The sequence below is a fragment of the Ranitomeya variabilis genome, chromosome 2 (genome assembly GCF_051348905.1).
Source record: "Ranitomeya variabilis isolate aRanVar5 chromosome 2, aRanVar5.hap1, whole genome shotgun sequence".
In the NCBI taxonomy this organism is placed as follows: domain Eukaryota; kingdom Metazoa; phylum Chordata; class Amphibia; order Anura; family Dendrobatidae; genus Ranitomeya; species Ranitomeya variabilis.
The window spans coordinates 826,342,830-826,487,008 of record NC_135233.1 but is presented as its reverse complement, the minus strand read 5'-3'; the positions used below and the strand labels follow the sequence as shown (position 1 = coordinate 826,487,008).

The 144,179-nt window shown below is 44.3% G+C and overlaps 1 protein-coding gene across 1 annotated transcript; it reads left to right on the top strand.

The window, feature by feature from the left end:
* The first annotated feature begins 25,085 nt into the window (after window positions 1-25,085).
* AGPAT5 (1-acylglycerol-3-phosphate O-acyltransferase 5) lies at window positions 25,086-116,403 on the top strand. Its single transcript, XM_077290050.1, has 8 exons — window positions 25,086-25,526; window positions 57,524-57,590; window positions 59,436-59,551; window positions 61,057-61,146; window positions 83,191-83,281; window positions 87,324-87,485; window positions 112,802-112,925; window positions 113,553-116,403. The coding sequence occupies exons 1-8, from the start codon at window positions 25,308-25,310 to the stop codon at window positions 113,776-113,778; spliced, it is 1,095 nt and encodes a 364-aa protein (XP_077146165.1). The 5' UTR covers window positions 25,086-25,307; the 3' UTR covers window positions 113,779-116,403.
* The last annotated feature ends 27,776 nt before the right edge of the window (window positions 116,404-144,179 follow it).

Here is a 144,179-nt window from a genome sequence, read left to right as displayed (position 1 = left end):
TTCACAGAAGTTTATAATGCAGAGCCGTAAAAATAAAAAATCATATTTTTTTCACAAAAATGATTTTTTCGCCCCCAATTTTTTATTTTCCCAAGGGTAAGAGAAGAAATAGGACCCCAAAAGTCGTTGGACAATTTGTCTTGAGTACGATGATACCTCATATGTGAGGGTAAACCACTGTTTGGGCGCAAGGGAGAGCTCGGTAGGGAAGGAGCGCCGTTTGACTTTTCAATGCAAAATTGACAGGAATTGAGATGGGACACCATGTTGCCTTTGGAGAGCCACTGATGTGCCTAAACATTGAAACCCCCCACAAGTGACACCACTTTGGAAAGTAGACCCCCTAAGGAACTTATCTAGATGTGTGGTGAGCACTTTGACCCACCAAGTGCTTCACAGAAGTTTATAATGTAGAGCCGTAAAAATTAAAAAAAAAAATTTCCCACAAAAATTATTTCTTAGCCCCCAGTTTTGTATTTTCCCAATGGTAGCAGGAGAAATTGGACCCCAAAAGTTGTTGTCCAATTTGTCCTGAGTACGCTGATACCCCATATGTGTGGGGAAGCACCGTTTGGGCGCATGGGAGAGCTTGGAAGGGAAGGAGGGCCATTTGGAATACAAACTTAGATGGATTGGTCTGCAGGCATCATGTTGCATTTGCAGAGCCCCTGATGTAACTAAACAGTAGAAACCGTCCACAAGTGACCCTCATACCGGAAAATAGACTCCCCAAGGAACTTATCTAGATGTGTTGTGAGAACTTTGAACCCCCAAGTGTTTCACTACAGTTTATAACGCAGAGCCGTGAAAATAAAAAATCTTTTTTTTTCCACAAAAATTATTTTTTAGCCCCAAGTTTTGTATTTTCCCAAGGATAACAGGAGAAATTGGACCCCAAAGGTTGGTGTCCAATGTGTCCTGAGTACGCTGATACCCCATATGTTTGGGCACACGGGAGAGCTCGGAAGGGAAGGAGCACTGTTTTACTTTTTCAACTCAGAATTGGCTGGAATTGAAATCGGACGCCATGTCGCATTTCGAGAGCCCCTGATGTGCCTAAATCCCCCAATTATAACTGAAACCCTAATCCAAACACACCTCTAACCCTAATCTCAACAGTAACCCTAACCACACCCCTAACCCTGACACACCCCTAACCCTAATCCCAACCCTATTCCAACCGTAAATGTAATCCAAACCCTAACTTTAGCCCCAACCCTAACCCTAACTTTAGCCCCAACCCTAACTGTAGCCCTAACCCTAGCCCCAACCCTAACTCTAACCCTAGCCCTAACCTTAACCCTAGCCCTAACCCTAGCCCTAACCCTAATGGGAAAATGGAAATAAATACATTTTTTTAATTTTTCCCTAACTAAGGGGGTGATGAAGGGGGTTTGATTTACTTTTATAGCGTTTTTTTTAGTGGATTTTTATGATTGGCAGCCGTCACACACTAAAAGACGCTTTTTATTGCAAAAAAACATTTTTTGCGTAACCACATTTTGAAAGCTATATTTTTTCCATATTTTGGTCCACAGAGTCATGTGAGGTCTTATTTTTTGTGGAACGAGTTGACGTTTTTATTGGTAACATTTTCGGGCACGTGACATTTTTTGATCGCTTTTTATTCCGATTTTTTGTGAGGCAAAATGACCAAAAACCAGCTATTCATGAATTTCTTTTGGGGGAGAGCGTTTATACCATTCCGTGTTTGGTAAAATGAATAAAGCAGTTTTATTCTTGGCGTCAGTACAATTACAGTGATACCTCACTTATATCATGTTTTTATGTTTTGGCGCTTTTATACGATAAAAACTATTTTATAGAAAAAATAATTATTTTTGCATCGCTTTATTCAGAGGACTATAACTTTTTTATTTTTTCGCTGATTATGCTGTATGGCGGCTCGTTTTTTTGCGGGACAAGATGATGTTTTCAGCAGGACCATGGTTATTTATATCCGTCTTTTTGATCGCGTGTTATTCCACTTTTTGTTCGGCGGTATGATAATAAAGTGTTGTTTTTTGCCTTGTTTTTTGCCTTGTTTTTTTTTTTTAACGGTGTTCACTGAAGGGGTTAACTAGTGAGACAGTTTTATAGGTCGGGTCAGACACAGCGATACTAAATATGTGTACTTTTATTGTTTTTTTTTATTTATTTAGATAAAGGAATGTATTTATTGGAACAATATTTTTTTAGGATTTTTTTTTTTTTTCACACATGTAATTTTTTTTTTTTTTACTTTTTTACTTTGCCCCAGGGGGGGACATCACAGTAAAGTGACAGATCGCTGATCTGACACTTTGCTGTGCACTGTGTCAGATCAGTGATCTGACATGCACAGCAGGGAGGCTTCCCGGGGCCTGCTCTGAGCATGCGCTGGTAAGCCACCTCCCTGCAGGACCCGGATGCAGCCCCGCGGACATTTTGGATCCGTGCCTGCAGGAAGGAGGAGGTAAGAGACCCTCGCAGCAACGCGATCACATTGCGTTGCTCCGAGGGTCTCAGGGAAGTACGCAGGGAGCCCCCTCCCTGCGCAATGCTTCCCTATACCACTGGAACACTGCGATCATGTTTGATCGCAGTGTGCCAAGGGTTAATGTGCCGGGGGCGAGCCTGTGACCGCTCCTGGCACATAGTGCCGGATGTCAGCTACGATAGACAGCTGACACCCAGCCGCGATTGGCCGCCCTCCCCCCGTGAGCGCTGCCGATCGCTCTGGACGTACTATTCCATCCTTGGGAAGTAGGGCCCACCCCACATGGATGAAATAGTACGTCTAATTGCAGAAAGGGGTTAACAACGCTCTGGAGGAATTTTGGACCACTCATCTTTGCAGAATTGTTGTACCCATGTTGGCAGGTACATTCAGCCACATTGGAGGGTTTCTGAGCATGAACTGCCTTTTTAAGGTCATGCCACAGCATCTCAATCGGCTTAAGGTCAAGACTTTGACTAGGCCACTCAAAAGTCTTAAATTTTTTTAAGCCTTTTAGAGGTGAACTTGCTGGTGTGTTTTGGACCATTGTCCTGCTGCATAACCCAAGTGCGCTTCAGCTTGAGGCCAGGACCACGTACTTTGCTTAACTCCTGAATCCACCCTCAGTCTTTACCCTTCCCTCACACAGTGAGGGAAGGGGGGAGTAGTCGTGTTCCATTAATTCGTCAACCAGACTTAACAAGGTAATACGATTAGGAGTAAAGGAAAATGCCAAACATACAAATATACACACACATATAACAGAGGTATCCATCAGGGAGTGGAGGATTAAACCAAAGTAGGAGAAGGGAATTATCACACACTCAAAACCAAGCAACAGTTTCACATAAATCCACCAACCACCAGCTCAAATAACCACCAACAGCAACCTCCAAGCCATGCAGCAAAAGCTTGATCTGACTATGAGTGTTAGCTAGGACCCAGATTATATAACAGATGGGAATAGCTAACAGTGCTCAACTGAGAGCCTAAGCTACAAGAGTTCTCAATAGAGCAGGTTAACCCCTGCACTGCCCAAGGAAATTTACACCGTTTAATAAGAAAATGAAATCCTTCTATTCAGTGCAAGAGTAAGAGAACTCTCTGTCTTCTGGCTCCTGTCATGGTCTGTATGGAAGTTCTTGTCTAGTGCGTCAGAGGTTAATGCTCTTGGCCTCTCTCTGGCTTTTGGTGGGCTTTAAATAGCCTCTTTTGGGCTCTGCCCATTGTCAGTGATACTTTTGACCTCGGCTGAGTTCCTGATCCCCGTGTATCTGAGGATACTGTCTGCCTGTGTGTGATGGCTTGTGTATGACCCAGTCCGTTCCTGCTTCTGAGTTTGTAACCAGATTCTGTACTTTCTTAGTCTCTTGGTTTTGACCTCTGCTTGTCCCTGACCTTCCGCTTTGTGTTTTACATGTGATACATCGCTGCTATCCCTGGCTTTCTGACCCTGGATTGTTATTGACCATGTCTATGTCTGTTTCTGTCTGTACTGTCGTCTCCTTGTCGTCTCCTGGTTGACTCGCATCTGTCTGGCATTCCCCTGGGCTTCTCTAGCCTGAGCTCCGGTCCCCAGAGTCCGGGGCTTGTCTCTGCCCCCTGACACTCCCCTTGTGGTTACGTGCTTCAGGTCCTCTTTATCTGAAGCACGCTTCTCCACCGCGACCGTACCATTCCTCTGGAATCTCTGGGCACCATCCGCTCAACTCAGGACACACGCACTGCCTCGGTAAGCAAGGGCAGTGTGGTGTTCTTTACTGCTCCTCTCTGTCACAGTAAACCTGTGACAGTACCCCCACTTCTACAATGGACCTCCATAACCTCATAACCAGGGTGTGCCACATGAAAAGACCGGATCAGACTGGTCACATGGACATCAGATGCTGGTTCCCACATCCTTTCTTCAGGACCATATATCTTCCAGTGTACCTGAAACTGAAGCAACTAATGAACTAAGTGAGAATTAATGATCCAATTTAAAATTTCCATTCACAATGACAGGGGATGGCAGTAGCGGTGATGGTACAGAGGACGCAATGTATTTTTTGAGTAAAGATCGATAAAACACATTATGGATCCTAAAAATGGGCGGAAAAGCAAGGCAGAATGCTACAGAATTGATGACGGCCACAATCTTATAAGGGCCGTTGAACCTGAGACCCAGTTTCCAAGAGGACAACCGCACCAAGTCACCAACACACAGGTCCGGACCCACCATACATATCTGACCAGCCACACTCTTATATTTGGACCCCATCTTCCTCAAATTATCAATAACCCCTTGCAACACAGACATAATGATGAAAACTGTTCTTCTTCAGGTATTCCAGAAGAACAATTCTTATTAAAGAAGCTGAACTGAGGATGAAATAAATACAAACCCCCCCCAAAAAAAAGAAACCTTGTACCCTAACAATTGTAGGGTGCCAAGCTCCACTGCATAGGCAAAGAAATTCCAGAGAATCAATAGTGTGAGGGATAGTTTTAGTCTAGCACGGTTGTCTGTATGGTTATTGTGTGTTCAATGTTTTAAAGTGAACAATAAATATGTAGTTTTATCTATTACTTGTTTGGGTACAAGGTTTCTTTTTGTTTTTTTCTTGGCTTTTTGAACCTTGGTTGTTCATCCAAATTTTCTTTTTTGGATGAAATCCATACACCCCGAAAAATGGGGACTTACCAGTAGACTCATTAAAAAACTATTATTTATTGCGAATTAAACTAGAGGTAAGTAGGTAACCCAATCCTCCTGATTCTCAGACACAAAACACCTAAGATACGTCTCAAGATTCTGGTTAACCCGTTCAGTTTGCCCATTAGACTGCAGTTGAAATGCTGCCAAATGCCCTCTAAAATTTGGAAATAAACTTCACCCCCCCCCACCCGGTCAGAAATGATAGGGATCCCATTTAAATCTCTCTGATGAAAATTTGCGCCAAGGTCTTGGTGTTACTTAAAGCGGATAGCACAATAAAGTGACATTTTACTGAATCTGTCCACCATCATCAAAATTACAGTATTATCTGGTGACACGGGTACATCAGTGATAAAATTGACCAATAAATGAGTCCAATGTCTACTGGGAATCATCAATGGTTGGAGACATCCAATGGACGAGTATGAGAAGTTTTAGAATGCGGACAGACACTGCAGGAGGCTACACACTCCCGAACATTCTGATATACCCGACCACCAAAAACAGAGCGTAAGAAGATTAGTGGTGGCCTTATTACCAAGATGTCAAGCCAAGACCGAATCATGATGTTCACTAAGAACTTTCAGTCAGATGGAGATTCACAGGTACAAACAATGTACCTAATGTACAAGCAGCAGGGGCATCCCCCTGAGCATCAACAACCTCTTTTTCAAGATCGGAGTATATAGACACAATAACCACCCCTTTTTGTAGTATAGGAACCGGTTCACAATTACCTCCATCCCCAGGAAAAAACTAATTAAGTCATTCGCCCTAAAGTTCTTGTTCCCCGAACTATATGTGACAAAAAAGTTAAACCTGGTGAAGAACAATGCCCATTTTGCTTGTCAAGGCATTAGACGTTTCGCAGACTCTAAATATATGAGATTCTTATGATCCGTGATTATCAAAACCAGATGAACTGACCCCTTCAGAAAATGACACCACTCTTCAAAGGCGCACTTGATGGTCAAGAGTTCCCTTTTTCCAATGTAATAATTTCTCTCTGCAGATGAGTTTTTTCGAAAAATATGTACATGGACACCATTTACCAGGAGACACACCTTGCAACAATACAGCCCCCACCCCACATCAGATTCGTCAACTTCTACAATAAAAGGATGAATGACGTAAGACTGTATAAGAATCGGCGCAGTTGCAAAACACTCCTTCAAGGTATCGAATGCATCCATGGCTGGACTGGACCACCTGGAAAAGTATGTCCCTTTCCTGGTCATATCCGTCAAAGGTTTGGCCACTACCGAAAAGTTTTTGATGAACTTAATGGTAGTAGTTGGCGAAATTCAACAACATTTGCAATACACTCAAATCCTCAGGATGATCTGAATCCAGTACCACCCAGACTTTCGCCGGAACAAATGCGAAAACTGGTGGATGATAAAACATATCCTCAACCGAGAACATATATTTCTCAGGTTTGACAAATAATTTATTTTCTCTGAGTATCTGTAAGACCTGCCTGACATCTACCTGATGTGACTCAAGGTCAGGTGAATAAATCAATATGTCATCAAGATAGATTACCACAAATCTACCTACCAGGTGACTAAAGATGTAATTTACAAAGTGCTGAAAGACGGTGTGAGCATTTGTCAACCCACATGGCATCACAAGGGTCTCATAGTACCCCTCAGGTGTATTGAAATCTGTTTTCTACTCATCCCCCTCTTTAATATAAATGAGATTATACCCTGAGATCCAGTTTAGAAAACCATTGTGCTCCAACAATCTGATTAAAGAGATCCGGGATGAGAGGGAGAGGATACGGATGCCAGACTTTGATTAGATTGATTTCGCAGAAATCTAGGCAGGGGCGTAACCCCTTCATCTTTCTTCTTTACAAAGAAAAACCTTGCAGCAATGGGGGATGAAGATGGCCTGCTATGACCCTTTGCCAAACTTTCCGCTATATAGTCCTTCATGGCCTGCCTCTCTGGACCAGAGATATTATATAGTCTGCTTTTAGGCAGTTTGGCCCCAGGAACAAGATTAATGGCTCAGTCATAAGGACAATGGGGAAGAAGTGCTTGGCACCCCTGCTCCGAGAACACTTGCCTAAAGTCAGACAGGTATTTAGGCACACACTTGGTATCCACCTTTGCAAGCCAGAAGGCTACCACAGGGTTGTGCAGAGTGACCCAAGGAAGTCCAAGAGCCACAGGAAAGGGGAGACTCCTCTAGCACATAACAGTCAATACCTTCAGAATGCATGGCCCCTACCTGTAGATATAACCCTAGGACAGCTTGAGTAAAATACCCTTGACACTAGGGTGCAGAGTCGATGGCGATTATGGGAAAAGGTCTGGACAGTGTATGTGGTTTGAGGCCCTGGACCTGGATGAACCCAGCGTCAATTAAGTTAAACCCCGCCCCACTGCCCAGAAATAATCACCTTATTTTTGCCCAGATGTCTTTCAGTCGGCAGAAAAAATTGTGTCCTACCCACGGAGGAGATATGTACACCTGGGTTGCTAACCTCACCAGAACTCAGGCTCCTTAGTTTTCCAGCAGCTGTTTACCGTGAGATAGGTAAACATACTCCACTACCTCCTCATTCCACCCTCTCTCTGTTGGAGTCCCCCAAGGCTCTGTTCTAGGAACCCTACTCTTCTCAAGCTATACACTCAGCCTGGGACAACTCATAAAGTCTTATGGATTCCAGTACCACCTTTATGCTGATGACACTCAGATCTACCTTTCTGGCCCAGACGTCACCTCCCTGCTGTCCAGAATCCCGGAGTGTCTATCAGCCATATCCTCCTTCTTCTCCTCTCACTTCCTCAAACTCAATGTGGACAAATCTGAACTCATCATCTTTCCTCCATCTCATAGATCTTCCTTACCTGACCTATCTATCCCATTAAAGGACATCACGCTTTCCCTCATACCGGAAGTCCGCTGCCTCGGAGTAACCTTCATCTCTGCCCTGTCCTTCAAACCGCACATCCAAGCTCTTTCCACCTCCTGTCACCTCCAGCTCAAAAATATCTCCAGAATCCGTCCTTTCCTCAACCGTCAATCTACTAAAATTCTTGTGCATGCCCTCATCATCTCCCGCCTTGACTACTGCAACATCCTTTTCTGTGGCCTCCCTAACACCCTTGCACCTCTCCAGTCCATCCTTAACTCTGCTGCCCGACTAATTCATCTCTCTCCTCGCTACTCCTCCGCTTCCCCCCTCTGCAAATCTCTTCACTGGCTCCCATTCCCTCAGCGTATCCAGTTCAAATTACTAATACTGACCTACAAAGCCATCCATAACCTGTCTCCTCCATATATCTCTGAACTAATCTCCCGATATCTTCACTCACGTAATCTCCGGTCCTCCCAAGACCTCCTTCTCTCCTCCACACTTATTCGCTCCTCACCCAACCGCCTCCAAGACTTCTCCCGAATATCTCCCATCCTCTGGAATTCTTTGCTCCAACACGTCCGACTATCAACCACATTCGGATCCTTCAGACAAAACCTGAACACAAACCTCTTCAGGAAAGCCTATAGCCTGCACTGACCCTGCTGCCTCCTCACCACTACCGAAGCTACCGCCTCACCAACACCAGAGCTGCCGACTCACCAACACCGGAGCTCCTACAGGCCTCAACCTATTGTCTCCTTCCCCACCATCCTGTAGAATGTAAGCCCGCAAGGGCAGGGTCCTCACACCCCTGTATCAGTCTGCAATTGTTAGTTTACTGTAAGCAATATCTGTAATTTGTATGTAACACCTTCTCATGTACCGCACCATGGAACCAATGGTGCTATATAAAATAATAATAATAATAATACTCCCCTTTGCGCTGAACAACAGACTGCTTTCCAGAACGAGTTGTTGCACCCAACTGCATTGGTTCCTCAGATGACTTAGACTAGATTTCCCATGGCCCCGGATCTACCACACATTGGCGAGACATGGCCATATCAAGACCATGTATGGAGTCTCATACAGGGCTAAGGCACCCTTACTGATGGCCCTTCACAGAACTGGCTATGAAGTACAGGAGTCATTCCACTTAGTGTCCGTGGACAACCTGCGAAACTCAGAGCAATACACCTCCCCTGGCCAGTCTCTCTGTCAGAGCAGTGATAGGATCCATAACGGATGAAAAAAGTTTTGGTCAGAGCTAATTGTTACGAAACTGCAGCACAGAACTAGGAGAGATGGGGGGAAAGCTGACCCTGCACTAAGACTAGGCTGAAACCCTACGATGGAGTGGGCGACCCATTCCTTTCAAATAGACCCACCCACGATCCTAGTCTAAACTCAGCGAAGACCTATAGATAATGGGAAGGAGGTCCCTAAAAGATCTAAGGACTGGGTACAAAAAACAGGTCACCTGCTAATAGGAAACACAGAGAAGGCTGCAGAACCAGAGATCCCAGAACTGCAAAATATCAAACACAGAAAGCTGTCTAAGCAGCTAGCCAGAACTCTAGCGGATTAACACTGTTGTCCAGCAAGGAATGGGAGGCAGGTGCTCGGTAATAAATACCAGTAATCCAATCACCTGACCAAGACAACCCAGCACCAGGGGGAAAAGACCAGCAGCCAGAAAACCACAACAAGATGGCGGATGGTCAAAATAAAACAGATTCTAACACTAAAGTCACAACTCTGTTGTTGTCAGGTGTCCCTGGACCAGGGATTCCTTCCCTGTCCCTAATGCTAAGGGGAGGCCCAAAGGTAAAGGAAAATACCAAACATACAAATATACACATATATAATAGAGGTATGCATCAGGGAGTGGAGGATGGGGTTAAACCAAAGTAGGAGAATTAAAGTGAATTATCACACATCTCAAACCAAGCAACAGTCACAGTTAAATGCACCAACTGTCTACTCAAATAACCACCACCAACCTCCAAGTCATGTAGCAAAAGCTAGCTCTGACGATGAGTTTTAGCCAAATCCCAGATTACATAGGAGCTGGGAGTAGCTAACAGTGCTCAGCTGAGAGCCTTAGCTCCAAGAGTTCTCAAGAGAGCAGATTAAACCCTGTACTGCCCAAAGACATATGAAGGTGAAGTGCTTCTATTCAATGCAAGAGTAAGAGAAATCTGACTCTGCGGTCTTCTGGCTCCTCTCTGTTGTGGTAAACCAGTGACAGCAGTTCATTTTTGTCCAGTCTCTTTCTTATGATGGCGTCATGAACACTGACCTTAACTGAGGCAAGTGAGGCCTGCATTTCTTTGGATGTGGTTGTGGGGTCTTTTGTAACCTATGAGTCATTGCTCCACTCTTGGGGTAATTTTGGTCTGCCAGTCACTCATGGAAAGGTTCACCACTGTTCCGTGTTTTCACCATTTGTGGATAATGGCTCTGGAGTACCAAAGCTTCAAAAATGGCTTTATAACCTTTTCCAGACTGATAGATATCAATTACTTTGTTTCTCATTTGTTTCAGAATTTTTATTGATCACGGCATGATGTCTAGCTTTTGAGGATCTTCTGGTCTACTTCAGATTGTCAGGCAGGACCTATTTAAGTGATTTCTTGATTAAAAACAGGGGTGTCAGTAATCAGTACTGGGTGTGGCTAGGGAATTGGAACTCAGCTTCCCAAAGATGTGATAAACCACAGGAAATTTGTGTTTTAAGTGGCAATCACTTTTTCACACAGGGCCCTGTAGGTTTGGATTTCTTTTTCCTTTAATAATAAAGACCTTCATTTAAAAACTGCACTTTGTGTTTACTTGTTTTATCTTTGTCTAATAATTAAATTAGTTTGATGATCTGAAACATTTAAGTGTGACAAACATGCAAAAGAATAGTAAATCAGGAAGGGAGCAAACACTTTTTCACAACTGTACTGAATGCAAGACTCCTAGTCCTGGTACCCAGCTATGATTAGCTATAGCGCACATTCTATTTACATTTTGAATCTCCCACTCCAATGTACCACAACAATTCTGCAATAATGTTATGTCCATCTTTCACGTGACTGCAGCAGCTGAGCTTGCTCCAAATATGCAGTGTACACTTCTGCTATATGTGCATGTATGACTGATGTCGCTAAAAGGTAAAAGAAAAATAGGCTAGTCAAAAGGTTTTTCTTCCATTTAGCATCTACAACCCCTGGCAAAAATTATGGAATCACTGGCCTTGGAGGATGTTCATTCAGTTGTTTAATTTTGTAGAAAAAAAGCAGATCACAGACATGGCACAAAACTAAAGTCATTTCAAATGGCAACTTTCTGGCTTTAAGAAACACTAAAAGAAATCAAGAACAAAAAATGTGGTAGTCAGTAATGGTTACTTTTTTAACCAAGCATAGGGAAAAAATTATGGAATCACTGAATTCTGAGGAAAAAATTATGGAATCATGAAAAACAAACAAACAAAAAAACACTCCAGCATATCACTAGTATTTTGTTGCACCACCTCTGGCTTTTATAACAGCTTGCAGTCTCTGAGGCAGGAACTTAATGAGTGTCAAACAGTACTCTTCATCAATCTGGCTCCAACTTTCCCTGATTGCTGTTGCCAGATCAGCTTTGCAGGTTGGAGCCTTGTCATGGACCATTTTCTTCAACTTCCACCAAAGATTTTCAATTGGATGGAGATCCGGAATATTTGCAGGCCATGACATTGACCTTATGTGTCTTTTTTCAAGGAATGCTTTCACAGTTTTTGCTCTATGGCAGGATGCATTATCATCTTGAAAAATGATTTCATCATCCTCAAACATCCTTTCAATTGATGGGATAAGGACAGTGTCCAAAATATTAACATAAACTTGTGCATTTTTTGAAGATGTAATGACAGCCATCTCCCCAGTGCCTTTACCTGACATGCAGCCCATATCAATGACTGTGGAAATTTGTATGTTCTCTTCAAGCAGTCATCTTTATAAATCTCATTGGAATGGCACCAAACAAAAGTTCCAGCATCATCACCTTGCCCAATGCAGATTCGCGATTCATCACTGAATATGACTTTCATCCAGTCATCCACAGTCCACAATGGCTTTTCCTTAGCCCATTGTAACCTTGTTTTTTTCTGTTTAGATGTTAATGATGGCTTTCGTATAGCTTTTCTCTATTAAATCCCATTTCCTTTAGGCGGTTTCTTACAGTTCGGTCACAGATGTTGACTCCAGTTTCCACCCATTCATTCCTCATTTGTTTTCTTGTGCATTTCCTGTTTTGGAGACATATTGCTTTAAAGGGAACCTGTCACCCCCAAAATCGAAGGTGAGCTAAGCCCACCAGCATCAGGGGCTTATCTACAGCATTCTGTAATGCTGTAGATAAGCCCCCGATGTATCCTGAAAGATGAGAAAAAGAGGTTAGATTATACTCACCCAGGGTGGTCCCGGTCTGGTTCTGGTCCGATGGGCGTCGCGGTCTGGTCCGGGGCCTCCCATCTTCTTACGATGACGTCCTCTTCTTGTCTTCACGCTGCGGCTCCGGCTCATGCGTACTTTGTCTGCCCTGTTGAGGGCAGAGCAAAGTACTGCAGTGCGCAAGCACCGGGCCTCTCTGACCTTTCCCGGCACCTGCACACTGCAGAATACAAGAAGAGGACATTATCATAAGAGGATGGGAGGCCCTGGACCGGACCACGACGCCCATCGGACCAGAACTGGATCAGGACTGCCCCTGGGTGAGTATAATCTAACCTCTTTTTCTCATCTTTCAGGATACATCGGGGGCTTATCTACAGCATTACAGAATGCTGTAGAAAAGCCCCTGATGCTGGTGGGCTTAGCTCACCTTCGATATTGGGGGTGACAGGTTGCCTTTAAGTTTCCGGTCTTGACGCTTTGATGTCTTCCTTGGTCTACCAGTATGTTTGCCTTTAACAACCTTCCCATGTTGTTTGTATTTGGTCCAGATTTTAGACACAGCTGACTGTGAACAACCAACATCTTTTGCAACATTGCATGATGATTTACCCTCTTTTAAGATTTTGATAATCCTCTCCTTTGTTTCAATTGACATCTCTCGTGTTGGAGCCATGATTCATGTCAGTCCACTTGGTGCAACAGCCAGGGCTGCCACTAGAAATTTTGGGGCCCCATACTGGCAAAATTTCTGGGGCCCCCTTGAGACTCCGCCCAGGCTCCACCCCAGCCCCGCCTCCACGCTCCACCCCTCAAACTGTCCACAGTCCCACCGCTCTCTCTTGGAAAATCTCCACTTCTCACCTATCACACATTGACAGTTCCCATCACCAGATCACACATGTAGCCGGCAGCTTTTGTTTTGGCCAATAGATTTTTTTAAGCCACCAAAATGACAAGGTAGACACTTTTGGCCGGGCCCTACTCTACTGTAACCTATTAAATATTTGTTAAAATATGCAGTACAATTTAGGTATATTTTTATTTTTCAATTTTTAAAATGACCTATAATACCACATACAAGGAACAAATACCACAGCACCATGACCAGACACCATATTATCACCACAGTGACCTATAATACTATCTACAAGGCACAAATACCGCCACACCATGACCAGATGACATATTACCACCAGTGATCGAATAATATCAAATACAAGGAACAAATACCACATCATGACCAGACCACATATTACCACCACAGTGATCGAATAATATCAAATACAAGGAACAAATACCACAACATCATGACCAGACCACATATTACCAACACATAGTGACTGAATACTAAAATACTGATCAAAAATAAAAATAAACACAATACTATCACCATAAGTGCCATTATATACAGGAGATCTGTACTTAGTATGCAGTGTCTGTGTACAGGTAATACAGTGATCACCAGTGACATTATACACAGGAGCTCTGTATATAGTCTATAGGTAATCCAGTGATCACTGGTGATAATATACACAGGACCTCTGTATATAGTATACAGTGTATAGTGTCAATGTATAGGTAACACACTGACTTACCAGTGACGTCTCTAGGTGAAGTCCTTCATCTTTCATCCCGCACAGACCACCATCACTTCATGCAGCCAGGACTCGTTTCTGCAGGAAATAACAGTTATCTCGAGTTCCACTTGCAGAACACATTACTTAATTTTCCCAACTTCTACATTACACCACATGAAGAAGGCGACATAGTGTCAATCTACACAGTAATAGGACCGCCCCTCCATTTAAAACAGTGTACTCAAAAAATAAAATAAATACATCACTGCAGTAATAATATTCCTTAATTAGCCCCTATGGTAATAATATTCGCCATCCTGGCCCCGTGTGTCTCATTACTGGGGTCAGCCATATGTTCTCCCATCCTGCCCTAATGAGTATCCATCCTGCCCCATATGATCTCCCCATCCTGCCCCATCTGTCTCCATCGTATCCATCCTGCCCCATATGATCTCCCCATCCTGCCCCATCTGTCTCCATCGTATCCATCCTGCCCCATGATCCTGCCCCATCTGTCTCCAATCCTGCCTCCAGTGTCTCCAATCATGCCCGTATCACCATTCTGCCCCGTCTCCAATCAGGCCCCCATTTCTCAATTCTGCCCCATCTGTTTCCATTCCTGCCCCAGTGTCTCCAGTCATGCCCCAGTGTCTCCAGTCATGCCCCAGTGTCTGTCATCCTGCCCCGTGTCTCCAATCATGCCCCATTTCTCCTTTCTGCCCCCGTGTCCAGCTTTCTGCCCCCCATGTGTCCAGCTTTCTGCCCGTGTCCAGCTTTCTGCCCCTGTGTCCAGCTTTCTGCCCCTGTGTCCAGCTTTCTGCCCGTGTCCAGCTTTCTGCCCCTGTGTCCAGCTTTCTGCCCCTGTGTCCAGCTTTCTGCCCCTGTGTCCAGCTTTCTGCCCGTGTCCAGCTTTCTGCCCCCCTGTGCCCAGCTTTCTGCCCCCCTGTGTCCAGCTTTCTGCCCCCCCTGTATCCAGCTTTCTGCCCCCCCCTGTGCCCAGCTTTCTGCCCCCCCCTGTGCCCAGCTTTCTGCCCGTGTGCAGCTTTCTGCCCCTGTGTGCATCTTTCTGCCCCAATGTCCAGCATTCTGCCCGTGTCCAGCGTTCTGCCCGTGTCCAGCGTTCTGCCCCCCCTGTGTCCAGCGTTCTGCCCCCCTTGTGTTCAGCGTTCTGCCCCCCGTGTCCAGCGTTCTGCCCCCGTGTCCAGCGTTCTGCCCCCCCTGTGTCCAGCGTTCTGCCCCCCGTGTCCAGCGTTCTGCCCCCCCTGTGTCCAGCATTCTGCCCCCCCTGTGTCCAGCGTTCTGCCCCCCCTGTGTCCAGCGTTCTGCCCCCCCTGTGTCCAGCGTTCTGCCCTCCTGTGTCCAGCGTTCTGCCCTCCTGTGTCCAGCGCTCTGCCCCCTGTGTCCAGTGTTCTGCCCCCCCTGTGTCCAGCATTCTGCCCCCCCTGTGTCCAGCGTTCTGCCCCCCCTGTGTCCAGCGTTCTGCCCTCCTGTGTCCAGCGTTCTGCCCCCCCCCCTGTGTCCAGCGCTCTGCCCCCTGTGTCCAGCGTTCTGCCCCGTGTCCAGCGTTCTGCCACCCTTGTGTCCAGCGTTCTGCCCCCCGTGTCCAGCGTTCTGCCCCCCGTGTCCAGCGTTCTGCCCCCCGTGTCCAGCGTTCTGCCCCCTCCTGTGTCCAGCGTTCTGCCCCCTCCTGTGTCCAGCGTTCTGCCCCCTCCTGTGTCCAGCGTTCTGCCCCCTCCTGTGTCCAGCGTTCTGCCCCCTCCTGTGTCCAGCGCTCTGCCCCCCCTGTGTCCAGCGTTCTGCCCCCCCTGTGTCCAGCGTTCTGCCCCCTCCTGTGTCCAGCGTTCTGCCCCCTCCTGTGTCCAGCGCTCTGCCCCCCCTGTGTCCAGCGTTCTGCCCCCTCCTGTGTCCAGCATTCTGCCCCCTCCTGTGTCCAGCGCTCTGCCCCCTCCTGTGTCCAGCGCTCTGCCCCCCTGTGTCCAGCGCTCTGCCCTGGGCCCCCCCCCCGGATCGCCGCTCTCAATTAAAAAAAAAAAAAAGTTCTACTTACCTCCCGTCCCGCGCTCCTGCTCTCTGCACGCAGCTGCAGCGTGCACTCGCCGGCGACTGACAATGACGTCAGACGCCGGCGACATGCACGCTGCGGCTGACGTCAGCTGCCAGCCTCAGATTGGCTGGCGGCTGTTAACTATTGGCGTGCGGGCTCGGGCCCGCACTTCAATAGCGCTGCAGCGCCGGCCGCAGCTAAGGGCCCGGTTCAGCCTGCGGCTGCCGGTAGGGGCCCGATGGGCAGATGAGACGGGGCCCGATGCGGGCCCCACTGCCCACCGGGCCCCATACGCCAGTCACGGCTGTAATGCCCTGATGGCGGCCCTGGCAACAGCTCTCCAGGGTGTGATCACTCCTTTTTAGATGCAGACTAACGAGCAGATCTAATTTCATGCAGGTGTTATTTTTGGGTACGAAAATTTACAGGGTGATTCCATAATTTTTTCCTCAGAATTGGGTGATTCCATAATTTTTCCCCTATGCTTGGTTAAAAAAAGTAACCATTACTGACTACCACATTTTTCGTTCTTGATTTCTTTTAGTGTTTCTTAAATCCAGAAAGTTGCTATTTGAAATGACTTTAGTTTTGTGCCATGTCTGTGATCTGCTTTTTTTCTACAAAATTAAACAGCTGAATGAAAATCCTCCAAGGCCGGTGATTTCATAATTTGAGCCAGGGGTTGTATATCTATAATTTTGTAAAAATCAAAATATACAACATGGTTCATGTAAATCTTTATACCCATATTGTTTTGCCATTTCCTTGATTTTGTCTCATTTTCAGTATGCACTTCTCATTTAGAGTAAATGTAATGCACATGTATACACTAAATACCAGTAATAGGAACAATATGCTTTATCAGTACATTTCTTACTTAAGGTTAATATTACAATCTACCGTAGCTTGCCACTTGTTCATGACCCCTAATTATCCCTGTAAATATATCCCTATGATTTCAACCAAAAATGACTAATGAAAATATTTTGCTCTAGCACTAATTGCCTTCCCTAATTAGTAATTGCATATCTGCTTTAAATCTGTTCCTTCTGTTACTCAGTGGAACCTGCATAATTTCACTTACTTTATTGATGTCATTTATCAACAGTCTGTATTTTGTAATCCCGATATGTTCACCACCATATAGTTATGTACGTGATAAAGTTAAAAAAGGCACAGGTCTATCAAGTCCAACTTCAAATGGTTCCATGTTGATTCAGTGGAAGGCAAGAACCATGGATGCTAATTACCCAATATTAATAGTTTTTGTGAAAACATTCCTTCCTGACTCCAAATATAACCGTTGTACTAAAACCATGAATCAAAACGTCATCTTCAGAATGTAGTTTTGTAATAATCTGTTTTTCGAGAAAGGTATCCAAACTCCTTAAGAACGTGTTCAATGAAACAATTACCACAACATTGTGTAGCAGAGATCGACTGCTCATACAGTAAAGAATTTCCCTTTTATGCTGATGGTGAAATTTTATTTCTTCTAGACAAAGAAAATGCTGCCTGTCATGGTTGCAGGCCTAGGTGTGAAAAGAAAATTATACTTTTCATTCATATTTGTCTACATTGTAATCTGTCCTAACTACACAAACTGACACATATTTACTACACATACATAAGGTTGTTGAGCTTTTGTCTGGAGATATGTGGCCAATATGGACACATGATATTCGGATATCCAAAACTGGCCTTGGTCTCATTCAATGGGGTTGGTCAGCATAGAGTTATTCTGACTTTATCCTGACCATACAATTTTCACAAGATTAAGTAGCATGCTTAAGGCTACGTTCACACGATCCGTTTTTTGCTGCGGATCCGTAGCGGAATTGCAGCTACGGATCCGCAGCCGTTTTCCATGCAGGGCACAGTACAATGTTACCCTATGGAAAACAAAACCCGCTGTGCCGACGATCCTTTTTTTCGCTGGAAAATCCGCGCGGATTTGCCAACGGAAAAAAGAAGTACCATGTCAATTCTTTCAGCGGATTCCGCTGCGGGTTTCCAACAGCACCAATAGGAAACTGCAGTTGGAAACCCGCAGTGGAATCCGCAGAAGAAAAAGGACACAAATCCGCCGAGAGAAGCACCGCCGTTTTCCACTGCGGATTTCCCCGAAAAAGGACCGGAAAAATCCGCAGTGAAAAACGGATCGTGTGAACGTAGCCTAAAAGTTAAGCAGCCTCTTTTTATTAGAATGTTTCCAGGCTTAGATGTGCCAAAACACATGAAGCAACCCAAAGGGACCCTACTTTTGAAACGCCAAAATAAACGTGTGATTATACAATCTAGTATAATTGGAAATAATAAAGTTATATTATAATTTTTAATATTATTATTTTTTTATGGTATGTTTTGAATGCCTTTTCCCCTGAGCTACGTGCTTGTCTAGGAAGCAGGCGCAGATACCTCGCGCCCTGCACGTCTTTGAACATTCACAAGCACCATCAACAACGACACCCAATTCCGTGTGACAGCACAGCGTTCAGGTGTCCCCAGGCATTGGAAAGAAAAATACCCAGCCACCTACCCAAAGGCCCAAACAATATACGGCCACGTTTTCAGAATGCTTGTCTTGGAAATGTTGTCATTTGGGCTTGTGTACACTGAGGCTTTCCGCAACCTCAAGGCGGCAGTAATCGGTCCCCAGCCACGACTATTTTTCCCGGTTGTCCGTCCCTGCCTTACACCAGTGCGTGTACCATAACATCACCTGAGGCCTGACCAAAGCAGAAACTGGAAAGGTCTACTTAACGACCAATACGGGGACAAATGCTTGTGGCCAGGGAGGCTACATTTCCCTGATGCACACTGGGCAAACCTTATGGAGGCAGGGACCGAGTCAGACCCTGGGACAGAATATGTGCTATTGACGCCAAGGATTGTGGGCTCCAGTTTCATCATCCTCTCCTCATCATCCATATCCCATTTGTCATCTCGGAGCACATTGTCAATATCAGTTGGAAGCTGGAAGCACTGCAGCATTGCCTTGGTGAAATGTCAACAAGATCTGCTGAAACAAATTTGTTTAGGCGACAAACAGCACACAGCCTCAGAAAAGGTGTGGAAAGGTGTAGCAGACCAGATTTGTGGCTCTCGCTGCTGAACCTACAACCAGGCATGGTCGTGTGTGATAATATAACCTGGTGGCGGCTCTGAAGCTTGGCAAGCTCGCACACGTACTATGCCTGGCCCACGTGCTCAACTTGGTTTTTCAGAGTTGTCTGCAAAGCTACCCAGATTTTCCTGAGTTACTTGTGAAGGTATGCTGCATGTGCACCCATTTCCGCAAGTCAGCTACAGTGGTAGTCTGGTCTGGCAGTGCTGCAGTAGCGCTTGCAAGTGCCAGCTCACCAACTGGTGTGCGACGTGACAACTCGCTGGAACTCCACATTACACATGATTTGTGAGCAGCAGAGGGCAGTAGTTGAATACCAGCTAAAACATGCCCGTCTGTGTTCCAGTCAGCCTTCGCATGTAACAGCTGACCAATGGGCATGGATGTCTGACATCTGTGAGGTTCTACAAAACTTTGAGGAACCAACCAAGATGGTGAACGGTGATAACGCCATAATCAGCATAACTATCCCTCTTCTGTGTCTACTCAAACACTTGCTGTTCACAATTTTAGAGGAAACTTTGCATGTGGACCTGGTGGAGATGGAGGAAGAAAGTACCTAGGGTGATACTACCCAGCACAGCCTCATTTCAACTTCTCAGCGCAGATTGAATGATAATGAGAAGGAGGCACAGAAGATGGTTGCCTGCGCTACAGAGGGTACTACCCACACCAGCTTTATCCCATCTGTTCTGCTTGGAAGGACTGAAGAAGAGGAGGAGATGGAGAGTTATCCTCCTGGTGGGGACAGGGAAGTCTTGCCTGTTGGGAGTCTGGCACACATGGCTGATTTTATGTCCTGCTGCCTTTGCCATTACCCTCGTGTTATATGCATTTTGGTGATCAGTGATTTCTGACTGCTTACCCTTCTGGACCCAAGCTACAAGGAGAACTTTCCATCTCTCCTTCCTGTAGCAGAGAGGGCTAGTGAAATTGTGCAATACCAGAAAGCCCTAGTCAAACAAGTAGTACAAAAACTCCCATCTGATAAACCTAGCGGCAGAGGTCATAGATCCTTGGGCAACCAAGGAGGAAAGACAAGGGAGACACAAACCAGGTCTAACAGAGGCAGAGGAATGCTATCAAGGGTCTGGGACGGTTTCAGTAGACCCTCACAGCACCCAGGTCCTGAAGCAAGGGCAAGTCTGTTAAGGAGGGAGAAGTTTTGGAAGATGGTGAAGGAGTACCTAGCCAACCACACCAGAGTCCTCCATGATTTTTCTGTGCCATACAACCTTTGGGTATCCAAGTTGGACACTTGGCAAGATCTGTCCCTCTATGCTTTGGAGCTGCTGGCCTGCCCTGCTGCTAGCGTATTGTCAGAGCGGGTTTTTAGTGCTGCCAGGGGCATAATAACTGATAGGCACATTCACCTGTCAACTAAAAATGCTAACAGGCTGAATCTTGTCAAAATGAATAAGGCCTGGATTGGCCCAGACTTCTCAACCTCTCTGGATCACAGCAGTGCAAGCCAATTAAAATGTTCCTTTTTTTCTGGTGTATTCCCATGCACCCCATCCCACCCAAAGAACGTATACAGTTCACGGTTTCTGCTTTTTTCTTGTCCTCCTCCTCCTCCACCACCACCACCATATCAACAGGGTCATCTTCCTTCTAATTTTTGTCAGCCCTTGCACTTAGTGCAAAGGCCTTTTGATTCTAAGAATCCCACTACATAACAGAATGTGTATGAGGCCCTCCTGTATAGCTAATACAGGGTGTATCAGAATCTCTCTTCCTTATCATTTTTGGCAGTTCTTGCACTTATTGCATAGGCTTTACCAGTCTAGGAGTCCCACTCCTTAATAATGGGTAAAAAAAAATTTTTTCTGAGCCCCACGTCCAAGTGTCTTCCAGGGACTGTATTGCAGTCGCTCCATCTAATTTTTGGCAGTCCTTGCACTTAGCGCATAGGCTTTACTAGTCAAGGAGTCCCACTGCCTAACAATTTTAACAGAATGTGCATGAGGCCCTCCTATATGTCTAATACAGGGTGTATCAGAGTCCCTCTTAGTTCTAATTTTTGGCAGTTCTTGCAGTTATTGCATAGGCTTTACTAGTCTATGAGTCCCACTGCTTAAAAATGGGAAAAAAATGTTTTCTGTGGCCCTCCTCTATGTGTCTTCCATGTTATATTGCAGTCTCTTCTTCTAATTTTTGGCAGCCCTTCCACTTAGTGCGTAGGCTTTATGAGTCTAGGAGTTCCACTACTAACAATTTTAACAGAAATGAGAATGAGTACCAACAAAAAGCTATGAGATTTCAGAAATCTCATGCACACGATTTTTAATTTTAATGACTGAAATGGAAAACTTCTGCATTTTTTAAACAAGCAGCATGTCAAGCATTTTTGCAGCATTTATGCAGTGCTTTTTCACCACTGAAAGCAATGGGAAAGTGCAGACACGCAACATAAATGCTACGTGTGAACATAGTCTAAGTTGTGGAGGAGGCTTTTTTTCTATTTTTAATTTTGCCTTATATAAAATGCTATATACAAATTTATGTAAAATCCATTTTATCTATGCTTTTGTATATTTTATTGTCACTCCATAAAAGAGGCGTAATATTCTGATAACATTATTCCCAGCAGCAATCTGGGAGTCAGAGACGTGTCCAGGCATCTTCCCCATGGTGTTCCCATTACATTTGTATCCATACATTTCAGCGATTTTCCTGTCTCTTCTGTAAAAGGGAACCTGTCACCGGAATTTGGCGGGACCGGTTTTCGGTCATATGGGCGGGGTTTTCGGGTGTTTGATTCACCCTTTCCATACTCGCTGGCTGCATGCTGGCCGCAATATTGGATTGATGTTCATTCTTGGTCCTCCGTAGTACACGCCTGGGCAAGGCAATCTTGCCTTGCGCACGCACAGTATGCTTTGCTCAACTGCGGGCAAAGCCGAAAAGCATTAGTGCGCATGCGCCAGCGCACTATGTCCCGGAAGTATTTCGCTGTGTTCCGGGACATAGTGCGCCGGCGCTTGAATGTGGTTTTGAGCACCTTGAGGGGTGCAGTTTTTAGAATGGTGTCACACTTGGGTATTTTCTATCATATAGACCCCTCAAAATGACTTCAAATGAGATGTGGTCCCTAAAAAAAAATGGTGTTGTAAAAATGAGAAATTGCTGGTCAACTTTTAACCCTTATAACTCCCTAACGAAAAAAAAATTTGGCTCCAAAACTGTGCTGATGTAAAGAAGACATGTGGGAAATGTTACTTATTAAGTATTTTGTGTGACATATCTCTGTGATTTAAGGGCATGAAAATTCAGAGTTGGAAAATTGCGAAATTTTCAAAATTTTCGCCAAATTTCCGTTTATTTCACAAATAAACTCAAGTAATGTCAAGGAAATTTTTCCTCTAACATGAAGTACAATATGTCACGAGAAAGCAGTGTCAGAATCACTGGGATCCGTTGAAGCGTTCCAGAGTTGTAACCTCATAAAGGGACAGTGGTCATAATTGTAAAAATTGGCCCGGTCATTAACGTGCAACCACCCTTGGGGGTAAAGGGGTTAAATTAACTTTTTTCTATTTTTTGTGTCAGTATCATAACTGCACGTCTCCGGTGTCCAGGACAGCGGTTTTCATTAAATTGTCACAGTGCAAATTCGTGCTGTGATAGTTTAGTTGAATCATGTACATGAATGCACCACGTCCCCTAACGACCATGGATATGATTTTGCACTAAAGCGTTAATAGTGGCATTCAGAAGGAAGCCTCCTTAAAGGGAATTTGTCACCAGGTTTTTTCCACCTAATCTGAGAGCAGCATAATGTAGAGACAGAGAGGCTGATTACAAAGCTACTTTCTCGGCTGCTTAGCATAGTTTTGATAAAAGCTAAATCACTGTTTCATGAGCAGGAGATTATCAGCAGAGGACTAGTGAACTTGCTGCCAGGTGGCCCTCCATACTCATAAGCTCTGTATAACCTACATCCACCAGTGATTGGCAGCTTTCAGTGTACAATGTACATGAGCAGAAAGCTGTCAATCATTGGTGTGGGGGCGGGGTTATACAGAGCTCAGCATTAGGGCTTGTTTCCATTTGTGAGAAACACGTCCGTGTCTCGCATGTGAAAACCAAGCTCTGGCGCCGGCACTTGGGAGCGGAGCGTGCAGCTCCATGTGTTGCTATGTGGCCACACGCTCCGCTCTGGAGTGCCGGCGCCAGAGCTTGGTTTTCACATGCGAGACACGGACGTGTTTCTCACAAATGGAAACAAGCCCTTAGAGAACTGCTAGATCTGCATATGATACAAATGATTTCATCAAAATGACAGCAAGCAGTTCAGTAATAAATTGCTGGAATCAGGCTCTCTGGCCCTATATCATGCTACTCTCAGATAGGGTAGCAAGCCACGGGTGACAGATTCCCTTTAAGAGTACACACAATATATTTATTATACGGATTGCTCCTGGACCCGCCTCAAAGAGTATTAAAATAAAAAACACAAAAAAGAACATATGCACTGCAAAGTCAAAAAGATTTGTTGCGCATCTATTTTTTTGCAACTTCTTTTAACCGCTCAGGATTCAAAACCATCATTCTTCAAACGGTTTGGAGGCCGCTTTATTATATGGAATTTGAAGAAAAATATGCCACAATTGACCCAACAAAAGACACTTCAGGACATCTGGAATCTATATGAAAAAGGGCCGTAAAAAATGGACATAATGCACAGCAATGGAAAAGTGACATTTCTGTGCTCATATGCAGTATTTTGTTACTTGTTTTAACGGCCTTGGAGTCTAGAAACCATGGAGCAGATAACAGAAGAAACTTGCTCATTTTTCAGGTGGCTTCTGTTCTTAGTGAAGATATAAGGGAAAAGACGCTGGCTGAGGAGCGCTGCAAGGTCGAAGGTTCGACCACCGGCAGGGCCAGCCCACCGGCAGAGCCACTTCAGCTTTCTCCTGAATCGGTTTTGGCTCGGAAAACCAGGCAGCTGCCCTGGCATCTAAGAGACGCCTTGTACCAGGGCCGGACTGGCCATCTGGCAAATGCCAGAAGGGCCTGTCTAGTCGTGGGCTGAATTGCCTGCTATGTTGTTAACAGAATCGGTGTTCTCAAGACACCCATACTGTTAAGAGTTGTGACGGAGCACAAAGTCGCTGACTCCGTCACTTATCCCACTAGGCCACGAGTATCATTAGACATATTGGTCTTGTAGTAAATCTTCCTTTCCTCCATCCAGGGTAATATTAGTAATATATCCCCATCTGGTTCATGGGGACGGTGACAGCACGGGCCTGTGTGATTCCAAATGCCAGGACTGAATTTCAGCCCCAGTCCGTACCTGCCGTGTACACAGCCATTGGGTGGACACTCTCCAAAGCCTCCTCAGAAAGTCAAATCTCCTCAGAGAATTGGTCCCTGACACCAGTGTTTTCACGAGAATTACGGCATAAAACGCTTTGCTAAATTTTTGCAACTGCAGTTTTTTTGGAAATTCCTGACGATATACAGTTTTCACTCCAGAAATCTTACTCCAGTCCCTGTAAACATGTGTGTGCACATATCCTAACAACTGTCCTCTAAGAGTAGGTGCACACCGAGATTTTGTAGTTTTTAGAGCAGAAACTCTCCAAATCATCCTCAAAAAATGCAAAACTTCTCAAAAACTTGGCGTTTGGTTTCTGCTCCAAAGACTCAGTGTGCACAGAACCTTGTCTTCTTCACACGGCGCGTAGGTTTCCTCACTCACTGAACTCTCGTAAGGAAGTCCCTGCTACCAGTAACAAAAATGGCGCCCACTCCTGAAACGTGTGACGTCACCGCGCTGGCCATCCTGCCTCCTGACGCTCCGCCTTCGCTGCGGTGATCACTGAACATGCTATGAGGCTGGTGACCCGGATTTCAGCCCGGCGACCTCGCCTCACAGTGATGAGCACAGGGCACATGTGTGCCATAGCTCCATCCGTCCGGACAATGCAGCTGCTCCGTTCAGTCAGCTGTCAGCCAGCAGCACGGGGTCTCCTCCCCGGCCCCTCCCCCTCACGTGTTGCCGGGTGTCAGTAGGAGCAGTGTAGGGCAAAAGTGTCTCCTCCGGGTGAGGACTGACCGGCACCATGCTGCTCTCCGCCGTGCTGCACACCTACTCCCTGCGGTACATGCTCCCCGCCACTGTCATGCTGGGCACGGCGCCCACCTACTTTCTGGCATGGGGATGCTGGAGGGCCCTGAGCGCGGTGCTGCCGGAACGCGTATACCGGCGGTGGGACGACCGGCTGTACAACGTCTACCAGAGCATGGTGCTCTTCTTCTTCCAGCACTACACCGGGGTGCAGGTCAGGCTCCCTGCCGGGGATGGTGGGAGACACGGGGGGCAGGTGGTGCGGGAACTGGTACAACACGTGGTATGGAGGTAGCTATGGAATATTGGCGAATGGGGTCTGCTGATAGAGTGTGTGTACATGTCACCGGTATATACAGAGGGTATATGTGTCACCGGTATATACAGAGGGTATACGTGTCACCGGTATATACAGAGGGTATACGTGTCACCGGTATATACAGAGGGTATATGTGTCACCGGTATATACAGAGGGTATACGTGTCACCGGTATATACGTAGGGTATACAGGTCACCGGTATATACAGAGGGTATACGTGTCACCGGTATATACGTAGGGTATACGTGTCACCGGTATATACAGAGGGTATACGTGTCACCGGTATATACAGAGGGTATACGTGTCACCGGTATATACAGAGGGTACACGTGTCACCGGTATATACAGAGGGTATACGTGTCACCGGTATATACAGAGGGTATACGTGTCACCGGTATATACGTAGGGTATATAGTGTTCAGTCGCCCTGTATAGTGCGCAGCTGAGGTAGTACGTCATTCTGTACAGTGTGCAGCCGAGGAAGTACGTCGCCCCCGTACAGTGCACAGCTGAGGTAGTACATCACCCCGTATAGTGCGCAGCAGAGGTAGTATGTCGCCCCCGTACAGTGCACAGCTGAGGTAGTACATCACCCCGTATAGTGCGCAGCAGAGGTAGTATGTCGCCCCCCGTATAGTGCGCAGCATAGGTAGTACGTCGCCCCGTATAGTGCACAGCTGAGGTAGTACGTCGCCCTGTATAGTGCGCAGCTGAGGTAGTACGTCATTCTGTACAGTGTGCAGCCGAGGAAGTACGTCGCCCCCGTACAGTGCACAGCTGAGGTAGTACATCACCCCGTATAGTGCGCAGCAGAGGTAGTATGTCGCCCCCGTACAGTGCACAGCTGAGGTAGTACATCACCCCGTATAGTGCGCAGCAGAGGTAGTATGTCGCCCCCCGTATAGTGCGCAGCGGAGGTAGTATGTCGCCCCCGTATAGTGCGCAGCTGAGGTAGTATGTCGCCCTGTATAGTGCGCAACGGAGGTAGTACATCACCACTGTATAGTGCAAAGCGGAGGTAGTACGTCGACCTGTATAGTGCGCAGCAGAGGTAGTACGTCGCCCCGTATAGTGCACAGCTGAGGTAGTACGTCATTCTGTACAGTGTGCAGCAGAGGTAGTACGTCGCCCCCGTACGGTGCACAGCTGAGGTAGTATGTCACCCCGTATAGTGTGCAGCGGAGGTAGTATGTCGCCCCCGTATAGCGCACAGCTGAGGTAGTATGTCGCCCTGTATAGTGCGCAGCAGAGGTAGTACGTCGCCCGCGTATAGTGCGCAACGGATGTAGTACGTCACCACTGTATAGTGCACAGCTGAGGTAGTACGTTGCTGACGTATAGTGCGCTGTGGAGCTAGTACGTCGCCCCGTTTAGTGCACAGCTGAGGTAGTACATTGCCCCCGTATAGTGCGCAGCTGAGGTAGTACGTCACTACCGTATAGTGCACAGCGGAGGTAGTACGTCGCCCTGTTTAGTGCACAACTGAGGTAGTACATTGCCCCCGTATAGTGCGCAGCGGAGGTAGTACGTCACCACCGTATAGTGCACAGTGGAGGTAGTACGTCGCCACCATATAGTGCACAGCGGAGGTAGTACGTCGCCGCCGTATAGTGCGCTGTGGAGGTAGTACATCGCCCCGTATAGTGCGCTGTGGAGGTAGTACATCGCCCCGTATAGTGCGCTGTGGAGGTAGTACGTCGCCCCGTATAGTGCGCTGTGGAGGTAGTACGTCGCCCCGTATAGTGCGCTGTGGAGGTAGTACGTCGCCCCGTATACTGCGCTGTGGAGGTAGTACGTCGCCCCGTATAGTGCGCTGTGGAGGTAGTACATCGCCCCGTATAGTGCGCTGTGGAGGTAGTACGTCGCCCCGTATAGTGCGCTGTGGAGGTAGTACGTCGCCCCGTATAGTGCGCTGTGGAGGTAGTACGTGCCCCGTGTAGTGCGCTGTGGAGGTAGTACGTCGCCCCTTATAGTGCGCTGTGGAGGTAGTACGTCGCCCAGGGGTGGATTAAGGGTAGCCAGGGCCCCGGGCTGTTCAGACACTGTGGCCCCCCCGGTCATGTGACGGGGTCATGCGACGGGGTCATCATATACCTGAACCAGATTATTCCAGAAAAATAGTTGCTGTGTGAAACTATAACTTGTCAAACATCCATTGATCTAGTCAATTTACCCTTCAGTTCAGTATATAGTATACAGTGTATAGGTCACACAGACTCACCAGTGACGTCTCTAGGTGAAGTCCTTCATCTTTCTTCGAGCACAGACCGCCATCACTTCATCCAGCCAGGACTCGTCTCTGCAGGAAATAACACAGTTATCTCGAGCTTCGCTTGCAGAACACATTACTTAATTTTTCCCAACTTCTACATTACACCACATGAAGAAAAACAGGCGACATAGTGTCACTCAGGGGTGGATTAAGGGTAGCCAGGGCCCCGGGCTGTTCAGACGCTGTGGGCCGCCCACCCCCCGGTCATGTGACGGGGGTCATGTGATACCCGAACCAGATTATTCCAGAAAAATGGCCGGGCCCTACTCTACTGTAACCTATTAAATATTTGTTAAAATCTGCAATACAATTTAGGTATATTTTGACCAATAATATCACATACAAGGAACAAATACCACCGCGCCGTGACCAGACCACAAATTACAACCACAGTGATCGAATAATATCACATACAAGGAACAAATACCACCGCACCATGTCAAGACCACATATTACCACCACTTGGTGACCAAATAGCACATTCAAGGGACAAATACCACAACACCATGTCCAGACCACATATTACCACCACATAGTGACTGAATACTACAATACTGATCAGTAATAATAAAAAAAAAACAAAAACACAATACTATCACCATAAGTGCCAGTATTCACAGGAGATCTGTACTTAGTATGCAGTGTCTGTGTAGAGGTAATACAGAGATCACTGGTGACATTGTACACAGGAGCTCTGTATATAATGTATAGGTAATACAGTGATCACGGGTGACATTGTACACAGGACCTCTGTATATAGTATACAGTGTATAGTGTCAGTGTATGGGTAACACTGACTCACCAGTGACGTCTCTAGGTGAAGTCCTTCATCTTTCATCCAGCACAGACCGTCATCATTTCTTCCAGCAAGGACTCGTCTCTGCAGGAAATAACACAGTTATCTCGAGCTCCGCTTGCAGAACACATTACTTAATTTTTCACAACTTCTACATTACACATGGAGAAAAAAAGGCGATATAGTGTCACTCTGCACAATAACAGGACCGTCCCCCCATTTAAAACAGTATACTCAAAAAATAGAATAAATACATCACTGCAGTAATAATATCCCTTAATTAGCCCCTATGGTAATAATATTCCCACATCCTGGCCCCCTGTGTCTCATTCCTGGCTCCAGCCATATGTTCTCCCATCCTGCCCTCATGAGTATCCATTCTGCCCCATATGATCTCCCCATCCTGCCCCATCTGTCTCCATCGTATTCTCCTGCCCCATGATCCAATCCTGCCCCATGTCTTTCATTCTGCCCCGTGTATCCAATCATGCCCGTGTCTACATTCTGCCCATGCCTCCAGTCCTGCCTCCAGTGTGTCCAGCATATTACCCCTAGTGTGTCCAGCATATTGCCCCCAGTGTGTCCAGTATATTGCCCCAATATGTCCAGTAATCTGCCCCAGTATGTCCAGAATTGCCCCCAGTGTCTCCAGCAATCTGCCCCAGTGTCTGACTCCAGCATATTGCCCCCAGTGTGTCCAGCATTGCCCCCAGACAGTGTCTCCAGCAATCTGCCCCAGTGTCTCCAGCAATCTGCCCCAGTGTCTCCAGCAATCTGCCCCAGTGTCTCCAGCAATCTGCCCCAGTGTCTCCAGCAATCTGCCCCAGTGTCTCCAGCAATCTGCCCCAGTGTCTCCAGCAATCTGCCCCACTGTCTCCAGCAATCTGCCCCACTGTCTCCAGCAATCTGCCCCACTGTCTCCAGCAATCTGCCCCACTGTCTCCAGCATTGCCCCAGTGTCTCCAGCAATTTTCCCCCTTGTGTCCTGCAATCTGCCCCAGTGTCTCCAGCAATCTGCCCCAGTGTGTCCTCCAGCATTGCCCCACTGTCTCCAGCAATCTGCCCCAGTGTCTCCAGCAATCTGCCCCAGTGTGTCCTCCAGCATTGCCCCACTGTCTCCAGCAATCTGCCCCACTGTCTCCAGCAATCTGCCCCACTGTCTCCAGCAATCTGCCCCACTGTCTCCAGCAATCTGCCCCAGTGTGTCCTCCAGCATTGCCCCACTGTCTCCAGCAATCTGCCCCACTGTCTCCAGCAATCTGCCCCACTGTCTCCAGCAATCTGCCCCTGTGTCCTCCAGCATTGCCCCACTGTCTCCAGCAATCTGCCCCACTGTCTCCAGCAATCTGCCCCACTGTCTCCAGCAATCTGCCCCACTGTCTCCAGCAATCTGCCCCACTGTCTCCAGCAATCTGCCCCAGTGTGTCCTCCAGCATTGCCCCACTGTCTCCAGCAATCTGCCCCACTGTCTCCAGCAATCTGCCCCACTGTCTCCAGCAATCTGCCCCACTGTCTCCAGCATTGCCCCACTGTCTCCAACAATTTTCCCCCTTGTGTCCAGCAATCTGCCCCAGTGTCTCCAGCATTGCCCCCAGTGTCTCCAGCATTGCCCCCAGTGTCTCCAGCATTGCCCCCAGTGTCTCCAGCATTGCCCCCAGTGTCTCCAGCATTGCCCCCAGTGTCTCCAGCATTGCCCCCAGTGTCTCCAGCAATCTGCCCCAGTGTCTCCAGCAATCTGCCCCAGTGTCTCCAGCAATCTGCCCCAGTGTGTCCTCCAGCATTGCCCCCAGTGTGTCCACCGTCCGTTAGTATATCAATAAAACAAAACAAAAAAAAACAAAAAAACAGTCTCCTCACCTGACCAGCGTTCCCGGCGCTGAGCTCCCTCCAGCAGCGCACACTCGCCGGCGACTGACAATGACGTCAGACGCCGGCGACGTGTGCGCTGCGGCAGACTTCAGCTGCCAGCCTCCAATTGGCTGGTGGCTGTTGTTAACCATTGACGTGCGGGCGCGAGCCCGCACGTCCATAGGAAACCGCCGCAGCGCCGGAAGGGGCCCGGTGAGCAGATGAGAAGGGGCCCGATGCGGGCCCCCTCTCTCTGCCCACCGGGTCCGGTGGCACATAAATGCCAGCGGGCATTCTCACACTCAGGCGGATTATCAGAGGCGGGTGGTCAGTCTGTGCGGTAGCCCAGGGCCCCCCCACACCACTGGGCCCTGGGCTACCGCCCATATTGACCCTCTGATAATCCGCCCCTGACGTCGCCCCGTATAGGGCACAGCTGAGGTAGTACGTCGCCCCGTATAGGGCACAGCTGAGGTAGTACGTCGCCCCGTATAGGGCACAGCTGAGGTAGTACGTCGCCCCGTATAGGGCACAGCTGAGGTAGTACGTCGCCCCGTATAGGGCACAGCTGAGGTAGTACGTCGCCCCGTATAGGGCACAGCTGAGGTAGTACGTCGCCCCGTATAGGGCACAGCTGAGGTAGTACGTCGCCCCGTATAGGGCACAGCTGAGGTAGTACGTCGCCCCGTATAGGGCACAGCTGAGGTAGTACGTCGCCCCGTATAGGGCACAGCTGAGGTAGTACGTCGCCCCCGTATAGTGCGCAGCGGAGGTAGTACGTCACCAGTATATTATAATGTACAATATAATCAGAATATATATAGTATAATGCAAAAGTTTCAGCCATGTGTGGAAAATTGCTGCAACATAATGCTTTAAGTAATAGTTTTTCTGTATCAATTAACAAATTGTAAAGTGAATTAACAAATGAAACCTGTAAATCGAATCTTATCAGCATCGAATCATCAGTTCTTCTAGCTCCGCTTGCACACACCTTTTGAAGGAACTCCTTCCAGAGACGTTGCAAGCATCTTGGAGAACTGAGCACAGATCTGGTGACATAGGCTTGCACAAGTCTTTGTCTCTTACTGTAATCTCAGACAACCTCCATGATGTTGAGCTCAGGGCTCTGAGGCCAGATCATCACTTCGAGGACTACTTCCTCTTCTTTATGCTGAAGATAGTTTGTTTGGCACAACTTCCGTGCCGAGTTCTTTCCAAAACTCTGTACAAGGGTGATCACATCAAATATAGGTGTGATTTTAGATTATTTTGTTTATTCACTTAGGATTTTGTTAATTGATAAATCTAAACTATTAACACTACTTTTTGTAAAGAATTCTTCCTTTCAATACTGTACATCACCAGTGTTATTTTCCCTGTAATACACAGAGGATATACATCACCAGTATAGGTTAATATACACTATAATATAGAGCGTGTACAGCATTTGTCAAAAGTTTGGATATGCCTTTTCATGTAATAGTTTTCTTTATTCTTATTGGAATGTGCACATTGTGGATTTGGACTGAAACCCCTAAAACCCCTGGGAGGAACTTGGGAAACAAGGAGTAAAGAAACACCAGGTGTGCAACTAATCAGAGTATGTGCTGAACCTTAGATTCCGCAAAAACACCCCACTCTGATGACTGCTTTGTACACAAATGGCATTCTGTCAATCAGGTAGTCAGCTGGCATTGCTTTCCAACAGTTTTTCAGAGAAAAGAGGGAGACACAAAAGCACAAATAGGGTCTTATCAAACGTTACACAAAGTTGCCCACCAAGAGAACTACTCACCTGGTGAGATTGAAGGAAGGACATATATTAATGGCGGCTGCTGCAGATCCACTGGTCAGTGCAGGACCTGATTGAAACACACACTTAGGTAGGAAAAAAGGATCATCCCCGCGCTGCGCAAGAAGAATTCCAAAAATTGTAGAGGTTTCAATGTGGTTTATTCTATGCGTTTCAGGGTTCAGGTGACCCCTTCATTAGGACATACCACAAATATATCTTCTTGCGGCAGTGCGGGGATGATCCTTTTTTCCTACCTAAGTGTGTGTTTCCAACAGTTTTGAGTTTCCAGAGGTGCTGACCACTTGTTGGCTGCTATATCTTTACTCTGCCTTCCAACTCCTCCTAAACCATCTCAGCTGGGTGGAGGTCACTTCATTAGAAGCAGCACTGTTTGGGGTTATTGTCCTGTTACAACACAAATGTCTCACAAAGTGCAAACCATATGGGATGTCATGTCTTTCCATAATGCTGTGTAGCCATTGTAGATAAGTGTTCCTTGAATTGTTAATAAATCATAGTAACATAGTTAGCAAGGCTGAAAAAAGACATTTGTCCATCCAGTTCAGCCTATATTCTGTCAGAATAAATCCTCAGATCTACGTCCTTCTAAAGTACCTAATAACTGTAAGACACAATATTGTTACGCTCCAGGAAGACATCCAGGCCTCTCATGAACCCCTCGACTGAGTTCGCCATCACCACCTCCTCAGGCAAGGAATTCCAGATTCTCACTGCCCTAAGGCTAGGTTCACATTGCGTTAGGGCAATCCGTTAAGCGCATAGCGCTAGCAGATTGCGCTAACGCAATGTTTCTTTAGGGTTCGCGTTCATCGTTCCCGCTAGCGCAGATCCCCGATCTGCGTTAGCGAGGACCGGACCTCGGACGCTCTTCGGATGCTGCAAGCAGCGTCTGAGGTCCGTCACAAAAGAACGGCACATCGCTAGCGCGTGCCGAAAATGGCATGCGCTAGCGATGCGCTACAGAGACAAATCACATTGCTGTCAATGGGTGCGCTAACGGACCTGTTGCACGGCGTGTGCGTGCTGATAAGGAAAAATTGAGGACTCTTTCCAACAGGCAATTGCGTAAGGTTAAAAGAGCAGCTGCAAAAATGCCTTGTCATAGCAGCAGACAAGTTTTTGAAGCTTCTGGTGCCTCCAACGTCCGCAGAACAACAAGATGCAGGGTCCTTCAGAGGTTTGCGGCTGTGCGTAAGCCACCCTGTCGACCACCTCTATCCACTGCACACAAGCAGAAACGGCTCCAGTGGGCCAAACGATACATGAAGACTGACTTCTAAACTGTTTTGTTCACCGATGAGTGCCATGCAATGCTCGATGGTCCAGATGGATGGAGTGGAGGATGGCTGGTTGATGGATACCCCATGAAAACACGGCTAAGGCGCCAACAAGGAGGAGGTGGAGTAGTGTTTTGGGCTGGAATCATGGGGAGAGAGATTGTCGGCCCCTTTATGATCCCTGAAGGGGTAAAGATGAACTCCATAATCTATGTGGAGTTTCTAAAACAACACTTCCTGCCATGGTTCAAGAGAAAGAACCGTGCTTTCTGCAGCAAGATCATTTTCATGCATGATAATGCACCGTCTCATGCTGCAAAAAACATCTGCATCTCTGGCTGCTATGGGCATAAAAGAGAACAAACTTATAATGTGGCCACCATCTTCCCCCTGACCTCAACCCCATTGAGAACCTCTGGAGCATCATCAAAAGGAGTGTCTATGATGGCAGGAGGCAGTTCAAATCTAAGCAACAGCTCTAGGAGGGTATTCTGTCCACATGCAAAACAATTGAAGCAGAAACCATCCAAAAACTGTCAAATTCAATGGACGAGAGAGTTCAGAAGCTTCTTTCGAACAAGGGGTCCTATGTGCAAATGTAACATCACCTAGAATAAAGTTTTCACTTCAAAACTGTTTGATTTCATTTTGTAATAATCTGATAATGCTTATAACTTCACAATTGACCATTTTTCCAGGACGTCCTCCTGACAGCACCCTGGAGGACGTCCTCCTCCCCTTGTTGGGACAGGAAACACACGAGTTTAAAAGGTCATGTCCCACCCCAATCCTCAGTGTTTTTCCTGTCCCTGCAAGGAAGGGACGCACAAGTGAAAGCTGCGCAAGGCTTACCGGAGCTCAGGGGGATCGTGCGGCTTGCCAATACCCTTCCCCCTGTCAAGAGGCTCAGGGCAGAAACCCTCCGGAGGGGGGTCCCTCTGCTCCAAAGACCAGGAGTGGGCGGGACTCCTGGTGGCAGCCGCTCCTCCCAGTGGGAGGCTCTCGGCTGCGGACGCCATCCACGCTGTGTACGGCTTCCAGGAGCAGCGTGGTGTCCAGCACGGCGTCTCCAGGCAGAAGTTCCCAGGAACGCGTCACTTCCGGTCTGTCGGCTTCCGTTACCGTCACTTCCGGTAACGCTGCATGTGAAGGGGAGAGCGTGCGTTCCAGGGTGGATCGCATATCGGCTGAAGTGCTCCTGATCCGGCGCTGTGAGCTGCGGGGACCTGCTACCCTCATCATGGAAGCAAGTATGCCTGTCGAGGAGGGGGTAAGTGCGCATAGCGCAGACTCCCCTACCCGCTCGCAGGAGCAGGCTTACCCCAGTGCTTATCCCTATCTTATGTCATTTAAGGATAAGGGAACCCCTTCTGGCTCCTCTGGTCAAGCTAAGAAATCCGGCAAGGCCTCGGGAAAATCTGCTAGATGCCCTGTTTGTAATACGAAGCTCCCGGACCTTGTGTGCAGATTGTACATCTAAGGTCATGAGGGACGAACAACCTGCACTGCTGTCCGAGATGAGATCCCTTATACGAGAAGTACAGGCTTCTTTGTCTACTATGGTGCAGAAATCCAGCACTAGTCCCAGCCGCAAGAGGGCCAGACGGGAGCGAGATTTAAGAGAGCCAGAGTTTACTTCTGAAGACAAGTCTGACTCAGAAGACTTTGTCTCTGAAGAAGAGGGCGAGCTGTCAGGAAGCCAGGACCACCAAAGGAAATATCTCTTCCAGGCAGAAGAGACTAATGATCTTGTGCAGGCGGTGCGATGCACCATGCAGATAGAAGAGACACCTAAGCCACAATCCAGACAGGACCTGATGTTCGGGGGACTTATGTCACGTCAGCAGACAGTGTTCCCGGTTAACGAGCATATTAAGGCCATGATACTGGAGGAGTGGAAAGAGGCGGAACGCCGGCTGGTGTTATCTAAAGACTTCAAAGCTCGTCTACCGTTCGAGCCTGAGGACGTAAAACTATGGGAAGAAATTCCCAAGGTTGACATCCCGGTGGCGAAAGTGGCTAAAAAAACAGCCATACCATTTGAGGACTCGTCAAGCCTGCGCGATCCCATGGATAGGAAAACCGATGGATAGGAATCTTCCGCGGCTCTAATGAAGACCAACATAGCAGCTACTTCGGTAGCTCGGTCTATGTACCTATGGATGGGTCAATTAGAAGAGCACCTGTCTAATAAGACTCCGAGGTCTGAGATCCTAAAGTCTGTCCCTATAATGAGGTCCGCCACGGCCTTTCTGTCCGATATGACTGCTGAGTCAGTCAGATTTTCGGCTAGAAGCGGTTCTCTATCCAACGCGGCTAGGAGGGCGGTCTGGCTGAGATCCTGGTCGGGGGATATTGCTTCTAAATCAAAACTATGTTCAATTCCCTTCTCCGGAGCATGGGTATTCGGTCCCCCCCTAGATACTATTCTAGAGTCAGCTTCCGATAAAAAGAAGGGGTTTCCGGAGGAAAAACTTAGGAAACCTCAGTCCTTTCGGAGGGGATTCCCCTTCCGGAGACAGTCTGATACTAGAGGAGGTAGATCCCATAGAGGATCCTATAGGGGTTCCCGTAACCAGGGCAATAGAAACCGAAGTTTCTTCTTCAGTCCCTCCTCAAAATCTAAGACACAATGACGCCACACTTATAGGGGGAAGGCTCCGTCACTTCGCACACAATTGGGCCCGAATCACCCAAAACCAGTGGGTCATCCGGACTGTGTCAGAGGGCTATCGTATCGAGCTTTACTCCCCTCCGCCAGACAGATTTATCATGCCTACGGTAATAACGCGAAACTCCCCTATGATGATAGACCTAATGGATATGCTCTCCTCAGAGGTCATAGTGCCAGTACCGCCACTAGAAGTAGGCCAGGGTCATTACTCCTCCCTTTTTTCCATAGCAAAACCATCCGGCGAATCTCGCACTATAATAAATCTGAAACCTCTGAATGCCTGGGTAACGTACAAGAGGTTCCGCATGGAGTCTATTAGATCGGCAATCCTCCTCATAGATCAGAATGCCGTGATGTGCACTCTCGACCTGAAGAGTGCCTATTATCAGGTTCCCGTCCACCCCTCATCTCAGAAGCTTCTGAGGTTTGCGGTAGTTCTGCCATCCGGGACCTGTCACTACCAGTTCCAGTGCCTTCCGTTCGGACTTGCCTCAGCACCTCGTATCTTTACAAAGCTGGTATCGTAGATTGTCACTTTCCTAAGAAATCAGGGGATCATAATAATCCCATATCTCGACGACTTCCTTCTAGTGGCAAGAACGCCAGAGATTCTTTCACACCACAGGAACTGAACCCTCTCGCTGATGGAAGAGTTAGGATGGGTCATAAATTGGCAAAAATCCGACCTAACCCCAGAACACAGGAAGACCTTTCTGGGAGTATGTCTGGACTCAACAAACAATATCCCTCCTACCCGAGTCCAAGCTGGAGGCAATACAGTCCCAAATCTGGCTCCTATTAAGGCACAGGGTGTCAATAAGGACGGCCATGAGAGTCCTCGGCCTAATGACGGCCTGCATTCCGTGTGTAAGATGGGCTCAGTTCCATTCAAGACCACTGCAGAAATTAATCCTTTCCAAATGGGACCGGCGTCTGTCTTCTCTGGACAGTACTTTAAGGCTACCTCTTCTGGTAAGAAGGTCTCTCCTCTGGTGGACAGAGCCAGAAAAGTTAAGAAAAGGAGTGTTATGGTCTGCCGAACCCTACGTAGTAGTTACTACAGACGCCAGCGCCTGGGGCTGGGGAGCTCACTTAGAAGACAGGTTCCTTCAGGGGAGATGGCCGGAGGACGTTATCCACAGCTCCTCCAACTTCAAAGAGCTGTACGCTGTTTGGGAAGCTTTGAGAAGGAACCGACACATCCTGAAGAATCGCCATGTCAGGATAATGTCCGACAATGTGACAACAGTCTCTTTCCTGAAGCATCAGGGAGGCGCAAGACACCATCCGCTTCAGGAATTGGCGGGGTGAATATTTCGGTGGGCAGAAACATCAGTCCTATCCATTTTGGCAATTCACCTGGAAGGTTCCCTCCCAGAACGTCATAGCAGACTACCTCAGCAGGAAAAGAGTGTTTGCAACGGAATGGGAACTCAACCAGGATATCTTCCAGGAGTTGTGTCTACGCTGGGGAACTCCCTGTATAGACCTATTCGCAAGCAGGAGAAATTCGAAGGTCTCAAGATTCTTCTCACTGAACCCTCGGGATTTTCCGGAAGGAATAGACGCTCTCAGCCAGGTTTGGACGGAACCTCTCTCGTATGCATTCCCTCCTCTGGCTTTAGTCCCGGCTGTTCTCAGAAAGATCAAGGAGGATCGAGCTCGTGTCATATTGATTGTTCCATACTGGCCAAGAAGGAGTTGGTTCTCCCTTCTACTAGAGCTGGCGATCGAGAATCCAGTAGAGCTTCCTCTCAGAGCGGATGTAATCCACCAGGGTCCGGTACTTCACCCAGACCCAGAGAAGCTCCATCTCTCGGCATGGATCTTGAAGGGCTCATCTTGAAGGCAAGGGGTCTGTCGAGCCGAGTAATAACTACTATCAAGTCCAGTAGGAAGCCTGTTACATCAGCAATTTACCTGAAGATCTGGAGGCGATTCTGTCTGGAAGGTGGCAGGTCTGAGTGTTATGGTTCTCAATGGCAAGAGAACATAGCCCAGCAAACATACGAACTAGCTCTTGGAAGGATGGAAACTAAACTGACCATGAACTAAACTTGCCGCACAACTAACAGTAGCCGGGTAGCGTAGCCTGCGTTTTATCCCTAGACGCCCAGCGCCGGCCGGAGGACTAACTAATCCTGGCAGAGGAAAACATAGTCCTGGCTCACCTCTAGAGAAATTTCCCCGAAAGGCAGACAGAGGCCCCCACAAATATTGGCGGTGATTTTAGATGAAATGACAAACGTAGTATGAAAATAGGTTTAGCAAAATTGAGGTCCGCTTACTAGATAGCAGGAAGACAGAAAGGGCACTTTCATGGTCAGCTGAAAACCCTATCAAAATACCATCCTGAAATTACTTTAAGACTCTAGTATTAACTCATAACATCAGAGTGGCAATTTCAGATCACAAGAGCTTTCCAGACACAGAAACGAAACTACAGCTGTGAACTGGAACAAAATGCAAAAACAAACAAGGACTAAGTCCAACTTAGCTGGGAGTTGTCTAGCAGCAGGAACATGCACAGAAAGGCTTCTGATTACAATGTTGACCGGCATGGAAGTGACAGAGGAGCAAGGCTAAATAGCGACTCCCACATCCTGATGGAAACAGGTGAACAGAGAGGATGATGCACACCAGTTCACTTCCACCAGTGGCCACCGGGGGAGCCCAAAATCCAATTTCACAACAGTACCCCCCCTCAAGGAGGGGGCACCGAACCCTCACCAGAACCACCAGGGCGATCAGGATGAGCCCTATGAAAGGCACGGACCAAATCGGAGGCATGAACATCAGAGGCAGTCACCCAAGAATTATCCTCCTGACCGTATCCCTTCCATTTGACCAGATACTGGAGTTTCCGTCTGGAAACACGGGAGTCCAAGATTTTTTCCACAACGTACTCCAACTCGCCCTCAACCAACACCGGAGCAGGAGGCTCAACGGAAGGCACAACCGGTACCTCATACCTGCGCAATAATGACCGATGAAAAACATTATGAATAGAAAAAGATGCAGGGAGGTCCAAACGGAAGGACACAGGGTTAAGAATCTCCAATATCTTGTACGGGCCGATGAACCGAGGCTTAAACTTGGGAGAAGAAACCCTCATAGGGACAAAACGAGAAGACAACCACACCAAGTCCCCAACACAAAGCCGAGGACCAACCCGACGCCGGCGGTTGGCAAAAAGCTGAGTCTTCTCCTGGGACAACTTCAAATTGTCCACTACCTGCCCCCAAATCTGATGCAACCTCTCCACCACAGCATCCACTCCAGGACAATCCGAAGATTCCACCTGACCAGAAGAAAATCGAGGATGAAACCCCGAATTACAGAAAAAGGGAGACACCAAGGTGGCAGAACTGGCCCGATTATTGAGGGCAAACTCCGCTAAAGGCAAAAAAGCAACCCAATCATCCTGATCTGCAGACACAAAACACCTCAAATATGTCTCCAAGGTCTGATTCGTCCGCTCGGTCTGGCCATTAGTCTGAGGATGGAAAGCAGACAAGAAAGACAAATCTATGCCCATCCTAGCACAGAATGCTCGCCAAAATCTAGACACGAATTGGGTACCTCTGTCAGAAACGATATTCTCCGGAATACCATGCAAACGGACCACATTTTGAAAAAACAGAGGAACCAACTCGGAAGAAGAAGGCAACTTAGGCAGGGGAACCAAATGGACCATCTTAGAGAAACGATCACACACCACCCAGATGACAGACATCTTCTGAGAAACAGGAAGATCCGAAATAAAATCCATCGAGATGTGCGTCCAGGGCCTCTTCGGGATAGGCAAGGGCAACAACAATCCACTAGCCCGAGAACAACAAGGCTTGGCCCAAGCACAAACGTCACAAGACTGCACGAAGCCTCGCACATCTCGAGACAGGGAAGGCCACCAGAAGGACCTTGCCACCAAATCCCTGGTACCAAAGATTCCAGGATGACCTGCCAACGCAGAAGAATGAACCTCAGAAATGACTTTACTGGTCCAATCATCAGGAACAAACAGTCTACCAGGTGGGCAACGATCAGGTCTATCCGCCTGAAACTCCTGCAAGGCCCGCCGCAGGTCTGGAGAAACGGCAGACAATATCACTCCATCCTTAAGGATACCTGTAGGTTCAGAATTACCAGGGGAGTCAGGCTCAAAACTCCTAGAAAGGGCATCCGCCTTAACATTCTTAGAACCCGGCAGGTAGGACACCACAAAATTAAACCGAGAGAAAAACAACGACCAGCGCGCCTGTCTAGGATTCAGGCGTCTGGCAGACTCAAGATAAATTAGATTTTTGTGGTCAGTCAATACCACCACCTGATGTCTAGCCCCCTCAAGCCAATGACGCCACTCCTCAAAAGCCCACTTCATGGCCAAAAGCTCCCGATTCCCAACATCCTAATTCCGCTCGGCGGGCGAAAATTTACGCGAGAAAAAAGCACAAGGTCTCATCACGGAGCAATCGGCACTTCTCTGCGACAAAACCGCCCCAGCTCCGATTTCAGAAGCGTCGACCTCAACCTGAAAAGGAAGAGCAACATCAGGCTGACGCAACACAGGGGCGGAAGAAAAGCGGCGCTTAAGCTCCCGAAAGGCCTCCACAGCAGCAGGGGACCAATCAGCAACATCAGCACCCTTCTTAGTCAAATCAGTCAATGGTTTAACAACATCAGAAAAACCAGCAATAAATCGACGATAAAAGTTAGCAAAGCCCAAAAATTTCTGAAGACTCTTAAGAGAAGAGGGTTGCGTCCAATCACAAATAGCCTGAACCTTGACAGGATCCATCTCGATGGAAGAGGGGGAAAAAATATATCCCAAAAAGGAAATCTTTTGAACCCCAAAAACGCACTTAGAACCCTTCACACACAAGGAATTAGACCGCAAAACCTGAAAAACCCTCCTGACCTGCTGGACATGAGAGTCCCAGTCATCCGAAAAAATCAGAATATCATCCAGATACACAATCATAAATTTATCCAAATAATCACGGAAAATGTCATGCATAAAGGACTGAAAGACTGAAGGGGCATTTGAAAGACCAAAAGGCATCACCAAATACTCAAAGTGGCCCTCGGGCGTATTAAATGCGGTTTTCCACTCATCCCCCTGCTTAATTCGCACCAAATTATACGCCCCACGAAGATCTATCTTAGAGAACCACTTGGCCCCCTTTATGCGAGCAAACAAATCAGTCAGCAGTGGCAACGGATATTGATATTTAACCGTGATTTTATTCAAAAGCCGATAATCAATGCACGGCCTCAAAGAGCCATCTTTCTTAGCCACAAAGAAAAAACCGGCTCCTAAGGGAGATGACGAAGGACGAATATGTCCCTTTTCCAAGGACTCCTTTATATATTCTCGCATAGCAGCATGTTCAGGCACAGACAGATTAAATAAACGACCCTTAGGGTATTTACTACCCGGAATCAAATCTATGGCACAATCGCACTCCCGGTGCGGAGGTAATGAACCAAGCTTAGGTTCTTCAAAAACGTCACGATATTCAGTCAAGAATTCAGGAATCTCAGAGGGAATAGATGATAAAATGGAAACCACAGGTACGTCCCCATGCGTCCCCTTACATCCCCAGCTTAACACAGACATAGCTTTCCAGTCAAGGACTGGGTTATGAGATTGCAGCCATGGCAATCCAAGCACCAACACATCATGTAGGTTATACAGCACAAGAAAGCGAATAATCTCCTGGTGATCCGGATTAATCCGCATAGTTACTTGTGTCCAGTATTGTGGTTTATTGCTAGCCAATGGGGTGGAGTCAATCCCCTTCAGGGGTATAGGAGTTTCAAGAGGCTCCAAATCATACCCACAGCGTTTGGCAAAGGACCAATCCATAAGACTCAAAGCGGCGCCAGAGTCGACATAGGCATCCGCGGTAATAGATGATAAAGAACAAATCAGGGTCACAGATAGAATAAACTTAGACTGTAAAGTGCCAATTGAATCAGACTTATCAAGTTTCTTAGTACGCCTAGAGCATGCTGATATAACATGAGTTGAATCACCGCAATAGAAGCACAACCCATTTTTTCGTCTAAAATTCTGCCGTTCACTCCTGGACAGAATTCTATCACATTGCATATTCTCTGGCGTCTTCTCAGTAGACACCGCCAAATGGTGCACAGGTTTGCGCTCCCGCAGACGCCTATCGATCTGGATAGCCATTGTCATGGACTCATTCAGACCCAAAGGCACAGGGAACCCCACCATAACATCCTTAATGGCATCAGAGAGACCCTCTCTGAAATTCGCCGCCAGGGCGCACTCATTCCACTGAGTAAGCACAGCCCATTTACGGAATTTCTGGCAGTATATTTCAGCTTCGTCTTGCCCCTGAGATAGGGACATCAAGGCCTTTTCCGCCTGAAGTTCTAACTGAGGTTCCTCATAAAGCAACCCCAAGGCCAGAAAAAACGCATCCACATTGAGCAACGCAGGATCCCCTGGAGCCAATGCAAAAGCCCAATCCTGAGGGTCGCCCCGGAGCAAAGAAATCACAATCCTGACCTGCTGAGCAGGATCTCCAGCAGAGCGAGATTTCAGGGACAAAAACAACTTGCAATTATTTTTGAAATTTTGAAAGCAAGATCTATTCCCCGAGAAAAATTCAGGCAAAGGAATTTTAGGTTCAGATATAGGAACATGAACAACAAAATCTTGTAAGTTTTGAACTTTCGTGGTGAGATTATTCAAACCTGCAGCTAAACTCTGAATATCCATTTTAAACAGGTGAACACAGAGCCATTCCAGGATTAGAAGGAGAGAGAGAGAGAAAGGCTGCAATATAGGCAGACTTGCAAGAGATTCAATTACAAGCACACTCAGAACTGAGAGAAAAAAAAAAAAAAAATCTTCAGCAGACCTCTCTTTTCTCTCCTTTCTCTGTCAATTAATTTAACCCTTTTAGGCCGGTCAAACTGTTATGGTTCTCAATGGCAAGAGAACATAGCCCAGCAAACATACGAACTAGCTCTTGGAAGGATGGAAACTAAACTGACCATGAACTAGACTTGCCGCACAACTAACAGTAGCCGGGTAGCGTAGCCTGCGTTTTATCCCTAGACGCCCAGCGCCGGCCGGAGGACTAACTAATCCTGGCAGAGGAAAACATAGTCCTGGCTCACCTCTAGAGAAATTTCCCCGAAAGGCAGACAGAGGCCCCCACAAATATTGGCGGTGATTTTAGATGAAATGACAAACGTAGTATGAAAATAGGTTTAGCAAAATTGAGGTCCGCTTACTAGATAGCAGGAAGACAGAAAGGGCACTTTCATGGTCAGCTGAAAACCCTATCAAAATACCATCCTGAAATTACTTTAAGACTCTAGTATTAACTCATAACATCAGAGTGGCAATTTCAGATCACAAGAGCTTTCCAGACACAGAAACGAAACTACAGCTGTGAACTGGAACAAAATGCAAAAACAAACAAGGACTAAGTCCAACTTAGCTGGGAGTTGTCTAGCAGCAGGAACATGCACAGAAAGGCTTCTGATTACAATGTTGACCGGCATGGAAGTGACAGAGGAGCAAGGCTAAATAGCGACTCCCACATCCTGATGGAAACAGGTGAACAGAGAGGATGATGCACACCAGTTCACTTCCACCAGTGGCCACCGGGGGAGCCCAAAATCCAATTTCACAACATCTGAGGTTGCGGCAGGCTCTCCCGACGTACCCAGAATCCTAGACTTCCTTCAGGCTGGGTTTGACAAAGGTCTCAAACCTAGCACCTTGAAAGTGCAAATCTCGGCACTTAGCTCCTTTCTTGACTATCCCCTAGCGTCTCACCCGTGGATAGTTAGATTTATCAGAGCCACACAAAGGTTACGCCCCACTATTAGACATTTATCGCCTTCTTGGGACCTTAATCTGGTCCTCCGTTTCCTCTGTAAAGACCTCTATGCTTCTACTGATAATATGCCCATTTCAGTCCTCATGCGTAAAACGGCATTTCTAGTAGCAATTACCACGGCTAAAAGGGTGGGGGAAATTCAGGCCCTGTGCACTAGGGACCCGTACCTCCAGGTTAGAGAGGATTGTATAATTCTTAAACTGGACCCCTCATTTATTCCAAAAGTAGGAACAATTAAAAATAGAAATCAGGAGATCGTGTTACCATCCTTCTGCAATAACCCTGCTAATGCTAAAGAAAAGGCTCTACATTCGCTGGATGTCAGGCAGGCAGTCCTTGACTACCTGGCAGCCACCAGTTCATGGCGCATTGACCCAAACTTATTCATTCTGTATGGGGGAAAGAATAGGGGTAAGAAGGCCTCTAAGGCCTCTATCGCGCGGTGGATCACGTCTGTGATCTCGGAGGCCTACCAGTCAGAGGGGGTCTCTCCTCCAGAGGGTCTCCATGCACATTCTACTCGAGGGATAGCTACTTCTTGGGCATAGAGGGCAGGTGCCTCTCTAGAACAGATCTGTAAGGCCGCGACATGGGCTAGTGCCAACACCTTTTGTAAACACTATAAACTTGATGTTTTATCTGGTCAACATACTGTATTTGGGAGAAAAGTTCTCCAAGCGGTAATCCCACCCTGAGGAGGTGCTTTGGTACTCTCCAGGGTGCTGTCAGGAGGACGTCCTGGAAAATAGGTATTAAGCTTACCGTTAATGATGTTTCCAGGAGTCCATCCTGACAGCACGGGTAGTTCCCTCCCTGTAATCTATATCATGTATGAAACAGGTTCCTAACGTATGATGTAATATGTTTTGGATACAATGTAATATGTTCATTACCATTAACCCCTTAACGACCGCCGATACGCCTTTTAACGGCGGCCGCTAAGGGTACTTAAACCACAGCGCCGTTAATTAACGGCGCTGTGGAAAAAGTGAATAGCGCCCCCCAGAGTCGGATTTTCTCTGGGGTCTCGGTTGCCGAGGGTAGCCGAGACCCCAGAGAACATGATTCGGGGGGTTTTTACCGACCCCCGAGTTGCGATCGCCGGTAATTAACCGTTTACCGGCGGTCGCAACAAAAAAAAAACAAAAAACGCGATTTGCCGTTTAATTTCTCTGTCCTCCGATGTGGTCGCACATCGGAGGACAGAGAAATGTGGTCCCCGATGGCCCCCAATAGCCCCCCAATACTTACCTACCTCCCCCGGTGCTCCTCGTGTCTCCCCATGGGCGCCGCCATCTTTTTTCCGGGAAAAAATGGCGTGCGCACGCGCAGTGCGCCCGCCGCCCGGCACCCGGATGTTCTTTGGGGTCTCGGCTGCCGGGGGTAGCCGAGACCTCAAAGAACATGATCGGGGTCGGTTTGCACCGACCCCTGCTTTGCGATCGCCGGTAGTTAACAGTTTACCGGCGACCGCAAAAAAAAAAAAAAAGCGATCAGTTATTTCTCTGTCCTCTGATGTGATCGCACATCAGAGGACAGAGAAATAGGGGGATTCGGGGACCCTAACATACTCACCCGGGGTCCCTGGGTCCTCTTCTGTCTTCTCCTGCCAGCCGGCTTTTTCATCATGGCGGGCGCATGCGCAGTGCGCCCGCCATCTGCTGCCATCTGCCGGCCGGCAGGAGAAGACAAGTTGGGGCTAAAATTAGGGTTAGGGTTAGAGTTAGGGTTAGAGTTAGGGTTAGAGTTAGGGTTAGGGTTGGGGCTAAATTTAGGGTTAGGGCTAGGGTTAGGGTTAGGCTACTTTCACACTAGCGTTTTTTGGCTTCCGTCGCAATGCGTCGTTGGAGAAAAAACGCATCCTGCAAAAGTGCTTGCAGGATGCGTTTTTTCTCCATTGGCTTGCATTAGCAACGCATTGCGACGGATTGCCACATGTCGCATCCATCGTGCGACGGATGCGTCGTGCTTCGGCGGACCGTCGACACAAAAAAAACTACATGTAACTTTTTTGTGCGACGTGTCCGCCATTTCCGACCGCGCATGCGTGGCCGGAACTCCGCCCCCGCACCTCACAATGGGGCAGCGGATGCGTTGAAAAAACAGCATCCGCTGCACCCGTTGTGCGGCGCTTACAACGCTAGCCTCGGTACGTCGGCCCGACACACTGCGATGGGCCGAGTACGACGCTAGTGTGAAAGTAGCCTTAGGCTTCTTTCACACTTGCGTCGGTACGGGGCGGTCGCAATGCGTCGGCCCGATGTACCGACGCACGTTGTGAAAATTGTGCACAACGTGGGCAGCGGATGCAGTTTTTCAACGCATCCGCTGCCCAGTCTATGTCCTGGGGAGGAGGGGGCAGAGTTACGGCCACGCATCCGCGGAAATGGCGGACGCGACGTACAAAAAAAAGGTTACATTGAACTTTTTTTGTGACGACGGGGGCTAAAGTTATGGTTAGGGTTGGGGCTAAAGTTAGGGTTGGGGCTAAAGTTAGGGTTAGAGTTGGGATTAGGGTTAGAGTTTGGATTAGGGTTGGGATTAGTGTTACGTTTGGGATTAGGGTTGGGATTAGGGTTAGGGTTGGGAATAGGGTTAGGGGTGTGTTGGATTTAGGGTTTTGATTAGGGTTATGGTTAGGGTTGAGATTAGGGCTGTTTTGGGGTTAGGGTTGTGATTATCGTTAGGGTTGTGATTAGGATTATGGATCGGGTTGAGATTAGGGTTAGGGCTGTGTTGGGGTTAGGGTTGGAGTTAGAATTGGGGGGTTTCCACTGTTTAGGTACATCAGGGGGTCTCCAAACACGACAGCCAATTTTGCGCTAAAAAAGTCAAATGGTACTCCCTCCCTTCTGAGCTCTGCCGTGCGCCCAAACAGTGGTTTACCCCCACATATGGGGCATCAGCGTACTCGGGATAAATTGGACAACAACTTTGGGGTCCAATTTCTCCTGTTACCCTTGTGAAAATAAAAACTTGGGGGCTAAAAATCTTTTTTGTTGGAAAAATATTTTTTTATTTTCACTACTCTGCATTATAAATTTCTGTGAAGCACTTGAGCTTTCAAAGTTCTCACCACATATCTAGATAAGTTCCTTAGGGGGTCTAGTTTCCAAAATTTGGTCACTTGTGGGGGTTTCTACTGTTTTAGGTACATTAGGGGTCTGCAAATGCAACATAACGCCCGCAGACAATTCTATCAAAGTCTGCATTCCAAAATGGCGCTCCTTCCCTTCCGAGCTCTGCCGTGCGCCCAAACAGTGGTTTACCCCCACATATGGGGTACCAGCATACTCAGGACAAATTGGACAACAACTTTTGGGGTCCAATTTCTCTTGTTACCCTTGTGAAAATAAAAATTTGGGGGCTAAAAAAATCTTTTTTGTGGGAAAAAAAATATTTTTTATTTTCACTACTCTGCATTATAAACTTCTGTGAAGCACTTGGGCATTCAAAGTTCTCACCACATATCTAGATAAGTTCCTTGGGGGGTCTATTTTCCAAAATGGGGTCACTTGTTGGGGGTTTCTACTGTTTAGGTACATTAGTGGTCTGCAAACGCAACATAACGCCCGCAGACAATTCTATCAAAGTCTGCATTCCAAAATGGCGCTCCTTCCCTTCCGAGCTCTGCCGTGCGCCCAAACAGTGGTTTACCCCCACATATGGGGTGTCGGCGTACTCAAGACAAATTGTACAACAGCTTCTGGGGTCCATTTTCTCCTGTTACCCTTGGTAAAATAAAAATTTGGAGGCAAAAAGATCATTTTTGTAGAAAAAATTCGATTTTTTTTATTTTCACGGCTCTACGTTATAAACTTCTGTGAAGCACCTGGGGGTTTAAAGTGCTCACCACACATCTAGATAAGTTCCTTAAGGGGTCTAGTTTACAAAATGGTGTCATATGTGGGGGGTCTCTACTGTTTAGGCACATCAGCGGCTCTCCAAACGTGACATGGCGTCCGATCTCAATTCCAGCCAATTCTACATTGAAAAAGTAAAACGACACTCCTTCTCTTCCAAGCTCTGCGGTGCGCCCAAACAGTGGTTTACCCCCATATATAGGGTATCGACGTACTCAGGAGAAATTGTACAACAACTTTTGTGGTCTAATTTCTCCTGTTACCCTTGTTAAAATAAAAATTTGGGGGCAAAAAGATCATTTTTGTAGAAAAAATGAGATTTTTTATTTTCACGGCTCTACGTTATAAACTTCTGTGAAGCACTTGGGGGTTCAAAGTGCTCACCACACATCTAGATAAGTTCCTTAAGGGGTCTAGTTTCCAAAATGGTATCACTTGTGGGGGGTTTCCACTGTTTAGGCACATCAGGGACTCTCCAAACGCGACATGGCATCCGATCTCAATTCCAGCCAATTCTGCATTGAAAAAGTCAAACGGTGCTCCTTCACTTCCAAGCTCTGCGGTGCGCCCAAACAGTGGTTTACCTCCACATATGGGGTATCGACGTACTCAGGAGAAATTGCACAACAACTTTTGTGGTCTAATTTCTCCTGTTACCCTTGTGAAAATAAGAATTTGTGGGCGAAAAAATCATTTTTGTGAAAACAAATGCGATTTTTTATTTTCACGGCTCTACGTTATAAACTTCTGTGAAGCACTTGGGGGTTCAAAGTGCTCACCACACATCTAGATAAGTTCCTTGGGGGGTCTAGTTTCCAAAATGGTGTCACTTGTGGGGGGTTTCCACTGTTTAGGCACATTAGGGGCTCTCCAAACGTGACATGGCGTCCGATCTCAATTCCAGCCAATTCTGCATTGAAACAGTCAAACGGTGCTCCTTCACTTCCAAGCTCTGCGGTGCGCCCAAACAGTGGTTTACCTCCACATATGGGGTATCGGCGTACTCAGGAAAAATTGCACAACAAAATTTGTGGTTAAATTTCTGTTTTTACACTTGTGAAAATTAAAAAAAATGGTTCTGAAGTAAAATGTTTGCAAAAAAAAGTTAAATGTTCATTTTTTTCTTCCACATTGTTTTAGTTCCTGTGAAGTACGTAAAGGGTTAATAAACTTCTTGAATGTGGTTTTGAGCAGCTTGAGGGGTGCAGTTTTTAGAATGGTGTCACACTTGGTTATTTTCTATCATATAGACCCCTCAAAATCACTTCAAAGGTGATGTGGTCCCTAAAAAAAACATGGTGTTGTAAAAATGAGAAATTGCTGGTCAACTTTTAACCCTTATAACTCCCTAACAAAAAAAAATTGTTTCCAAAATTGTGCTGATGTAAAGTAGACATGTGAGAAATGTTATTTATTAACTATTTTTTGTGACATATCTCTCTGATTTAAGGGCATAAAAATACAAAGTTTGAAAATTGCAAAATTTTAAAAATTTTCGCCATATTTCCATTTTTTTGATAAATAATCGCAAGTAATATCGAAGAAATGTTACCACTAACTTGAAGTACAACATGTCACGAAAAAACAATCTCAGAATCAGCGGGATCCGATAAAGCGTTCCAGAGTTATAACCTCATAAAGTGACACTGGTCAGAATTGTAAAAATTGGCTCGGTCATTAAGTACCAAATTGGCTCTGTCACTAAGGGGTTAAACAGTTTTCTCTGCATATCCTTGTAGCGGTTCTTGTTACAACACTGAGGATTGGGGTGGGACATGACCTTTTAAACTCGTGTGTTTCCTGTCCCAGCAAGGGGAGGAGGACGTCCACCAGGGTGCTGTCAGGATGGACTCCTGGAAACATCATTAATGGTAAGCTTAATACCTATTTTTTTGTTCAAAATAAAAAAAAAAAGGTTGAAAACTCTGCTGTGCATAATAATTTGGAACATGCATTTTGAGTGTTTATTTTTTTTAAAAAGATACTGTTTTCATAGGCAGTTTGTTCCAAAACATTGCAATTATACTAGAATAGTAGATGGCTGGAAAATAACAATGACTGCAATTCAGATAGGTAATTTAGAGAAAATATGCGGAAATATTGTTTGCATAATAATTTGGAACACAGTGTATATAATCGTCTAATTCTGTCTGTTTGTCTGTAACGGAAATCCCGCGTCGCTGATTGGTCACGCCAGCCGGCCGCGACCAATCAGCGATATTGGCGCGGAATTTAACCCCCACTCACAGCGCGACATAGTTCACTCACGTTTACTGAACAAGTTCTGTCAGTCACACTGCCACATAGTTCATTCACGTTTACTTCATAAATAAACTACATACATATTCTAGAATACCCGATGCGTTAGAATCGGGCCACCATCTAGTGTGTGTGTGTATGTATATGTGTATATATAATGTGTATGTATGTTTTATTTATTTTTATTATTATTATTATTTTGGTCTTTGTGCATGTTTTGCAGGGTGGATAAAAATCAATGTTTTTTTTTTTTTTAAATCAAAAAAATCGGATTTTTTTTTATTTAAATCGGATTTTTTTTATTTAAATCAGATTTTTTTCAATAAACTGCTTTTTGAGGAAAATATTTTACCATCCAAAGGTTCTTCCATCATGAGATAAAGCTGAGTTGTTTAACTCAGTAGAATAAAGGCTGTATATGTGTAACATTCACAATGCCATGCTCTTCCAGAGGTTTCTGTAGGATTAGTGGGCAGTTTCTCTCCTATATTATCACAGACGCTCGCTTTACTTACGCAGTTCTCAAAACTGAATTTGACTCCGCAGAGGTCCCAGCCTCTTCTTCACGGCAAAAATGTTACAACATGAACAGAGTTGAGAAAAAGACCTTAATCCTATTGTTCTACAAACCTATGAATACAGAATCAACCCCTTCAGTGCCAAGTCCAAGAAGTTAGACAATATGTTTCTGATTGTTTGGAGTGGAATAGATCTGCACAACACAAGAAGAATGTGAATCTAAGTGTGAGGAGGAGGAAGGGCAAGCAGACAAGAAAATGAAAGTGAAACTTTGAGCACAATACTGCAGCATAGCCACAGACAGACAAGTCTGGATCTGTTTGTGTGTACGATACGATCTGAGGTTTATTACATTCTTTCCTTATAATGGCAGCAGGCCGTAAAAGAGACCCAGTTTGGGAATATTTTAATGAAGCTCCTTCTATCGGTAAGGCAGGCATGCGTGCAAAATGCAAACGATGCAACAAAGAGATGCAAGGCCTGGTGGCGCGAATGAGGCAACATCATGAGAAGTGCGGTGATGAAGATGACCAAAGAAACACTTCTGAACAGGCAGGATCTTCAGGTTGGTAAACATTTTTATTGAATACTATTTCTAAAGACTTTTTTGATAGTTGTCATGTGTGAGAAAAATTATATTTCTTATTATTACTGCATGTTACTGTCATTTGGTACAGTTATGAAGAAAAACAAATATTCCTTTTGGGGCAGGGGCAGTGATGTGTTGTGTACAATAAGCAGAAATTGTATAAACAATAAAATAACAGCATTGACTTTTTTTGTTTAGGGGAATTCATGGATTCTGGAAACTATCCACCTCCAAGATCACCATCATCCTGTTCTACAGTTTCAGAGTTATCCATCCAGGTCAGATAGTGCTTCATTAGCAGCAGCATCATCATCAGACACCCACAGCCACATATCACCATCACCCAAAAGGAAGAAAAAACCTTTACCTCCTGGAACCACCATAGATAGGTTTGTGATAAGAACTAGCAGATTAGAAAAAGAGTTGATTGATGAAAAAATTGCCCAGTTTATTTATGCAACGAACTCTTCTTTCCGTCTGACTGAGAACCCACATTTCATTAATATGGTTCAGTCACTGAGACCAGGATACAGTCCACCCAGCAGAGCTGATGTTGCAGGGAAACTGCTGGATCAAGTGTATGACAGAGAAATGGAGCAAGGTGCAACAGCTCTGGAGGGTAAAATTTTTAACCTAAGTATTGTTGGGTGGAGTAATGTCCACAATGATCCTATTGTATGTGCTTGTATAACAACAGAAGAAGGTAAAGTCTTCCTTGCACAAACAACTGATACGTCAGGAAATGCACACACAGCAGAATACTTACAAGAAGTGGCAGTAAAAGCTATAACGAAATGTGAACAAAAATTCAAATGTCTAGTACGCAGTTTGGTCACTAACAATGCTGCAAACGTATCCAAGATGAGAAGAGATTTAGAAGAGCAGGGAGGGAATACAAAGCTGCTAATAACATATGGTTGCAGTGCTCATTTGCTGCACCTCTTAGCCAAAGACTTAAGTGTTCCAGAAATAAAGGCTAATGTTGTTGAAATTGCTAAATACTTCCGTAATAATCATTTTGCTGCAGCAGCTCTGAAAAGGATGGGTGGAACCAAGCTAACGCTCCCACAAGATGTTAGATGGAACTCTGTGGTGGACTGTTTTGAGCAGTATATCAAAAACTGGCCTATTCTGATGACACTTTGTGAAGAAAATCGAGATAAAATAGATGGCACTGTCACAGCCAAAATCCTCAACATTGGGCTTAAGAGAAATGTTGAACATATGCTGAGCTTCCTGAAACCCATCTCTCAAGCTTTAAACAAAATACAGAAAAATAGCAGTTTTATTGCGGATGCAGTTGAAATTTGGAAGGAACTGAGTGAACACTTAAAAACAGAACTACACATGGACAGAATTAAATTACAAGCAGTAAACAAACGAATGGGACAAGCACTGACTCCAGCTCATTTTTTGGCAAATATTGTCAATATCCAATATCAGGGTCAAAACCTAAGTGCTGAAGAAGAGGAGTTAGCTATGACATGGGTATCCAGCAATCATCCATCTTTAATGCCAACTATAATAAACTTCAGAGCTAAGGGGGAACCATTCAAGAAATATGTTTGCTGAAGATATTTTAAGGAAGGTCACACCAGTAAACTGGTGGAAGTCACTTAAGCGCTTGGATTTAGAGACTGTTCAAGTAATGATTTCACTTTTAACAGCAGTAGCTTCTTCTGCAGGCGTTGAAAGAATATTCTCTTCCTTTGGACTTATTCATTCTAAATTGAGAAATCGGTTGGGACCCAATAAAGCAGGAAAGCTTGTTTTTCTTTTCCAGATTATGAATAGGAACAAAGAAGAAGATGAAGATGACGACAAGTGAGCTACAGAGGACAGCAGGGACAGTAGTATTTAAGTTTTTCATGTGTCGGCTGGGCTGACAGTCTAAGTTTCTTAAAATATATATATATTTTGTTTAGCCAAATTAGTTAACAAACATGGATGTTTGTTTAAGCAAATAACTTATGCTGTAATGTTGTTATTGTTTCAGTTGAATAAATCTATTTAAATTGTTATTAAGGTCAGGATTATTTTTCTCCTTCCTAAGTAACAGAACAGTGGTGTCCAAATATGAATGATTAACCCATTAAACTGGGGAGAAAAAAGTAATATAAAAAGTGATTCTAAAAATCTTCATCTACTTGCATGTTAAAGTAGCAAGAACTAGTTTAGGTAGAAACTTTGATTTAAATCACTGATTTAAATCAAGCTTTACTGACTAGTGATTTAAATCGTGATTTAAATCAGTTAGATTTAAATCAAATCCACCCTGATGTTTTGTATAAGCATACAGGAAATATCTTGGTACCGTGTTAGCCAGTAGATAGAAAAATATTTAGAAATTTTGAGAGTCCTCAGTGGTTGATACCTTTTAATGGCTAACTGAAAAGATGGTAACAAATTGCAAGCTTTCGAGACTACTCAGTTTATGGACATAAGTGTTTATCACTCATGGTAATTCTGCTTCATGTCACCTGTCTTATCCATGTTTTTTTTTTTCTGTGATGTATTGTGCATAATTATGTGATTCTTCAGAATTTCTTTTAGTCTATGCCTGATGAAGAGGCCTGAGTAGTCTCGAAAGCTAGCAATTTGTTACCATCTTTTAAGCCATTAAAAGGTATCAACCACTGAGGACTCTCAATTCTAAACATTTTTGTATAAGCATATTATTCTTCTTACTTTGTCTGGGCGGCTCGTGACGTCTTATTATTTGGGATGTGATTGCCGTGGCCCACCAGACGCTTATTTTCTGACTTGATTGGTCTACAGCAGCTTTTGATATAGGAGTCTCCCCTCCAATATGACAGTGGAACATTGGTTTGTCAGTACTGCAGATTTTCTTGTACGTCGTAGTTACAGATTCCACCTCAGAACCGGTCTAAAGTATATTTACCTACTAGTAAAAGTCTGCAGAGACCAACATGTTGTCTGTCATCATTCTGGAATATAGCCGCAGGCTAGCAATGTGATCTTAATAGAAACCTCTAATCTTCTTATTTGGTGTATGTCATGTGCACATAAAGCGATCTTATATATGAACGGATAGGGAAAGATTCAGCTTGTAGAAATAGGCAGTTATTGAAGGAAATTGGGAACAATTTTACAATAAAAATTATACCCCTCCCCCTATAGCTACACTTGGCAATGTTGTAGCTGTTTGCGTTCTGACCCAATGTCAGACATGCCAGATCACCAATGAGGCCAAATTGTGGAATTACGCCGTCCATTGACAAGCACGCTTGGAGAAAAAGGAAATCGCACACGGATTGTGAGCAAAGTCACTTTTATCTGATATAAGAAGCAAGAGGCAGTATTTTATACCATTTATGTAGCCCCCTTGTTACCCCGGGTCATGCTGACCTTTATTTCCCACGTTCCCAGAACATGCTATTTGCTGACTATTGAAAACATGTAAGATAAGTATAAAATCCTTGAATCTTAGACTACAAGACTACTGCATCATAAGAACAAATTCTAAACACATTCTAGCAACTAAAGGCAATTAAAGGCAAAACATTAACCCTTCTATATCAGCAACATTAAAATTGTGGTACAATTATGGAGGTCACAGGATCAACAGACATGTTGCTGATAGGCAAATCATATAAAAAAATGATTCACATAGGGAATGGCAGAGCGAGCTGCCCAAATGCATCCAGTGTGGCAGAACATTCCAGACAGCCATTACTAACCTCATTTATGGTATTTCTGCGAGCACCAGGGCAGTGTGTGGCACTACTTGGCGGAGTTGGATGCTTTGGTACAAATTGTCCCGGAGGTTGTCAGTTGGATTCAGTTTTGGAACATGATGGACAGTCAGTGGCATCAATACCTTCATTGAATACTGTTATAAGAGACCGCAGATAAAAATCCTCCTATTCCTCATTGGGCAAAGGAGCAGATTTCCAGCCGCTGGCTGCGTTCTGCTGTCTGTATTGCTTTTCTCAAGTAATGGTAGTGTTGTGGTGTCTGCTTCATAATCTTAAAGGGACTCTGTCAGCAAGTTTTTACTATAATCTGAAGAGAGCAGGAGATAGAGGCTAAAACATAGAGTTCAGGAATGTGTCACTTGTGAAAGTGCAATGCTGTTGTTTACTAACTGTGAAGGGTTTCTCATGAAGATTAACATTGTGGACTAAACTAGTCCAGGAACGCCCCCTCCTGTGAGCAGCTCACTGTCTACGGGCATTCTACATGCTTCCTGGTGGGGGTCGGGTCACATTTCTCAGCTCTACTGCATTCCTAAATCTAAAAGCATTGATTGTGTGAGAACGGCTTCACCCAGTAATTAAGTGATACACTGTTGGATTAAGCTTCTCTTTGCCTACATCATACTGCTCTCAGATGAGGTATCAAAAACCTGCTGACAGATTCCGTTTAAATGGAATCCATCAGCAGGTTTTTAAGTTGAGAGTAGTATAATATAGCGCTCAAGAGCCCGATTAAAGGGATGTCACTTATAAGGCTGTGTTGTAGTTTCAATACAATCAACTTTTTTATATGTTGATAAAATACTTTCATCCACTTATGACAAGATGCTGAAATAGGCAGGTAGTTAAATAACGTGACGATTAGAAAGTTGTAGAAATTTTGGTGGATATTTTAAAGGGGTGTCCTATCAATAAGCTATGCCACCACAAAGCTTGCCTTAAGCCTCTGTGGAGGCATCCAGATCCCCCATGGGCACCTACCTGTCTGTTGGACCTGGCACCGATCATTGAATGCTCCTGCCAGAGATTCACCTACTCCCTGTCAGAGCAGCAGTTTGTCCTCCTGCTGTCAGGGCGGGACTACTGGTGTCATGCTGATTGACAGCCAGCACCCGCTGCCTAATTGGTGGAAGGTGGCTGTCAATCAGCATGACACCAGTAGCCCCGCCCTGACAACAAAAAGACAAACTGGGTTTTTTTCAGCGTTTTCACCACCCATTCATTTGTGAGTGAAAAACGCTGAAAGTGACATTCTCTATTGTGGGAAAAAAAACAAGCAAAGCACAAAATCCCGATGACAAAAAACCAAGTTATGTGCATAAGATTTCTGAAATGTCCTAGACGTTGTTGGTGCTGCAAAATACAGCTGAAAATTTGCATAAAATGCATAAAAAAAAGCCTATTGTGAATATAGCTTAGGAGAAAAAGGAATGCCCAAAACAGGTGTCAACCAGCCTTTACTTGGCTTATTGTAGGTTTCCTGCTTTTTTTTTTTCTATAAAGTATTAAATTGGTCTGCCTACGTGGAACTCCATTAAAACAGGCAGTCATATAGAGTTAAATGTAGGTTGTGTTCACCAGACAATCTCTTACCATACAGCCTCATTACCTCTGTAATATGGGAGAACAATTGGTTCTAGAAAAGGTAGAATGTTCAAATTCACAGCAAAGAATATTGCTGGTATTTTACTAACTATTTAATTAGTTTGGAAAATTAATAAAGTTAACTTCTTCTGGAAGTTGTCATTCAGAGTATCTCCAGCAGGCACCATTCAGTAAAGTCTATAATTGTTATTAATTTGTGTGGAACATATGGGCATCATATAGGGCTGCCTGTACGGACGGCCCCAGTCATCACCTGCTCCACGCTTTCTTCCATTACACAATGTTTCTTCTTCCTTGCAATAATGTATCAATTGTTACTAAACTCCCTTGTTTCAGTAATAAATACAATTGTAGACACATATGTTGTGAGAAGTGCAAGCATCATTGTACGGTCTTGTGCCAGGTCCTAGGAGCCTGGTCATGTGAGGAAGCATTAGGCAGCTTTTTTTCTTCTAATCTGTACGTGCTTGGTAAAGATTTAGTACAGCGTTTATTTTTTTTTTTTTTAGGTCAGATACATAAAATTACCTTTCGCTATGAAATTCCTGTTAGTGATTTCCAAGCTCAGGCTGGCAGGGCTCTGCTTGCTTATTCTTCTGAAGCCGCATCGACTACAACAATCAGAAGATCTCTGTATATTTTGCCTGCTTGTAAATTCTTTTTAACTATATTATACCGCTACAGTGACCTTTCATATACTAAGATCTTGTTTCACAGTATCTTTTTCATATACTAAAATCGCCATTTTCTTTTCTTTTGTCAGATAGTGATATACGGACAGTTGCCAGAAAAAGAGAAAATTTTGTATTTATCCAATCATCAATGTACAGGTTGGTATATCACTAAAATGCAATGTACATTGAAGGTGTACTTCAGGGAGAGAAAAAATATTGTCCTGGATATTTCTTCATAGACTAGAATACCAACATGCATAGTGTGGTTTTTAAAGGGATCCTGCCAGCAGGATTGTGCTCAGTAACCTACACACAGTGTCAGGTTGGCGCCGTTATACTGATTACAATGATACCTGGGGTGATGACATCCATCTTGTGGTTGTTTAATCTTTATTTGCAGTTTTCAGTTAATAAGCTTCTCGTGCCCTGGGGCGGCCTGTGGGGGTGGGGGAGTCTTCATGTGATGCTCTGCTTACATATTTATCTGTATGGCTTCTGACAGGTCACCGATCCTTCAGTAACAAAAGACTGACGTGCACTTCCAAATCAGAAACCTGGTGCGAACTAAGAGTAGCCATCTCTATGTAGCAAAAAAATAAAGGTGCACTCTGTAGTGCTAAGGCATGCAAATCTGAAATATGAATAGCATTACCGCTCTAGATAATAAGACAAACTGGAGATACTTGGCACATAATTTGGCCAATTCATGCCTGCCTAGCAGCTAAAGACAAATTGGTTGGTAGGTAGGATCCCACTGCAATTAAAACCACCATTTTGATGAAGATATATATATTTTTTTTAGTATAGGCATGTATCAAACGTGAAACATAATGGTTTCAGTGCTGTCAGGAGAACACAGAAAATACTCGTGAAAGGCTTTCTGATCCTGAATGTTGGGGTCAATAATTCTCTCACATGGAGATGTAATATTGCCATGTCTGTAGTCATTTTATGGCTTCTAAAGAGAATCTATCTCCCAGTTATTTGTTAAAGGGAACCTGTCACCGGATTTGTCCTATATGACATACATCCACCACGTTTTACCCCTGATATACAGCTTTCTAATCTGCCCCAAGCCTGCTACAAAAGGAAAACACCTTTTATTATACTCGCCTGCGGGGCAGTCTGGTCCCATGGGTGTCGCTGGTCTTGGTCTGACGCCTCCCTTCTTCTTTTGATGCCATCCTCTTCTGTGGGGATGACCCATACTATGTTATCCACACAGTGTTCCCTGGCATCTCACCCCTGCGCAGGCGTACTTCTCTGCCCTGACCAGGACAAAGCAAAGTACTGCAGTGCACATGCGCCGGGAAAGGTCAGAGACCTGGCGCATGCACCCTGCGGTACTTTACCCTGGTCGGGGCAGGGAAGTACAGAAACGTAACGCTGGGGAGACTCCTGGGGATGACGTAGCATATGTCATCCACATGAAGCACAGAATGAGGACTACAGCGAGAGGAGGGAGGTGCCAGAACAGCGACTCCTATGTGACCCGTATAGTAAAAGGTGTATTTCTTTTTTGCAGGCTGGACCGGGGGCAGATACACAGCATATTAGAATGCTCTATATGAGGGCTGAAAGGTAGTGGCCATATCTCATGTGGGACAAACCTGGTGACAGGTTCCCTTTAAATGATCTTTCCCAATCATTGACAAGTGCATATGTTGGTGAGCAAATGAATGATTATTTTGTAGTTATTCGTTGGTCAGCAGTACATCAGCCCTTGTGAATGGGATATACTGTGACAATGTGAAAGGTTTCATATGCCATCCTACAAACAACCATTTAAGCAATCTTTTGTGATTATTGCACCATGTAAAATGAATTAGGTAAATGTGGGCTTCTATAAATGCAGGGTGAGCTCCAGCAGTTAACCAAGGCCATTATCTGAGCCACTATCCTGTGATTGTGACATTAGTATAGCACTGTGTCGGTACTGCGGAGGTGGTCGTACAGATGAGACGGGATGCTGGCAGTAATTTATTGGTGTCTCTTTGGCAGTTGACTGGATTATTGCAAACATGATGGCTGTACAACAAAATGCACTGGGCCACGTTCGCTACGTTCTGAAAGATGGTCTGAAATTTCTTCCTCTGTATGGCTGGTATTTCTCCCAGGTAATTTTATTTTATTATGGGACATTTTGTTTAGATTCTACTCTACTTCCAAATAACAAAAATAATGTAGTCAACCCAGTGATTATATTCTGATCTCATACCTGCTAAAAAGATGAATGAAGTGCGCATTTAGCAGGCGCGGTGACTTAGCACACATTTCTAAGCTGCTGTACGAGGCTACGTTGGAAGCTGTGCATCTTGGCACCACATTCACTTTACATTAATTGAATCAATTGTGATAAAAACTCATCCAGACTACACATGAATTATTAACCTATAGGGCTGACCTTATGATGGCCACGTTATTGAACACTTCAAAGGCATATTCAATCTACAAACATCACCTACCGGTATCTCCATCGTATAGGTGATCAAAAATTAAATTAATTCATCAAAGCTTTGACACCAGAATTCTCGTGTAAAAGCTTTGAAAAGTCACAAGCTTCAGACACAACTCATAGTAGCACTTAAGACTTTTGACATTTTCACTGCAGTTTCCCCCAGCTCTGCCAAAATGGATGGACCTGGGGTGTGGCAGGTGCGTGACGCCACAACTAGTCTAATCCATGACTGGCTGTGACACTCCATACACCAGAAATCGCCCTTCAGTCTCTGACTAGTGAGATTTCTGGCATACTCGTCAGATGCTCCAGATTCATGAAGAGACGGGCATCTCGTCATGAACCAGGAGTGTCTGACTTCAGACAGCCCCCTCATCAAGGCCGACGTGAAAAACTGGCCTTAAATCCTTAGACTGATGAGAAGTTGTTTATATGGATTGGTGGTCCTGCGTACCCCACCATACGGACAATCACATCGTCAGTACATATTCTAGTGTCGCTCCTCACTATTCTCCTGCAGACAGGCTCAGTGTCCCCTATTCTTTTGCACAGTAAGGGTATGTGTCCACATTCAGGATTGCATCAGGATTTGGTCAGGATTTTACGCAAGTAAAATCCTGACCAAATCTGCACCTGTGGTCACTGGCAGGTCACCTGCGGTGTTCATGCGTTGTTTCAGCATTGTAAGGACATGCTGCGTTCTAAAAAGACGTGCCGCATGTCCGTTTCCTCGGGTCTTCCGCATGCGTCTTTTAATGCATAGTGGAGACGGGATTTCATGAAATCCCCTCCACTATGCTGTAACATCTGGACGCAGCGTGTTTGATGCTGCAGCTCTACGCAGCGTCAAACACTCAGCGTTTCCTGACCGTGGAAACATACCCTTAGGGTCTTAAATCTAAGATGTCTATTTTTTTTCCCAGTGAATAGTTAAAGGTTTCCATAGATCTCAATAGAATACGACCAAGCAGTAAGATGAAAGCCGCAAAATGCTAGGCACACGCTCTACTTGGCTAGTTTTTTTTTCTGTGTGGTAAAAACAAAAGCTAATTTACTAGAAGTCAGTTTTCATTAATAATCTGTGTAAAAACTTTTTTTAGTATGATGGCAAAAAATGTTCCCTTAGACAGTATTAATGCAGTGATCCTTAACTGTTTTTGACAGCATGGTGGAATTTATGTCAAGAGAAGTGCCAAGTTTAATGAGATGAGGATGAAAAGCAAACTGCAGTCCCAGATGAAGGCGGAAACCCCCGTAAGTTCTAATGTGTAGTAGGCTTTTCAGCTGATATGATTTGCTAACCTATAGCGCTAGACTGTCAGTCAACAGAAATTGTTTTTCATAAAAGCCACGTATAGGTACTCCTTACAGGAGGTATGTGAATCCAAACTGACCGTATAAGCATAGCCCCTATAAAACCCACAGCTGTAGTGATATTGATGCATCTGTTCTGCAGAAAATGAAGTTTCATCAATGATCTAATTAGGGAGCCCGGGGCAATGGTCCCCCCACTAGGTTTCCTTACTGGTGATTGACAACTGTGCCTTGCCTGGAGTAATGATTGTCTGCAGAAAAAGCTCAGGCAAGCCAGCACTGTCAGTCACCAGTGACAGGGTCAGGGGCAAGGAAAACCAGCGATCGGAGCAGTGAGCTACACCTCTTCTCCATGCCCAGAGTGCACTGAGCACCCTAACATGTTTCTGCAGAACAGAAACCGCCATTAGACCCCTAAAGCTGAGATTGTTGTAGGCGTTTTATCCCTATAACGCTACGTGCTCATTTTCTTCTATCGGTTTTGGCTTACAGACTCCCAGATTTTGCCATACAAACTGCACGCATATTACTAAATGGATCTCTTGAACCTGATGAGTGGCGTACTTGCTTTGAAATCTGTTTTAATGGTTAATTCAGTCTCCACCCACCTAGTCTGACAGTTACTTGGTGTCTCTCCCTCCCCCAAGCTACAGCTGTCAGGGTAGGTGGGATAAGATTTAATTGCACTCATGAGCCGTCTCATTTGTTAGCTGGAATGATAAAATGTTAATTTTAATATCGGGACTATACATGCATTCTAACCCAGTTTTTCAAAGAAAGTACACCTGCCACATCAGGTCTAACAGACTGGTAGGTTGGCATTTTAACCTATTGGTTCCTTGATTTTCCTTGGAAGATCTTAATATCTCCAGGTGAGTCTTCGCTTTTTATCCTTCTGCATCTAAATGATGTGTATAGTCTGCTGAAAGCAGTTTATGGTCTATGATCAGTCGTAGTCCTCCCACTGTGTCGCCAGTGAGGAGAAACGCGTGCTTTCTGTTCTGATTGTCTATTTCCATTTTTAATCAAATTCCATAAACTTTTTTTTCATTGTGGAATAACCTGATCAGAATTTTGTATAGTGTTGTAGGGCTTGTTCTCTCAGCAGGTCTTATGTGTGCTGTGTGATATTTAAATATTAAGAAAATGTATATGTGAAAATGGAGGAGTGTGCTAGGGCAGTGCTTCTACAACTATGAGGCACCCATTAGTTGTTGGAGAGGCACAGCTTGCGGTCCAGTATTCACAGAAGGGATTATCCTTTAACCCCTTTCTGACATTGGACGTAATATTCCTTCCATCACCTTTGCCTGTTTGACCCTGGAGGGAATAATACGTCATTACGATCGCCCACGCTCACGGGGAGTGCGCGGGCTATCGCCGCCGTGTGTCAGCTGATTTTTACTGCGGACACACGGCACTAGGTGCCAGGAGCTGTCACAGACCACTCCCGGCATTTAACTCCCGATATACACGATCGCTGCATTACGGAAACCGACAGAGGGCTGACAGCCCCGATGCCTTTGGACCGGAGACCCCGCGGCGTGACGTGGGGTCCTGATCGTTGCCATGGTGACCCAATATAGTCATGACAACATCCGTGTCACAAGAGCTAGGAAACTTACTGATCATGCGCAGTGCATGATCACCAAGTCTCAGTGCAGAACTTACAGTTTCTATAGCATGCAGATGCTGCATGCTCTAGAAGCGATCAGCCTGCAAAATATGAATGTCTCATAGTAGGACAAAGTAAAAAAAAGTTAGAAAAAAGTGAAAACCTTTTTTTAAATAATTTTAAATATTTTTTAAAAAAAATCAAAAATAATAAAAAATCTAAATATATTCTATCTCTAAATATTTGAATAAAAAAACAATAAAAATACATATTTGGTATCTCCGCGTCCGCAACGACCCGACCTATAAAACTGTCCCACTAGTTAACCCCTTTAGTGAACACCATAAAAAACAAGGCAAAAAACAATGCTTTATCATACCGCCGAACAAAAAGTGGAATAACACGTCAAAAGACGGATATAAATAAAAATGGTACTTCTGAAAACGTCATCGTGTCCTGCAAAAAACAAGCCGCCATACAGCTCCATCAGCCGAAAAATAAGTATAGCTCTCAGAATAAAGTTATGCAAAAATAATTTATTTTTTCTATAAAATAGTTTTTATTGTATAAAAGCTCCAAAACATAAAAAAAATATAAATGAGGTATCGCTGTAATTAAACCGACCCGAAGAATAAAACTGCCCTATCAATTTTACCACACATGGAACGACCTAAGCTCCCCTCCCCGCCCCCCCCCAAAAGAAATTCATGAATTGCTGTTTTTTGTTCATTCTTCCTCCCAAAAAATCAGAAGAGAAAGCGATCAAAAAATGTCATATGCCCGGAAATGGTACCAATAAAAACGTCAACTCGTCCTGCAAAAAACAAGCCCTCACATGACTCTGTGGGACAAAATATGGAAAAAGTATAGCTCTCAAAATGTGGTGATGCAAAAGCAATTTTTTGCAATAAAGCGCGTCTTTTAGTGTGTGACAGCAGCCAAACATAAAAACCCGCTATAAGGTCTCTTTCACATATCCTGATGTTTCTGGTACCGGAGATGTCAGTGTCTGTGTGTGTGTAATACTTGTGGCACATGTGTGGCATGTATGTGCCGCATCAGTACCACACGGACGGGCGCCAGGGAAGAAGCGTTACAGTAAGCGCTGTTCCTCGGCGCCGGGTGCGGAACACGGCTATCATCATTCTCCCCTGCTCTGCCGGCGATCGGTGAGAGCAGGGGAGAATGATGAGTTATATTTAAGTGATAAGAGACAGCAGGCGGCTGCTGATGGGGACTGTGCTGTAAATAAATGAAAAAAACTACGTGTGGTTCCCCCCCAATTTTGATAACCAGCCTTGCTAAATCTCACAGCTGGGGGCTGGTATCCTCTGCTGGTAAGGGGCCATGGATATTGTCCCCCCAGCCTAAAAATAGCAGCCCGTAGTCCCCCAGAAAAGGCACATCTATAAGATGTGCCAATTCTGGCTCTTTGCCCGGCTGTTCCCACTTGCCCTGTAGCGGTGGCAAGTGGGGTTCAAATTTGTGTGGTTGATGTACCTCAGTTTGCTGTTAAAAAAAAAAAAAAAAAAATCCTGTTATCCCTTGGAAAAATTAAAATCTTGGGGCTAAAACAACAATTTAGTGGTAAAAGTGTAATTTATTCTTTCTTCACAGCTCAGTGGCATAAAATTATGTGAGGCACATGTGGTGTCAATATGATCACTGCACCCCTAGATGAATTCATTGAGGAGTGTAGTTTGTAAAATGAATTCACATAGGAGGATTTCGCTGTTCTGGCACCTCAGGGGCTCTGCCAATGTTACATGACACCCTCAAACCATTCCCGCAAAATCTGAACTCCAATATGGCGCCTCTTCCCTTCTGATGTTTGCACTGTGCCTCAGAAGTAATATTCCCCCACATATGGGGTATTGGCGTACTCAGGAGAAATTGCACTACAAATTGTATCGTGCAATTTCTCCTATTACCCATATGAAAATGCAAAATTTGGGGGTAAAATAACATTTTTGTGAGGAAAATGTGATTTTATTATTTTCACGGCTCAAATTTATAAACTTCTGTGAAGCACCTGGGGATTCAAAGTGCTCACGACCCATCTAGATAAGTTCCTTGGGGGGTCTAGTTTCCAAAAGAGTGTCACTTGTGGGGGGTTTCACTGCTTAGGCAGACCAGGAGCTCTCCAAACGGGACATGGCATCCGATTTCCATTCCTGACAATTTTGCATTGAAAAAGTCAAACGGCGATCCTTCCCTTCCGAGTTCTGCCATACACCCAAACAGTGGTTTACTCCCACATATGGGGTATCAGCATACTCAGGACAAATTTTACAACAATTTTTGGGGTCCATTTTCTCCTGTTGCCCCTGGGAAAATGAAAAAAATTAGACCTGCAGTAATTCTTTTGTGGAAAAAAAAAAAAAGTTTAACATTTTTTTTTTTTTTTTTTTTAAACATTCAAAAACTTCCTGTGAAGCACATGAAGGGTTAATAAACTTCTTGAATGTGGTTTTGTGCACCTTGAGATGCGCAGTTTTTAGAATGGTGTCACGCTTGGGTATTTTCTATCATATAGACCCCTCAAAGTGAGTTCAGATGTGATGTGGTCCCCCCAAAAAAAATGGTGTTGCAAAAATGAGAAATCGCTGTTTTACTTCTAACCCTTATAACTCCGTAACAAAAAAAAAAAATTGGCTCCAAAAGTGTGCTGATGTAAAGAAGACATGTGGGAAATGTTACTTATTAAGTATTTTGTGTGACATATCTCTGTGATTTAAGGGCATTAAAATTCAAAGTTGGAAAATTGCAAAATTTTCAAAATTTTTACCAAATTTTTATTTTTTTCACAAATAAACGCAGGTAATATCAAAGAAATTTTACCACTATCATGAAGTGCAATATGTCACTAGAAAAGTCTCTCAGAATCACTGAGATCCATGGAAGCGTTCTAGAGTATAACCTCATAAAGGGACAGTGGTCAGAATTGTAAAAATTGGCCCGGTCATTAACATGCAAACCACCCTCGGGGGTAAAGGAGTTAAATAACTGCAGCTATTCCAGGTTCTGGACACTAATTGATTTATATTGTACAGGAGAAAAATAAAAGGGAAGTTAGGCTGTATTTTTCATTTTGATATAGGCTTTAACTTCTAATGACGAGGCCCAGGTACCATCTTGGTCTGTCTGGAGAGGCTCCTGAAGTCTGTGTTAGATGGAAGGTGTGTTCCAGGAGCGCTTGTTTTACGATAATGGTGCAGTCTAAACAGGCTGGAGATGACTCGACAAAAAAAGCAAAATGCTCATTCATAAGGTAAAATTATGTTTTGCCAAAAAGATCCTTTTCGGCAGCACATCATCCTCTCTTAACAACTTGTGCGGCTGAGAATAATGGCAGCCTATAAGCATCTGAAGTGTGTTCTGCTTATATAAACACACCACCGACTGATAAATATTAATTGATTGGCTCGAATGCTGCAGAATTGTTAAAGCAAACTGCTCACCAGGTTTGATCGCTATAAGATACGGCCACCACCTTTCAGGGGTGATATATAACATTCTAAAATCCTGTCTATCTGCCCCCAACCCGACATGAAACACAAAAAAAACAGCTTTTATTCTACTACCCCGCTGGGTGGTTTCTAGGTTGTGTAGGGGGCAGAAATACATCAGCCCTGGAAGGTGGGAGCTTCATCTCATATCTGTCAAATCTGGTGACGGTTTCCCTTTAAATGTAAATGCAACCTAACTGGCACAGGATCATGATTTAAGTGATAAATTTACTTCCCAGGCGACTGTGTGTGAACTGCTCAAAGCGTTCAGACTTCTTCGAGGTGTAGTAGTATTGTATACGCTCTTCCACTGACCATGTATGGACCTTGTTGGCCTGAATAAGATGGAAGTTTTAAATTCTCCACATCTCTTTCAGGTAGAAAATTAGGATCCCAAAGTAGCTGGTTCTTTTTTTGAGAATCTCTCCCACCTGTTGGAGTATATTTTAGATATGGCAGCTTAGGCTCAGACCCAAACATGGCCTCCTCAGCCCTCGTTTCAGACTCCATGGTCCAGTCATCTTTAGAGTCGGCAAAGCATGGGGAGAGATCAGTGGACCCTCTTGAAGTCAAGGAGGCAGACATCTGTGCAGGTTCAGACACTTTGTTCGGTTGTAGAAAACCAATAGTCAGTACGGTTTTAGGATGAGTATTATCTACTTCACTGTCTGATAGCCAATCTGATACATCATAGCCATAAAATGCCAATAATTCATGAAATTCAGCCTCCGCTTCCGCTGTTTCCCCAAAGGCCCACAATGATCCCTGGTCCTCCTGCGCCAGGATCTCAGCTATTCTTAACGCTTTTTTTAAGGAGACCACGTCATGTTGACACTCCGTGAATCACCGGCTAGCCTCCATGCAACTACACTCCATTCACAGAGAGGTCTAAGATATGCTCTAACAGGTGGGAGAGATTCTCAGGAAAAGGATCAGCTGCTTTGGGATCCTAATATTCTGCCAGAAAGAGAAGTGAAGAATTACCTCAGTCAGGCAGCGGAGTGCCAACACAGAGTTGGTGGAAGATATAGCTGCCAAAATGAAGTAACTGTCAACGATAATGAGCAGGCTCTCTATGAATTAGTGAAATGTAGATATAACACAGGTGAGGCTCTCTGAAGGCTGTCTTTTAATGTCAAAGTTGTGCAAGGTCACTTTTGTACATGGAGTGAGGATGAGTTGAGACCTTTTGAGTAAGGGTTTCGTGTCTATGGTAAAAGCTTCTATCTTATTCAGGCCAACAAGTCCATACACGGTCAGTGGGGGAGTGTGTACAATACTACTACACCTGGAAGAAGTCTGAACTTATTGAGCACTTCACACACAGCCGCCTGGGAAGAAGAAGGCCAGTGATAAATTTACTGTTGTAAAATGCTAAAATCAGTCTTTTCATCACCATTATGATGCAGTAATCTAGTTATTTCCTGTTCACTCCGGCAGTTCTGAGATGAGTGCAGGTCTGCAGTTATTCCTTCCTAGTGCCTTTTTCCTCTGATCTGTAGAGAAGGAGCTTCACTTGTGAGCATGTGCTTAAAGTGCAGCACAGATTCATCTCAACTAAAAGCGGAGATCCTTAGATCAAGAACAGACATTTATAGGACATTTCATAACACCAACCCCACAGCACTGGTCACTTTTGAGCATGTGCGTAAAGTGCAGCACAGATTCATCTCAACTAAAAGCCTAGATTCTTAGGTAAATCAGGACAGAAACAACATTTATAGAACATTTCATAACTGAAAAAAAAATCAGCACAGACTGCATTGAACAACTGTACTCAATTTATTATATATTTTAGAAGTTTGTCCATTTTATTCCAACTCCACAGCACTGATCTTCTTCCATTTTGTCATGATATGGGCAGTTTAGCATGTAGCGTGGTGAATGTCCTCTTTAAACTTTGCTTATGTCCATTACAGACAATAGCACAAACTTGCACTACTTCATACCCCTCATATAGGCACTGGAGGGACTGCTTAAATATTCATCTAAAGTAATTGTTATTGATGTCAACTTTAAATTAATTGTGTGATTGAGGCAAATCTGCATGAAAAACTATTTACATGCACTTAACCCAATTTTTTTAATGACTGTTTGGAGTAATGTGACTTTTTCGATTTTTACACTACTGAGAATTACCCCACAAAAAGCCTATGTCTCAGGAGAAACTACACAGGTGCTGAGAATGTTCTGATAATGAAGCACACACTTGGGATTTCTGTGGAACCTGATGGCAGTCTGTCACCAACATGGTCCTGTGCCGTGCCAAGTGAAATGCACTTAATGTTCTCATCTTTGTTCTTCTACTTTAGTATTAATGCTGGATTCTAGTTGAGTTTCTTTCTGTAGCTACGTACAGTACATTAAATTTGATAGTTGAATACTTGTTGTGCCAGATGACATTTCCCATGACTTTTCCTAAAGATTGTAACTGAATTCTTCACATTATTTTACTTTTTATACTTGATGTCAGTGATTTCTCGGTGTTGTTGGCTTCATGAATCACTTGTCAACATTTGATAAATCCCAGTAGTCTTATTTTCCCTAATAATATTAGTATCTCAGTAAATCTGATTCTGTGACTTAATATCATGGAATCTTTAGTGTATATTTGACACATTTAATCTGCAAAATATGAAATTGCAACATTTGCAATGTCAATTCTGCTATTTTCTATTATGATTTATGGTAATATGAAAGGTAGTTTAATAGCAAAGTGTTAAATGTGACCGTAAAGAGAAAAAATGAATATGGCTTGGTTCCTTAAATATTCCCACAAACTGTAATTTGGTCTTGGACTGGCCTTCACATTGAATTGAACCAAATTGTGTATGAACATTTCCACTTGTGTGGTTTTTTTTTTTGTTTTTATTTCTAATAAATTTAGTGTTCATTCATATACAGTTATGGCCAAAAGTATTGACACCCCTGCGGTTCTGTCAGATAATGCTCAGTTTCTTCCTGAAAATGATTGTCTTAAATGAAAAAACACAAAAAGAATTGTCCTAAAGCCAAATTGGATATAATTCCACACCAAACATTAAAAAGGGGGTGGACAAAAGTATTGGCACTGTTCGAAAAAATCATGTGATGCTTCTCTAACTTGTGTAATTACCAGCACCTGTAACTTACCTGTGGCACCTAACAGGTGTTGGCAATAACTAAATCACACTTGCAGCCAGTTGACATGGATTAAAGTTGACTCAACCTCTGTCCTGTGTCCTTGTGTGTACCACATTGAGCATGGAGAAAAGAAAGAAGACCAAAGAACTGTCTGAGGACTTGAGAAACCAAATTGTGAGGAAGTATGAGCAATCTCAAGGCTACAAGTCCATCTCCAAAGATCTGGATGTTCCTGTGTCTACCGTGCGCAGTGTCATCAAGAAGTTTAAAGCCCATGGAACTGTGGCTAACCTCCCTAGATGTGGACGGAAAATAAAAATTGACAAGAGATTTCAACGCAAGATTGTGCAGATGTTGGATAAAGAACCTCGACTAACATCCAAACAAGTTCAAGCTGCCCTGCAGTCCGAGGGTACAACAGTGTCAACCCGTACTATCCGTCGGCGTCTGAATGAAAAGGGACTGTATGGTAGGAGACCCAGGAAGACCTCTTTTTTTACCCTGAGACAAAAAAAGCCAGGCTTGAGTTTGCCAAAACTTACTTGAAAAAGCCTAAAATGTTTTGGAAGAATGTTCTCTGGTCAGATGAGACAAAAGTAGAGCTTTTTGGGCAAAGGCATCAACATAGAGTTTACAGGAGAAAAAAGAGGCATTCAACGAAAAGAACACGGTCCCTACAGTCAAACATGGCGGAGGTTCCCTGATGTTTTGGGGTTGCTTTGCTGCCTCTGGCACTGGACTGCTTGACCGTGTGCATGGCATTATGAAATCTGAAGACTACCAACAAATTTTGCAGCGTAATGTAGGGCCCAGTGTGAGAAAGCTGGGTCTCCCTCAGAGGTCATGGGTCTTCCAGCAGGACAATGACCCAAAATACACTTCAAAAAGCACTAGAAAATGGTTTGAGAGAAAGCACTGGAGACTTCTAAGGTGGCCAGCAATGAGTCCAGACCTGAATCCCATAGAACACCTGTGGATAGATCTAAAAATGGCAGATTGGAGAAGGCACCCTTCAAATATCAGGGACCTGGAGCAGTTTGCCAAAGAAGAATGGTCTAAAATTCCAGCAGAGCATTGTAAGAAACTCATTGATGTTACCGGAAGCGGTTGGTCGCAGTTATTTTGGCTAAAGGTTGTGCAACCAAGTATTAGGCTGAGGGTGCCAATACTCTTGTCTGGCCCATTTTTGGAGTTTTGTGTGAAATGATCAATGTTTTGCTTTTTGCTTCATTCTCTTTTGTTTTTTTTCATTTAAGACAAATTAAATGAAGATGATAATACCAAAGAATTTGTGATTGCAATCATTTTCAGGAAGAAACTGAGCATTATCTGACAGAATTGCAGGGGTGTCAATACTTTTGGCCACAACTGTATTACTGTAGCCTTCTAGGAACACCTCCTATTGTTTCTGCATTCTGCAGGCATGGTTTGTTAGGAAGCCATTCTAGAAATGCCTCCTTGGTGCACTATATGGTTTTCATAGTCTATAGCTTTTTTTAGTTTTTCATGAAGCTAAGGTAGTTTTGTTTTTTGTTTTTCCTTTCTGTCTTTCGTAGCCAAGGAACAATAATTTTTCTTTTTCTTTCGAAGGCTAAGCTCCTATGCTTTAGATTTGCTGGAGACTTGAGGCTGTGATCGTCCGATCGCCTGTGCTTCAGCCCTGCTATCTATAGCAGAAATCGCGATCTTCTATGAACGCTGGCCACGAGCCAGCATTCACAGGAGTATCATAATGACAGGCACTGATGTAATCGGAATATCACCGGCTGTTACGACAAATCATTGGCGCCTCTCGATCACATGACTGACGCCGATAGCTTGGATGAATGACACTCTTCCAGCTGGCGCTTGTTAAATCCTGCTGGTAGTAGTTGACAGTGGGATTTAACTGGTCCACAGTCGCTGGTGGAGCACCCCTGATATAGGCCCATGACAGCTGTTTAAATCAGTCATCCTGTGCAGGGATAGCTGTGGGCTGAGGTCGTGAGTCCTGATCAAAGTCAGGGACACAACATATGATGTAAATCGTCAAATGTAGTGAAGAGGTTTAAAGAGTTAGTAATTTTTTTTTTTTTTTTTATTAAAACGATAATACATCTGAAAATAAGAGACATTGTAATATATATTTCTACTGGAAAGAGATTTCATTCTTAATTCACTGGTGCAATTGGTCTTTGATTACAGATTTCCCATTATTGAGTTATGAGTTGTCAATTGATTCTAATATAGTTCTATGGAGAACTGTCGTTTCAGTAGTCTCCAGTGGAATATCTGCCTCTTAATACTCTTCTATAGAATGTAAAAAAAAAACAACTGCCACCTCCTGTCTCAGTAATGTGTCTTCACTGAATACAGATTTTACCCCTGAATTTACAGTTCAGTTTTCCTCCAACACTCCAAAGACATACTGATAGGCAGTCTAGATTGTGAGCCCCAATGGGGACAGTGATGCAGTCAGTAATGGGTAAATTAATGGTGCTATTTAAGTGAGCAAAATAACTATTAAAACATTTTTAACAAAATGTTGCCCCCTCCCATTGCTGCTACCAATCCCAACCACTGTGTTGCGCATGCACACTCCATATGAAGGCCTCTCTTAATTTGTCTGCTTGACATGTGCACTCTTGATTCCTATTAGACTTTTGTTTATTACTATGTAATGATGTCATCATTTCAGATATACTGAAAGGCTTATCAAGCTGAACTGTTGCGTCAGTGATTTACGGTAAATGATGCACTAATATCTCTTATCTAGATTACGACTATGGTCTTCAGGGTCTTTATCTCATTTTATTTTCAAAATATTATCATCTAAATGTTGCTGACTTAGAACAAAATTTCAAAAAAATCACAGAAAAAAGATACACCCTTACCTTTACCAGGTCAGATTACCAATTCACTGCAGGATGCAGAAGACCCCCATGATAAAGGCAGGGGCAGCACAGGTGCAAATTACTGATGCAGACAGCCACTCACAAACCTACCAATTCATGGAGGGGGTGGCTGTGTAGTATTAAACATGCACCCAGATGGAGCTTGCTTAGCAGGCCAGTAACACAGATAGTTGTGATGCACAGTGTCTGGCTTACAGCCTATTGATGATGCCCACTGTTCTGTCCATTTCAGGAAAAGACAGTGTGGCTCATAATATGTATTAAAGTTAGTACAGCAGTGTTGGTTTGCTGTGTTATAGCACCATCTAGTGGTGGGTTAAATTTATAACCTGCGTCTTAGTAATAAATAGAGTGTTGCATTATGGGATTGCACCAAGGTATCATGGGATAGGGAAACTCCATTTTTTCTCTGTGTATTTCCCTGGACACATGTGTTAATCTGCTGTGTTGGAACTACCTCACATAGTTGCCATCCTGGTTAAGTTTATCCGGTAAGATTGTTACCTCTGTTCTTGCAATAAAGTGTTCTACATAATGTGATTTATTGTATAGCAGCAGTACTTAGGAAATCTATTATCAGTGACTTGCTGTATGTAGTTATATATAGAAGTTGCATCATCATGTATATTTTTCTTGCTAGTTGTAAAGTATCAGCTGTGCTGTTATTTGGCTCAATACTTATCCATATCATTTGTATTCTTATAGTTTTACCGCATTTTCAATACCTGTTACCAATAAACAAGTTAGATTACAGAGAACAGTCTGCTTATTTGGAAGACAGAAGTGGTTTATGCTGTATGTTGCATCACACACCGTATCAACGTGTGTGAAGACAGAACACCCACACTATTAGATCAGGTGGGCTGTCCAGCACTATATAAGTGCATCGCCTACAAGGACAGACACCTCAATTCACCCAACCAACATTAAGGGTCTAGCTGCATCCTACAGAAAAATGGAAAAGTGCAATATAAAAATGACTAATGTATAAGATAATTACATTACATGGGGCATTGGTCTATATTTTGGCCAAAATAGGTAAGCTCGCAACCCACGTCCAGGGTCCTTACATTTGCTTATTGGAAGTGCGAATATTGTTGTTTTTTTTTCTTTGTAACATTTCTAAGCGCCTATTAGTAGCGTATAGTACTTTAATCCCTTTACGACCTTAGACATATCCATATGTCCAGGTCGACTGGTACTTAACGACCTTGGACATATAAATGGGCAGATGATGTGCACGTGCGAGCGCTGCCCGGTGTCAGCTGATTCTGACAGCTGACACCTGGCTCTCAGTGCCTGGAGCGGAGAGGTGCCTTTCTACTAATTGCATTCACCTATGAGTGTGGCTGTTTTAATCCTGTTATCAGTTTAGAACACAACTATCAACTCTAAATAATAAATTTAAGTTCCATACTTAAAGGGAACCTGTCACCCCCAAAATGGAAGTTGAGCTAAGCCCACCGGCATCAGGGGCTTATCTACAGCATTCTGGAATGCTGTAGATAAGCCCCGGATGTATCCTGAAAGATGAGAAAGAGGTTATATTATACTCACCCAGGGGTGGTCCCGATTCTGTTCTGGTCCGATGGCCATCGTGGTCTGATCCGGGGCCTCCTATCTTCATAGGGTGACGTCCTCTTCTTGTCTTCACACCGCAGCCCCGGCGCAGGCGTACTTTGTTTGCCCTGTTGAGGGCAGAGCAAAGTACTGCAGTGGGCAGGCCTCTCTGACCTTTCCTGGTACCTGCGCACTGCAGTACTTTGCTCTGCCCTCAACAGGGCAAATCACTACGCCTGCGCTGGAGCCACGGCAGGAAGACAAGAAGAAAATGTCATCGTAAGAAGATGGTAGGCTCCCGAACGGACCTTGACACCCATCGGATCGGACCGCTCACCCAGGTGAGTATAATCTAACCTCTTTTTCTCATCTTTCAGGTTGCATCGGGGGCTTATCTACAGCATTACAGAATGCTGCAGATAAGCCCCTGATGCCGGTGGTCTTAGCTCAACTTCCATTTTGGGGGTGACAGGTTCCCTTTAACAACTGAATATAACACAAAGCAGTCACGTAATTTATGTCATCTGCACAGAAGACACTTGCAGATAATCCTGTCAGCCAATCACAGATGTGCTTGTAAGGCAGTGTGTGATTGGCTGAGAGGTAACCATGTACAAATGTCACTGTGCACTCCATATAACCTTAAACATGTACCAGGTGCTCTGTAGATCTCTATCCCCATCCACCCCTATATAGTGGATCAATTATTTTAATACATTTATTCCAGGGGGGCCGGCCCTTCCCCTACCTAGACCAGTGATTAATTCATTCCTCCCCTCACCCCCCCTATTTTCATGTGTAATGTAAGGACCCAGTCCCGCGGATCACTGAGGCTCTGGGAAGAGTGCACGTGCACAGCAACAGTGAGTCACAAGCAGAGCAAGCTTCAGTGACTCACTGTGACTGAGAGGCCCTCCCCCTCCTCTCTTCCTGGTCCAGCGTCTGCTACCCATCACCTCACCGCAGACTGCAGCAGTGACAGCCGGCTGGACAGCAGCATAATACATGTTAGCAGGTGAGGAGGGGGGCCCGTTTAACTGTCTTTCACATGCGTGCAGCAGAGCGGGCCCCCTGCTTCTCCTGTTAGCAATAATACTGCTGCCGGCTGTCATTCACATTCATTGCTTTGTATGTCCGTCGGGGGCCCCCTCTCGCTCTGGGCCCCTGTGCGGTTGCACAGGTTGAACAGGCGGTATGTCCGCCTATGCTGACCAGCGAATAATATCCTTGAAAACGTTATTTTTAAGGTTTAAAAGTCAACGTGTTTCAAGGTCAGCGCAGGACCTCTTGATCAGGACAAAAACCTAGACAAAAACGAAACGCGTTGACTTTTAAACATTAAAAATAAAGTTTTCAAGGATATTATTTGTTGGTCAGATTCAGCAGCAGCGCATCAAGTGACGCTTCACACAGATAGGTTTGTTTTTTAGACCATAGTTAGTGTCCACTTGTTTGGCATTTCTGTAGTGATGAGAGCCCGCCTAATTTACAGATGCATATCTCCATAAGCATGAGCTGGGTACAATGTACGGGCACTACATTGGCAGTTTGCAATTTTCGCTGCTTCCCATTTCTGGAAAACACCCATGGAGTCACAATCGTCATGACACATGTCAATAAATTCCCAAATGGGCATAATTTCCAAAATGGGGTCACTTGAGGGGGGATTCTGCTCTTCCAGCATTTAAGGGCTCTGTATATGGAGTCCGCAAAGTATCATAGCAAATTCTGCGCTTCTGGATGCCTCCTGTATAACAATACTGCTTAGCCACACTGTGAGATTTGGGAGCGACAGAACGCTATTTGCCACTAGTGCTCCATTCCTCCCAAGTCTCGCCGTATGGCTAAGCAGTACTGTACAGCCACATATAGGGTATTTCTACTTTCTGCAGAAATTGTGGGACAAATTTTGGTGCCATTTTTACCTATTTTCCAGAAGGAAAAAGTGAAATCTGGGGCTTAAAAACATTTTGATGGTAAAAATGTAATTATTTTTTCTTCATTGCCCAATGGTATAAAATTCTGTGACCCACCTGTAGTGTCAATATGATCACTGCACCCCTAGATGAATTCATTGAATGGTGTTGTTTGTAAAATGGGGTCACTTAATGGGGCGTTGTGCTCTTCTGTCACCTTAGGGCTTTGCCAATGTGATGTGGCACTCTCAAACTAGTCCAGCAAAATCTGCACTTCGATATGGAGCTTCGTCACTTCTGAGCTTTTCACTGTGCCTGAAAAGTAGTTTTTGACCACATATAGGGTATCGACATACTCGGGAGAAATTGCGCAGCAAATTTTGGGGTCCATTGTCCTCCTATCTTTATGAAAAATAATATATTTGGGGCTAAAAAAAAATACCTTTTGTGAGAAATGTTTTATTTTTTTTATTTTTGTGGTTCTACGTCATAAATTTCTGTGAAGCAGCTGGGGGTTCAAGATGCTCGCCACGCATCTAGATACATTCTAGCTTCCAAAATGGTCACTTTCCACTATTTAGGCACATCAGGGCCTCTTGAAACCTGACACCGGCAGACCATTCCATCAGTCTGTGTTCCAAAACGTCACCCCTTCTTTCTGAGCCCTGTAGTGAGGCCAAACAGTAATCCTCTCCCCCCTTATGAGGTATCTACGTACTCAGGAGAAATTGCAGAACAAATTGTATGGTACAATTTCTCCTGTTACCCTTGTTATATGCCATAATCATCAACATTAACAGAAATAAACACTTGAAATACATCACTCTGTTTATAATGACTCTCTAGGCGTTTCACTTTTTGTATTGAAGAACTGAAATAAATTAACTTTTTAATAATAATCTAATTTTGTGAGACGCCCCTGTATATACCCTATAAGGCAACCAACAGTGCATATTTTTAGGATTTCCATAGCATTGCCCAAGGTGTTGGAATCATCATTTGTGCAATACTAAAAAAAATCCTGAGAACATGCACTGCTGGTGGCACTTGAGGGACTGGAGTTGTACACACCTTCTTTACACCTATAAGGAGCCTTTGACATCTTATTCCAAAGCTATTGGCATCAATATGAAACACATGGTCTTCTTCCCTTTGCAGCTAAACTAATTTCTACTCTTCCTCTTCTGAGTAGGCTTTCTACCAGATTTTGGGTTGTCTGTGGGAATTTTTGAACACTCATCCAGAGGAACATTTGTGTGGTCAGAGACTGATTTTGGGCCTGAACTAAGAGGGCCTGATTTGCAGCCTCTGTTATAGTGTATCCCAAAGGTGTTTGATGGAGTTGAGGTCAGGGCTTTATGTGACCAGTAAAATTCTTCCACCCCAAGCTCACTCAACCAAACCTTTTATGGACCTTGTTTTGTGTCGTGCTGGTGCAGAAAAGGTTTTTCCCATGAAGTTGTATGCATCGAATTGTCTTGGCTTGCTGAAGTATTAATTATCCCTTCACTGGCATTGCAAAATTCAGTCAGGCAGATAATCAACCCAATAATAAACTGAGCTATTAGGGAACGCAAGAACAGGCTGAATTTTGTAGTATTCGGGAAGAAAAATATTTTTCCACCACTTGGAACAAAACCATAACAATGCAGTGACGTGACAAGAATTTACATAACTAATCATATGCTGAATTGTTACAGGTCAAATTTGCCGTAAGTATAAGATATCCAAGATGATTGTCTATAAAATTATGGCAGTCTCAAGTTCAAAGCAGAAGTGGATAATGAGACATGGAGCCTGAAAGTCTGAAGTTCAAAACATTGTTAGGGTAAGGTTCCACCTTCCGAATTGCCGGCGCTTTGGACCGAGCAGAAAACTCGCTCTGCCCAAAGCGCTGCCCCCTTCTATACGCGTGGTGATTCCCGGATGTGTTCATTGCACACATCGGGAATCTCCGCACACCATTCATAGGGCCCTGTGATTTACCTTGGGTAAACGGACTTGCTGCATTCTAAAGACGCGCCGCATGTCCGGAAACGCAGGGCCGCCGGGTGCGTGTTACCACGCATAGTGGAGACTGGATTTCATTAAATCCCCTCCACTATGCTGTAACATCTGGACGCTGCAGATTGAACACTGCTTTGGTATGCAGAGTTCAATCCGCAGCTAATCCAGATGTAATCCGGACAGTGGACACGCATCCTTACCCTTTTGCTCCTCACTGTAAGTCTTGCATGCAGCTGCTAAGCCATGGAAACCCATGCTACTGGCACAACAGTTTTGTGCTGGTTGGAATGCTGCAGTTACTGAGTCAGCCGAGGGTTGGTGACCTTTTTATATGGACTATGGCATTCAGCACTTTACTGTACTGTAAATTTATGTTGTCTCCACTTCATAGATAAGTTGCTCAAAACACAAAAGAAAAAAAGAGTACAAAACGTCCCAATGACAATTTCACAGTTTATTCAAAACACATATATCATAATACATAATAAATACAATAAATAATAGAGCAATTAAATGAATGGCAGGTGTAAAACACAATGATCCCGAGTGCTGGTGGGAGGGGCTTTGTAAGTGACCACTAGCAGGACAAAGTGCAAGTGCAACCCGTATTGGGCTGTTCCGTTAAAGATATCAATCAGTCAGAAAACGGCCATAACACCCAAATAGATAGGTCACTTTAATATAGAAATCACAGTTTTAGCTCACACAGAGCAATCTGATAGATGGGAACTGAAAATCTTGTCCCAAAAGGACCGTTAAGGCCAACTAGTGACAAAGGTAAATATCCCTTTAAGGGAACTCAATAGCATCAAAAACCGCCCTTACCCATGCTTGTTACCACCTGGAGACCTAGTGCAGCAACCCCAACGCGCATTTGGCGTGATCATGTCTTTGAGAGTGTCCCTGGCTATTTTAGCCTCCCTTACTATAATACTGAGGGTGTAATGGTACAGCATTAATATAGTTGCTGATCTGAGGCTTGTGCTTATAGATAAGTTGTTGTAGGTCCTAAATGCTTCACTCACAGATGATCTTGGAATATTGAGGAGGGAAGCAATGTCATGAACTGACTGGTTAAAATGGTTGGTGTCCTAAAGAAGTCAAATTTTTATAAGTTCTTTAGAACAATCCATTGTTTCAGTAATGTTTGTAAAGGCAGAGTGCGCGACTAGTAGTTTGACTTGAGGTATCTGAGGAATCTTTAGAGGTATTATCATCACGGTCACTGTTGGGGCTCACAATCTAGATTCCTTATCAGTGTGACATATACCTCTGGTCAATGCTACAAACTCAGTCTAAAACAGCAAAATTAAGAATGAGTAGGTATACTGTTAGTTCATCAGTTGTCTGCCAAATTGCATGTAATTGCACTTGGATTTATCGCCTCCAAGCAGGTATTGGATTCATATGACTCACATATAGGAGGCCTGTTACTCAAAATTAAGCAAACAGTTGCAGACAAGTAAATCCGTAGATGAAAAGACCTGGCATTCTCTGAGGATTATTCCGCGATAAATCTACCAGGAAGCCTGCCAAGAAACTGCTTCTGGTACTGTGTGTTGGTTGATTAAATAGTTAAGTTGGTAGTTACAATGGCTATTATACCTTTACACCTGTACTAATTAATGTTAAGTCAGGGAAAAACTAGCTTTTTTTTAATTTAAGGAAATTATTTTTTCCCTGATTGCATTTAGTCTTCCAGATAGCATCATGCCCAACATTTTATCCTTGGCCATAGAGACTCATAGAGCTGCTGTTTTCTGTTGTGCGGCTATGCGGATTCTGGCTGTCATATTGAAATGTCGAGCCAACTTATGTGCTAGGTTATTACAGGGGTTTTCTACTTGTAGAAAAGTGGACTCCGAACAGGCTCTGATAAAATAACATGCTATTCCCTCTCCCCCACTTCGTCTCCCCGCTGCTGCTTCAGTTTGTGTGTTTGACTGCAGTTGTGACGTCACACCGACACCGCACATTGTTGCTACAGCAGATTACAGAGCTCAGCGTCTTGTACCTTGTACATCGGCAGAGCTGCTGAGCTCAGTGACTGGTTGCAGGGTGATGTGAGCTATCGACGTGACATCACCTTTGAAGCCAACACCAGAGAAGTAGTAGGTGAGTACTATCTGTTTTGGTTATTTTATGTTTATTAATCATTTGGGGTCCAACTTTCTGAAAGTGGAAAACCTCTTTTAAATCTAGGTGCTTTATCTCTGAATAATAATCATAATAATAATACATTTTTATTTATATAGCGTCAACATATTCCTCAGCACCTTACATTATAGAGGGGACTTGTACAGACAATAGACATTACAGCATAGCCATAATCACAGATCAAAACAGATACCAAGAGGAATGAGGGCCCTGCTCGCAAGCTTACAATCTGAGGAAAAAGGGGAGACACGAGAGGTGGATGGTAACAATTGCTTTAGTTGTTCGGACCAGCCATAGTGTAAGGATCGGTTTTTCATGTAAAGCCGCATGAAACAGATAACAGCCTAAGTATGTAACAGTACAGACACAGAGGACTATTAACTGCATAAAGTGTATGAGAACATGATGCGAGGAACCTGATTATCGTTTAAGTTTTTTGAATGGGCCACATGGGGATAGTTAAGTTAGTGCGTTGAGGCGGTAGGCCAGTCTGAACAAATTAGTTTTTAGGGCACGCTTAAAACTGAGGATTGGGGATTAATCGTATTAACCTGGGTAGTGCATTCCAAAGAATTGGTGCAGCACGTGAAAAGTCTTGGAGACGGGAGTGGGAGGTTCTAATTATTGAGGATGTTAACCTCAGGTCATTAGCAGAACGGAGGGCACGGGTAGGGTGGTAGGCTGAGACCAGGGAGGAGATGTAGGGTGGAGCTGAGCCCATGGAGTGCTTTGTGGGCACTCCAGTACTTTTGTACTGGATTCTGGAGTGGATGGGTAACCAGTGTAATGACTAGCACAAGGTAGGGGCATCGGAATAACGGTTGGTGAGGAATATGATTCTGGCTGCAGCATTCAGGACAGATTGGAGAGGGGAGATTTTGGTAGAGGGAGGCCGATTAGTAGAGAGTTGCAATAGTCCAGACGAGAATGAATAAGAGAAACGGTAAGAGTTTTTGCAGAGTCAAAAGTATGAAAAGGTCGAATTCTAGAAATGTTTTTGAGGTGCATATAACAAGAGCGAGCCAGTGATCGGATGTGGGGGGTGAATGAAAGCTCGGAATCAAGTATGACCCCAAGGCAGCGGGCTTGTTGCTTGGGAGTAATGGTGGAACCACACACGGAAATGGCAATGTCGGGGAAAGGTAGGTTAGTAGAGGGAGTAAACACGGGGAGTTCAGTTTTTGACAGGTTCAGTTTCAGATAGAGGGAGGACATGAAGTTAGAGAGAGCGGTAAGACAATCACTGGTGTTTTCTAAAAAGGCAGGCGAGATATCAGGAGAAGAAGTGTATAATTGGGTGTCATCAGCATAGAGATGGAATTCGAACCCAAATCTACTGATTGTTTGTCCAATAGGGGCGGTATACAATGAGAACAGAAGGGGGCCTAGGACTGATCCTTGAGGAACCCCAACAGTAAGGGGAAGATGAGAGGAGGAAGAGCCAGCAAAAGATACAGTGAAAGAACGGTTAGAGAGATAGGAGGAGAACCAAGAGAGAACGGTGTCCTTAAGGCCAATGGAGCGGAGCATAGTGAGAAGGAGCTGTGGTGATCCACAGTGTCGAATGCTGCGGAGAGATGCAAGAGAATTAGCATGGAGTAGTGAACATTACATTTAGCTGTTAGTAGATCATTAGAGACTTTGGTAAGGGCAGTTTCAGTAGTGTAAAAAGCGGAAACCAGATTGAAGAGGGTCGCGAAGGGAGTTATCTGAGAGATAGTGGATAAGACGTGACTGTACCAGACATTCGAGGAGTTTAGAGATGAAGGGAAGATTAGAGACAGGTCTATAGTTAGCAGCACAGTTTTGGTCGAGGAATGGTTTTTTAAGTAATGGATGTATGATAGCATGCTTAAAAGAGGAGGGAAAGATACCAGAAGAGAGAGAGAGGTTGAATATTTTTGTTAGGTGAGAGGTGACAGCAGGGGAAAGGGACTGGAGATGTGCACTTTGGGGAAAAAAGGAGTTTATTGGGCCCCCCCAGTGAAGACCTATATAGGCACCCTTACCATCCACCTCTTGCCCCAAAAAATATTAAACGGCATGGATGCGATCTCTGCACATAGCGGAAGTCACATATACCTTACAACTTTCAAAGTCAGAGAGGAGGACATATGTATTAGCACGTGTACAGTAATTGGGTCCCTGCTGAAGCCCCTTGGTGTTCTCACCCACTATTGTAACCCTTTCATTGCCCCATAGAGTATTATGCAGCTCACATATAACATGATATGTAATTACTCACCTAACCCTGTTCCCCTGATGTGCTGCTCCGCTCTGTGTATTGTACAGTGTATGAACTGAGGCTCCGCACAGCAGGCGCAATTCTAGTGACAGGCTCATTGTGTTCAGCTGTATCTGCATCCTGAGGATGCGGTTACCATTGAAATTGAGACTATGGGAGAGGGGCTGTGCTGTTTAACACCGGCCCCATCCCCAACTCGCAGGCCCTACAGCGGCGGCTTGGTCTGCCACTAATAGTAGTAGCCACTGGTGGATGCCAGCAAATTGACAACCCTTGAAACGTTTGTAAGCGATATGTTCAATGAAATATTATGGATTTTTCCATTAGGTTTACAGTGAGACTATCCTTAGATGCTGTAGTACAAAATTAAAGACCTATTTTCAGTAGACATAAGTTTGCTATTTTAATGCAAGTGAAACATTTTTAAAAGGACTTTCCAGGATTACCTTAGGCTAGGTCATCAATCCAATGGGTGGATTCCTGGCACAGCACCTGCAACAGTCAGCTGTTTGCTTCCAACCAACACAGGACCTGCAGACAGTGTCCGAAACCGTGCAGCTCCACATGCTGTGCACAATTAGGTAATTTTGTATTTTTGGTTATTTTATTATTGAACTACTACAGCACTGCCAATTAAGAATACTGGCTAAAAGCTTTGATGAATAGGACCTGCAGTGTATTGTGGTCATTCTTGGGTGCTGCAGCTTGGCTGCCAATTCACAGGTACAGCATCTAAGCTCCAAACACCTCATGTCCTGGACAGCCTCTTTAAGATCTCTATTCTTTAAGGGTACATTTTTGAGAGAGTAAAATCTGCTTGCCTTGTCATGGGCTACACATTTATCCTGACCACTGATCCACTCATCGCCATCACTGTGGATAAACATACTAACTATCATTCTGGCAATAAAGGTAAAAAGCACAAGATCAGAAAATGATTTTCACTTGTATTTTACAGATGTACCTTGTGATTTTCCCGGAAGGAACACGATACAATCCGGATATACCGAAGGTTATTGCCGATAGTCAAGCTTTTGCTATGAAAGAGGGTAAGACCACAAAACCCCACCAAGGATTACACACAAGGTCCTTTGTCATTCCCATCCGTATCCTCATGTGTGTTACATGCTTCTCTATTCTTTGCATTATTCTTGCACCTGATGGCACACTCCATGTTGGTTATTTTTTTCTTGTGTGAGCAGTTCAGGGCAGTGGAGCTGGGTTTTTGGGGCACATTAGGTCCATGTTGGGGTATGTTCACTTGAGGCAGTCACGTGCATTAGCGCTTTTTTCCTGAGGTTAAGAATTAGGTGATACAAGACCACTACGATAAACGTAGCGCGCCCACACAGATGTGGAATATTCTTGAACGCCTTGATCACGAATGTGTCTATTTTGGGTAAACCATTTCAGACCCAGCAATGTTCTTTGTGCGCTCACCATATACGTGCTGAGAGTGTTTATGGCTCCATGGCCAAAGACTATCTTATTTCAAGCAGGTTTTTGTTCTTTCAGAACTCTGAGCGGTTTGGCTGAAGAACACAGGCATTCTTAGCCCCATTGTTGTCGGCCTCTGGTATACTTCTGTGCTGAAGTCTTTTATATTTAGAAATGTGAAATACTGACTTATAACAGGATATTAAACTCAGAGCAGACTTGTAAGGCACGTTGTGCCCAAAAATACACGCTTAAAACTTATTGTCTCACCGGAGAATATGCAAAGTGATACACAGTCATAGAAAGTGTCTCCGAGAATTATCCTTTATCAGTCCACTAGGAAGGAAGCAAAGTTGTCCTCAATTAACCTTCAAGTGACAGTAGTAAATTAATAAGCCAGTCATCATGTAAAGCAAAATCCTGTCTGATTCTGCTTAGTATTACTGATTTCATATCTAGGTGCACTAAGCTCTTGAGGTTTCTAATGATGTCTGTATACTGTCATATCTATATGGAATAGAGGCCAATTGCTGGCTGCACACATTCCTTCTAGCCTAGTACTTTTGTCTTCGCCTGGGAAAAAAAAATATTTTAGTTTTCTTCTTTTTTTTTTATAGGCACTATGCCACCAGGTTTTTGATACCCAATCTGAAAGGAGCATAATGTGGAAGCAGAAACCCTGATTCCAGCGATGTGTCACTTAGTGGGCGCCTTGCTGTCATTTTGATAAAATCAAACTTTTCTCTGCTCCAGATCTAGCAGTTCTCTGAATGCTGAGCTCTGTATAACCCGGCCTCCAGCACTGGTTGGCAGGTTTCTTCCCATGTACAGTGTACACAAAGCTATCAATCAGAGGTGGCGGCGGGTTTATACACAGCTTATGAGTATATAGCGTGACTACCTGGCAGCAGGTTTACTAGTCCTCTAGTGAGCTAATGCTGTCATTTTATCAAAACTACACTAAGCTGCCCCGTAAGTGACATATTGCAAAAACCTGGTGACAGATCCCCTTTAAGAAGTTTATATCGTTACACCTCTGTTTGTTGATATATTTGCTGAATATGAGCTATGAAAAGGTGGTTGAAGAACATTACCCTCACCCATTTTATAAGTAAATAATTTTCTAAAGGTGCTATAGGAATGAAATTCTCACCAGATGTTGGTAACATCCATCCAATCCACACAGTTCTGTGTAATCCTCCGTCTGAATTCTTGTGAGTACCCGGTCATTTCCGGTTTATGGTGAAATGATCTTTCTACTTCTGGATTATGGCTTCAACAGTGCTCTGGGACCTTCAGTAGTTAAGAAATTCTTCTGTAACCAATGTCATCAGTATGTTTTCAACAATAAGGTTGCAAAGGTATTGAGTCTTCTCACTAGTTTTACCCAACATGCGATGTTTCTTGTGTGGCACCTTGATAATGAGACACCTTTTTACAGGCCATCAGTGGAACCAGCTGATATTATTTTTCACTAAGTGGCAGGATTGCTTTCTAATTACTGATAGAATTCAGCTCGTGTCAAGACTTTTCACGGCTTTTTGCACCTCCATGTATTCAATACTTTTCCCTGTCTCGTTTCTCATTATTACACATAATTTAGTTTATGGACATCTATGGTTTGATTTCTTTGCCTGTGAGGATTGGATGGGATGGGTTGTTAGACATTTGATGAGAATATCACGTCAAGCGCATCTTTAGAAATAGATTTGTTTAAAAAATTGGTGATGTGTGACACACGCACACCCACACACTATATAATATATTTATATTATATATATTTATATTTACTGTGTGTATATTTTATATATAGATACAGTCATGGGCAAAAGTATTCACACCCCTGCAATTCTGTCAGATAATACTCAGTTTCTTCCTGAAAATGATTGCAAACACAAATTCTTTGTTATTATTATCATCATTTAATTTGTCTTAAATGAAAAAACACAAAAAGAGAATGACGCAAAAAGCAAAACATTGATCATTTCACACAAAACTCCAAAAATGGGCCAGACAAAAGTATTGGCACCCTCAGCCTAATACTTGGTTGCACAACCTTTAGCCAAAATAACTGCGACCAACCACTTCCGGTAACCATCAATGAGTTTCTTTCAATGCTCTGCTGGAATTTTAGACCATTCTTCTTTGGCAAACTGCTTCAGGTCCCTGATATTTGAAGGGTGCCTTCCCCAAACTGCCATTTTTAGATCTCTCTACAGGTGTTCTGTGGGATTCAGGTCTGGACTCATTGCTTGCCACCTTAGAAGTCTCCAGTGCTTTCTCTCAAACCATTTTCTAGTGCTTTTTGAAGTGTGTTTTGGGTCATTGTCCTGCTGGAAGACCCATGACCTCTGAGGGAGACCCAGCTTTCTCACACTGGGCCCTACATTATGCCGCAAAATTTGTTGGTAGTCTTCAGACTTCATAATGCCATGCACACGGTCAAGCAGTCCAGTGCCAGAGGCAGCAAAGCCACCCCAAAACATCAGAAAACCTCCACCATGTTTGACTGTAGGGACCATGTTCCTTTCTTTGAATGCCTCTTTTTTTCTCCTGTAAACTCTATGTTGATGCCTTTGCCCAAAAAGCTCTACTTTTGTCTCATCTGACCAGAGAACGTTCTTCCAAAACGTTTTGGGCTTTTTTAGGTAAATTTTGGCAAACTCCAGCCTGGCTTTTTTATGTCTCGGGGTAAGAAGTGGGGTCTTCCTGGGTCTCCTATCATGCAGTCCCTTTTCATTCAGACGCCGACGGATAGTACGGGTTGACACTGTTGTACCCTTGGACTGCAGGGCAGCTTGAACTTGTTTGGATGTTAGTCGAGGTTCTTTATCCAACATCAGCACAATCTTGTGTTGAAATCTCTTGTCAATTTTTCTTTTCCGTCCACATCTTGGGAGGTTAGCCACAGTGCCATGGGCTTTAAACTTCTTGATGACACTGCGCACGGTAGACACAGGAACATTCAGGTCTTTGGAGATGGACTTGTAGCCTTGAGATTGCTCATGCTTCCTCACAATTTGGTTTCTCAAGTCCACAGACAGTTCTTTGGTCTTCTTTCTTTTCTCCAAGCTCAATGTGGTACACACAAGGACACAGGACAGAGGGTGAGTCAACTTTAATCCATGTCAACTGGCTACAAGTGTGATTTAGTTATTGCCAACACCTGTTAGGTGCCACAGGTAAGTTACAGGTGCTGTTAATTACACTAATTAGAGAAGCATCACATGATTTTTCGAACAGTGCCAATACTTTTGTCCACCCCCTTTTTTATGTTTGGTGTGGAATTATATCCAATTTGGCTTTAGGACAATTCTTTTTGTGTTTTTTCATTTAAGACAAATTAAATGAAGATAATAATACCAAAGAATTTGTGTTTGCAATCATCTTCAGGAAGAAACTGAGTATTATCTGACAGAATTGCAGTGGTGTGAATACTTTTGGCCATGACTGTATTATATAATTACTATGTGTATATTCTATATATAGATATTATAATGTCTGTGTACATACTTGCTTTGCTTTTCCATGCTTTTTTGATGGTGTAAATTGTTTATTTTTGTCTGATATATTCTTTGTATCATTAAGTGGTCTAACTTGGATATCTAATATAATGTTTCCATAACTAATTCAACAATACATTGTTTTTCCTAGGGCTACCCGTTCTTAAACACGTGCTGACACCACGGGTCAAGGCAACTCACATAGCGATTGAGACCATGCATGACTACTTGGATGCTGTATATGATGTGACTGTTGCTTATGAGAAGACTACCACTGAGAGTGGTCAAAGGAAAGAAGCCCCTTCCATGACAGGTAATTTTACAGTATACTCCAGTCAATTTCCGGACATGGCTGTGATCCATTGGTTTGCTGTATCATTGACTTTGGAGGGTGTATAGAGCTGTTTTATGACCACATAAAAGTTCAGCTCTCCTTTGTGGTCTATGGTCATAAATCACCAGAAGCTCAGTAAAAGACAAGTTACAAATTCTCTATCAGAATGAGCTCTGAGTTTCTCAGAAAACTCATTCTGCAGCCAGCAATGAAGAGGGAAATAGCCATAAAGGGGTGCATGGCATGCTTTCCTCATCGGAGCACCTGCTATCTCTGGCATAGCCAGGAACTGTCGGGCCTCCTGATGAACCTTAGGGACAGGGAAACGCGTCGAGGTGAGATTCCTTACATAGGAGAGGTCCCTTTGTTTAAATGCCTTCCTTTGGTTGTGTATACCTTATCTGTTTGTATCTTTAATATTAGGTTACACTTCCTCTCGGGCCTTGTATTGATTGTTCCCATGGAAGGAACATTTTTCACCCACAAGGTCACTGTGCCTGTGGAGTTGTTCTCATAGGGACACCGTGAATTTATGGACTTATTTTAAATAAGCCTTACATCATCTGTAGTACACCTGAAGGTTTTCAAATTTCCTGGTTAAAAAGTGTCCCTAACTTATCACTGCATTATAATTTTATCTATAATTCATCACTTATCTTTACATCTATATGTTTTCCCACCTGTTTAGTACAGTGACAATCAAGGAGAGATAGGGACAGCCATCGTTGAGTGGGGGCGCCAAGCAATCGTTCTCTCTAGGGTGCCAACCTCCACAGCTAGCTAGTGATCAGTTGGGGCTAAACCAGATACCCTTTAGGTTATTTTATAGGTTCATTCCAACATTATTCTGGTCTTACATGCTGGGTGGTGTCTTTTAAAAGTAATTAAAATTTATACATTTTAATAGATTATATGTATTACATATTTACAGTTTTTCCCTACTCTTCTGCCGTTTTTTCTGCAAATGTTGTCCAATATTAGCCGACAGCTTCTTAAATGCTTAAGTGCTTCAAATAAAAATTACACATACTCGGGTCAGGATCAGTGCTTTGTCTCGCGCCGCTCACATTACTTTGTTACAAGTGGTCTTTCATGGGCTGAGAACTACCATCAGTCAGAACTGAAACTGCTGCGTCCCATCAGGGGCCGCTGCTAGGCTGGAGCGATAATGTGACATAATGTCTTGTGAGCATACATATTAGTCCATAGACCACCTTAGCTACCAAGGTCACACTCCGTATCACGATATATTTAACGTTCCCCCAAGAAAGAGAAAAAAGTGGAAAATGAGTGTATACAATAACACAGGCCAACAAAAAACAACTTTTTTTATGTTTCTTTGATGAAAATAGGCAAATATTACTAATTTTGGGTCGAGAAACTCAAATATACCCACAGAATTGTTTAATTAGCTCTCGTTTTTTAGATACACGCCATGGAAGTATGTGCTGTAGGTAGCGAGAAGAATTCATTACAAGAGTATAAATTGCACAGTACAGTACACATATTTAGTATCGCCGCGTCCGTAACGACCCAACCTATAAAACTGTCCCACTAGTTAACCCCTTCAGTAAACACCGTAAGAAAAAAAAAAAAAAAACGAGGCAAAAAACAACGCTTTATTACCATACCGCCGAACAAAAAGTGGAATAACACGCGATCAAAAAGATGGATATAAATAACCATGGTACCGCTGAAAACGTCATCTTGTCCCGCAAAAAACAAGCCGCCATACAGCATCATCAGCAAAAAAATAAAAAAGTTATAGTCCTCAGAATAAAGCGATGCCAAAATAATTATTTTTTCTATAAAATAGTTTTTATCGTATAAAAGCGCCAAAACATTAAAAAATGATATAAATGAGGTATCGCTGTAATCGTACTGACCCGACGAATAAAACTGCTTTATCAATTTTACCAAACGCAGAACGGTATAAAGAAATTCATGAATAGCTGGTTTTTGGTTATTCTGCCTCACAAAAAACGGAATAAAAAGTGATAAAAAATGGTCACGTGTCCGAAAATGTTACCAATAAAAACGTCAACTCGTCCCGCAAAAAACAAGACCTCACATGACTCTGTGGACCAAAATGTGGAAAAATTATAGGTCTCAAAATGCCACGTATATAAGTGCCACGTATTTAAGTGCCACGTATAAGTGCCACGTATTTAAGTGCCACGTATAAGCAAAGTAATGATGGTAAGCAGTCTTCACAAGTGGAGTAATTGGTCTTCTTTGGTTGGCAAATGTCACATAACCACACACGTAACAAAAATTGTTAACAATATTTGCACATTTACGAGGCATTTTCAAAGTGTAAATTCTCTCCACAAAATTACTGCAACAAGAGAAAGAGACTTCAATTAGTACAAACTATGCAGACACAATTTATAAAATGGCTGACATTGGTTCAACAGGTCTGTAATCAGGTTTACCAATACACATTTGTTGAAAATTCAAAATTTCCCTATTTTCCTGCATAATAATCTTAAATGACCTGTATCTCAGCAACAAGAGCTAATAATGATTTTTAAGTAACATATTCGTTTTTAGGATGCTAAAATTATTACAAACCAGCTATTTTCATTTCAGAAACATTTTCACTGTTGGCCAGTGTAATCAGCCATATTGGAGCATATGAACCGTATAGAGGGGGTCTGTTGCTCTGCCATAATGGAAAGTCTCTCCGTAGAAGTGGCTCCAGTTCTGGTGAACTTGAGCCATCCTTCTATATTACATGCATTATTACATATAATATGACATTTCCCTTACATCAGCCATGGAAAGAGATATGCCGCCTTGGTTTCCTATTGCAAAATCTGCTGTTTGCCGTGCCTGCGGCAATCTGCCGATCACCCACGGTCTTGCCCTTGGAGTACCCCCTTGTGAAGAGGAGATTGTTTCCTACATGTCATTTTATACATGACACAATCTTTGCAATAATATTTGGTTTCCATTAATTAAAAATAACCCTTTAAATGTACTCCTGTCTGTAGTTTATTAATCATCTTTTAATAAACTGGATTAAGCTAGTAGACATTGAGCTGCACTGCATGGATTTATAATGGTGTACTTTAATTCCTACTTTACATTCTCCAGCATGATCATAAGCTTCTCACAGAAAAGTTCTGCTTTGTGTAATCAGTTGTAAATCCGTTAGTGAAGCCTCTTCTTCTAAATAAGATGCATCACTTTGTGCTCCACCGCCAAATGTCTTCCAGGACAAGCAGTTCACTGTGTGCTGGTAATTTCCCCTTGAGTTATTATCTCTATTAAAGTGCCGTATAAATATATAGCCTCTTCCAGCTATATTCAGGATGTTCCTCAGTCCAGAATGTGTTCCTTTGCCAGTTCTTTCATTTGTTTGGATTCCGGATTAGGTTTATGGATGTGTTGACAAGTATTTCATATTTTCACAAACACTGTACCTAAGAAAAGCGAAGTTCTTGCAATGATTTTTTTTCCCCCTGGCAAGAGAATAAGGGTTCACAAATATGTCTGAAATCACATTTTATACTATAGAATACAGTACATTTTGATCATATATCACATTTTGCTTTATATGTAATTTACAATAATGACATTCCTTAAATTAAATCTTAAATGTAGATTCCCTATAGAGTTTGAGATTTAATGTTGTGGCTCGTCTCGATCTGCGGCCATTAACATTTATAGGTACATACTGTAAAGGAGCTGTGTCAGCACACACTCAAAATCTGCTGACAAAAGACTAAAAATCTCCATCTGCTGTTACTGAGAATAAGTCTTTTTTTTTTTTTATTGTAGACATAACACTATTGTACAGGGCAGCCTTTCTGCATCAATGTACGGTAGTCCATGATCTGTTAAAGAGAACGTTTCACCAGTTTGAACTTGTTAAATTGGCCACATCATAGAATAGTGGCTACGGAGAAAGAGAGCTATATACATACGGTACATATAAATATATATATTTTTTTCTTTTTTAATTCTTCCTCTGTTTCTGAGATATTAGATGGTAAATTTTAGGTTATCATTTGTTATAGTGCAGCTGGGAGTTACCAGCGTGGGCGTGTACTTCTTCCCCTGCATGACGGTAACCAATTATAAGTAGGCAGCAAAATACAATGGAATAAAGTACACTCCCCTGTAATAGGTTAAAACAGGCTTTCTCTTGTGTGAGACATGTAATTACATACTGCCTGCCTTCTTTGCAAAGCTGTGATTACGAAGTGTAGGGAACAGAGATGTGATGAAGGCTAAAAGGTGTGTGTAATCAAACAGCGGCCACTGTGGAGGGAGGGGCAGAGCTGAGCTTTGTCACAATACAAACAAGTTTGCAGCTTTGATGATGAAGCTAGATGTGAAACGCGCATTGGGTGCATTTTTTTCATGGACAGGTGAGATTGCCAAGGCTATGTGCACACATCAGGATTTCGTGCAGAAATTTCCTGAACAAAACCGGACATTTTCTGCAAGAAATCACCATGCGGTTCTTTTGACGATTTTTGCGCGTTTTTTTCCGGAGCTTCCCAATGCATTAAATAGCGGGAAAAACACAAAAAATCCACAAAGTTAATGAACATGCTGCATTTTTTTCAGGGCTGTGGAGTCGCAGTCGTGGAGTCGGAGTTCGTTTTGGTTGGAGTCGAAGTCGATAGAAATGTACCGACTCCGACTCCAGCTTAAAAAAAAATGTATTAATATTTCATAATTGAACTTCGATATGAATTTTATAAATGTTACTCAAATATATATGTTGTATCAAACGATGAACAACAGTGATAAGCAGTTCTGCTGGAGATAGAGACATTTCTTAAGGTACCTTCACACTGAACAACTTAACAACGATATCGCTAGCGATCCGTGACGTTGCAGCGTCCTGGATAGCGATATCGTTGTGACGTCACCGCTGTGCTCTGCTTTACGGCCGGCACTTACACAGGATGCAGGAGGAGTGCAGGGAAGCGGACGCAGGCACCAGAATGTGAGTATGTGTTTTTTTACTTTACATTTACAATGGTAACCAGGGTAAACATCGGGTTACTAAGCGCGGCCCTGCGCTTAGTAACCCGATGTTTACCCTGGTTACCCGGGGACTTCGGCATCGTTGGTCGCTGGAGAGCTGTCTGTGTGACAGCTCTCCAGCGACCACACAGCGACGCTGCAGCGATCGGCATCGTTGTCTAGATCGCTGCAGCGTCGCTAAATGTGACGGTGCCTTTACTTCTTGTGTGTCACTGTTCTCCACTGCCCTTATCTAATCTTATACTTGGTTAACCTCATGCTGCCCAACCCCCCTACTTACAATGTATGAAACTGAAAGTGAAAATGTGTTGCAAATTCTTAGTAGTAAAGCTCCTACTCTAGACTAGATGTTTACTAGGTGTGTGTCTTCCAAGCATCTCACAGCTGCTACTCAGAAGAGGAAGACTGTAAGAAGTATTATCCTTTCAACAAACTTTGCATCAGTTAACTGTGAGTACATGAGGAATAACAGTATTACTTACCAGTATATCAGTTGTACGACCTGGCAATAATTTTGTACAATTGTTTTTAGGAAAAACAATTGTCATTTGGATTGTAAATGCAGAATTAAAAACCTGAGAATGTCAAAGAAGCGTCACATTAAATGAGCTGTATTTGAACATTTCACCATCACTCAAGATAGAAAACATTATGTCTGTCAGTGTATGACAAATGATCCAGACGAAAACAAATGCTGTGAAGCCAAGATCAGTGCATATTCAGGCAAAGATAAAAATGCTCCTACCAGAGCTTCTAATCTAAAGAGACATTTACAGCGCTTTCATCCAGAAGTACTGAAAGCAGTGGATGAGGAAGACTGCATCCAAACCAATGAACCAGTGCCCAGCTCTTCCAGCCAAACAAAGGAGCAGAGAACTGCGGCCATCAGTTGCAAGATATTTTGTCAGTGACAAAGTTACTGTGACAATGACAGTAGATACATTTAAAAAACTGATCATAGAGCTTGTTGTAAAGGATAGTGTGCCTATTTCATTATTTTCACGACCAGCTTTTATGTGTCTGAATGGGGAAATGGCCCGCAAGCTTGGTGTTTCTCTGGAGAGAGAGAGAGTATTAGAAAATTAGTAATCGAAGAAGCTTTTAAACAAAAGGAAGAACTTAAAAAAACTCTCAAGGGACGCTTTCTGTTTCTTAAAATGGATGCCTGCACACGTCACAGAGTGAACTATTTTGCCATCAATGTCCGATTTGTTTGTGACAAAAATGAAATAGTTACCAAGACATTGGCAGTAAAAGACACCAAAGCTCATCACACCAGTGAGTTTCTCCAGGTCTTGGTGGAAAAAGTTCTGCAAGACTATGAACTTAAAAAAGAGCAAGTTCTTTCTGTCGTAACTGACAATGCTTCAAATATGATAAGTACTATTAAGCTAATGAATGAGAGTAATGATGGTGACCAGCAGCTAGAAGAACATTCTGGGTCCACAGACACAGAAATGTTTGAAATAGAGGAACACAGTATTGTAACTGAGGAGCAAACTGAAGTAGCTTCAGATGAACAGCAACATGATAGTTTAGATGATCTTGTTGAAACTGTGTCAATACGTTCTTTCATTCATCACATGCGCTGTGTTGTGCATACGCTACAGCTGGCTATAAGAGACAGTCTGCAAGAAGGACATGCTGCTGCACTGATTGGCAAGGTGAGAAAATTGGCTACTGTTGCCAGAACCCCTAAAGTTGACTCAATTTTGAAGAGACGTGCTGAAAAAGGGGCAATTATTGATAAAGCCACACGATGGGGCAGTACTTAATGATTCAGCGCTTGGTTGAACTGAAAACCTTTCTTGTAGACATGGCTAACCCTCAAGCAGAGGACTTATCTCCAGGTATTTTCTTAACCCCTTCATGACCCAGCCTATTTTGACCTTAATGACCTGGCCGTTTTTTTCTGACCAGTGTCCCTTTATGAGGTAATAACTCAGGAACGCTTCAACGGATCCTAGCGATTCTGAGATAGTTTTTTCGTGACATATTGGGCTTCATGTTAGTGGTAAATTTAGGTCGATAATTTCTGCGTTTATTTGTGAAAAAAACGGAAATTTGGCGAAAATTTTGAAAATTTCACAATTTTCACATTTTGAATTTTTATTCTGTTAAACCAGAGAGTTATGTGACACAAAATAGTTAATAAATAACATTTCCCACATGTCTACTTTACATCAGCACAATTTTGGAAACAATTTTGCTAGGAAGTTATAAGGGTTAAAATTTGACCAGTGATTTCTCATTTTTACAACAAAATTTACAAAACCATTTTTTTTAGGGACCACCTCACATCTGAAGTCAGTTTGAGGGTTCTATATGGCTGAAAATACCCAAAAGTGACACCATTCTAAAAACTGCACCCCTCAAGGTGCTCAAAACCACATTCAAGAAGTTTATTAACCCTTCAGGTGTTTCACAGCAGTAGAAGCAACATGGAAGGAAAAAATGAACATTTAACTTTTTAGTCACAAAAAATGATCTTTTAGCAACAATTTTTTTATTTTCCCAAGGGTAAAAGGAGAAACTGGACCACGAACGTTGTCCAATTTGTCCTGAGTATGCTGATACCTCATATGTGGGGGTAAACCACTGTTTGGGCGCACGGCAGGGCTCGGAAGGGACGGAGCGCCATTTGGCTTTTTGAATGGAAAATTAGCTCCAATCATTAGCGGACACCATGTCGCGTTTGGAGAGCCCCTGTGTGCTTAAACATTGGAGCTCCCCCACAAGTGACCCCATTTTGGAAACTAGACCTCCCAAGGAACTAATCTAGATGTGTGGTGAGCACTTTGAACCCCCAAGTGCTTCACAGAAGTTTATAACGCAGAGCCATGAAAATAAAAAATAATTTTTCTTTTCTCAAAAATGATTTTTTAGCCCACAATTTTTTATTTTCCCAAGGGTAACAGGAGAAATTGGACCCCAAAAGTTGTTGTCCAGTTTCTCCTGAGTACGCTGATACCCCATATGTGGGGGAAAACCACTGTTTGGGCACATGCCGGGGCTCGGAAGGGAAGTAGTGACGTTTTGGAATGCAGACTTTGATGGAATGGTCTGCGGGCATCATGTTACGTTTGCAGAGCCCCTGATGTGCATAAACAGTAGAAACCCCCCAAAAGTGACCCCATTTTGGAAACTAAACCCCCCCAGGAACTTGTCTAGATGTGTGGTGAGCACTTTGAACCCCCAAGTGCTTCACAGAAGTTTATTACGCAGAGCCGTGAAAATAAAAAATAATTTTTAATTCCTCTAAAATTATGTTTTAGCAAGCAATTTTTTATTTTCACAAGGGTAACAGGAGAAATTGGACCCCAATAATTGTTGCCCAGTTTGTCCTGAGTATGCTGGTACCCCATATGTGGGGGTAAACCACGGTTTGGGCGCACCATTTGACTTTTTGAACGCAAGATTGGCTGGAATCAGTGGTGGCGCCATGTTGCGTTTGGAGACCCCTGATGTGCCTAAACAGTGGAAACCCCTCAATTCTAACTCCAACACTAACCCCAACACACCCCTAACCCTAATCCCAACTCTAGCCATAACCCTAGTCACAACCCTAACCCCAACACACCCCTAACCACAACCCTAATCCAAACCCTAATCCCAACCCTAACCACAACTTTAACCCCAACACACCCCTAACCATAACCCTAACCACAAGCCTATTCTTAACCCTATTTCCAACCCTAGCCTTAATTCCAACCCTGACTCTAATTCCAACCCTAAGGCTATGTGCCCATGTTGCGGATTCGTGTGAGATTTTTCCACACCATTTTTGAAAAATCCGCAGGTAAAAGGCACTGCGTTTTACCTGCGGATTTACCGCGGATTTCCAGTGTTTTTTATGCGGATTTCACCTGCGGATTCCTATTGAGGAACAGGTGTAAAACGCGGCGAAATCCGCACAAAGAATTGACATGCTGCAGAAAATACAACGCAGCATTTCCGCGCTGTATTTTCCGCACCATGGGCACAGCGGATTTGGTTTTCCATAGGTTTACATGGTACTGTAAACCTGATGGAACACTGCTACGAATCCGCAGCGGATTGGCCGCTGCGGATTCGTAGCAGTGTTCCATCAGGTTTACAGCCAAATCCGCACCGTGTGCACATAGCCTAATTCTAACGCTAACCTTAGTTCTACCCCTAGTTCTAACCCTACCCCTAACCCTAACCCTAGTTCTAACCTTAGTTCTAACCCTAGTGGAAAAAAAAATACTTTCTTTATTTTATTATTGTCCCTACCTATGGGGGTGATAAAGGGGGGGGTTCATTTACTATTTTTTTAATTTTGATCACTGTGATAGGTTTTATCACAGTGATAAAAATGTACATGGAACGAATCTTCCGGCCGGCAGATTCGGCGGGCGCACTGCGCATGTGCCCGCCATTTTGGAAGATGGCGGCACCCAGGGAGAAGACGGACGGACTCCGGGAGGATCAGTAAGTATGAGGGGGTGGGGGGGTGGATCGGAGCACAGGGGGGGTGGATCGGAGCACGGGGGGGTGGATCGGAGCACGGGGGGAGCGGACAGGAGGATGGGGGAGCGGACAGGCGGACGGAGGGGAGTACGGGACAGAACGGAGGACTGGGGAGGCGATCGGTGGCGGTGGGGGGGGGCAGATCTGGATTTCCAGCCATGGCCGATGATATTGCAGCATCGGCCATGGCTGGATTGCAATATTTCACCATTTTCATAGGTGAAATATTGCAAATTGCTCTGATTGGCTGTTGCACTTTCAACAGCCAATCAGAGCGATCGTAGCCACGTGGGGGCAAAGCCACCCCCCGGGCTAAAGTACAACTCCCCCTGTCCCTGCAGATCAGGTGAAATTGGAGTTAACCCTTTCACCCGATCTGCAGGGACGCGATCATTCCATGACGCCACATAGGCGTCATGGGTCGGATTGGCACCGACTTTCATGACGCCTACGTGGCGTCATGGGTCGGGAAGGGGTTAAAGGAGTGGAAGAACCTGATGTTTCGCCTGTCCCAAAGAGGAGGGTTAATTGCAAGTGGCATTGCTACATCAATGAAACGGAGAGAGGAGCTATTATTACAAAATAACATTCTTTTGGCAGCTGTTTATGTAGACCCAATGCATCGGATTATTCTAGATGATCAACAGCTAACTAAAGGAAAAGAAGCTCTGTTTGAAATAGCAGTAAGGATGAAAGGGTTGCAGAACAGTCTGGAGGAACAAGAAGAATTTGGTCGTCCTGCCACATCTTCACCCTCATCAACTGATGAAGAATTTAATTTCGAAAAATATTTGGATCACAAGGACCGTGCAAAGCGTTCCGGCATAGAAGAACAGTCATCCCCATCAAAGAACACAGCCAGTACATTTCAGCAGAATTTTTCATGTGCACTAAAAGAAATTGAGAAATTTGACCGTTCATCAAAAATAACAGTGCAACAAGCGATTCCTCTGTATCCTGACATTGTCAGAGATGTTGCCCGAGTGGTTACTGCTTTGCCACCAACCCAAGTTAGTGTAGAGAGGTTGTTCTCTGCTCTCAAAATAATTAGATCAGATTTGAGGGCATCCATGAAGGAGGATCTGACAGAGGCAATACTTTTTCTGAGGACAAATTTATAGATTCTTCTTATTAACTGCATAAGTGTTTATTGCATATTTACTTACAAGAGTTTAGAAAAGTTTATAAAAGTTATTTGCTATATTCTAATTGTATTCTAATAAATATAGTTTTTGCTCTAAGTGGTCTGATTACTTATATGATGGTGAGAAACTGAATAAGCACGATGTTAATATTTTACAACAGTAAATTTATTGTTACGAATTGGCCATTTATGAAGGAGTCGGAACCTGATAAAATCCAGGAGTCGGACTCGGAGTCGCAACTGTGGCTTACCGACTCCACAGCCCTGGTTTTTTTTTACCGCGATGACTTTTTTTCGCGGGAAAAAACGCATTAAGTGCACAAAAATTGCAGAATGCATTAAAAATGATGGGATGCTTGTGTATGCGTTTTTTAAGCGTTTTTCCCGCGGAAAACACCCGAAAAAACGCGAAAAATCCTGAACGTGTGCACATAGCCAAATGCCACTGGGCTTGTTTACTTATTCCAATTTATAGATTTTATTCCTTCGATCGCTTTGTGATCATCTAGTTTACCCTATCTTGGTCTTTCTATGTATACTTTCTCATGATGTGCCTCATTATGATGTCCTTTACACAATGGTATACGTCCACAATACTAGGACTGTAAGTTATACATTGTTGTATTCACTATTTTATTACTTGATTGCACTTTATTCATAGCTGTAATTTGAGAATTTGTATCATGCTTGTTACTGTTGATATTTGTTCACCAGTTATGTATGACTTGTGTCTCCACTTCTTATCCATTTTAATCTAATCTTCAATAAAAATTAATTTTATAAATGCTCTGTGCCTTGCACTCATTCCTTATAGGTTTTATCTTTATCAATGAAACCTGTGGAAATAACCACAGCATAAATTGATATGCTGTGGATTTTAAAGGTACTGTCTCTTATACACTTGTACACTTATGACACAGCCTGTGAGATATAAAATACCTTAAATGTCTGATAGATGCAAGTACCAGCTCTTGGATCCGCTTTCTTGGTCTTTTTTCAGAGAATATGAATAATAACACCTAAACTTTTTCTCCATTCATGTTTAGTGCTTGGGTGAAGCCATTTATTGTCAAACTACTGTGTTCTCTGTTTAAATCATAATGACAACCTAAAGGAACCAAATTACCCTGATCAAAAGTTCACATACCCTGGTGATTTTGACCTGATAACATGCACAGAAGTTGACACAAATGGTTTTGAATGGCTACTAAAGGTAACATCCTCGCCTGTGACCTGTTTGCTTGTAATCAGTATGTGTGCATAAAAGCTGAGTGAGTTTCTGGGAACCAGACAGACTCTTGCATCTTTCATCCAGCCACTGAAATTTCTGGATTGTGAGTCATGGGGAAAGCAAAAGAATTGTCAACGGATCTACGGGAAAAGGTAGTTGAACTGTATAAAACAGGAAAGGGATACAAAAAGATATCCAAGGAATTGATAATGCCAGTCAGCAGTGTTCATACTGTGATTAACAAATGGAAAATCGGGCTCTGTAAAAACAAAACCACGGTCAGGTAGACCAACAAATATGTCGTCCACAACTGCAAAAAAATTTGTTTGCGATGCGAAGAAAAGCCCACAAATAACATAAGCTGAACTACTGAACTCTCTGAAAAGTAGCGGTGTGGCTGTTTCAAGATGCACAATAAGGAGGTACTTGGGAAAAAATGGACTACATGGTCGAGTCACCAGAAGAAAGCCATTACTGCGCAAAGGCCACAAAGTATCTCGCTTACAATATGCAAAGCAGCACAGAGACAAGCCTCAAAAGTTCTGGAACAAGGTAATTTGGAGTGATGAGACCAAAATTTAACTTTTTGTCCACAACCATAAATGTTACTGTAACGGGGTCTGCTGTGCTGGAGTACCTCTTTCAGTACCACCCCGTGGTTCAGGAGGTCCACTCTGCTTTGGTTGGATTCTGAATGAAGGATGCTGACTGGAATGGCTTCATTACATGGTTCATATAAAATATCACTGCCTTCTCCACGTATTTCCAGTGTGACAACTCTTTACTCACAGGACACAGAATATATATCACAACAGATACAGAGGGCAGGCCAAGTTAAAAGCGGCAGGCCAGACATACATTACAATAGCCGCAGGTGGCCAGAGCCTGCCGATATTTACTGTGGGAATTACAAAGGTGGGGGAGGTCAGAAGGAGAATATCTTCTGCCCAGGGGCGCAGCCTGTGGACTGATGCATTTCACATGGAACCTATTATACATACATATAACTCCATAACATATTCTGGGTGCTGGGGGGTCCTGTAACACGGCTCCCCCTTTCAGCGACGCGATTGGCATACAGTCTGATCCTTAACGGATCGGTTTGGGGATGACCGAAGTTTATGGGGTTGGTACAAGTTCCGTTTGTCGACTTAGTCCATCGGCGTTACCGTTTTGTTTGCCAGGTCTGTAGTGGATGGTGAAGTCCAGAGGTTGTAGGGCTAAACTCCACCGCAGTAATCTGGCATTGTCTCCGGAGACCCGATTAAGCAACACTAGGGGATTATGGTCCGATAGGAGGGAAAACTGTCGTCCATACAAATATGGTTGTAACTTTTTGAGTGCCCATACTACTGCCAGGCACTCCTTCTCGATGGCTGCATAGCTTACTTCACGGGGCAGTAGTTTCCGACTCGGGTAACCTACCGGGTGTTCTTGGCCGTCCAGCCCGACTTGGCTCAGTACTGCCCCCAATCCAAACATAGAAGTGTCCGTGTGAACAAGGAAACGTTTAGTTGGATCGGGTGCGGCCAATACAGGGGTATTGGTGAGGGCGTCCTTTAGCTGGCGGAGGGCTTCCTCACACTCTGGGGTCCAGGTTGCCTGACGGGGTTGGTTCTTACGGGTCAGATCAGTGAGGGGCTTGGCTACGCTGCTGTAATTGGGGACGAATTTCCTGTAATAACCTGCTGTCCCTAGAAACGCCATGACCTGGGTTTTCGTGCGTGGGGTGGGCCATTTGGCTATGGCCTCAATCTTGGCTGTTTCTGGTCGCTGTTTCCCACTTCCCACCCAATGTCCTAAATACTGAACCTCCGCTTTGCCCACGTGACACTTGTTTGGGTTCAGGGTGATTCCGGCCTTGTGGATCCTGTCTAATACTGTCTCTAGGTGATTTAGATGCTCTTCCCATGTCGCGCTGTAGATGGCGATGTCATCCAGGTAGGCACACGCATAGTCCTGGAGACCATCCAGAAGCCGGTCAGCCAGCCTCTGGAAGGTTGCAGGGGCATTCTTCACCCCAAATGGCATAACTCGAAACCGAAATAAGCCAAACGGGGTGACAAATGCCGACTTGGGAATAGCGTCAGGACCAAGGGGAATCTGCCAGTAGCCTTTGCATAGATCGATGGTGGTCAAATACTTTGCCCCCGCCAGCCGGTCTAACAGCTCATCCACGCGCAGCATGGGATACGCATCCGTCACCGTTTTCTCATTGAGCCTTCGATAGTCTACACAAACCCGTGTAGTCCCATCCTTATTGGGCACTAACACTACGGGGGGATGCCCAGGTACTATCTGATTCTTCAATGACCCCTAAATGCAACATCTCTCGTATCTCTTGTCGCATCCCTTCTCGTACAAACTCAGGGATGCGGAAGGGGGGTTGTCTCAGGGGGGTCTGATCCTGGGTCTCAACCTTGTGTTGTGCCAGGTAAGTGTACCCCGGTCTCCCTGAAAACATCCTCTGTCGCTGCCTCAGCAACGCCTCTGCATGCTGTCTCTCCCGGGGACCTAGGTCTTCATCCCAGTGTACCTGGTCCCATGTTTTAGACTGAGTCCTCTCCCCTAAGACATCAGGCAAGGGGAGTCCGGCTACATCCTCTGCTTCAGGTGCACAGATGGCCACTACCTCTTCAGGGCGCTCCCGGTAGGGCTTCAGCATGTTCAGGTGGAACATGCAGATAACCCTGGGGTCGTCACAATCGGCGACATTATAGGTGATGTCGGCTATTTTCCCCACTACCTGGTAGGGCCCCTGCCATGCAGCTTGGAACGTGTTCTGCCTAGTGGGTTCTAACACCAGGACCTTCTGTCCTATCTCAAAGGTGCGTTCTCTGGCCCTCTGATCGTACCATACGCGCTGGCGCCGCTGGGCCACCTGCATGTTCCCACGTACAGCCTGGGTCAGCTCCTGTAAGCGGTCCTGGAATTCCACCACATAAGGTACAATAGGTACCCCTTCTATGGTGCCCTCCCCTTCCCAGTGTTCTAGCACTAAGTCTAGGGGTCCCCTTACCCGCCTCCCGTATACCAGTTCAAACGGGGAGAAACCCGTGGATTCTTGGGGTACCTCCCGATAGGCAAACAGGTGGTGTGGCAAGAATTTCTCCCAGTCCTTAAAGGTCCTGGTAAAAGTCTCAATAAGTTGTTTCAACTTTCCTTTAAAGCGTTCACACAACCTATTGGTTTGCGGGTGGTACGGGGCGCTCCTAATGGACTTTACGCCGCACAGCTTCCACAGTTGGTTGGTCACTTCTGCTGTAAACTGGGTACACTGGTCCGAGATAATCTCCCAGGGAAATCCAACCCGTGAGAAAACCTGGAGCAGGGCAGCCGCCACCGTCTCTGCCAATATGTTAGGTAACGCAACCGCCTCTGGATACCGTGTGGCATAATCTACCACTGTCAATATATCCTACACATGAAGTGTGATCTATAAAGTAAATCGATCTCCACTATGGTACTAATGTAAAACAATCAACTTTATTTAGACACAATAATATAAAACATTAAAAATAGAATTACTACATGTTTAGAAAGGTACAAATCCACCAAAGGGACTATCCGCCTGAAGAAGATGCACAAGAAAAAGATATAGGCTATTAACTTGAGAACAAATACATATCACTGCTATAGTATAAGAAGCCTAGATTCAAAAAAACCCTAGTAGGGAAAACATATGGAACCAGTAAATACTATAAGGCCAGACTCCCTGTATATTTGACACTCTATATATAATAAATACGGTATATTACCTTGCTATCAGCCTATTGCAAAGACCTCGGCGTCCCTCTGCCCCGACACGCGTTTTGCGTTAGCTTCTTCTGGAGGCGTGTCAGGTGCAGGGGGTTAGCCGGTTTAAATATACTAAGCCCCGTCATTCATTGGACAATTATAATGATAATTTACCACCAGCCGGGTGGAAGCGGGGCGGCGCATGCGTCCGAAACAGACTCTATTATCTCTAATGTGCCCACACAAGTCGTGCCTGTATGACGTCATTAGGTGAGTACCGCCCCCCGTACGGAGCCTGGAAACTGAATACAGGAACTTCCTATCCGGCACATTGTACGGAACAATATCGCTCCAGGGTCTCCTGGCGCATGCTCAGATTTGCTAAAGCCGGTATCCAATGGGGAGTCAGGTCGCGGTCACGGGGTTGTGAGCATCCAGTCGTTAGTAAGTACGACTCTACTGCCCCGTTCCCCAATCGACCGCTAGCTGCCCTCCCCTCCAGCCTGCAATCCATCCATGCGCACACCCTGGAGCGATACTCGGAAAAGAAAACAAAACAAAGAAAAGAAGAGAAACAAAACATAAGTGATGTTAAATAAGGTGCCGTATGTATATTGATGGGAAGAATCTACATATATTTGGTAGCCTAGCTTATGTGTAAGTGATGACTACATAAAAACTAACCGGAGTGACTGTTACGCTTGAATAATTATGACTTAAAAGTAAACCTCTGTGCCTTATTTAAAGTGCCAAATGTATTGAAAAAAAACCTCTTGGATACCTATGCTAAAATACATCCTAGATTGGCGACTTTCTATTTGGTACCCAAGGTCCACACAAATTCGGCGGACCCACCGGGCCGCCCTATAGTGGCCGCCAATGAGGGATTGTGTGAAATAGCTTGTGATATAGTTGAACATTATCTCAAACCTCTGGTGACACAATTACCCTCATATATTAAGGACACCACCGCCGCCTTGGGGCATCTGGAAAATGTACAACTCACTGATGATATGATCTTAGTTACGGCTGATGTGGAGGCCTTATATTCAAGCATCAGACATCGAGATGGCCTACAGGCGGTGGAAAAATATTTAATTCAAAGTAACATCGAGAGGGATACATCTGAATTTATTCTGAAATTATTGAAATTCATCTTGACCCATAATGCCTTTATGTTTGCAGGGAGGGTCTACCTACAATTGCAGGGTACTGCGATGGGGGCCTCTTGTGCCCCCTCGTATGCTAATTTGTTTATGGGCGCCTGGGAATGGTCCATATTCCAAGAGAATGAGGTTGAGGGCATGGAGCGAATTCATAATTGGATTCGCTTCATTGATGACATTATGTTCATCTGGCAGGGTCCAGTAGACGAACTTGAGGCCTTGATGACTAGATTAAATCAAAATAACAGAAACATCAGGTTAACGTATAAGTTCGGACGAAGAATTGATTTTTTGGATCTTTGCATTACAGCATTGCCAGATGGTCAGTTATCTACTACAGTATTCCGTAAGCCCACGACAACCAATTCTTTGCTACACGCATCATCATTACAACCTAAATCTACAACTGTGTCTAAATAAAGTTGATTGTTTTACATTAGTACCATAGTGGAGATCGATTTACTTTATAGATCACACTTCATGTGTAGGTTCTAGTTTAGTGGTACATATACCCTTCGTTTGGGAGGGAGTTGTTGTTTTTTTTTTTTTTAAATATTGAGCAATTTAATGTGAATATAACACTGTCAATATATACCTTTTCCCTGATGGACTTAGTTTGGCTAACGGCCCTATCAGATCAACCGCTACTCAGCTAAATGGCTCCTCCACAATAGGGGGCGTAATTTGGCCTGGCAGCGATCTCCTCTCTTGCCAATGTGCTGGCAGCTGTCATAGGTCTGGCAGCACTGACGAACATCATAGGTTACCCCCGGCCAAAAGAAGTTGCCTGGTGCGACTGATGCCGAAGTGCCCGGCCAAGGGTATGTCATGAGAGATTCGCAGTAACTGCTGCCTGTACTTCTTGGGAACTACCAGCTGTCGTTTTATACTGGGGCTCGTCCCTGTGTGGTGCTGCTCGGTAACCCGGTAGAGCAGTCCCTGCTGCCATACAAACTGCTCCCGTTCCAGTACTCCTCTCCCCTCCTGTGGCTTCACACGATATCCCTCTAATGAAGGATCCTCAAGTAACTCCTTAAACTCAGCTGGGGTGGCCCAAGAAATGTGTCTGGCTATGGGAATACGTGTAGGGCTGGGGTGTCTTACCTGGGCCTCCTCTGAGTGTGATTCCGCCTCCGCAGCTCGAGCTTGTCTCCGGGTGGTCACAGGATATGTCTCAGCCAGAGGGCCGACCGAGAAGGCAGACAACATAGGCCCCAAGTCATTTCCCAGCAAGACGTCTGCAGGCAATTCCTCCATCAAGCCGACCTCAACCAGGCCATCCCCGACTCCCCAGTTCAGGTGAATCCTGGCAGTGGGCAGTCGATGTATGGCTCACCCTGCTACATGGACTGCCATTGTCCGATCCGTCTTCTCTTGGTCCCGGACGAGATGAGGCTTCACAAGGGTCAAAGTTGCTCCGGAATCTCTTAGTCCCTGCATACGTTTCCCATTAACCCACATGACCTGTTGATGCTGTTGACGATTATCTGCCTGGGCCGCCTGCACGGGTTCTACTTCATGCAGCACTTCCTCCATCTCTTCCATCCCCTGGTTAGTCATAGCCCCCAATGCTGGATCACCTTCACCTTGGTAGCAGTGTACAGCGGCCCGGCTGAAGGTAGCTGTTCCCGCCTTTGGGCACTGGGTACGCTGAGACCGGTTGGGACATTGTCTTTGCAGGTGGCCCAGCTGATGGCAGGTGTGGCATCGCGCCCCAAGGGGACTGTGGTAGGTCGGGTTTTGAGCTGGTCCCCCGGCAATCTTCTGTGGTTTGGGGGCTTCCAGACCCATGGGAGGACCCCTAGTGACCATCTTTGATCCGGCCGACTGAGACCTCCTGGCATCATGGTGTTCGTCGGCCAGACGAGCGGCCTCCTCAAGAGTCGTTGGTCATCTGTCCTGAAGCCATTCCTGTGTCTCGGGGTTAGTCCATTAAAGAATCGCTCTAACAAGAAGAGCTGGAGGACGTCCTCCTTAGTGGTTGCTTGGCTCCCTTGTACCCACTGTAGCAGTGACCGCCGTAATTTACAGGCCCATTCAGCGTGGGTATCGGTTACCCGTTTTATAAGTCTGCGGAACTTTTGGTGGTATGCCTCTGGTGTCAGCGCATACCGGGCCAAGATCACTTCTTTGATCCGCTCATAGTCCATACAGTCCTCATGAGGTACAGTGCGATAAGCGTCCGCTGCCCGGCCTGTCAGCTTGCTGGCCAGAATCTGAACCTGTTCCTCCAGCTTCACTTGATGCAGGGCACACTGCCGCTCAAAGTCCTGCAGAAAGCCATCAATGTCTTCCTCTGCCTCCCCCAACTGTCGGAAGGCATTATACTGGATCTTTTTGTGCTTATACTGGATCTTTTTGTGGCTTACTGTTGAAGGTACCTGGGCGGAGGCCAGAGCTCCCCCTGCTCGCTGACTCTCCTCTCTCCGCTCTGCCGTCTCCATCTTGGCCAGCTCCACTTTGGTCCGCTCTGCCATCTCCATCTTGGCTAGCTCTATCCTGGTCCGCTCGGCCATCTTTTCCTTCAGATCAGTACGCACATCAGCCATCACCTCTCGTATGATCTCTACTGCAGGGTTTGGGCCATAGAACGCCAGTCTGTTCTTTACCTCCCTCTGGAAATCAGTCTCCACGTTCACATTGGGGGCGCTGCACTGTCGTGTTCCATGATGGCTGCTATCAAATCTGCTTTTGTTTTGTTGCTGGCGATTAACCCTCGAGCTTCCACCAGGTCTTTTAATGTAGTCCTCTTTAACTTCTGGTAGTTGTTTTCCATTCATTCCTTTCCTCCTGTAGACTGGGTATCATATCCCGCTGTCTGCCACCAGTGTAATGGGGTCTGCTGTGCTGGAGTACCTCTTTCAGTACCACCCCGTGGTTCAGGAGGTCCACTCTGCTTTGGTTGGATTCTGAATGAAGGACGCTGACTGGAATGGCTTCATTACATGGGCGCATATAAAATATCACTGCTTCTCTACGTATTTCCAGTGTGACAACTCTTTACTCACAGGACACAGAATATATATCACAACAGATACAGAGGGCAGGCCAATTCAAAAGCGTCAGGCCAGACATACATTACAATAGCTGCAGGTGGCCGGAGCCTGCCGATATTTACTGTGGGAATTACAAAGGTGGGGGAGGTCAGAAGCAGAATATCTTGTCCCCTCTGCCCAGGGGCGCAGCCTGTGGACTGATGCATTTCACATGGAACCTATTATACATACATATAACTGCATAACATATTCCGGGTGCTGGGGGGTTCTGTAACAGTTACATTTGGAGAGAGGTCAACAAGGCCTATGATGAAAGAAACACCATTCCTACTGTAAAGCACAGAGGTGGATCGCTGATGTTTTGGGGATGCGTGAGCTACAAAGGCACAGAAATTTGGTCAAAGTTGAAGTAAAGATGCATGCAGCACGTTATGAGCAAATACTGGGGGCAGATTTGCTCATATCAGCCCAGAAGCTGCGCATGGGACGTACTTGGACTTTCCAACATAACAATGATCCAAAACACAAGCCGACCTGTCATTGGCTACAGCAGAACAAAGTGAAGGTTCTTGGGTAGCCATCTCAGTCTCCTGACCTCAATATCATTGAGCCACTCTGGGGAGAGCTCAAGCGCACAGTTCATGCTAGACAGCCCAGGAATTTACAGGAACTGGAGGCTTTTTGCCAAGAACAGTGGGGTAGGTTTACCATCTGAGAAAACAAAGATCCTCATCTTCAACTACCACAAAAGACTTCAAGCTGTCATTGATGTTAGAGGGGGCAATACACAGTATTAAGAAATGAGATATTTGAACTTTTGATCAGGATCATTTGAATGTTTTGGGTTGTCATGATTTTAAAAGAGAAAACACAGTAGTTTGACAATAGACGGCTTCACCCAACCTCTAACCATGAGTGGAGGAAAAAGTTTTGGTATTATTCATATTCTCTGAAAAAAGACCAAGAAAGCAAAAATTCTGCCGAGGTATGTAAGTTTGAGCACAGCTGTATTTCTAGAACGGGGTTCCACTAATCCCCCATTCATGTCTGCGTCCAGCCACTAGTGTCTGTATTTGGAACTCACATAGCAATGAATGGCGAGAGATGTGGTGTCATCTTTCCATTCACTGGTCGCCAGATGCAGTCCACAATGGGGGATCAAGGACTCACCGTTCTAGAGATAGGTTTGGGCCCCAGAAGTGGGACTTGCTTTTCAGACATTGGTCATAGTCTGTGGGTATGCCACAAGTCTTTTGTCTTACATGCCCAACTCTGGTACTACTATTCTCTATTTCTGAACAGTAGGGGGGCTGCATTTGCTCCCCACAGGAATGTACCTGAACTGGTAGCTTGAGGCATGCAAATCTGTTTTTACCCCTTGGGCACTTGCCAACAGCATGGTTTGTCCAATTAAATGCAGGTTGTACTTGTATCTCTGAGGGCTGTGTCTCTTGTTTCCATTTCGTACGTGAATTTCTGACATTTTGTGAAGCTATGTCCTGTTTTTGTGCACATGTTCAATTGAAAACTACTATGTATATAGTAACTGTGGAACAGTACCAAAGCTGCTTCTCCACCCCAAAAGGCATATCTGACCTGTGATAAGGCACTTTTCTAATAATTGGTTTTCTGTACTTTGTGATATCAACGTTTCTTTTGGTTTGACTTTAATCAGTATATGGTTTTTCACTATTGGGACAAGATTGGAATACCCCTTTAAACAGCAAGCATATGCTGAGTTATTTTTTAACTGGTTGTAAAGTAGTGGTTTGGTTTTGCAGAACCGTTCAATTACAGGACTTGGGTGAAAAGGCTGTTCTGTAAAATAAAGAGATTGTTTAACAAAACTCCAAACCAGGGTCTGATCATGTTGTCTGTATTGAGCATTCATCCTTGTGGTTGTAGGGCACCCTTTCTTGTCTACCTTTTTAGATTTTCATCTTGGCAAAATATTGTCTTGTGCCAAAGTGAATACTAAAATATAAAAATGAAGGCATTTCTATAACACAGTTCAACACCTCTTGTGCTGCCATGACAAAATACTTAACATCCTAACAGTATGTATAGTATAATACATAATATAGACCTTTTAATGCGACTAATTACTATAGGCATCTTGTCTGGTCTGCAAATTCTTATCAGTGCCTTGTTCTTATAGGACATTGTGACTTAATGGCATCAGACAAATTGTCCCGCAGAGTTGTCCTGTACATTATAAATAGAAGATAAGAGGCCATTTGTTCTGCCATTCTGTATGGAAATAATGTTTATGATGAGAACTTGAGTAGGATTAAATATATCAGTGAAATGTAAAGCATTGGTTTAGAGCAACATATTCTCAAGCGTGAATATAGAAAAAAGAAAGTTGGAATAATGCCGTAATCATTTTTTATCGCTTTTTATTCATAACATTTGTTTTTACTGTGAGTAGTTTACATGTTCACTTCAGTTTGACCGCTCTTCTATGTTGTAAAGCCTCAGAATTACTTGTCTGCACTGAAGTGTGCAATTCAGAATTTTGTATGTGTGTGGGACCAAGTTTGCACACACTGCAGTAGGGATTTTGTCTCTCTTTTCCATATCTTTCAGGTTTCAGGCCTGTCGTTGGTCAGTATTGAGTTTCAGCTCCCTCCAAAGATTTTATACTGAGTTCAGGTCTGGAGACTGGCTAGGCCACTCTAGGACCTCAAAATGCTACTTATGGAGCTATTCCTTAGTTGCCCAGACTGTGTGTTTCTGGTAATTGTCATTCTTGAAGACCCAACTACGACCCATCTTCAATGCTCTTACTGAGGGAAGGAGGTTGTTGGCCAAAATCTCACAATGCATGACCCTATCCATCCTCCCTTCAATACAGTACTGTCATTGTGTCCCCTTTGCAGAAAATTACCCACAATGTATGATGTGTCAACCACCATGCTTCACAGTTGGTACGGTTTTCTTGGGGTTGTACTCATCCTTCTTCTTCTTCCTCTAAACACAGTGAGTGGAGTTGATACCAAAAAGTTCTGTTTTTGTCTCATCTGATCACATGACCTTCTCCCATGCCTCCTATGGATCTTCCAGATGGTCATTGGCAAACTTCAAACGGGCTTGGACATGTGCTGGCGTGAGCATGGGGACCTTGCGTGCCCTTCATTATTTTAATCCATGACTTCACAGTGTGTTACTAACGGTAATGTTTGAGACTGTGGTCCCAGCTCTCTTCAGGTCATTGACCAGGTAGTCCCGTGTAGTTTTGGGCCAATTTTTGACCTTTCTCAAAATCCTCATTACTGCACGAGATGTTGCATGGAGCCCTAGAATGAGGATGTCTGTAAGAGCCTGAATTCTTGCTGATTGGTAGGTGATAATACTATCATGCAATAAAATGCAATTTAATTATTTACAATTCATACAATGTGATTTTTCTGGTTTTTATTTTAGATTGTCTCACAGTTGAAGTGTACCTACGATAAAACTTAGACCTCTCCACCTTTTGTAGGTGGGAAAACTTGCAAAGTCAGCAGTGTATCAAATACTTATTTTCTCCACTGTATATACAAGTGCTTCTCACTAAATTAGAATTTCATGCAAAGTTAATTTATTTCAGTTCTTCAATACTAAAAGTGAAACTCATTGTCGTTACAAACAGAGTGCTCTATTTCAAGTGTTTATTTCTGTTAATGTTGATGATTATGGCTTACAGCCAAGTTAGTGTGCCTCAACAACACTGTTATGTCTAACAATTTTTAAGTGGAAACGTAACCTTCTGATTTGTCACTGAAATACAGTTTTAGCACAAACAATTTGTAGTAGCTAATTGGGCCTCATGGCTGTGCCACTATAGTAGGCCTAATGATTTTTAAGTGGAAATCTGGCTGCCTAATTTGCCACTGAAACAGTGTTAGCACAAACTATTTGGAGTAGCTAATGGGGCTTCGGGAGACTGCCACACAGTTTTTGCATCTACTTCGATGCCGGAAGATAGATTTCACACAGGATAAGTTCACTTTCAGCAGCAGCACTAGCGCAAGAACTCTCTTCACTGTGACATTGAGCAAATGGCGCCTGCAAAACAAGATGTCCGCTTTTTATATGACCAGGGACATGTTACTTCGGCAACCAATCACAGAAGACCTTGTGTCATGACGTTATGGATGGTTTCTGCACCCTGATTGGTTGTCTGTAGCAACACACATAAAGTTAAGGGAAGAAAAGCTGCTGCTTTAAGCTCTCCACATGCTCCTCTGACCTAGACACACACCCTCCCCTCATCAAACTTATCCTTCCCCGCTCATCATACAGCACCACTATCCTAGCCAAAGTAATAACAAAAGCATTAGTGGAGTAGCAATGATTTACCGAACGGTGACCGACTTTGAGTAAAAATGCTTGTGAAAGTGAACTTGAATGCGCATGTGCTATGTTCGTGCCGAATTTGAGATTGGCGAACGTTTTCTGAACATGTTCGCACATCTTTAATCTAGACAACATTTCCTAGAGGCAGTGCTGTCTGACTTCTCTACCAGATCTATATCTGCCCAACAGCTCTCACACTCCCACCATCAGTGCCTAGCCATTCCATCTACAAAACACCATCCTGAGACTCTTATGAAGTCTCAAGATGGATAAATTGCTGCATAATTTCTTTAACAATTCTCACAGATTTCACATGGTATACACTACCCTGAGACACTCCAGCATTCCCAGCTTTATTGTACAACGAAGGATATTTTCTGACATTGTCTCCAAACTAGCTGTAGGGGACCAATGAGTCATATACCTGATAGATCTGAGCAGCCTGCACTGCTTCTGTGGCTTCTTCTTGCCCATTCCTCCCTATGTCATTGCCATTTAGAGTATACTGTGAGCTGCTCATTGAAGCCCATCTCCTGCCTGAAGGGCTGTGCGTAACTGGCAGAATACCTTCCGATCACAGCACAGACCGGAAATCTCTGAACTCTGTGCTTTGATCAGATTATAGCAGGAGCAGCTCAGTAACATAAGAGAATTTTGTATATTATATTAAGTATATTATGAAGTTTTTTTGTTTTTTTTTAAGAATTATCCCACTATTACTTGTTAGATGCTAGTTAAAATAAGTGACCTTTTCCCATTAGCAGTTTTTCTATGGACCGTATTGGCCAATATTTGTTCCCAAACTGGGGTGACTGGCATGGGCCCTAAATTACTTCCCCTAGAGATAGGAGGGTTTAATATAAAACAGACATTAAACTTTCTTCACAGCAAATGCTTTATTATAATTATCTAGCTTCTTGTTTGTCTACATAACTTTTACGGTATATTATTTATAGTATAACTTTTCCATGTAATTTCTTTCTTCGAATGAGACTTCTGTTTTTAGTTACACCTACCTAAGGATATGGTCTCATTTATCAATTGTTTTAATGTCTTTATTATAATACTGGTGAAGTGTGAGATACATGTCCTTGAATTCAGCGATAGACCTTTCTATTTGTTCTTTCTTTTCTTCTCTCAGTCTAATATTATTTTCTAATATTATTTTATTATGTCTGCAGACTTTCTTTGCAAGGAATGTCCAAAAATTCACATAAATGTGGATCGTATCGATATTCAGGATATACCAACAGAGCAGTCCTTCATGAGGAGATGGCTTCATGAACGCTTTGAGATTAAAGATAGGTATGTAAATCAATTGGGATACATAAATTGGTTTACATGTCAGATTTAGTATGGACTAATTGTACACGTTAAATGATTGTCTAGACATATATAATGGTTACCCTCCCGCCCCCATTGATTAACTTGCACTAGCCAGGTATAAACGGTGAACCAACCTTGAACTATAAACCTCCATTTATTGTGTAACAGCCGCTGCCAGGGACTGCAGATCAGCTACTATTCTCTTCAACAAAAACTGATCTGCAGTATTTGGGAGTGACCTCTACATAATGCGCAGAGATGTAATGTTCAGTTCCTTACGCTGATTACAGCTGATCTGCGGGGGTGCCGGGTGTCAGACCCTGATTTTTATGGTATAGAGTACCTATTTTATGGATGGCTCATAACTATTATGCCTGGACTACATCCTTAAGTATTTTCCTATCAGAGATCATTTGTTTTAAAACATCTGATTGAAAGCATGGTCTGCTATCAGAACTCATTTGTTCTTTGCATTTGTGGCCTCTTAAGGCTGTTTGCACTTAAACCATACATATTTCATTGATCAACATTTTACTCCCCTCCCAGGTAGAATATATAGTTCCCGTAAGAAAATCTAATCATCTATTTTTTTTGCCGTATTGCTAGGTTACTTACAGAGTTTTATGAAGCTACGGATCCTGAAAAACGTAATAAATTTCCTGGACAAGGTGACATTGCAAAGCTCAGCTTGAAGAAAACTGTTCCATCCTTGTTCATTTTGACTGGTATAACAGCTGGCATGCTTTGCACAGAAACTGGGAGGAAAGTTTACATGAACACTTGGATATATGGAACTTTAATTGGCTGCCTTTGGGTCAGCATCAAAGCCTAAACGGACCTTTAGTCTTTACCAGTTGCACATTATACCAAATCTTTTGTCCAGAACCGAACACCTTGTATGATCTGCCTTATTCATGACTACATTAAAATCGGTAGAATGTAAGAGTGCTGGAAATGTGTCTAATCTCAATTGCAATTTGCGGAGATAATTTGTTCGTGTCCCAAAGTTCAGCAAAATACCTATTGTTATAACCCATCCTTAACTTTATCAACATAGATGCTTACCATTAACCCGAGCACCATTTTATTGAATGCAACATCCATTAATGCTAGCCACACATGTGCCAATGACTAACCCTGCCATGATGTTAGTGGTATGGTTGGCCTTGTACCGTCAGCCAAGAACCCTGGTGGTTGGGAGACTTTGCCTATCCACCATATTTTACTATGTGGCCATTGTATGCCTGTACAGGTGACAGATTGACTTCTGTAATTACATCTTGGTCTCTTCTTCTAATACATTTTCCCCCATATGTACATTTATGGTGTTACCACATGAGACATTTCAGCTGCATTTTGTGGATTTTCTATAGTTTTCAGCATCTACATTGCAAAGGATGAAGTCTGCAGTGGAAATGTGAGCCATAAATTGACAAGCGGCAGATGTCACTTCTACAGCACTGCCCAATTTATGCAGCAGATTTTCTCTGCTTTGGATGAGATTTGTAAAATCTGATCAATAACTCCATTATTATAGTAATCTGCTATGTCTCTGACCCCTGTGGACATGCAGTTGAGGGATTCTTAAACCTTAGCAACTCTTGCTTAGTATTAATTTCTGATAAAAAGCTTTCGTTATTGTAGGATATTCTAGTACGTAACTAGAGGAACGTTGCAGAGCAGCAGTGTTCTTAAAAGGCCCAATACGCCTTTTTTTTTTTTTGAAGATTTTGGTGAATTTTCAGTCTAACACAATTGAAAAGCAATTTGTGGTGCTAGCATCTGCACGAACAGAAAACGTGTTTGTTTTCTTCTGTGTTACATCTCTAACCGCTGTCATTTTATAGGCTTTTTGCATTCTATTTTACACCTTGCTTTGCTCAATCATGTCAATGGAAGCATTCTGCCATTTCTAAAAATTGCAATGAATGAAGTAATGCAGTATTGTTTGGTAGTGTGTGTCATGGGTTTAAGCAATACCGTCCGATATGGTGCTATGCCTTACTGCTGGCCGATGCTGTAGAGAAATATGGAGTCATCATCCCCCATCGATGCTTGTGCCTTTTTTTTACGTTCTGTTTTGTTTATGGCCTTTTTGCATATAATGCTTAACAATCAGAGAGACATTGATTGCATACATTAAATTAACAATTCTTATAGTCTGTATAATTTATTCCTTGAAGTTTAAATATTAAATTTAATAAAAATGAATATAATTTAATGAAATTCATGGTTACTGGGTGGGTGAGTATTTAATTTGTAAGCACGATCAAGCAGTAAATATCCAGATCTTTAGCTATAGATATGTAGTTAACCATTACGTAGACCAGGAATAGATCATTCTCTCCGGTTATGGTAGAATAATCAGCATTTACATCAAGGTTTCATTCCATGTCGCCCTCTTTTGCAAGGGTCCATCAGCTTGTTGCAGCAAGAGTCGGGCAGCGACAATTTGTAGGTACAACTGTGGCTTAGACAATATTTACTTACATTTTATGGAAGTGGGTTTTTTGTATTTGGCTGAAGGTTAAAGGATAGTTTGTGTTCAGCTTTGTTCTTTCCTTTTTTTTGATGACATAGTTGCTGACATTCCCCAGTTACCCATTGTAAACTTCTGCCTCTATGTATTGGTATCTCCTGTATGTAATAACTGATTCAGCAACGTGCAAACTTCTATAACCTTTTTTCTGGACTCTGGTATGGAATAGCGTAGTCTACTAATGCTATCCCATACCTCCAGGAAGACGTGAGGACAAAAGGACGTTTCTTCCTCCTCCATCTGATAATGGAGCACTATGGACATTTCCCCCTTGTTTAAGCCGCGTTACGTGTTTGCTCCTTTGTCACCCTCTTCTGTCTCCAATGTGGAGACAGATGCTTTGTCCTTTATTACAAGTTTACTTGAAATAAGCAGTTTTCATTGGCTTTCTTTTAAACTTGTTTCTCAGAAAAATTTGGTGCATTGCTTTTTACGTATCATTTGACTCTTTGTGAAATTTACTCTGGAAAAACATGATTTCTAATTCATTGTGGGAGCCATGTTTCACCCATGTTGAGCTGACACTTGACAGATTTTTTTTGAATGTGTGGGAGGAAGATATATTAGTAAAAGTTGTTTGTCTAGATAACCAAGGGCCCCAGAGCTTTCTGGCTCTTTGATGTCTCCACTACATCCAGCCTTTGTGGGCACTTAGACTTTTTCATGTGTCGGGAATAATGAATTCTGTAGAAAAAATGCAGATTGCACTTCTGTTCTTTATCACATTTAATACATTCTGTTGCCAAATATTAGTTTTAACAATGCATTTGTTTAAAAGGATATATATTAAAGTGTATCACTATTACATCATGCTCATTCATAATTATTTTGTGTTTATATAAAATGCCCATTACCTAATGTAAAGTTTCTGTGCTGTGTTGCCAAGTAAAAAAAAATAAAATAAAAATCTACCTTTAATATTACCAGTTGCGTTCCTCATGTTACTATTATACCGTGTGTTTTTGTGTGACATAGTTGCCAATTGTTAGAAACTCACACTCGAAAGAGATTTGGACCTGCAGAAATGCAGCCATTGTGCAGAATTGCTGTTTTTGGTAAGTTTCTAGTATCTCACCTTACTACCTGCTCAAAAATATTAAATAGACAGACGTTATTGATTCACATACGCGTTCATCCTTGTTTTTGGGAAAGTCCACGTTTATTATTTTGGGAGGGGTGTTGTGGACAGATTGGTCAAAGTCTATTAATCTTTTTTTGCGGACCAAAATCGCCTATTCGTGTAAATATCAGAGAGCTCTCGGTTGCCATCTGTGTGTTATGTGAATGCTTTCCTTTTTTTTATTTTTTTATTTTTAACTGTTTATTTGATAGGAGAAGTTTGGAATCTTTTGTATGTATTTTTTTTTTCCGGGAGAGTAACTGAACCCCATGGGTGTTCAAAACGGACACATGGAACTAAAATTGATGCAGGTCAAATCCAGCACACTGGAAATGAGTTTTCAAAAATAAATCGCACACATTATCTAGAGCATATTCACATCTATCTCAGAACCAATTGCCACACAGATGTGAGATTGTATGGTAACCAATACAAAACCATTAAGTCTTCATGAACCACAGTGTTTGTGCTAATTTTGAGCACTTTTGCAGTGTTTATGGTTGAAAAATATCTTCAGATTTGTGCCTATTTTTGATAAGTACATTTTATCACAAATAGCTGGTGTCAGTCGTTAATCTATGAATTACCATATACACTAGGTAGATGGCTAGAATCTCCATTGACGTGCTTGGCTCACAGGTTCATCTTTTTGCTATGCACCAGATTATACTGACGCATGCCCTTTCAGTTTCTTGCCTTTTGATGTGCAAGGGAAATGTTCTTGATAGTCCCTCTAAGACACCTGTCGTTTATCTACAAAAAGTTTGGAGTCAGAGCGGAACTTATAACGGTAATTTCCTCTATCACTTGATTGCCACTTGAAGTCCCAGGAATTGTGAAGACTGTATTTGCAGACTGTATTCCCTCTGTATGTTGAGTTTTGTTTGTGCATGTTACAACTTTCTCACTAGTAAATCTATCCCTTTGAAAAGTATGTATTTTCTGTCTGCTAGGTTCCAGTTCCATTTTGTTAAAGCTAAGTGCACACAGGCCCTAATGTATAAACTTTAAGAAAAAGTTTATTCTTTAGGGCTACCCAAAAAAAAAGATGTAAAAGATTTTATTGCTGCAGAAATAGTAATAAAGTATTTTTACTACTATCTATGAAATTACTTTCTTGGAGCCTTCATTAGGGGGGACATAGAAACCATGGGTGAAGTCTACTGCCACCAGGGGACTGACACTAACAACTTGCAGTCAGCTACTTCTCCCAGCAGGCTATGCCTATCCTACCAGCACCATGCTCCTCAGTTAGTGAGAAAGCAGTAAGAGAAACAAAAGAATGACTCTGTTAAAGCAAAGACCAAATGCATGCCCAAAGGGAAAAAACAAGGGATGCTGCTCTGCCCCCAAATGTAGGCTATGAGAAAGATTTTACAGTGAGTACAGAAAAAATCCTCTTTTCTCGGGTACATCATTGGGGGACTGGAAGCCATGGGATATCCTAAAACAGTCCCTGGAGTCAGAAATATAATGAAGAACTGCAATCTCTTAGGCTGCCACCCGAGCGTCTGCTTGCAGAACGTTTTGGCCCAGACTTGTATAAACCAATGCAAAAGTATGGACTGATGACCAAGTGGTGCCATTACAGAGTTGCAAAACAGATGTCAGGTAATGTACAGTCCAGAATGCTTTACCCTAAAAAGGGGCACTTTGACCTTAGCCCTATATGCCTCCAAGAATAGTAGATGAATTTTGCAAGCAACAGTAGACTTAGTCGACGAGACCTGGGTAAGTGCCCTCTAAAATGTCAAACAAGGCATCTGAATGGGTGATGACAGACAGCGCCATACAGCCCTAAACACATCCAGCTAGTGTGAGGACCCTACAGCGATGTGAGGGCGAATAAATACAAAAGGAACAACAATCTCAGAGGTGAAAGGTAAAAACCAACCTTGGAAAAAAGGGTATCGGAAACAAGCCCACCAGAAAGGCCTCGGAACAGAGAGCGACGGGAGAGCTGTCAGAGGAGTTATATTACAAAGGGACTGCACGTTATATAACTAGAGAGGATGGAATGTAATAAGGGACGGTGTTATTCATGATAAAAGAGGAAACTATGTAACTAAGAATGGTGTTATACATAATAAGTGAGTACACTATATACTAAGGGACTGTGCTAGACATAAGTGAGTACACTATATACTATGGGACTGTGCTATTCATAAAAAAGTGGCTAAACTATATACTGAGGAGTGGCGCTATACATAATAAGCGAGTAGACTATATACTAAGGGACTGTTAAACAAGGGATAATAATGTCTTCCTCCACCTCCCCCTGTTCCTAAATCCATTATAAATCCCCCTTCCCAATCCCCCACCCCTCATTGTCCTCTCCCGCACTCCATTATTGTCCTCTTCCCCACCCCCATCATTGCCTTCTCCCCCAGCACCCCCACCATTGCCCTTTCCACCACCTCAATCATTGCTTTCTCCCTACCACCCCATCATTGCCCATTCCACCACCTCCATCATTTCCTCCTCCCCAGCACTCCTTTATTGCCCTTTCCACCACTACCATAATTGCCTTTTTCCCACCACCCCATCATTATCCTTTCCACCACCTAAAATCGTTGCTTTCTCCCCATCACTCCAATCATTGCCCTTTCCTCCACCTCCATCATTGCCCTCTCCCCCACCACCCAATCATTGCCTTCTTCCCCACCACCATCATTGTCCTTTCTACTGCCACCATCATTGTCTTTTCCCCCACCACCCCATCATTGCCCATTCCACCACCTCCATCATTTCCTCCTCCCCACCATCCCATTATTGCCCTTTCAACCACCAACATCATTATCCTTTCCACCACCTCCATCATTGCCTTCTCCCCCACCACCACCATCATTGTCCATTCCACCACCTCCATCATTTCCTCCTCCCCACCCCGATCATTGCTTTCTCCCCCACCACCCCATCATTGCCTTCTCCACCTACACACACATACAGCACCATTCACCTCTTCACGTTCACCCTCAGCGCCACGCATGTACACACATACAAACACACACATACCACCACCACTCATCTCTATACACACAGCAGACAGCACCTCTTACCTCTCCGCACCCACTCCTGCAGCCACAGCATCACAGTCGCCGGCAGCTTCCTCTCACTGACAGTGGCCATGGTGCTGAATGATGTCATCCAGTCACGCCCCTGACTGCTGTGTGAGACAGGTAGCGTAGGCAGGAAGCAGGATGGATCACTGCAGCCCCGGTGCCATTTTCTCTTGTAGGCAGCGGAGCTGCAGGGATCTCCATGCCCCACCGTACATGAGGGCAATCTGGCTGGGGCCCCCCGGAGCCTCGGGGCCAGATGAACAAACCAAATTGCCCTCATTATTAGCCACCCTGCAGGTGCCCCCTGGACCCTCCTGGCCCCGATGCAGCAGCTGCACATGAGGTATGTTCTCCCCTGGCACAGTCGTTGCGGTCTGACTCCGGCAGGCCTCCTCACCCCTCAAGGACCCCTAGCAGTCACGTGGCCTTCCGCCATTGGCGGTACGCCACTGGTCTCAAGCCTTCAGAACTGCAACCTAAATGGCTATACTGTTACATTGAGCAACCATGTATTTGGGTACAAGACGGGACCCTGGGAAAACATCTGGACAGTCTGGGAGGCCCCATGGGGTTTGTGCAACAAGACTGATAACGTTCACGTACTTGGACTTTCTGGGCCAGTCGTCTGCTGCGAGGATTATGAGAACCTCTTACATCTTGAGCAGCCTGGGTAACTGGCAAAGGCTGACACAGGTACAAGAAACAGAATGAAGAACAAGGAAGTATCAGATGCAATCATATGGGGATTGCGAGACCTGGCCAAGAGCGTTGGATTGTTTATCAGTCTGGATGCCATCAGATAGATGCCCAAAGCGGTCCCACTGATAATAAATCTGGCTAAAGACCGGATGAAAAGACAATTCTCCCAGAGGAGTAGCCTATCTGAACTTAAAAAGTCCACAGCCCAGTTATCCATTCCGGGTATGTGAAGTGCGAAGATTGATGGAACTCTTCACTCTGACAGTCCAGAATCCACAACTTTTCTGCCATGACTGATCAGCTTCGACTTCTGCCCTGATGATTGATGTATGCCATGGCGGTGGCATTGTCACACTTGATCCCCTTGGGCATACCCAACAGCAGGTGCTGTCCGTGAAGAAGAAACAGGTGGCTGGCCCTGACCTCCGGCCGGTTGAAGGGTAGTGTCTTCTGCTTCTTCCAATGGACTTGGACGGTGAACTGTCAGAAAACTATCCACAGCTAAGGAGACTGGCATCCATCATCCGAGTCTGCGAATGAATGGGAAAAAAAGGAGCAGCCTTGATGCATCAAGGCCCAAATCAATCACCTGCTGAGAGACTGGTGGACCCGGAGCGGTAAAAGGACCAAGCAATTCAGACAGAGGGCATACTTGACTTAACAAAATAGAAAGGTGATCTGCAAGGGCCTGGAGTAGAGCTGATCAAACAGAATTGCCTTGATGGCTGCCACCATCTTGCTTACAACACTTATGTGCAGAAGTGGAGGGTATACCATGGTTTCCCTTTCAGGGAATAAATGATGGACTGGAAAATAGTTCTCTTTTCTTCTGGAAGAACGACTTTTGCCCAAGCTGTGTTGAACAATATCCTCAAGAAAATGAATCACTGAACTGGGAGTTGAATTTGGCCTTTTGATGACCCACCCAAAACGAGATGGTGTCCAATGTAATCTGGACACTTTCCAGGTTCTTTGAAAACGAGCCTTGACAATAATGTCATCGAGGTAGGGGGATACCCACAGTCCCCCTGGTATGAATAAAATCCATGACCACAGCAAAGATCTTCACGAATACCCTGGGAGCCATGGCCAAACCAAAGGGAAGAACCATTAATTGAAAGAGAAACTGATAAATCTCAACATGGAGAAATCTCTTGATCAGCAGGGCCGATAGAAAAGTGAAGATCTGATCATGGATATTCACAAAGGACAAAAGTTCCCTTGGAACAATGAAGGCTTTGATGGGCAAAGAGACTCCATCCTGATTCAGTTGTACCCTCTTGTTTAGTAACCTTAGCTCCAGATTAGGCTGGACTGAGCCATTGTTCTTCAGTATGACAAGCCATTGTTCTTCAGTATGACAAAAAGATTCGAGTAAAACCCTCTGAAGCACTTACGAGGAGGAACTGATATAATTCCTGACTGAAAAAAGAGAAGGGAAGGACTGGAAAAAATGGCTGTCAAGAAGTAGAGTCCTAGGAAGACAAGTGGGAGAGTTGTAAACTGTCTTGTAACCTGAGGAGACAACCCATCTGACCTAGGTGTTGTCAACTGTGGAAAGTCATGCATTTGTAGAAGAGGAGACAGACAACCAGCCAATGAGAGCCCCCAGGTAGGGACAGTTTGTCATGCACATGCACAGGTGGCTGTGGGTTGGCCTGAATAAAAATGTCACTTGCATGGGGTGCAAGCAAAATAACCAGGGGTAGTCTGGCTACTACACTCTTTTCTAGGGTTAGACTTGATAGGGGACAGAGAACAAACAGCTAAAGAGAAGACAGAGCTGGAGCTATGTTAGCTTCGGTCCCCCAGCAGAAAGCCTATCCAGATCTGGAGAGGTGACCCTGCTATGCTGAGGGTTGCTGCAGAAGCAAAGGTGAACAGCTGTCAGTGTGCAGTGATTCAGGCATCCATAAAGCAATGCAGGAAAAAAACAGCACTAGTCGGAGGGTAGAAAGATAGCCTGCTCAAAACCATTGGCTGAAAAAAATGGGGGTAACTGGTTAGACTGAAAGTTAATTTGGGGACTGAATTAGAGTCCCAGCCCCATTGGAGAACGAGGAGCCCCACAGTAATGGAGCAGTGTAGCCTCAGAAGGGGTTGAGATGTTTGTGGAGGAGGGTCGCATAGCAGTCAACCAGACTTGTGGGCAGGCCAACAAGGGAGAGATCCACACCACAGGGGACCAGAACTGCTAAGGGTCGGCATCGCAAGTGGGAAGATGCAGCCATAGGGAAATGAGCTAGCGCAAAAGGAACAGGTTGAGGGACATATAATTGTCCTGAAGATGCTATATTCTATAGTCCTGAGAGCTCTGGATTAATCTTGCTTATGCAATGCACCACTCTGGTGGTTAAGCAGGCAATAGTCAAAAAGTCATAGAACTGTCCACCTAGATACCTGTGTCAAGGTACAGTGGTCCTGCCATCCAGATGAGAGTGCTTATAGACTGACAACTACAGGCTCTTATCTCGAAACATAAAAAAGGGAAAAGAAAGAAAGGTTGGCCCCAATGCAGGAAAAAGTATAGGCAGAAACAGGTCTAGATCCCTTCCTCCTATATGACTTTAATCTAAACTGAGTAGCTTGATGCTAATAGGTTAGGTGTAGCTATCTTGCTGACCACTACAGACTGTACTCTCCAGACCTAAAAGAGAGAAAGCTTAGCCCCAATACAGGAAAAACCATAGACATAAACAGGGCCGGATCCCTACCTCCTAGATGACAATAAACTAAACTGAGTAACTTTGTGCTTGTCAGCCAGGTGTAGCCAGATGAGAAGGAGACAGATGTTTTTTAAGTTATTCTTTGTGTCAGCCTCCTGGCAACAGTTGACTCCACCTATGGATTCCTGTATCTCACACTGAGGCACCTGAAAAATAAATATAAATTAGTTATCACTTTTAATAATAGTGAACCATAAAATAAAGGTACTAGTTACAATGCATGTTGATGCTTTAAAATAATAAAAGTAAAAAAACTTTTCCAGATATGTTATTCAGCCATGGAACAAAAAGATGGAATAAAATGTAATCAATAAGTTATACAGTAGTGTTCAAAATAATAGCAGTCCAATATAACCAGATTAATCACTGTTTTTGGTATAAATTATATTACCACGTCAAACAATTTACCAGTTGGTGCAGTAGATTCTAAAACAAGCAACAGACAAAGCATTCATGATCTGCATGGTTTTGAGTCTATGTATTAGAATAATTAATTGAAAAGGAGTATGTTCAAATTAATAGTAGTGTGGAGTTCAATTGGTGAGATCAATCATTCTGTGAGGAAACGGGTGTGAATCAAGTGGCCCTTATTTAGGGGTGAAGCCAGGACATGCTGTGCATGCATTTCTCCTTGAAAGCCTGAAATATATGGGTCGTTCAAAACATTGTTCAGAAGTTCAGAAGAAGAGCTTACTTTGAATAAAAACTTGATTGGAGATGGTAAAGCTTTTAAAGAAGTGTAGACAATGATAGGCTCAAATGATTTCCAATGCTTTCAAATTGAAAGCCAAACCAGAGAGACTTGGAAGAAAATGGAAGACTACCATTCTAATGGATGGAAGAATAACCAAAATGGCAAAGGCGCAGCCAATGATCAGCTCCAGGATGATCAAAGACAGTCTCAAGCTACATTTGAGACCTGTGACAGTTAGAAGATGCCTGTGTGAAGCTAATCTCTTAGCAAGAAGTCCCCGCAAAGTCCTACTGTTAAAAAAAAAAAAAAAAAAAAGAAAGGAAAAAAAAGGAATGTACTGAAGTGGATACAATTTGGCAAAGAACACATCAACTGGCCTAAATAGAAATGGAGAAGCATTTTTTGGACTGATGAAAGTAAAAATCTTTTTGTGGGGTCCAAGGGCCACAGACAATTCGTCAGACGACCCCCAAACTCTGCATTCAAGCACTCTGAAGACAGTGAAGCATGATGGTGCAAGCAACATGATATGGCAATGTTTCTCTTACTGTGGTGCTGGACCTATTTAAAGCATACCAGGGATCATGGACCAGTTTGCATATATTAAAATATTTGAAGAGGTCATGTTGCCTTCTGCTGAAGAGGATATGCCCTTGAAATAGGTGTTTCAACAAGAGAACAACCCTAAACACAACAGTAAACAAACAAAATCTTGGTTCCAGTCCAATAGAATTGAGTTTATGGAGTGGCCAGTCCAACCTTAATCCAATAGAACCCTTGTGGAGTGACATCAACGATTTGTTTCTGAGGCAAAGCCAACAAATGCCCCAAAATTTTGGGATGTGGTCAAAGCATCCTAGGCTAGAATAACAGTTGACAGGTGCCAGAAGTTGGTTGACTCTATGCTACATAGATGTGAAGCAAATCTAAAAAAAAACTGTGGATATACAAATAAATATTAAGTTAGTGATTTACAGGAATGCTAAATCCACAAAAATAGTGCATATTGTGAGTTTGTAAAAACAAATGCAGACACTGCTATTTTATAGAATATATGTTCATTTTTTGTTATTTTCTGTAAAATAGTTAAAAATTCTATACATTTCTCATCATGTTTTGAACTAGAAAACAGCTTGCAATGTTCCCAATGCATGGAAAAAAAAAGCGAGTATAAAGATTTTGTGGTTAACTCATGTTTTTGAACTCACTGCCATTATTTTGAACGCTATTGTATATACCCAAAATGATACTGTGTCACCCCAGGAGTTCAGGTACCACAATGATGCTGCTTTCCTCTCTGGGAGGGTAGTGCCATGCTTGAAGACAAGTGGGATCTTTGGCAGGTAAATCTTACACACAACATATTCTAACTCCAGGCCAGAAGGGGGAGCTCAAAACCCTGTTTTAGGGGAACTTCCCTGATATCCATCCTGGTCTGGAGGAAGAGTTAGTTCAGTCTGGAGCAGACAGTGAAGGGAGAGGAGTGATTAGGAGCTCAGGGAGGCTGCAATTGAGCTTCCTGTGAGCCAGAGCGCAGAAATCGGGCACCGGGAGTCCGAGATTGTGGATAACTGCAAGGTCCACAGTAGGATCGGAGGGCATAGGACTGTATGTTAATTGCCCAAACCATACCTGAGGTACAGCAGCAGATAGAGCCTGGAGTCACCATGTCAGAGACCCCCAAGAGTACAACTCAAGCTGCCTGCCGTGCAGGTACTGTCCCAGGACAGGAGAGAGAAAAGGGCACCTTGCCAGCAAACTACAGGTAGCAAGGGACCAGAGAACCAGTACATAGAGGAAGGCTCCCAACCTGACCTGCCAAGGGAGATTACTACTTGTTTTCAGGCTGCCTGGACTGCTTCTGCACCTGTTGCTGGTACCCTAGACTGAGGCCTGTTACCATCAGTAAACCAGGTAGAGACTGCAACTCTGTATCATCCGTTATTTACCGGCAACCCACCATCCCTGCCACACACCTTGGGAGCCCTGGGGACCCCGCTTCACCTGTGGGAAGCGTCACCATCTTGCTTCAACATCACCCCAGAGGACCCCTTTAAGCAGCATCGTTCCCCTCTGACCGAGAGCCACAGGTGGCATCACGAATAAGCTTTGTTACTAAATAATCCTTTTAAAGACTTTTCCCCTTTTAATTGAGTGCCCAGGGCCACGGACGGGGTTGTAGCCACCGTGACATCCCCTTTAAGAGCGACCGGACCCGGTACCAAGTATCCCCATTGCCCTGGTGGGCGACTCAATACTAATGATAGAATGAAAAGCATAAAAAACTACTACCTTTTTATAAATTTATATATACACTAGTCCAGTATTTGGCTCAAAAGCCTACAACAAGAATTGCCACAAAAATGGATTTTGTGACTCTAGTGAAAATCTTATACCAAACCAGACCTTAACTCCTTCTAGCTTCACAGTGTGAAGAATAGATTACAGCAGCGATTTGGTGTAGACTCAAATCATTTATTGAAAAGATAAAAAAAAAAAAATCTATGTATTTTTGCTGTGACTGTAATGTCCTTTGCTGCACAAGAAATATTTATCCCACCTCAAAAAAGCAATAAAAGTAAGGCTTTATTAAACCACATTCAGTCCATTTTTCACAGACTAGGTTTAATGCAGTGAACGAAAAGCAGAACCAGGTGTGATTAATGCCAAAAAGAAAAAAAAAATGATGATACCAGCTCCTTAAAAAATAATAGGATTATTATAGAGGACAAAGTGAAGCCTGAGATATTATACAGGCACTTTCCATCCATGCTCAACTGTGAACTGACTGCTGCAGGGATAATTCAACAAGGCAAAAATCAAAGTTCACCACCTGATATAATTAGTTTTACTGAAAAAGAAGTCTGGCTACCTCAGAGGAAACTAAATATTAATAAATATTAATAAATCCATGGGCCAGATGGCATTCTTCCGTGGATATTGAGATGATACTCTTGTAACAGGGTTGGTGCCACAGGATTGGAGGATAGCTGATGTGGTACTGATACTTAAGAAAGTGGATCCAGGCAACTACCATCAGGTAAGTCTGACATCAGAAGTGTGCAAAGTGTTTGAGGGCATTATAAGAGACTAGATGGTGGCCCGATTCTAACGCATCGGGTATTCTAGAATATGTATGCATAGTGTATAGCACAGCCCACGTAGTATATTACGCAGCCCACGTAGTATATTACGCAGCCCACGTAGTATATTGCACAGCCACGCAGTACATTGCGCAGCCCACGCAGTACATTGCGCAGCCCAGGCAGTACATTGCGCAGCCAACGCAGTATATTGCGCAGCCCACGCAGTACATTGCGCAGCCCACGTTGTACATTGCGCAGCCCACGTAGTACATTGCGCAGCTCACAAAGTACATTGCGCAGCCCACGTTGTATATTGCGCAGCCCACGCAGTACATTGCGCAGCCCAGGCAGTACATTGCGCAGCCCACGCAGTACATTGCGCAGCTCACATAGTACATTGCGCAGCCCACGTTGTACATTGCGCAGCCTACGTAGTACATTGCGCAGCCCACAAAGTACATTGCACAGCCCACGTTGTATATTGCGCAGCCCACGTATATTGCGCAACCCACGTAATATATTGCGCAGCCCACATTGTATATTGCGCAACCCACGTAGTATATTGCGCAGCCCACATTGTATATTGTGCAGGCCACGTAGTATATTGCGCAGCCCACGTTGTATATTGCGCAGCCCACGTATATAATAGTGTGGGCATGATTTCCCTGTTAAAAAAAAAAGAATTAAAATAAAAAATAGTTATATACTCACCTTCCGTTGGCGCCTGGATGCAGGAAGCGGTTACCGATGCTTGGGATCAGCCGAAGCTCCGCCGAGCCGCTCGAGCCGGCTACCACCTACCTTCCGTTCCCAGGATGCATTGCGAAATTGCCCAGAAGACTTAGCGGTCTCGTGAGACCGCTAAGTCTTCTGGGTAATTTCACAATGCATCGCCAGGAACGGAAGATGGTGGCCGGCGCAAGCGGCTCGGCGGACTACAGAGTGTGAGTATAGCAGGTTTTTTGTTTTTTTATTATTTTAACATTACATTTTTTTACTATTGATGCCGCATAGGCAGCGTCAATAGTAAAAAATTGGGGACACACAGGGTTAATAGCAGCGGTTACAGAGTGCGTTACCCGCGGCATAACGCGGTCCATTACCGCCGGCATTAACCCTGTGTGAGCGGTGACCGGAGGGGAGTATGTGGGCGCCAAGCACTGAGTGTGAGGAGTAAGGAGCGGCCATTTTCTTCCGGACTGTGTGCGTCGCTGATTGGTCGTGGCAATGGTCGTGGGTAGGGTTGAGCGAAACGGGTCGTTCATTTTCAAAAGTCGCCGACTTTTGGCAAAGTCGGGTTTCATGAAACCCGATCCGACCCCTGTGCGGGGTCGGCCATGCGGTACGCGACTTTCGCGCCAAAGTCGCGTTTCAATGACGCGAAAAGCGCCATTTCTCAGCCAATGAAGGTGAACGCAGAGTGTGGGCAGCGTGATGACATAGGTCCTGGTCCCCACCATCTTAGAGAAGGGCATTGCAGTGATTGGCTTGCTGTCTGCAGCGTCAAAGGGGCTATAAAGGGGCGTTCCCGCCGACCGCCATCTTACTGCTGCTGCTCTGAGCTTAGGGAGAGGTTGCTGCCGCTTCGTCAGAAGCAGGGATAGCGTTAGGCAGGGTCCATTAACCACCAAACCGCTTGTGCTGTAGCGATTTCCACTGTCCAACACCACCTTCGGTGTGCAGGGACAGTGGAAGCTACATTTTTTTTTTTTTTCCTCAGCGCTGTAGCTCATTGGGCTGCCCTAGAAGGCTCCCTGATAGCTGCATTGCTGTGTGTACGCCACTGTGCAAACCAAGTGCTTTTTTCAAAGCACAAATCCTCTTGTTCCTTCCTTTCTGCACAGCTATCTTTTTTGTTTGTCCACACTTTTTATTTAATTTGTGCATCAGTCCACTCCTTATTGCTGCCTGCCATACCTGGCTGAGATTACTGCAGGGAGATAGTAATTGTAGGACAGTCCCTGTTTTTGTTTTTTTTTTGTGGGAGATTAAGATTGGCATTTCTGCTAGAGTGCCATCCCTGGGTGTGCCATCTCTCTCTCTCAAATTGTGGGCCATAGAAAGCCTATTTATTTTTTTGCTTGATTTGGGTTCTAAAATCTACCTGAAAAAAAATCACTACATCAATCAGTGGGAGAAAAATATTGGCCTCAGGGCTTGTGTGCCACTCCTGACTCCTGTGTGTGCCATCTCTCACTCAGTGGGCCATAGAAAGCCTATTTATTTTTTTGCTTGATTTGGGTTCTAAAATCTACCTGAAAAAAATCACTACATCAATCAGTGGGAGAAAAATATTGGCCTCAGGGCTTGTGTGCCACTCCTGACTCCTGTGTGTGGCATCTCTCACTCAGTGGGCCATAGAAAGCCTATTTATTTTTTTGCTTGATTTGGGTTCTAAAATCTACCTGAAAAAAAATCACTACATCAATCAGTGGGAGAAAAATATTGGCCTCAGGGCTTGTGTGCCACTCCTGACTCCTGTGTGTGCCATCTCTCACTCAGTGGGCCATAGAAAGCCTATTTATTTTTTTGCTTGATTTGGGTTCTAAAATCTACCTGAAAAAAAATCACTACATCAATCAGTGGGAGAAAAATATTGGCCTCAGGGCTTGTGTGCCACTCCTGACTCCTGTGTGTGCCATCTCTCACTCAGTGGGCCATAGAAAGCCTATTTATTTTTTTGCTTGATTTGAGTTCTAAAATCTACCTGAAAAAATCATTTTATCTTATTTGGTTTCTAATGTCTCCCTGAAAAAAAAAAAAAATAAAACAGTGGGAGATTAATATTGCCCTTTCTGCTTGTGTGCCAGTCTTGACTCCTGGGTGTGCCATCTCTCTCTCTCAAATTGTGGGCCATAGAAAGCCTATTTATTTTTTTGCTTGATTTGGGTTCTAAAATCTACCTGAAAAAAAATCACTACATCAATCAGTGGGAGAAAAATATTGGCATCAGGGCTTGTGTGCCACTCCTGACTCCTGTGTGTGCCATCTCTCACTCAGTGGGCCATAGAAAGCCTTTTTTTTAATTATTATTTGGTTTCTAAATTGTCCCTGAAAAAATCATTTTATCTTATTTGGTTTCTAAAGTCTCCCTGAAAAAATCATTTTATCTTATTTGGTTTCTAAAGTCTCCCTGAAAAAAAAAAAAAAATAGGTGGGAGATTAATATTGACATTTGTGCTTGAGTGACAGTCCTGCGTGTGTGGCATCTCTGTGATTTGGTGCCACAGAAAACAGAGTGTGTAACATTGGGCCTGATTTTCCTTGTGGTGTAAAGGGATATTGAAATCATACTGAAGTTATAGCTCACCATGTAAGTTATTTGACAGCAACAAATAAAGTTACTTTGGTTAAGTTTTTAAAACAATGAGGAAGTCGTCTGGTGCAAGAGGTCGTGGCCGTGGGCGTTCATTGTCAGCTGGTAATGATGGTAGTGGTAGTGGAGCATCAGGTGGTCGTGGGGATAAAAATATTCCACCTAAGTCTGGAGCTGTGGAGCCAGGTTCGTCGTCTGGCTACACAAGGCCTCGAACGCTCTCTTTTCTGGGAGTAGGAAAACCGCTTTTAAAGCCGGAGCAGCAACAGCAAGTTTTGGCATACCTTGCAGACTCAGCCTCTAGCTCTTTTGCCTCCTCTTCTGAAACTGGTAAATGTAAAAACAGCGTGTCGCTTGTGGATGTTCACGGTCAGGGACAAGTCGCTTCCTTGTCCTCTTCATCAAAAACAACAAGAGAGAAGGATGCAGCAGGCGACACAACGGGTTACTCCATGGAGCTCTTTACACATACCGTCCCTGGCTTAGAAAGTGAAACACTTAACAGGCCATGCCCATTACAAGTAGATTCTGACATGGAGTGCACTGATGCACAGCCACAGCCAGAGTACTATGCTGCTCCTTTGACTCAGACCACAACATTGCCCTCTCAGGGTACTGATCCACAATCAGACCCTGATGAGACTATGTTGCCCCGCCACGAACGCTATACCACCGACCGACACGGTGACACAGACGAAGTTGCACACGAGCTCGAAGAGGAGGTAATAGATGACCCAGTTGTTGACCCCGATTGGCAGCCATTGGGGGAACAGGGTGCAGGCGGCAGTAGTTCAGAAGCGGAGGTGGAGGAGGGGCCGCAGCAGGCATCAACATCGCAACAGGTTCCATCTGCCGGTCCCGTATCTGGGCCAAAACGCGTGTCAAAGCCAAAACCTGTTGGAGGACAGGGTGGCCATCCGGTTAAAGCTCAGTCTGCAATCCCTGAAAAGGGATCCGATGCTAGGAAGAGTGCAGTCTGGCATTTTTTTAAACAACATCCAATTGATCAGCGCAAAGTCATCTGTCAAAAATTTTCAACTAGCTTAAGCAGAGGTCAGAATCTGAAAAGTCTCAATACTAGTTGCATGCATAGACACTTAACCACCATGCATTTTCAAGCCTGGACTAACTACCAAACGTCCCTTAAGGTTGTAGCACCCTCGGCCAATGAAGCTAGTCAGCAACGCAACATCCCTTCCGTCACTGTAAGGCCACCATTTTCCGCACCACCGGCAGTATCTGTGCAGGTTTCTTTGCCAGCCAAAAGCAGTCAGGGTCAGGGAATCACCAGTTTTGTAGGAGGAAATATTGCATCTAGGGCACCGGCGGAAACAATACCGTCTCCAACCGTCTCTCAGTCTGCCATGTCCACCGGCACACCCGAAAGTTCCACGATCTCCAGCTCTCCAGTCCAGCTCACCCTACATGAGACTCTGGTTAGAAAAAGGAAGTACTTATCCTCGCATCCGCGTACACAGGGTTTTAACGCCCACATAGCTAGACTAATCTCGTTAGAGATGATGCCCTACCGGTTAGTTGAAAGCAAAGCTTTCAAAGCCCTGATGGAGTACGCTGAACCACGATACGAGCTACCCAGTCGACACTTTTTTGCCAGAAAAGCCATCCCAGCCCTGCACCAGCATGTTAAACAGCGCATCGTCCATGCACTTAGGCAATCTGTGAGTACAAAGGTGCACCTGACTACAGATGCATGGACCAGTAGGCATGGCCAGGGACGTTATGTGTCCATCACGGCACACTGGGTGAATGTGGTGGATGCAGGGTCCACAGGGGACATCAATTTCGGGACAGTTGTGCCTAGCCCACGGTCTAGGAAACAGTTGGCTGTAGGCGTTCGCACCCCCTCCTCCTCCTCCTCGTCCTCCTGCAGAAGCGACAGCTCTTCCACAGACCGCAGTCGGCCAACCACTCCATCGGCAGATGACACTGTTGCACACCAGTGGTCCCATTATGGGCCAGCTACTGGCAAGCGTCAGCAGGCTGTATTGGCTATGAAGTGTTTGGGCGACAACAGACACCCCGCGGAAGTTCTGTCCGAGTTCTTGCAACAAGAAACGCAGTCGTGGCTGGGCACAGTAGATCTTGAGGCAGGCAAGGTAGTGATTGATAATGGAAGGAATTTCATGGCTGCCATCTCCCTTTCCCAACTGAAACACATTCCTTGCCTGGCTCACACCTTAAACCTGGTGGTGCAGTGCTTATTGAAAACTTATCCTGGGTTCTCCGACCTGCTCCTCAAAGTGCGTGGACTTTGCTCACATATCCGACGTTCGCCTGTACACTCCAGCCGTATGCAGACCTATCAGCGGTCTTTGAACCTTCCCCAGCATCGCCTAATCATAGACGTTGCAACAAGGTGGAACTCAACACTGCACATGCTTCAGAGACCATAATAAGCATGAGCATCCCCCTAATGTGTCTGCTGATGCAAAGTTTGACGCACATAAAGGATCAGGCATCTGCACCAGAGGAAGAGGAAAGCCTTGATGACAGTCAGCCATTGTCTGGTCAGGGCAGTGTACAGGACGAGGTAGTGGGCGAAGAGGAGGTGGAGGACGAGGAGGATGATGGGGATGAGTATATTTTTAATGAGGAAGCTTTCCCGGGGGCACTAGAAATTGGTTGCGTGGCAAGGCCGGGTTCTGGTTTTTTGAGGGACACAAGGGACGTAGATTTGCCTGAAACTGCCCCTCAACCAATCACAACCGGAGATTTGACAACTGGAACTTTGGCCCACATGGCGGATTATGCCTTACGTATCCTAAAAAGGGACACACGCATTACGAAAATGATGAACGATGACGATTACTGGTTGGCCTGCCTCCTTGATCCACGCTATAAAGGCAAATTGCAAAATATTATGCCACATGAGAACTTGGAACTAATACTAGCAACCAAACAATCAACTCTTGTTGACCGTTTGCTTCAGGCATTCCCAGCACACAGCGCACGTGATCGTTCTCACACGAGCTCCAGGGGCCAGCAGACTAGGAGTGTTAGGGGTGCACACATCAGAAGTGGCGTTGGACAGAGGGGTTTTCTGACCAGGTTGTGGAGTGATTTTGCTATGACCGCAGACAGGACAGGTACTGCTGCATCAATTGAAAGTGACAGGAGACAACATTTGTCCAGTATGGTTACTAACTATTTTTCATCCCTTATCGATGTTCTCCCTCAACCGTCATTCCCATTTGATTACTGGGCATCAAAATTAGACACCTGGCCAGAATTGGCAGAATATGCATTGCAGGAGCTTGCTTGCCCGGCAGCTAGTGTCCTATCAGAAAGAGTATTCAGTGCTGCAGGTTCAATATTAACCGAAAAAAGGACTCGTCTGGCTACCCAAAATGTTGATGGTCTAACATTCATTAACCCCTTCACCCCCAAGGGTGGTTTGCACGTTAATGACCGGGCCAATTTTTACAATTCTGACCACTGTCCCATTATGAGGTTATAACTCTGGAACGCGTCAATGGATCTTGGCGATTCTGACATTGTTTTCTCGTGACATATTGTACTTCATGATAGTGGTAAAATTTCTTTGATATTACCTGCGTTTATTTGCGAAAAAAATGGAAAATTTTGAAAATTTTGCAATTTTCCAACTTTGAATTTTTATGCCCTTAAATCACAGAGATATGTCACACAAAATACTTAATAAGTAACATTTCCCACATGTCTACTTTACATCAGCACAATTTTGGAACCAAAATTTTTTTTTGTTAGGGAGTTATAAGGGTTAAAAGTTGACCAGCAATTTCTCATTTTTACAACACCATTTTTTTTTAGGGACCACATCTCATCTCATTTGAAGTCATTTTGAGGGGTCTATATGATAGAAAATACCCAAGTGTGACACCATTCTAAAAACTGCACCCCTCAAGGTGCTCAAAACCATATTCAAGAAGTTTATTAACCCTTCTGGTGCTTCACAGGAATTTTTGGAATGTTTAAATAAAAATGAACATTTAACTTTTTTTCACACAAAATTTAATTCAGCTCCAATTTGTTTTATTTTACCAAGGGTAACAGGAGAAAATGGACCCCAAAAGTTGTTGTACAATTTGTCCTGAGTACGCCGATAACCCATATGTGGGGGTAAACCACTGTTTGGGCGCATGACAGAGCTTGGAAGCGAAGGAGCGCCATTTGACTTTTCAATGCAAAATTGACTGGAATTGAGATGGGACGCCATGTTGCATTTGGGGAGCCCCTGATGTGCCTAATCATTGAAACCCTCCACAAGTGACACCATTTTGGAAAGTAGACCCCATAAGGAACTTATCTAGAGGTGTGGTGAGCACTTTGACCCACCAAGTGCTTCACAGAAGTTTATAATGCAGAACTGTAAAAATAAAAAATCATATTTTTTCACAAAAATTATTTTTCGCCCCCAATTTTTTATTTTCCCAAGGGTAAGAGAAGAAATTGGACCCCAAAAGTTGTTGTACAATTTGTCCTGAGTACGCTGATACCCCATATGTGGGGATAAACCACTGTTTGGGCGCATGGGAGACCTCGGAAGGGAAGGAGCGCCGTTTGACTCTTCAATGCAAAATTGACAGGAATTGAGATGGGACGTCATGTTGCGTTTGGAGAGCCCCTGATGTGCGTAAACATTGAAACCCCCCACAAGTGACACCATTTTGGAAAGTAGACCCCCTAAGGAACTTATCTAGAGGTGTGGGGAGCCCTTTGACCCACCAAGTGCTTCACAGAAGTTTATAATGCAGAACTGTAAAAATAAAAAATCATATTTTTTCACAAAAATTATTTTTCGCCCCCAATTTTTTATTTTCCCAAGGGTAAGAGAAGAAATTGGACCCCAAAAGTTGTTGTACAATTTGTCCTGAGTACGCTGATACCACATATGTGGGGGTAAACCACTGTTTGGGCGCATGGGAGAGCTCGGAAGGGAAGTAGCACCGTTTGACTTTTCAATGCAAAATTGACAGGAATTGAGATGGGACGCCATGTTGCGTTTGGAGAGCCACTGATGTGCCTAAACATTGAAACCCCCAAGTGACACCATTTTGGAAAGTAGACCCCCTAAGGAACTTATCTAGATGTGTTTTGAGCGCTTTGACCCACCAAGGGCTTCACAGAAGTCAATAATGCAGAGCCGTAAAAATAAAACAAAAATTTTTTCCCACAAAAATTATTTTTTTAGCCCCCAGTTTTGTATTTTCCCGAGGGTAGCAGGAGAAATTGGACCCCAAAATTTGTTGTCCAATTTGTCCTGAGTGCGCTGATACCCCATATGTGGGGGGGAACCACCGTTTGGACGCATGGAAGGGCTCGGAAGTGAAGGAGCGCCATTTGGAATGCAGACTTAGATGGAATGGTCTGCAGGCGTCACATTGCGTTTGCAGAGCCCCTAATGTACCTAAACAGTAGAAACCCCCCACAAGTGACACCATGTTGGAAAGTAGACCCCCTAAGGAACTTATCTAGATGTGTGGTGAGTGCTTTGACCCACCAAGGGCTTCACAGAAGTTTATAATGCAGAGCCGTAAAAATAAAACAAAAATTTTTTCCCACAAAAATTATTTTTCAGCCCCCAGTTTTGTATTTTCCCGAGGGTAGCAGGAGAAATTGGACCCCAAAATTTGTTGTCCAATTTGTCCTGAGTGCGCTGATACCCCATATGTGGGGGGGAACCACCGTTTGGACGCATGGAAAAGCTCGGAAATGAAGGAGCGCCATTTGGAATGCAGACTTAGATGGAATGGTCTGCAGGCGTCACATTGCGTTTGCAGAGCCCCTAATGTACCTAAACAGTAGAAACCCCCCACAAGTGACACCATGTTGGAAAGTAGACCCCCTAAGGAACTTATCTAGATGTGTGGTGAGTGCTTTGACCCACCAAGGGCTTCACAGAAGTTTATAATGCAGAGCCGTAAAAATAAAACAAAAATTTTTTCCCACAAAAATTATTTTTCAGCCCCCAGTTTTGTATTTTCCCGAGGGTAACAGGAGAAATTGGACCCCAAAAGTTGTTGTCCAATTTGTCCTGAGTGCGCTGATACCCCATATGTGGGGAGAACCACCGTTTGGATGCATGGGAGGGCTCGGAAGGGAAGGAGCGCCATTTGGAATGCAGACTTAGATGGAATGGTCTGCAGGCGTCACATTGCGTTTGCAGAGCCCCTAATGTACCTAAACAGTAGAAGCCCCGCACAAGTGACCCCATTTTGGAAACTAGACCCCCCAAGGAACTTATCTAGATGTGCTGTAAGAACTTTGAACCCCCAAGTGTTTCACTACAGTTTATAACGCAGAGCCGTGAAAATAAAAAATCCTTTTTTTTCCCACAAAAATTAATTTTTAGCCCCAGTTTTGTATTTTCCCAGGGGTAACAGGAGAAATTGGACCCCAAAGGTTGTTGTCCTATTTGTCCTGAGTACGCTGATACCCCATATGTTGGGGTAAACCCCTGTTTGGGCACACGGGAGAGCTCGGAAGTGAAGGAGCACTGTTTTACTTTTTCAACGCAGAATTGGCTGGAATTGAGATCGGACGCCATGTCGCGTTTGGAGAGCCCCTGATGTGCCGAAACAGTGGAAACCCCCCAATTATAACTGAAACCCTAATCCAAACACACCCCTAACCCTAATCCCAACAGTAACCCTAACCACACCTCTAACCCTGACACACCCCTAACCCTAATCCCAACCCTATTCCCAACCGTAAATGTAATCTAAACCCTAACCGTAACTTTAGCCCCAACCCTAACCCTAACTTAAGCCCCAATCCTAACTGTAGCCTTAACCCTAGCCCCAACCCTAGCCCTAACCCTAACCCTAATGGGAAAATGGAAATAAATACATTTTTTTTATTTTTCCCTAACTAAGGGGGTGATGAAGGGGGGTTTGATTTACTTTTATAGCGAGTTTTTTATCGGATTTTTATGATTGGCAGCCGTCACACACTGAAAGACGCTTTTTATTGCAAAAAATATTTTTTGCGTTACCACATTTTGAGAGCTATAAATTTTCCATATTTTGGTCCACATAGTCATGTGAGGTCTTGTTTTTTGCGGGACGAGTTGACTTTTTTATTGGTAACTTTTTGGGCACGTCACATTTTTTGATCGCTTTTTATTCCGATTTTTGTGAGGCAGAATGACCAAAAACCAGCTATTCATGAATTTCTTTTGGGAGAGGCGTTTATACTGTTCCGCGTTTGGTAAAATTGATAAAGCAGTTTTATTCTTTGGGACAGTACGATTACAGCGATACCTCATTTATCTTATTTTTTTATGTTTTGGCGCTTTTATACGATAAAAACTATTTTATGGAAAAAATAATTATTTTTGCATCGCTTTATTCTCAGGACTATAACTTTTTTATTTTTTTGCTGATCATGCTGTATGGTGGCTCGTTATTTGCGGGACAAGATGATGCTTTCAGCGGTACCATGGTTATTTATATCTGTCTTTTTGATCGCGTGTTATTCCACTTTTTGTTCGGCGGTATGATAATAAAGCGTTGTTTTTTGCCTCGTTTTTTTTTTTTTTTTCTTACGGTGTTTACTGAAGGGGTTAACTAGTGGGCCAGTTTTATAGGTCGGGTCGTTACGGACGCGGCGATACTAAATATGTGTACTTTTATTGTTTTTTTTTTATTATTTAGATAAAGAAATGTATTTATGGGAATAATATTTTTATTTTTTTTTCATTATTTTGGAATTTTATTTTTTTTTTTTTTACACATTTGGAAAAATTTTTTTTAACTTTTTTACTTTGCCCCAGGGGGGGACAATACAGATCGGTGATCTGCCAGTTTGCATAGCACTCTGACAGATCACCGATCTGAGAGAAGTGCAGGCTGCTTCACAGTGCCTGCTCTGAGCAGGCTTCTGTGAAGCCACCTCCCTCCCTGCAGGACCCGGATCCGCGGCCATCTTGGATCCGGGTCTGGAGCAGGCAGGGAGGGAGGTAAGACCCTCGCAGCAACGCGATCACATCGCGTTGCTGCGGGGGGCTCAGGGAAGCCCGCAGGGAGCCCCCTCCCTGCACGATGCTTCCCTGCACCGCCGGCACATCGCGATCATGTTTGATCGCGGTGTGCCGGGGGTTAATGTGCCGGGAGCGGTCCGTGACCGCTCCTGGCACATAGTGCTGGATGTCAGCTGCGATAGGCAGCTGACACCCGGCCGCGATCGGCCGCGCTCCCCCCGTGAGCGCCGCCGATCGCGCTGGACGTACTATCCCGTCGGTGGTCATACGGGCCCACCCCACCTCGACGGGATAGTACGTCCGATGTCAGGAAGGGGTTAAAATGAACCACAACTGGATTTTGAAATCTTTTGCCCCACCTTGCCCGGCCGACACCTAGCTTTCCTATGAAAAGCTCTTGCCTGTGGACTACTGTGAATTACTTTTCTAATGTCTAATTTGCTGCAGCTGATTGTCCAGCATACGACATGTTTACACCTCCCTAAATGGCCAAACTCCCCACACGGGGCCGTGGTATCGCGACTTGGCGCAAGCACCCGTGAGACTGCTGTTTGTCTGAAGAGGTGGGTGTGCTCGCTTTTGGTCGACGGCATTGCTACTGGGTCCCTCATAGTACAATAAAGTGTCTCTGGCGGTGGTGGTGCGCACCCAACGTCAGACACACTGTTGTAACATGAGGGGCCCTGGGCCTGTACCGCCGGCCACAAGAGAGTTCACCCACCCCCAGGTCAAACATTGCTCTACCACTTCCACAGTTATCTCTCACACTTCCACCAATGTTTAGTCTATGCGCTGACATCCTCCCATACCTGCCACTGACAATACCATTGTGTTGACATGTATGATGGTACTTAACATAGTCAGGGGCAGTGTCCTCTATTTACCACAGTAAATACTTTGCGCTAAATTAGTAGGTCTGAAACAACGCAGAGGATCCCACCCCTGAACCTAATGATTGCACCCTTTAGTGTTTTTGTTTTGTTTTAATGCGAGACATTCACATTTATTTGTTGTTTTGGACTACTAACTGGCAGACACTCATTACAATCGGCCTCCTTTGACCAGACCACTGCTGCCCGTGTACCCCTGGAACCAATTATAAAGTGCCTACAGCCAGCCCATTTTATTATGTTAGGCCTTCGAAGCCTGTCTGCGGTCCCTCCTTCCACTCGGCCTCCACTGACCAGACCACTGCTGCCCGTGTACCCCTGGAACCAATTATAAAGTGCCTACAGCCAGCCCATTTTATTATGTTAGGCCTTCGAAGCCTGTCTGCGGTCCCTCCTTCCACTAGGCCTCCACTGACCAGACCACTGCTGCCCGTGTACCCCTGGAACCTATTTTACAGTGCATAGAGCCTGCCCATTTTATTATGTTAGGCCTTCGAAGCCTGTCTGCGGTCCCTCCTTCCACTAGGCCTCCACTGACCAGACCACTGCTGCCCGTGTACCCCTGGAACCAATTATAAAGTGCCTACAGCCAGCCCATTTTATTATGTTAGGCCTTCGAAGCCTGTCTGCGGTCCCTCCTTCCACTAGGCCTCCACTGACCAGACCACTGCTGCCCGTGTACCCCTGGAACCTATTTTACAGTGCATAGAGCCTGCCCATTTTATTATGTTAGGCCTTCGAAGCCTGTCTGCGGTCCCTCCTTCCACTAGGCCTCCACTGACCAGACCACTGCTGCCCGTGTACCCCTGGAACCAATTATAAAGTGCCTACAGTCAGCCCATTTTATTATGTTAGGCCTTCGAAGCCTGTCTGCGGTCCCTCCTTCCACTAGGCCTCCACTGACCAGACCACTGCTGCCCGTGTACCCCTGGAACCTATTTTACAGTGCATAGAGCCTGCCCATTTTATTATGTTAGGCCTTCTAAGCCTGTCTGCGGTCCCTCCTTCCACTAGGCCTCCACTGACCAGACCACTGCTGCCCGTGTACCCCTGGAACCTATTTTACAGTGCATAGAGCCTGCCCATTTTATTATGTTAGGCCTTCGAAGCCTGTCTGCGGTCCCTCCTTCCACTAGGCCTCCACTGACCAGACCACTGCTGCCCGTGTACCCCTGGAACCTATTTTACAGTGCATAAAGCCTGCCCATTTTATTATGTTAGGCCTTCGAAGCCTGTCTGCGGTCCCTCCTTCCACTAGGCCTCCACTGACCAGACCACTGCTGCCCGTGTACCCCTGGAACCAATTATAAAGTGCCTACAGCCAGCCCATTTTATTATGTTAGGCCTTCGAAGCCTGTCTGCGGTCCCTCCTTCCACTAGGCCAATATTGACCAGACCACTGCTGCCCGTGTACCCCTGGAACCTATTTTACAGTGCATAGAGCCTATTTTTTTATTTTATTTAATATTAATAAAGCCATGATGGACTACGCTGTACCACGCTATGAGCTACCCAGTTGACAATTCTTTTGCGAGAAAAGCCATCCCACCCCTCCACCAGCATGTTAAAGACCACATTGTCCTTGCATTCTGTCAATCTGTGAGTCCAAAGGTACACCTGACAACAGACACATGGACCTGTAGGCATGGCCACGGAAGGTTACGTGTCCTTTGTGGCGCAATGGGTTAATGTATTGGATGCATGGTCCACACAGGGGACAGCCTGGTAAGTCTGTCTGCAGTCCCTAATTCAAGTTGTCCTCAAATGAATAAATCTGAGCTTCCACCTTCTGGCTCTCATTAAGTGCTGTTTTTTAAAAGATTGTTGGTTCTGGTCTACTAACGGTGTCTGCCCCTGCCTGGTGTTGTCCTCAACTGAATAAAGCTGAGCTTCTACCTTCTGGCTCTGATTAAGCTTTTTTTTTTTTTTTTTAATTGCTGGATGGGGCCTAATACCTCTGTTTGCTGCTCCCTGGTGTTTGTCCTCAACTGAATAAAGCTGAGCTTCAACCTTCTGGCTCTCATTAAGTGCTGTTATTTTAAAAATTGGTGGTTAGGGCCTACTAACGGTGTCTGCCCCTCCCTGGTGATTGCGCTCAACTGAATAAAGCTGAGCTTCAACCTTCTGGCTCTCATTAAGTGCTGTGTTTTCAAAAATTGGTGGTTAGGGCCTACTAACGGTGTCTGCCCCTCCCTGGTGTTTGCTCTCAACTGAATAAAGCTGAGCTTCATCCTTCTGGCTCTCATTAAGTGCTGTGTTTTCAAAAATTGGTGGTTAGGGCCTACTAACGGTGTCTGCCCCTCCCTGGTGTTTGCTCTCAACTGAATAAAGCTGAGCTTCATCCTTCTGGCTCTCATTAAGTGCTGTGTTTTCAAAAATTGGTGGTTAGGGCCTACTAACGGTTTCTGCCCCTCCCTGGTGTTTGCTCTCAACTGAATAAAGCTGAGCTTCAACCTTCTGGCTTTGGGCCTATAGTATCAGATATTAAACTGCATTTGGCCTTCAACATTGGTTACGGCCTACTAACGGTGTCTGCCCCTGCCTGGTGTTTGCCCTCAACTGAATAAAGCTGAGCTTCAACCTTCTGGCTCTCATTAAGTGCTGTTTTTTTAAAAATTGGTGGTTAGGGCCTACTAACGGTGTCTGCCCCTCCCTGGTGTTTGCCCTCAACTGAATAAAGCTGAGCTTCAACCTTCTGGCTCTCATTAAGTGCTGTTTTTTTAAAAATTGCTGGTTAGGGCCTACTAACGGTGTCTGCCCCTCCCTGGTGTTTGCCCTCAACTGAATAAAGCTGAGCTTCATCCTTCTGGCTCTCATTAAGTGCTGTGTTTTCAAAAATTGGTGGTTAGGGCCTACTAACGGTTTCTGCCCCTCCCTGGTGTTTGCTCTCAACTGAATAAAGCTGAGCTTCAACCTTCTGGCTTTGGGCCTATAGTATCAGATATTAAACTGCATTTGGCCTTCAACATTGGTTACGGCCTACTAACGGTGTCTGCCCCTGCCTGGTGTTTGCCCTCAACTGAATAAAGCTGAGCTTCAACCTTCTGGCTCTCATTAAGTGCTGTTTTTTTAAAAATTGGTGGTTAGGGCCTACTAACGGTGTCTGCCCCTCCCTGGTGTTTGCCCTCAACTGAATAAAGCTGAGCTTCAACCTTCTGGCTCTCATTAAGTGCTGTTTTTTTAAAAATTGCTGGTTAGGGCCTACTAACGGTGTCTGCCCCTCCCTGGTGTTTGCCCTCAACTGAATAAAGCTGAGCTTCATCCTTCTGGCTCTCATTAAGTGCTGTGTTTTCAAAAATTGTTGGTTCCGGCCTACTAACGGTGTCTGCCCCTGCCTGGTGTTGTCCTCAACTGAATAAAGCTGAGCTTCTACCTTCTGGCTCTCATTAAGTGCTGTTTTTTAAAAGATTGTTGGTTCCGGCCTACTAACGGTGTCTGCCCCTGCCTGGTGTTGTCCTCCACTGAAGAAAGCTGAGCTTCCACCTTCTTGCTCTCTTTAAGTGCTGTGCTTTTAAAAATAGGTGGTTATGGGCCTACTAACGGTGTCTGCCCCTGCCTGGTGTTGTCCTCAACTGAATAAAGCTGAGCTTCTACCTTCTGGCTCTGATTAAGCTTTTTTTTTTTTTTTTTTTTTTTTTTTTTTTTAATTGCTGGATGGGGCCTAATACCTCTGTTTGCTGCTCCCTGGTGTTTGTCCTCAACTGAATAAAGCTGAGCTTCAACCTTCTGGCTCTCATTAAGTGCTGTTATTTTAAAAATTGGTGGTTAGGGCCTACTAACGGTGTCTGCCCCTCCCTGGTGTTTGCCCTCAACTGAATAAAGCTGAGCTTCAACCTTCTGGCTTTGGGCCTATAGTATCAGATATTAAACTGCATTTGGCCTACTAGTGTGGTTGGGCCCTTAAAACAGTGTCTGCTGCTCCTGGGTTTGCTACTCCACTGAACAAAGCAATGCCGCCTGTTTAGTCCTGTCCTGTTACCAATTTTGAACTGCATTTAGCCTACTTTATTCTTTGGCCCTATATCTGTTTCCTCCTCATCCTGCCCATTGCCCAGCCACTGCCAGATGAGTCTGCTGGTACATTGACCTAGACCACTACATTCCCCTTGCACTCTACACAGCCAGAATCTGACCCTGCTGAAAGTAAGGTTCCCCTTCCCGCATGTTATACCACCTTACACAGGGACAAAGAGGAAGGTGCTGATGAAAGTGCAGATTCCTTCATCAGGTGGGGGGGGGCATACTCGTTGGCGATGTCACTGGCACATGGCCCCTCAGAGTACGCAAAAGTGTCGCTGCTGGTGGGAGGCGCCCCCGCCGTGCAAACACACCGCTGTACTTTGAGGGGCCCTGTGCCAGTGCCAATGCGAACAAGTGTGCCCCCCTGCTTGCTCAGGATCACAGCACTTGCAACGTTTAAATACTTTCCTCTCCCTGCTCCACCGCCGTGATGTAGTCCACGATTCCTGGGCCCACTAAAACCTTGAACCAGCCCTACCCCCCACAAATTTGCCAAATGACCCCCAAGTTCCATTGAACAACTATTATAAAGTTAATTAAGATTGACAAGCTTCAGAAACAAGAATGGATGTTTTTGGCATTAAAATGGGCACTGTAGGTGTTTTCCTGGCCTCCACTCACTGCCGACTATGCTTCCCCATTGACTTGCATTGGGTTTCGTGCTTCGGTCGATCCCCGACTTTTAGCGATAATCGGCCGACTGCACTCGACTCGACTCTGGACAAATTCGGGTTTCACAAAACCCGACTCGACCTTAAAAAAATGAAAGTCGCTCAACCCTAGTCGTGGGCATTTTGCCACGACCAATCAGCGACTTGGATTCCATGACAGACAGAGGCCGCGACCAATGAATATCCGTGACAGAAAGAAAGACAGAAGGACAGAAAGACGGAAGTACCCCTTAGACAATTATATAGTAGATGACTTTCAGAAATATATTGAAGAGGATAATACAGCTCTGGCAAATATTAAGAGACCATTGCAAAATGTTCAGTTTGTCTGATTTTTCTCTTTATAGGTATATTTTTGAGTAAAATGTAAATTGTTCTTTTATTCTATAAACTTCTGACATCATGTCTCCGAATATCCAAGCAATAATT

Coding starts and splice junctions, on each gene's coding strand:
- AGPAT5 (XM_077290050.1), top strand. CDS start 25,308: ATGCTGCTCTCCGCCGTGCTGCACACCTACTCCCTGCGGTACATGCTC. Junction 59,552..61,056: donor ATGGCTGGTATTTCTCCCAG/GTAATTTTATTT, acceptor TGTTTTTGACAG/CATGGTGGAATTTATGTCAA. Junction 83,282..87,323: donor AGCTTTTGCTATGAAAGAGG/GTAAGACCACAA, acceptor TGTTTTTCCTAG/GGCTACCCGTTCTTAAACAC.